At 41.2% G+C, this 144,179-nt stretch overlaps 3 protein-coding genes across 3 annotated transcripts; 1 reads left to right on the forward strand and 2 right to left on the reverse strand.

Moving 5' to 3' along the window:
* Positions 1-25,694: 25,694 nt before the first annotated feature.
* On the reverse strand, positions 25,695-26,839 carry LOC126203257 (NAD-dependent protein deacylase Sirt4). Its single transcript, XM_049937511.1, has 2 exons — positions 26,225-26,839; positions 25,695-26,104 (listed from the first exon to the last, which is right to left on the reverse strand). The coding sequence occupies exons 1-2, from the start codon at positions 26,837-26,839 to the stop codon at positions 25,769-25,771; spliced, it is 951 nt and encodes a 316-aa protein (XP_049793468.1). The 3' UTR covers positions 25,695-25,768.
* Positions 26,840-27,047: 208 nt separating this feature from the next.
* LOC126203260 (prefoldin subunit 1) lies at positions 27,048-27,671 on the reverse strand. The gene has a single exon (XM_049937514.1). It carries the CDS (start codon positions 27,426-27,428, stop codon positions 27,048-27,050), a length of 381 nt encoding a protein of 126 aa, XP_049793471.1. The 5' UTR covers positions 27,429-27,671.
* A 29-nt stretch (positions 27,672-27,700) lies between these two features.
* Positions 27,701-84,505, forward strand: LOC126203259 (vacuolar protein sorting-associated protein 37B). Its single transcript, XM_049937513.1, has 4 exons — positions 27,701-27,921; positions 61,294-61,465; positions 75,673-75,755; positions 80,418-84,505. Exons 1-4 carry the CDS (start codon positions 27,787-27,789, stop codon positions 80,727-80,729), a joined length of 702 nt encoding a protein of 233 aa, XP_049793470.1. The 5' UTR covers positions 27,701-27,786; the 3' UTR covers positions 80,730-84,505.
* Positions 84,506-144,179: the final 59,674 nt, after the last annotated feature.

Here is a 144,179-nt window from a genome sequence, read left to right on the forward strand (position 1 = left end):
AAAGAATCCTTATTAGATTATAAATTACATGTTTCTTCGTTGCAACAATATATTTTGTTAATTTGCATATAGTAATTGACTCAAAGAAAAATCATGCAAACTTTTTGAGGTGTACAGTGTGATTAGTTTTATCGAATGAAAGGCCTTGATGCAACTAATTAATTTTTGTATGAGTAAAATTTACATTTCTGTATGGTCTTAATTACAGTTCTAGTTATTAACACCAATTAAAACATGAGTATGATTAATTCTGACAAAAATCATCATGTCATGTTTTTATTATGGATTCAAACAATTTCTCGCTTCAAAACATAAAAATAGCTGTCTCTCTATGACTTGGAAATATCAGAAATGTAATCATTAATTACTCCATAATTACAATAGGGAAATCATTCCTACCGTGTGCCTGAAGATTGTATTGTGTGTAAATTACGACAGTACATTAGTTTTTAATCCAACATGTTTAGTTCATTCCATATACTGGTGACACACAATGTAAACAATGTCAAAACAAGTTTAAACTAACGTAAATTACTAGTATATCTACGCCGGCTGCGGTGGTCTCGCGGTTCTAGGCGCGCAGTCCGGAACCGCGCGACTGCTACGGTTGCAGGTTCGAATCCTGCCTCGGGCATGGACGTGTGTGATGTCCTTCGGTTAGTTAGGTTTAAGTAGCTCTGAGTTCTGGGGGACTGATGACCACAGCTGTTAAGTCCCATAGTGCTCGGAGCCATTTGAACTTCTTCTGTAGTGGTCAATCCAAGGATTGGTTTGCAACAGCTACAATGGCAGCTTGTCTCCATTCTGTGCGTCTTTCAGCTTTTCTCTTCATTTCTTTATAGGTGTTACAGCCCACATCTTTCACAATTTGATCCATGTACCTCAGTCGTGGTCTTCCTCTTGGTCTTTTTCCCTCGACATATCCCTCTATGATTGTGTTCAGGAACTAGTATATCTAAAAACAAAGATGATGTAACTTACCAAACGAAAGCGTTGGTATGTTGATAGACACACAATCAATCAACATACCAACACTTTTGTTTGGTAAGTTACATCATCTTTGTTTTTAGATATATTTTTCCCACGTGGAATGTTTCCCTCTATTATATTTATAAATTACTAGTATTATATATATGCCCTCTTCAGGCGAGTGGAGATGAGATTGGAATAGGGTATAGGGTCCCAAGGGGTTGTGGTATTACAAGCCATAATGTCGCCTCTGCTGGCACCCCTTCATCACTATCACAGCGAAGTCAAGGCTGTGTGGAGTATGACCAATCATAGTGAACCCTAGGCATTGGATTGTTGCAGATATTGCAGCACTGTGTGGTCTGTCAATGTTGAACTGAAGAAGAGGGTGCTCCATTCGTGGATGAACTCTTCGAATTCAAAACTGGATTACAGCACGCCGTTTCTCACACAATGGCATCGTTATGTTAGATGCTAAAATTCAGATCCCTCTAGTGGCAGAAGATTGCAGATATGTAGACACGAAGAAGAAAGATGTAAAATGTTAGTAGCATTTGTTTTATTTTGATAGCTTTAATATTTTTCACATAAAAAGTTCAGAGTCATTATATTTCAGTGTCCTCTTGAAGATGGAATCTGGCTATACAAGTAGCCAGACTTGTATCAAAAATCCACAAAAGCTTTTCTATTGGATGTCATTCACGTCAGTGCAACAGCATATTCATAGCCTAAATAGGTAGTAGAAAGGAAGAAGTTGATGCCGTATGTCAGCAATGAGTCAAAGAATGCAAGCAGTCCTATGTGCAGATCAACACGCACACACACATTTCTGAGTGCAAAGCATGCAGAACTGAGTTTTTTGGCTAACTTGTCCTCAGACAGTTGCTACCTCATTTTATTACCCATTTAGCTGCCGCCTAGGAACTTCACTCATTATGTCATGTTCAGCGTATGCCTGTTGATCTATACTTCTTGTGCCTGTTAGTCTGTTATTTTCAGAATTGCACAGTATGAGTTTTTATGGCATTAAGGATTATCTCTTGGCCGTGGATCAGTTGTAAACCTGTTCCATTATTCTCCTAGCTGTGCCTGCTATGGGTGTGTTTGGGCCTTTTATTAATATACTTGTCACCAGTAAACATTTGAGTTCTGAAAATCCTTCCAATGTCTGAACCAAATAAACTACTTCAGGCTGTCCCATACTTCATGGACAGCTGCAGTTGGACTGGGTCAGCTCCCAGACAGTCCTGCATGTGTGCCACTTGGCCACCCCCACCCCCTTGTGCACTCTGCTAGGGAAGTGCAATCACATGCTCTACTGCCTGACTACCCGCATGTCAGCTGTTAGTCGAACCCTGCCCATGGTGCTCGAGCTGGAAAGGATTGACTTACGTAGACAAGAAACAAGGTTGAGCAAGGCACTTAATCTTGCGCCACACCATATTTGCTTCCCATTGCAAATTTAATCTTATTCTTGTCATACCATTTGTAATGTGACCATCTGTTTTTTTTTTATTTTTAAGATATGAGTACATATTTAGTATTTGGCATGGTCACAGAAGATGTCAACTGTGTAATTTTTATCGTTTAGTTCTATTATACTCGTATGAGAGATCATATAAGGGACAATCAAATGAAAATTAGATAGATGCAAAAAAGTAAACAAACAGTTTGTTATTTAAAAAAATCACCATTACTGGAAATACATTTATACCATTGCGACACAAGATGGTCCACGTCTTCCAGGTGCCCATGTAACCATGATTGTACCCATGTGTACAGCTCATTGTCTGAAGCAAATCGATGGCCATGAATGTCTTTATTTGGGTCTCAAAACATATACAAATCATGCTGGGAGAGATCATGACTATTGGAGGATGTGTGAGGGCTTCCCAGCGAACTTTCTGCAGCATAGTCAAAACAACCTTCCAACAAAATGCCCACCTACATGTTGCCAATGTTGTTTCACGTACGCTGCAGAAGTTTCACTGGGAAGCTTTTACACATTCTCATATAGTCCCAATCTCTCCCAGTGCAGTTTCCATATTTTTTGGAGCCATGAATAGTGTCATTTGTGGCCACTGATTTGCTTCAGACAAAGAGGTTGACACCTAGTCACAATCATGGTTCTGTAGGCAAATGCAAATATTTTTCCATAGAGGCATTGACGACCTTGTCACACAGGGGGATAAATACAGTAATATTTGTGATTACTTTTGAAATAATATACAGTTTACTAACTTTTTCTCCATCTTCTGATTTTCAATTGACTACCTCATATGTATTGCCTTTTCAGTAGAGTAGACTTCGTGGAAACTGTAAAAACCACTGTTAAGAGGTTAATCTCAGATTGATGGTTCAGTATTGTTGCAAATGGCTCTCAAATATTTTTGAAAACAGTTGCTTATCTCCACTTCTGTATAGTGGTCTTACTGCCACGTACTTCAGTGCATTGGGAAATACACCTCGATTGGTTACAAAGATAACTCAAGGGTGGTGCTACCAATTCAGCACAGCAGTTTAGTACTTTGTCTGAAACACCACAATTCATGGCCACAGGAGTTACTTCTAGTGACCTAACAATTTTTGTGGCTTCTCCAACAGCTTATGTGGTAGAACTGATACCTGGTGATGGAGTATTCATTGCCTGTTTGTTCATTGTTTTTGCTTTCAGCTGACCATCTTTTTGTCACCGTGTTTTCTGCTGCTGTGAGTAGGAATGTTTTCAATTTGGTTGCTTATGATTTGAATTTCACATCTCTCTCACTGCTGATGCCATCACTGAGTTCGATATAATTTGCTTTGCTGATTTCAATTGTTTCATTCCTAATAATGCTCCTAACTGTCTTTGCCTTGTTCTTGGAATTTTTGTGTGCATAGTACATGATTTTTGCATTTTGATGACATGCTGGAGTATTCTACAATTCTGTTTGTAGCACATTTTAAAATCGTGATTAGAGTTAGTCCTTTTGCATTATATAAAGCTCCCTCTTTTTTTCCTAGTATATTTTCACCTATCCGACTTTTACCACCCTCTTTTTTTCTGCTTCCACTGGGAATTGCTTGACCTGTTGCAGAGGAAAACGGTATTCATAATCATGTGTGAATACTTTTAGTAGAGAGTTAAATTTGTCCTCTACTTTATGTCCTTAGTAAATTTCTTCGCATTTCTTGTCTGATACATTACCTCTGAATAGTATAATTATTTGTGAGCCAGTATTTACAATTCTGTGAAATTTTCCTTTTCCTTTCTAAGTTAAACCTGACCAATGGACATGCTTTATTGTTGCCATTTGACTATCATGGTCAGAAAAACAATTTATTTCATTAATGGCAATTTAATTTAGAAATAGATTATGAATTGATATTGCACTAAGTCCTATTGGTGTTGGGAATATTACTAAGGGAAGGGGTTAAGTCATAGCAAAGGTGAACATCAGTAACTTAAGGTTCCCTTAATCAGAACTCAGAGAGATGAAGTCTCCAGGTACAATCTCCTCATAGTTATTTCTGCTAAGTCTTGTAAGGGTGCCTCCACCCCTCTAACTGCTTCATGAAGTTTAAAACTTTCCACTTTGGGCAGGAGGCAGAGCTACAGACTGTCAAGGCCTGGGACTTTGCTGCACTTTTTGTGTATATAGCCACTACTCCTTTCCTCATATTATGTCTTCAGTAATGTTATACTAACTTTTATCCCTATGTTCAATTTTTGTGACTTCCAAACGATGTTCTGTTTTGCATAGAATATCCATAGATATATCTTCATATTTTCCAATGTCTGGTATTGATAATGCTGTGCTGACAGTAATTAGGTGTTTCATGTGCCACATTTTGAAGCACAGCTCAATGCACAATATCACGTTACATTTTTCACATGAAACTGATGTACTTGTGGTCTTCAGCTCAAAGAGTGGTTTTACACAGGTCTCCACTAGTCTGTCCTGTCTTCATCTCTGAATAATTGCTGCAACCTACATCATTCGAACCTGCGTACTATATTCAATCCTTGGTTCCCCTCTACAATTTTTATCCCCCGACACTTCCCTCCATTACAAAATTGATGCTTAATTCCTTAAGATGTGTGCTACCAACCAGTGTCTTTTTTTAGTCACGTTACTGCATAAATTACCTTTCCCCAGTTTCAGTCAGTATCTCTTCATTATTTATGTGATGAACCCATCTAACCTCAGCATTCTTCTGCGATACTGATATCTCTCCTACCTTGTTCTCCAGTTTCTTTCTCTCTCTCTCTCTCTCTCTCTCTCTCTCTCTCTCTCTCACACACACACACACACACACACACACACACACACACACGTGCGTATGTTCATTTTATGCTTTTAGGCTGTGTTTTTAAGTAACAGAGTTTACAAAACTAGTGGCAGATCTACGGAAGCCTTTTGTTGACTTATTTCTTCTTCATTTCTAATACAATTCCTAAAATATGTCTAAAAAAATAAAAGTAAAATTTAATCACTAAAAGTCTTCTCCCAGGTCATGTGGCTGAAAGTGAAGGTAACACAGAAAAGTTTAACTTCGCACTGTATGTAGCGCAGTTGTAATTCGTTTGTTTTCAATGGCCAGCATCTGTAGCTCACAATTCAGTCAGGCTCCAGCTGCAACACGTGACAAACCAGGAGACTAGCAAGTTAAATATTTAGCTGTCTCTGTGTGCTTTTATAGTTAATTCTTAAGTTAGTAATAGTAGAATGGGTAGGTGGTGTGCATGCCCTGTGGTGGACGCAGGATGATCTGGCTGCAAATCACAAACAGCTGAAGACACTTATGGACACCTTCAACTGTCTTCAGGCTGCTGCCTTGGGGTGTAGCAATGGCATAGAATTTGGTGCTTTGCCATGGGAAAAAAATCAGGTGTGATTTGTTTTTCCCACTGGTTCTGCTGCCGAGGCACCTCGCAGAGTACCTGATTTGGGGAATCTCCGGCTTCACTGCAGAGTGGACGATAGGTGGTAACATGTTTGTGTTGCACAAGGGGAGTCAGGGTGGAGCCTAGCTATCTGGCTGGCTTCACCCATTTACCCCTGGTGGACAGGTGGCTGCTCTTTCAGCAGGGTCTGAGCAGGCACAAGGGGGGGGGGGGGCATTTACCAGTTATCGGTAGCTCCATTAGGTGTGCATTATGGATCCCCATAGGAAAATAGCATCCCAGGCAGGAAAGAAATTGAATGTACACTTTGTATGTCTGACAAGGGGCCTCAGATATGTGGAGGAGGCACTGCCTACTGCTCTAAAGTATGCTGAGAGCAGTTGTCTGCAAGTTGTGGCTCACAATGGCACCAATGATGCCTGTCATTTGAGTTATGAGGCCATCCACAGTTTGGATGGACAACGGTTCACCCTTATCTCTCCCCATATATTTTTATCTTTCATTTTCATTTCAACCTCATGTTACACTTTCCACCTTCTAATACCATGTCACCCTCACAACACCCCCACAACGACCCCATTAAGTTTTATTTACATTCCCTCCGCAAACATGCCTTCACCCTAGCCAGATTACGCTCGCATATTTTATTTTCTCAGGCTTGTCTGACATTTGGCATAACCCCCAAAGGCCTCACACTTAAAGTTCCCATCTCTGGCTGCAACCCTTCTTTCCATCAGTCCCTATACCAGTTCCAAACTGAACAATCCATTGCCCTCACCCACCTAATCCTTCACCTACACATCAATTCAGCCAATGAACACACCCGTCAACTCCTATCCTTAATAAAAGTCCTCAATCTTTCCTCTCCCACATCCACACCGGCTATTCAGAGCATCCTCCTACAGGCCAACCGCAAATTAGAACAGCATGCCACCCTTCACCTCAAAAAACTATCCAATCTCCTGGTTTCCCACCTCCGGAAAGGCAACTCACTCACCCATCACAACCTTTCCAGCAAACCTCAACCACCTCTCATTGCACACAAACCCAGTCTCTCCCATCTACTCAGTCTCCCACTTCCAGCTCCACTCCATCCAAAACCTCAAAATTCCAATCAACACAATCTGGCACCACAACACCCTAATTCAGTAGTTAACCTTTCCTCCAAACCTCTCTCCCAATCCGAAACCTCTGTCCTATCCAAAGGCCTCACCTTCAGCCCCACTCCCAGATTCAATCAAACAGCCCTCGTCAAAGATTTACTGTCCTACACTCGTACTCTCTGCTGGAAGTATCACTTTGCCACGAAGAAAAATGATCCTAATCCTACCCCTAATGATCCAACTCCCCAAGACACTATCCAAATTGAACCCTGCCTGGAACAGTTCCGTCCTCCGTCACAGTGGGACCCACCTCCTCTTCCTCAAAATCACCCTCTCCAAACCTTCCAGGAATTTCTGACTTCCAGCCTTGCCTCTCAATCCTTCTTAAAAAACCTTAATCCTACTCCCAACATCACCACTGCTGAACCCCAGGCTATCCGTGACCTGAAGGCTGACCGGTCCATCGTCATTCTTCCGGCGGACAAGGGTTCCACGACCGTGGTACTCGATCGTCGGGAGTATGTGGCTGAGGGACTGTGTCAGCTTTCAGACAACACCACATACAAAGTTTGCCAAGGTAATCCCATTCCTGATGTCCAGGCGGAGCTTCAAGGAATCCTCAGAACCTTAGGCCCCCTACAAAACCTTTCACCTGACTCCATCAACCTCCTGACCCCACCGACACCCCGCACCCCTACCTTCTACCTAAAATTCACAAACCCAATCATCCCGGCCGCCCCATTGTAGCTGGTTACCAAGCCCCCACAGAACGTATCTCTGCCTACGTAGATCAACACCTTCAACCCATTACGTGCAGTCTCCCATCCTTCATCAAAGACACCAACCACTTTCTCGAACGCCTGGAATCCTTACCCAATCCGTTACCCCCAGAAACCATCCTTGTAACCATTGATGCCACTTCCTTATACACAAATATCCCGCACGTCCAGGGCCTCGCTGCGATGGAGCACTTCCTTTCACGCCGGTCACCTGCCACCCTACCTAAAACCTCTTTCCTCATTACCTTAGCCAGCTTCATCCTGACCCACAACTTCTTCACTTTTGAAGGCCAGACATACCAACAATTAAAGGGAACAGCCATGGGTACCAGGATGGCCCCTTCGTACGCCAACCTATTCATGGGTCGCTTAGAGGAAGCCTTCTTGGTTACCCAGGCCTGCCAACCCAAAGTTTGGTACATATTTATTGATGACATCTTCATGATCTGGACTCACAGTGAAGAAGAACTCCAGAATTTCCTCTCCAACCTCAACTCCTTTGGTTCCATCAGATTCACCTGGTCCTACTCAAAATCCCATGCCACTTTCCTTGATGTTGACCTCCACCTGTCCAATGGCCAGCTTCACACGTCCGTCCACATCAAACCCACCAACAAGCAACAGTACCTCCATTACGACAGCTGCCACCCATTCCACATCAAACGGTCCCTTCCCTACAGCCTAGGTCTTCGTGGACATCTCTGCCCAAACCCTTTGTCTTTAAATATGTCTGCTTGTGTCTGTATATGTGTGGATGGGTGTGTGCGAGTGTATACCTGTCTTTTCCCCCTAAGGTAAGTCTTTCCGCTCCCGGGATTGGAATGACTCCTTACCCTCTCCCTTAAAACCCACATCCTTTCGTCTTTCCCTCTCCTTCCCCTCTTTCCTGATGAGGCAACAGTTTGTTGCGAAAGCTTGAATTTTGTGTGTGTGTTTGTGTTTGTTTGTGTGTCTATCGACCTGCCAGCGCTTTCGTTCGGTATGTCACATCATCTTTGTTTTTACATATATTTTTCCCACGTGGAATGTTTCCCTCTATATAACCTGGCGGACAGGGTGAGCAGCAGTCTTCTTGTCGCAAGGCACTATTGAAGAAATTTAGAGAATCATCATGAAAGCTGATTGCAAATCAAATTACAGCCACCAACGTACATTTCACATAAGAACCACAAAGATAAGAGAAATTAGAGCTCGTAAGGAGGCATGGCAAACAGACAGTCCTTTTTCCATTGCTCTGTTTGCAAGTGGAACAAGGAAGGAATCTTTAGGACTGGTACAGTATACCCTCCGCCATGCACCATACTGTTTGTTGCAGAGTACTTATGTAGATGTAAATGGTCACTAGAAGACGCCCATCTCTTCAGTCTCAAAAGTTTTGTAGACTATATGTTAAACAGAAAAAAATCTGATAAAGTGGGCATCATCTCTGTGCTCATTAACAGCATTTCCCCAACTTTTTAGATATTTTAGCCCATCTTAACACATTTTAAATTTGAATGGTTTTTGCAATACACCAAGACATGCAGTCTCATTTGCCTCAATGGTTGAGGAAAAATGCCAAAATTACATGGAAAGCTGTCATTTGTGTCAAACCACTGCTGATTGATCCAGCATAAAATGCAGTTAACAAGAGTATAGAGGCTGTGCTGTTGTGTGTTTTGGAGAGGAAGGTAGGCAGTAATCAACCTAAGGTGGGAAGGAAATGGACTGTCAACAGATGGTTTTAATCATTTGCAATCCTCTGTTTGATACCATCTGATGCAAAGATTTTCTATTCTGTTGTCTCATAATACACTTTGAAATTTTCAGGTGAGCCATTTCTTTGCCATTTGAAACATGCTATTCACTACAGTAATCCACTAGCTTATTCTCTGCCCAGAATATGTAAAACTGGAGAATGTATTGCTAAGTAAATTGCTCAGAAGAGGTTGAGCACCCATTGAAAAAATGGAAAGCAGATGATATGTTTTGTAGTGATGAAATCAGTCTCTCAAATATCAACTGTAATACAATTTAAAAACAAAATGCAGCATGTACTGTAGATATGTAAAACACATGAAACAGAGGAAGGTCAGTTAACAACTAGTTATACTGTAAAGATTTTTACAGTGCATGCTACAAAAACTTGTCCACAAATCTTCCAACTGTACACCACTGCATTCACAACACAGTTCAATCCAACAACAGTTCTGCTGCAATAACAGAAAAATCTGTCATACCCCAATAGCCTCTGTTGCATTCCACAGATTTTCTTGTATTGTGCCTTGAGAAATAAGCTTTTTGTATGCCAATACAACCAGAATATGTTCAGTCTAGAGATCACATTAGCCAAATAGGTTCACAACCTGGGATAACGTCCAGTCAAATAATGACCCACTCCACTCTCATTGCTGGCACCCTACGTGAAGCATCAGTGTTCTGTCATATTATCCAAGGAACACTGTACAAGTAAAGTTCCATGTTCAAAACATAGCTCCACAGAGCAGATGAAGAAAATGTTGCCAAAAAACTCAAGACACAGGAAGGAAGTCTTCAAAGTTTATAAGTACACAGAATACCAGATCGAGCATACTCTAAAAGGCAAATTAATGCTGCCAGCAGAGGGAACCAGAACAAGTACCAATGAAGTAGCAACTTCACCTGCCTTCCATACACTGGCAGCATTTCTGGGGAAAATGGAGGAATACCTCAGATATATGTTTAAAAGTTTATATAATTCCCTTCAACAAAATTAAAAGGTATACTTTATTAACCTAGGGCTACGAATACAGGGTATGTATGTACTATATACCATGTTGAACAGACAATAAGATCTGTTAAACAAAGATGCAAGGTACACACGGGTTACATACAACTCAGGTAGCCAACTAAATCACCTATCACCAAACAGTGCCTCACCCATGAGCATAAAATGAAATTTTAAGATACTGTAGGGAAGCAGCCTACTCATGCCGTATAAAATTCACATCAGTCTTTCCATTGTGTGCCAGCCAGTCCGCTGTAACTAGCTATGACGTCATAAATGTTGCGCAATACTTTAAAAATCTAGTAAATAACCTGAAACGTTTCTAGCATGTCAGGAGTAGTACTAAATGAATATGTGTTGAATATCAGTTCAATAACTTTAACCATTTTCGAAATTTTGATGTTTTTCTGTCAAAATCATTGGCGCAACAGAAAAGAGCTAGAAACTTAAAAATTTATATTTAGATTCCTTTTGCATAATAATTTAGTAGAAACAGTATTCTGGATCTCACAAATTAAAATTTTAGTTGAAATTCATGATTTTCTGGTTTTTGTCTTAGAAATTAAGGAAGCAAGATGGATTAAGTAGGTGAATAAATAAGGCTAGGATGTTTAAATTTAAGTAGAAGGGAGATCCCGCTATAATCCTAAGGATGTGAGAAGTTTCAACTGAATAACTATAAAACTATAGCGATAGCGTATCTCCAAAGGGCAAGTTCAGAGCTCGTCTACTGCGTGTAGTGTAATTAAATTAATTCTCTCACCTAAAATATTTTGACTTAGCCACGTCAGACTTTTATTATGATTACTTACCTGTGTGCTGATTGTTCATTTAAATTGAGAGCTTCATCAGCCATCAGCAAAGGAAGCAATGATTTATTCGATAACTTAAAGTAGTGCATTACTAGCCCAACGGCTAGTCGGGAGAGCGGATTTGATCAGGCGTTCCCTTAGCCGTCTGCACCGCGGCTTTATATGTAAGAACGCTGCGCAAGAGAAGGCCAAAGGCCCCAGTTCTCTCCAGACGCCGATTAGCGCACCACCTGTGCCGGGAGTTGCGTCGCGTCGGTATCATTGCTATAAACAGCCTCGAGTGCCGTAGTAAGTTACTCAGGATACGCGTAACCATGAAATCGTTTTCGAGTGAAGTGTTAATTCTGGGATGACTTTAATGATCTATCTTTAGTTTGCGTGTGTCGTATTTTCACGTGCCGTCGTGGGACAGACATTCTACCATTATTAAGGGTGGCGTTTGATGAACATTATCATCAAATTATGGCGAGCATTCACTTAAACATTTAATTTGAACAGTTATAGTTGCATCAGCGCATTAGACTCTGAACTGCTCTGGTAGTTGGATTGTGTGGATCCTTTTTGGTCTGTGACTTTCAGAATATAGTGAACATTTGAGAGAAAATGGTTTTTGATTATGAATCCCAGACAATCTCCTAATTCCTCAGAGCTATAAGCTGTAGTTATAAATGTATTTCTCAGATGAAGTGGGCACTAAGAATTCTAATTACGTTTTGCTAATCACTTTCTGGTTGCCAATATTGTAGTTAGAGAGCCAGTGTTGAGAACGGCAAACAACACCATTAAATAAATAATAGGAACATTATATTAACAAATATTCCACTCGCCGCCCCACATATGGTGCGTCGGCCGGGAAATGCATCTTTTCTACATTACATTCTACATTATTACAATAATTCCACCTGCCGCCCCGCATTACCAGCATCATGGTGGAGGTGATAGATTTCTGGGACAGTGTATTAAAGGAGACAGTTGAGATTAAATTGATGGATAATTTAATCAAAAGATCCAGAGGCTTTAAGCTTGGGATGTAGCACACAGTTTAATTAAATCATGTCATAAAACATTTTGGTTGCCACAGATACATGCCAGTACATAGAGGTTTTGGAGGAAGGGTTTTGTCTTGTTGCAATTTCTTTACTTAAAATTTCATTGGATTTTAATTTAAGTTTACAGTTTTAAGGACCATGTGCAGTACATACCATTCACAATTTGGTTGGAATCCAAACAGCAAGTAACAAAATCTGTGCTCAACACCTTATGAAAATAACTGCTAAAAGTTGTCCAGATATTGTGTAAAGAGAAATCGAAATTCAATAGCAAACCTTAAAATTTTTAAAGCATCAATTTTGGCAAGGTATGGTGAAAGATCACAACGGATTTTATCTATTTATATTGGAAACAAACTACGATAAAAATACAAATAGCATCACATAATGGTACGTAATACCTGTTACGCTGTCGTAACAGGCGGAGAAGTGCAGCTACGACATGGCGTGTCCCAAGGTGGCGGATGGGGGGATGGTCCTCACTGGCTTGCCAGCGGACTAGAGCGAAATGAAATAGCTCTCGTGGACGAAACACAAACCCTCTGGATTAATACTCCAGCTGTATCTCTAGCAATCTTCAGAATGCTCCACCACTCCAACCTTACAAATTTTATGGATTATGAGCGGAAAAGAAAACAAATGACCCCAGGAGTAAAATCTCTCACCATCAGGTTGTAAGCAGGCATTTCAGATTCTGGGGAGCCAGTACTTCCTGCTCTTTTCTTTATCGAAAGAACCTAAAAAGCTCAAATTCAAGAAGAAATATAATATAGGAACACTGAACATTAACTCACTGTTCAAAACAGGAAAATGTCAAGAACTGACTCAAGCACTTGAACACCATAATATCCTAATTCTGGCACTACAATAAACTCACTATACTGATGCAAATTCTTTTGAAACGGGAATTACAGAGTTTATAAAGGAAAACCAGCAGAGTATATCTTTGGAAAATGCCCTCTATTAGGTACAGGCTTTATTGTTAGAAGAAATATAACAGAGTCCGTAACAAACTTCAGCTCTAAGTCCAACAGGCTCTCAACATCGGTGATCAAATGTAAAAACAAAATGTATACGCTAGTGAATGCTCGAGCTCCAACAAATATTGACAATAAAAAAAATCTGAACAAAGTACAGACTTTCTGGGAATAATTAGAAGACACGATTCAGAAGATTACAAAGGAAAATGTTGTCATTCTGCTCGGGGATTTTAATGCACAGCTCGGAGAGGAAATACAAAAGCATCATTGGAGAATACCCAGCGCATGAGAGGACAAACAACAATGGAATAAGACTTTTGGAACTCTGCCAAATCTTCAACCTCAAAATTATGACTACACACTTCAAGAAACATCCCAAGAAGATGAAGACTTGGAAAGCACCAATCAACTCCTTGGAAAGTTCCAAATTGACCACATAGCCATTTCTAGAAGAGAATTCAAAATATGAAGGTACAGAAAGAAGCCAAAAGATACGGATCACTATTTTGTTAAGTCTAAAATTAAATGCATTCCAAATTCTGGAAGAAATGATAATAAACCTATGAGAAAGCATTTTGAAACCAGGAATATTTTGGCAGATACTCAAAATTATTTTAAATAAAAATTGCAAGGTGAGACATGGGATGAAATGAAGTCTTAAATAATGAAAGCTACAGAAGAATCTCTTCCAACAAAAACTAAACACAAGAATATCTGGTGGAATGAAAAGTGCAGTGAAGCTTTGAGCTTTGGAAAACAGACAAAAGCTATGGCAAAAATTTAAATCGAATCTGACACAAAACAACCTAGAAAGGTTCAGAGAAGGTAGAAAAATAGCCTCCCACACAATCACAAACAAACAGAGACTGTATGAAAGACTATCCCTTAAACAAATACAGGTGTACTTCACTCAAAACAAATCCAGAGACTATTACCAATCTTTCAAAAGACACCGGAAAGGTTGCGAACCACCCACTTTAAATTTTCATGACAAATCAGGTACAAATGACCAAGAAAACTGCAACATTTGGGCATACTATTTCGAAGACCTTCTCAACTGTAAAGTGCCCCCAGAGAAACCGGAATTCACAACTCCAACAGAGATCCCTGCAGAATCACATCCACCAACTCTAAATAAAGTCTGACAAGTTATAAAATTCCTCAAGAACAACAAATCTTCTGGTGAAGGTGGAATCACAGCTGAACTTTTGAAAGTAGGTGAGGAAGAAGTATCACTACATCTCGGTACAATTATTAAGGAAATTTGGAGAACCGAGAAGATCCCAGAAGATTGGAGAATGGCACTTATACATCCACTTCACAAAAAGGATGACATATCAGATGTGAACAATTACAAGTGGATTTCCCTTCTATCCATTCCACACATGGTCCTTTGCAAGATATTACTAAATAGGACTGAACCAGTTCTCAATGCACAGATAGGAAAATACCAAGGTGGATTTAGAAAAGGAAATAGCTGTACAGAGTAAATTATTACCCTTAAAAACATTATTAGAACATGTGCTGGTCTGGTTAACCGCATGTTACAACATTTATTGATTTTAGAAAAGCATATGACTCCATAGACAGAGAAGGCTTCATTAGAACTCTGGAGAAATTTGGAATTGACAGAAAAACTAGAGAGATAGTAAAGCAAACACAAAGATACCAAGTCCAAAGTCAAATTTCGAGGCAAGATTCCTGACCTTTTTAAAATCCAAACGGGTTTGAGACATGGGGATGGACTCTCCTCAAGTCTATTCAACACCACTTTGGAAAAGATCATGACTGAGACATTGCAGGAATACACTCACCAAAAAGTGAAGGGAATTTCTTTTGCAGGATCAGTTAAAGGCCTTATGATACATGCACTAGCTTTTGCAGATGATATTGCTCTCCTATCCACAAATAAAGCAGATGCAATTAAACAAATAGCAATCTTAGCAAAGCATGCAGCTAAATTTGGCTTACAGATATAACAAGAAAAAACTAAATTCATGTCTAACAAATATAAGGAAATCAAAGAACTGCACACAATTATTGAATGTATCGAAATGATCAAAACTTTATATATTTGGGAGAAACAACAATGGATACTTGCACAGAAAAAGAAGCAGTCAAACTTCGAGTAGCTAAACTTAGGAGGGTACAAAAAAGCTGTACAACAAAAAATGCCTATCTCGAAATGCAAAGTTATTACACTACAATACAGTTGCGAGAACAGAAGTTCAACATGCAGCAGAAACACTCTCCCTCAAGAACAAAGGACTAATAGATGAGCTTGAGAAGAAGAAAAGAGTAATTCTAAGAAAGATTCTTGGTGGACACAAAAAATTGGTGAAAAATGGGTAAAGATGAGTAATGAGAAGATCTACCAATTTATTAAAGCAGTCACAGCGTAAATGAGAAAGAGAAGGCTGATGTTCTTTGGTCATCTGGTGAGAATGGATGGTGGCAGATTAACGAAGAAAATCTTCACTACAATTCAACAGAGAAAAACACCCAGGTCTTGGCTGCAAGGAATAAAGGAAGACCTCAGTAAACTTGGACTTACAGAAATGGACGCAATGAATAGGGACAAGTACAGAGAGGCAATAACTGAATTCGAGTTTTTTTTTTTTCAGGAGGCCCCAAAACCGAAGAACAACAGGAAATAATGATAATTTTTATATTATCTTTATGTTTTACAGCAAATGAATACGAGAAATTAGATGTGGATTATTCGATGATGAAATGGCCGAACACTATTTGCATTCTTTTGTTAATTCTTCTTTAATCAAAGACAGGACCGTCCCTCGACATTATTTACCACTCATTTTCTTTATCTTGCACATCTGTGTGTGTAAGAATTATTTCTGATTGATCGGTCATGCATTACCTGACAATGACATCACACGCTGTGCTCAGTGGCCAGATACAGTCACAACTTTTTTTAAATCTCATTGATGATGGCACATCTAAAAGTGGACGGATTTTAATTTTCACATTGTCACAACATACATAGCGCATCAGCAGAAGATATTTATGCTATCATCTTTAGAAAGTGCATTCTTATTGTGTTTTAATTTACATGTTATACAATAATAATAATAATATTTAATAATAATTTACATATTATTCGCAATATTTTGTAGAGTCTCTCATTGAGAAACCTTTCACTGAAATACCTAAATAAAGAAGAAAGACATGTTTCAGTGTGAATCTATGTCTGCATAGATATAGTGATTGTAGATGTTGAAAATTCCATTTCTATGACATGTTGGTTCAGCTACTGTTAATACCCTGCTGAAAAATTGTAAATTTATGTATGTCAGATCAGCAGCCAGTCACAGAGTGCTTCATGATATTGAAAGTAGAGTATCGGAGTCAATTCTTGCACCAAATGTGTGAAGACAGGATACATTAATTGTTTCTGAACTTTTCTCCAGAGAGAAAACTAATTGTGTACACAAGATCTCAAGGATTTTTTAAGGTGAGTCTTTTACAGAACACACTCACCTCCACTACAGTGGTCCTACCGTGTTGCAGCCTACCAGAATGCTTATCTATTAACATCTCTAAAATGAGTTACTGACAAACGTTCTTGGCATTGGATGCCAAGAGTCAGGAAATGTGAATCATATGTCAGGCATCAGCACCTCACCATTAACATGTTGACTGAACAAGGCTGCCACGGGACACACAGCACTGGTTTGTATCTGACGTTGTGTGCCTGCTGGTGGCCACATCCTCCATTCTGTCTTGTACCGTATATATGTCAATGCTGTGGGAGGGGGGGGGGGGGGGGGGGAGAAAACAGAGTTCAAAATGTGAACAAAATATTGAACCCAATTTCCTGTACACTGGCTTAAAATCAATCAAGAAATGTAAATTAACGCTCAGTAACATGGTGGAGCATGTGGCAGCCAGCAGGCCCATGGCATCAGGCTTGAACATCTACTGTATGTGCCAGCAGCTTTCTAGCAGTCAGTGTGTTAACCAACACCGTATCAGCTGATTCATCATTTGTATATGGTTGATTCATTACACTGTATTCCCAATTAGTGTTCTGGCCTATTTCCATCGTAGCAGTTGACTGACTGTTTACAGCCTGTCTCTCAAGTGTGTTGGATAATACACATGCCCAACTAGCAACAATGTTAGTGTACTCACAAACAAAGTTGGCTTGTGTGTTGCAATGAAATTTATTAGACTTCACTGCTCCACATGGTTACCACCAATTACAAATCATCCTGTATTACTGCTATAGTCGAGACGGCATAAGAAAATCCTTGACAGCTCACACCACAGTTGCCAGCTCTCAACTATGAAGCACTAATGGCTGCAGGCAAAAATACTCCTGGCCACAATATCCAGTAACACACTGTTGCCATTCACTGCATCCAACAGTTTCCCCTCCTTCTGTCCTGTTCCCCCTTCACCATTCATGGCTCTGAGCACTACGGGACTCAACTGCTGAGGTCATGAGTCCCCTAGAACTTAGAACTAGTTAAACCTAACTAACCTAAGGACATCACAAACATCCATGCCCGAGGCAGGATTCGAACCTGCGACCGTAGCGGTCTTGCGGTTCCAGACTGCAGCGCCTTTAACCGCACGGCCACTTCGGCCGGCCTTCACCATTCATGTCCACGTCACCTTCAGAGTGCACTGCTCCTCATCAGCTCTGACAACCATGTATCATATGCACAGCATATGTACCTACAACATCTCCCTCCCACATTTCTAGCTGGCGAACCGGCTGTCTCCTTCTGAACCACTAGCCTCTCGACATCAATCCCTCTCCTCACCTCCAGCCACTCCCCCTCTAACCATCCCACCTGTTACAACCACCACCAGAACACAGTACACTTGCCAAAATGCAGCACTAAAAATAGGGAGACAAGAGCTAGCAAGTTCTTTCTTCTGTGTGTGCCTTTTGATGATTCAACACCTCTGCTTTTGTTGAGCCATCTCCTTTACTCCATCAAGTATTTACATTATATCAGAACATCCCTACAATTTTTCATGAATGCTGTTTACCATGCATGTCTTTGGCCTAATCTCCAAAAATCACCATACTCACTCCTTCGGTACATAACAATGTTTACAGCAAAGGCAGTAGCCACCATGCAAGGTCTAGTTTCATCAGCTCTCTTGGAATGAGCAAAATGTTGACCATATCTGCCTCTTAAGGGTACTATTCATTGTCTTTCAACACCCCAGCAATGGGGTAGCAACGATGTTTATCTTATGAGTAAAATGCAGAAGGCAACTGAGCTTCAGCAAGGAACTTCAGTGAACTTGCTCTAGTCACCACCATAACAAGGTCCCCTAATAGCACAGATTATTGAAGCCATTATTCACAGTAGATATACAGAAATGCAAAAGGGGTAGTGCTGCCACTATTCTACTTTGACCAGTGACATCATAGCTGACACTATTTTACTAAACTGAAGGTTAAAGAGACAGACCATTATGTTACATGGCCTGAGGTCTACATTCAGGGTTGCCACAAGTTTCCCCAAGTGAAATTCCCTAATATTTCCAGACAAGTTTTAGCATTTTTCCCTAACAAATTTTGAGGCCTGAAGAGTAAGTTTAAGGTGAAAGCTGCGCTACAAGAAACAATAGTGCAAACGAGGAAATATAAAAAAAAAATCTAGCAAGCAGATGGTGTTTCCCCCTCCCAGGGGACACTGCCTTATGGTAGGCACCTTCAGTGCCAGGCGGGATGGTTTGCGTGCCTCGATGAAGTTGAAAGCTATGCCGGCAGTAGCATAGCTAATGACAGGGTCACCCAAGTTGGACTGGTCTCGACTGAGGAGCCAGACGTAGTGTGTCCCATAACATAGGGCAGGGGGAGCTCTTTAGGTGCAGGGAAGCCAACCTCCCTAGGGGAGTAAACCCTAAGGAAATCCAGGTTCTACAAGATGGGGGTTGGGCGTGGGGCCGATAACCCCACACTGTAAAAATGACATACCACAGAACCTCAACAAGAGCCTCGGATGATGGATGTTACACAAAAAACATGACCTCGGCAAAGACAAAGGACAAAAGATTTGGCAATAGTAGAATGGAAAGTATGAACAATGTTGAAACCTGGAAAAATGAAAGAAATAGCTGATGAGATCATGAAGTTCCAGTACAACATTGTAGTGCTACAACAAATAAGATGGCAGCGACAAGGAAAGATAGATATGCCCCAGTATTCTCTACTGTATAGTGGACCAGATAGAAGAACAGGACAAGACGGAACGGGATTCATAATAACAAAGGATGTCGGTAAAAGGTTTTGGAATTTGAACCCATAAATGAAAGACTTAGCAGGCAGAGTGAAAAGGGAATCCAGAAATATAACGATAACAACAACATACGCACCAACAGAGGAAGCAGAAGAACAAACAAAGGAAAAGTTTTATGAAGATCTAGAAAGGGCACGCAGTAAAGTACAAAAGTACGATACGTTCTTAGATATGGAACATTTTAGTGCACAGGTTGGACAAAGCAAATACGGAAGAGTATCTGGGAGATAAACATTACATGAAGAAAGTAACGAGAGTGGAGAGATGTTATGCCAGTTTGCTGCTAGAAATAAATAACAACATGACACGTCAGTTACCAATGTGAGAAGCTGCAGGGGCCCTACCTGCAATTCAGACCACTATGCTGTAAAAGCTGTAGGGACAGAAACTATCTGTAACCCCTAAACCTAGAATGGGGAAAAATACAAACTGGGACACAGAAGAACTGAATGACCCAGAAGTTGTGAAAGCTTACCAAGCAAAAGTTAGAGATGCACTGACTCCCAGCTGAGGAAACAATGGGAATCCAGGAGAGATGGACTACGACCCAGAAAGTGCTGAAAGAGGCAGCAGAGGACATAGTCGGGATGAGAAGAAATGCAAGAAAGGAGTGGTTTGATGATGAATTCAGGCTAGTAATAGAACGTAAAAATGCAGCACAACTGAAAGTGATACAGAGAGAAACAAGAAAAAATGAGGAGGTGTAAAAAGAATTAAGATCCAATGCCCAAAGAATGTGCAAGAAACAGAAAAACAAATGGCTGAAATCAAAGTTTAAAGAGAGAGAAGAATTAAAGGAACAGAATGAAACGAAGAAATCCTATCATGCGGTGGGAAAGATGAGAAAAAATTTTCAACCCAAACAAGATGCATGAAAAACAAACGGCGAAATAATAAGAGATGAACCAGAAATGTTGCAGAGGTGGGCAGAATACTCTGAAAACATGCTCAACAAAAACTCAGATCAGACCCCAAGAGGTACACAGGAACAAGAACACAGAGGGAAGAGGGAAATTGAAAGGGATGGGGTACAAAATCCAATAATGTTGGAAGTGGAAACAGTGATAAATAAACTAAAAAATAACTGAGCACCCGGTGAAGATGGGATTGTGTCAGAACTAATAAAATCAGGAGGCAAGACATAAAATATTTAAACTAATAAAGAACATGTGGGTAAATGAAAGAATGCTGGAGGAGTGGAGTACTGGAATAATATGCCCAATATATAAGAAAGGAGAAAAGCTCAATTGTGAAAACTATAGAGGCATAACCCTACCGAATGCAGTATATAAGATCTTCTCTGGAGTGCTGAACGAAAGAAGTGCACCGAAAAGATACTCTGAGAATACTGATGTGGATTCCAACCAAACAGAGGTACATCTGACCAGCTGTTTGTTGTTAGACAAATAATGAAAAAAATTTATGAATATGATATAGATCTCCACTTCATGTTCATTGACTTTAAACAAGGTTTCGATAGTATTAATAGACCGGAATTGGCCATCTGTGATAAACTGAGAAGGTTAATAGAGTTAACAATGAAGGATACATTTAAGTAAAAGTGAATAGCAGAATGACCAGGCAGTTTGACTTTGAGGATGGAGTGAAACAGGGTGGCAGCCTCTCTGCAGTCCTGTTTAACTTAGCACTGCGTAGTATCATACAAAAAGTGAATAAAAGAGGAACAATAATGATGAAGTCCAGCCAGATATATGCATATGCTTATGATATTGCCATCATGGCAAGGGATGTAACATCGCTTAAAGAAATATATGGACAAATGGAGGCAGAAGGAACAAGAATTGGACTTACTGTAAATGAAACCAAGACAAAATATATGGTTATCTCCAATTCTGTAGCTAGAAGAAACCCACAGGACCTGAAGGTCTCTGATAAATGCTTCAAAGCTGTTAGATGCTTCCATTATTTAGGTGTCCTGTTAACCAATGATAATAGTATAAGACAATGTATTGGAGAAAGGATACAAGCAGGAAACAAAGCCTATCCAGCTAACCTAAAGAACTCTAATTACAAGAAGAACTAAATTGAGAGTTTACTATTCCCTTGAGCGACCTGTTGCCACTTATGGATCAGAAACATAGACAATGACAGAAGCAGACAGTAACAGCCTTAGGGCATCTGAAAGGAAAATCTCATGAAAAATCTGTGAGCCTGTGAGAGAGGCAGAAGGTTGGACAGTGATATACAAACATGAAATACAAGAGGGAAAGATATAGTGAAATGTATCAAATCTCAAAGAATACATTGGTTAGGACATATGGAGAGGATCACGGAAGACAGGATGCCCAAATGAATAATGAATGCCAGATTGTATTCCACCAGAGGAAAGGCAGACCAAATGCTAGATGGATGGACAATGTGCTGGCTGACCTTGGCAAGATGGGGATCCATGGATGGAAGAAAAAAGCTGAGAACGGAGAGATATGGAGGAAGATTGTTGAGGAGGTAAAGGTCCACCAAGGGCTGTAGTGCTGAAGAAGAAGAAAAAGAAGATGGTGTTTCCTGATGTGAGCAAAAATCTTAAGTACTAACATCAACATCTTTTGTAATGAACTGTTTTTAGATGGAGAAAGCAAGCCAAATAGTATGTGTGTTTCATTAACACCATTGATATTTTATTTCAATAAAGCGTAACATTGGGTTACAAAAATATGCATTTCCCTGGAGTCACAAGATAGATTTAAAATACCTTCACAGATTTCAGAAATAACCTCAGAAAAAAGTAGGCCTCTTGAAATAAGTGTATAAGGTGGGGGAAGAAATGTGTAAAGCAACACTGTAGGTGACTACCAATAAAATGTTGGTTCTACTATGTTCGTTATTTTCGGTTACTACCCACTGTGTTGTATCTATTCATTTACGGGTATTTTACAATTTTTCTTTCGAGTAATATATGAGTACATAAATGTACAAATTGTCAGCAACTGACACAATTTTCCTATCATCATCCATCCTTTCAAATATATAAATGAATTTTGAAGTGTCAGAATGTACTAGAACAAATAAAATGTCTATAAAATGCCACACTGTACAACATACTTGCAGTGAGACAGTTGCAATTCCTGACATCTATCACCTCTCTCTCTGGCCTGCTGAGGAGCACCGCAGTCCTGGGTCCACAGATAAATCGACAGAGGTACTCAAGGTACCCTCCGCCATGCACCGTCGGGTGGCTTGCGGAGTATGGATGTAGATACCATGAAAATCCAGTGCATTATGCCACACACAAACAGATGCTGCCTGTGGGCAGGTCGGTGAGACTAGATCCGACAGGCAGTGCCTGGACAATAGTGGGAAACGATGGGCTTCAGATCGGCAGGCCTAATCCATTAGAGATACATGCGGAAATGGCCTGCGGTTTTGGCCCATTGCAGAAATCCATTCCTGTGGCCAGCTATTCATAAAAAATGAGACCACGGTGATCAGTGCATGCAACAGATAACTTGTTCAAATATTCTGAGAATCAACAATAATGAGGATAGGTAGCAACTCGCCGTAAAGATGATTGCTGAGCCGCAGACAGGCACATAGAAAAGACAATTACACTATCACAGTTAAATTTTCATCCATAGCTCTTGTCAGAAAACATATACATTCACACAATCACTCAGACACAACTCGTGCATACGACAGCTGTCTCTGGTCGCTGCATTTACAATATCTGAGAATCAGATCCAATGACAGATCCTTATGCCCCCCTGCCTCTTGTCAGCAGCTGCTAGGCTAGCACCAGGAAGTGGTGGCAGCAATGACTGCAAGCTGAGGGGAGTGATAGGAAAGAGAGAAGCATTAGTAATGAGGGAGTAGGGAAGTGGCGCACATACCCAGCTGCACACAGCCAACAACAATGCATGACACCTCAGTAAACAAATCGTTTCATCTACCAAGACAAAAACAAGATTTTTCCAGCATTTTTTCCCCAAATTTCCCTGAGTTGGTTGAATTGTTTGAAATTCCCTAATTTCCATAACCTGTGGCAACCCTGTACATTAAGTTGGAAGATCGTGGTTTGTAAAATATGCAGGTCCTTTCCACCTAAATTATTTACATTCTGCCAGAACTTTTCTTACCAATATGATGAAATGATTTTCTGCCAGCAAGACAGTCATGTTAAAGTCTGAAAGAATCAAGCTACAAATTATCCCAAGTATTCAAAAGCCTGGAAATGCTTTTCTGATAAAAGGTGAAGTATGTATGGCATAAAACCATTTATTGCAGATCTTGGAGGGAAACTGCACTGATTTTATTCCACCAGCATGAAGCACAGTACCTACAGTTTGTCATCTGTGACAAAATTCCTTTTAAGAAAACAAGTCCACTTGCAACATAAAAGAATAGTCTGTTGTTATCACCATATTAAAACCGAAATCACATTTTCGTACCAGGTGAGAGCATGAAGAATTCCTGTAATAATGAGTTATATACAGTAATGAACACCAAATAAAATGAGAATGAATGTTCAACATCTGTCATTATAAACGAAACTATAGTAATGTTGGACAACGATGATGAGGGGAAATAATCGGACGTGGCCTTGTCAAAGGAGGACTCTCAACACTTTCTCAAGGTGATTTAGAATCAACTTTAGGCATAATGGAAGGAAAGAGTTTGTACTATGATAATCTTCAATGAATCCACTGACATTACCACTATGACACTTCACTCAATACTGCCCACTTACATTCTACTGCAAAGATTCACTTCAGGTTAACATGCTGGGAGAAGGAAGAGAGAGAGAGATGAACTTTTCGAAATTAAGGGGAAAAAAAGGAAGGAAGATTAGGGTTTACTGTCACATTGAGAGGAAAGTCATTAGAGCTGAGTACATGCCCGCATTGGTGAAGTAAACCTGCTAATGCCACTCCAAAAAGAACCATTCTAGTAATTGTCTTTAGCAATTTACAGAGATCACAGAGAACAAATCTGATGCCTGTTCTTTTTGGAAACCACAAAGAAATTTGGTGCTCTACTTTTTAAGGAAGAACCAGTCAATTCGATCATTGAAGAGCTGTTCCACAGTCCATTTAAAAAGTCCTATCTTCATTTCAGCTTCAGCACGTTTGTTCTCTTGCACACAAACGAAAACCACATGGTGGTGTAAACAGATGTAAGTCACATAGCATTGCATTTTTTGTACTTTAGGCCTATATAATATGCATCAGCATACTCTGAGACTTGTCCATTAACTAATGTAGGTTTCCTGAATTTGCCTTGCAGTATTAGTTTTCCATCATGAGATGAGTGTTCAATACGGCGCAAATGTAAAGCTTAAACTCCCACCCAAATGATCACATTCTTTCTCTCTAACCTAGACTTCCGGCAATGTCACAGATCAGCCTTTCACAAAAACCAAAATTTCAGGTATGGCGCAGGGTTCCATTATCACACTCTAGCCCTAACAGGAATGTAAGACCCAAATTACTGAAATTTCTTACTTTTGTCATGGCTTGATTTGTTACATAACTGCAAGTACGTACTTTTATTTAATTAATAACCTTTATTATTTATCGTTTTCACAGTAAGACACATTATAATTAAAATTAAAGTCATGAGTGAATACCAAACATTAAAAATGAAATAAAATAAAATAAAATCTGCTCAAATGAAATTTACAGATCTCCTGTGAAACACTGTAAGCACAAGTGGGAGCTCTGTATAAAACAAAAGAGGAAGCAGGAAAGACAGAACAAATAGTGTAATAATTGTGTTAATCGATACAAAGGATGTCGCTGCATATGGTCCAAAAGAATAATATTTACATGTAAACAAAACTCATTTGCATAATGTATGGCAGAAGAGAATGAGCGACCGCACTGAATCTGGAACTTCACACACTTATTGTTCACTAGCACAGTCAAATAGATTGGAAATATCAAATTAACCCACACAATTGTGCATTCATTAGTTATAATTTTTTATGTTAAAAATGTGTTTTCAACAGTTCCACTATTTCAGAAGAAATAGCCCTGTCTTGTACCAAATATGTGTAGTGTTGTAAATAATATTTCTCATTAATCTTCTGTCACATCATGAAGCTATAAATAACAACATATCAAATCAAAATTTACAACACTAAACAGTCAAATGTGTATTTCAATATGTCTCTACAAAAACATTAGTTACCAGTGACAAAAATGCTACTTGCTGAAACAGTACAAAAGATCTAACAGTCTTGGTACAATGTCTCCACACTTGCCATTGAGTTTTGTATGTGCATAGCTGTCTCCCCTTGTCTTGCCAATATTTATAATTGCAATACGTCTCTCCAGCTCAGCAGCTTGCAGGACAATTCTAAACCCCGAGAAAACAGAAAGTGATGAGCCTAGTACTAGCAAGGAGTCAGAATCTTCCACAACACTTTTTACAGTTTCTACACGCATTCTTGGAACATTTTCACCGAAAAATATGATGTCTGGTTTAAGTATGCCTCCGCATGATGGGCATTCTGGGACTCGGAAATTTTCTGCTTCAGCCTGCAAGGTAACAATTAGAATAAAAGTTCCATCGTTAATAAAGATAAAAATTACTCTCGACAAGTTTTTGAAATTTTCTGTCATTAGCTTTGAAAGACACAAAGATGGTTATCATCTCACCTGAGTCAGTTCAACATCACCATCTGGTCGTATCACTTTCGTGGAAGCTTTCATATTTGGATTCATTTGTTGAAGAATTTCCTGGAATGTGTTTCTACTGACATTATAGTCACAGTTTAGGCAAATTACTCTATATGCCGTGCCATGGAGTTCAACAACATTATTACTTCCGGCTTTCGTATGAAGGCCATCTACGTTCTGAGTAACAACACAACCAATTTTCTGGTGTATTACCTCCAAATCACGTAGAGCGTAGTGCGTAGCATTGGGCGAAAATGACGAAAATCTGGGCCACCCAATGAAGTTGCGAGCCCAATACCTTTTACGAACTTCAGCACTTTTCAAGAACTCTTGAAACTGGACGGGTCTCGAAGATGAGCGAGCGTATAAGCCAACATTTTCCGAGCGATAATCAGGAATGCCGCTTTCCGTCGATACTCCTGCTCCAGTAAGCACAGCAATCTTCTGCGACGTCTCAATGAATGTAACAAGTTTGCTAAAATCTTCCACACTGACTGGATTGTGCTTTGGCACGAACGCAGAACTAAAGCTACGGGAAACAGAATTCTGACACTTCACCATTCTATCTGCAAATTTCGTTCTCAAAGGCCACATGTTTATAAACAATGTCGAGCGGGTCACACTAACTTGCACACAATAACAAACGGTTATAGTTACGTCACAGTTACTTCACGAATAGTTTCAATGCGTTACGGGAATCGATATTTCATGTCATAAAAAGAAATAATTACATAATAATCAGATATTCACTATTAACGCGGGCAGTGTCACTTTTCTTCAACATGTAAGTTCGAAAACACAATCAGTTGGTGTCTCCAGCTTCTTTACGTTGCTGAATCATTTCTCGGAGGTTATTCTCGCTGTCTTTCAAATTCCTTTCCAAATACATTTTATTGTTTTCCAGCTGTTTAATTTTCTGGGAGTAGCTTTCATGTTTCTTGTCCAACGACGTTTTAATTTCATTTACATCAGTCAAGACGAACATTCTACCCACTCCTTGATACATTTTTGTATCGGGTGGCATGCTGCTAAGTTCCTTTCCTGTGAGCTGCGTGTGTCTCATACCTTGCTTCAGAACTTCTATCCTGGCATCTGCAACTTTCAGCTGCTGCGTTGTTTCCAGCATTTTTTGTTGCAATTCCTTAAATGCTTTCTTTAATTCTAAATCCACCGTCTTCGACATTTTATAAGTAGGTACCTTACCGCACAATACACCTGCCCCTACAAGCCCAGTCTTAACTGTCTAAGCAAAGATGACGCCCACAGAAATACTGGAGGCGTAAAATTGTGAAACAAATGTAAACACCTTTCTCATTTGCTTTACTGAAATTTTAGATTGATAATTATACTGTAACTTAGAGCTTTTAAAACAAGTCGTAAACAAATACGAGGCAACCGAATTTCTTAATCAGCTGAAACAACTGAGCCTCGCTCCCTGGCAGAGAATCGTATTTTCCGTCACCTTTGCTTTGTGTGATTTACTGTGTATAGTAATTGTCATATGTTCTCACAGAAAGGGACCGATTGTAATTTCTTGTAAAATGTATGGCAATTATCATCAGGAACCAGACTATCCAGCTGCGCTATCGCATTTATCTCACTTGGATGCAGAAGAACTGAAAGAACTGCTAAACGATGATGAGAAATTTGAAGATATGATGAAAGATATTAAACAGGTTAGTTAATAACGCTTACCTGCTGCAAAGTGCAACGATACAAGAAGGAAGGGAATATATCTTTAGCTAATTCATGAGGAAACATATTTCTGTTTTGTGTACTCATGGAGCTTCTTTGATGTCGTATGTACTACCTATACACTAGGCTCACAATGATGGCCTTAGTTCCTTTCATTACGTAGACTGGAAATATGCAAAAAAGAAATAATAAAAAGTCACGATGACATCTTTAGCAGAGAAAAACATCAGAAAATCCCCAATGTTTTCTGCAGTACTCAAAGTTCGCTCTTAAGGAGATGTGGTCATTGGTTTTTGGTTGAGAGTGACACCTTGAAAGTTAATGGCCTTCGCAAGAAATTGAAAATATTCTGTTTATGCGCTGTTTACTGTATTATTCTGGAACGATATCTAATCAAAAATCCATTTCTCTAACTATATATCAGACTCATATTTGTAAGACGAACATAGGTCGCAATAAAATACTAAATTTCCTTAAAAATAGTTGTAAACAAGGAAGAGAGGTCCCCATCCTCATTTATCTGCATAAACTCTAGATCTTTTCTTCTGAAAAGCAGCTATCGGTCTCCTTTATCATTCTTAAACGATTGCGGTTGTGATGAATATACGAGTGTCCTTCCAACAAGGTGTTAAACCGTAATTTTGTTTAAAGATTATAGTTTCTTTTGTGTATATCTATATCGAGGATTTCCTCAAAGGTGTAGAACATGTCAGTTGGTGAGGGAGACCTCAGCTATCTATGAGTACATTAAAACCTTTTACTTGATAGCCATTACGTGTTTTGGGCAACTATGTTCATCTTCAGATGACTACAGTTGTGTATATGGTATGGTCCATGTCTTCAGCAAATGTCTGTTCTTGAACTGCTATTCTTCCTTCCTGGGAGGAAGGATAATAGATCCTTCATGATTGTTCCTAAACAATACAACCAAACAGTGATGTAGATTTTTGTAAGTTTGTTGAGAAGTTCAAGGACATAAAAAGTGAAAAGAGATTTCCTTCCGAACTATCACTGAACTGTTATAGGTATTTTACCTTGATTGCATGTAGGAGGAAAGAGAAAAATAAGCCTCACCAACTAGGCCTATGTGGCTTTCACATTAGTGAAACCTGAATGGATGTAGAATTCTTTTGAAAGATCTCTACTTTGGCACAGAAAGAGCCTTTTTGTATGCATCTTGGAGATCCACTTCAAACTGTCAGACATTCCACTGCCAAAACGCTGTTGCTGTATGTTTATAGTTACAAAATGTAGCCCATGTCTCTGCACATATCACTGCAAGCCGTTGGCATCTCTGTTCACGAGTCCCAAAGACCAGTATTTCTCTGCCACTCTATAAACATATTCGCCAATTGCCACTTAGTTTGCTGATCAAACAGCTTCCCCCATCCATTTATCCTTTAAGAGGACCGTATTTGTGATTTCACATGATCCTGCGACAGGAGTAGAGTGAAAGAAAAGCTCATTCTAACAGTAGAGAGCAGTTTCTCAAACAGAAGGTGAGTACCGCATTTCAGCACTGGTAGCTCCCTGTTATCTATCTTTTGCATTATGTCACAGATTCTACTGAATGTGGAAGCCAGCACTATCCCTGCTTAGTTACTCTTCTATCCGGCTCTAGCTACCAGGAGGACTTGTTTCACATATCAAGCCCATTATATGGGTGATAATCGGAATACACAGTGTAGTGACCTAGCTATATTCTAGTACAAAGGTTGTGGTAGTTGACAATGTAACTACTCTTATCAATAATGGTGCTGCCATCTCTTAAAGTCTTATGGTGGATGCAGAAGCTGTTAAACAATCAGTGATGGGTAGGCATCATAGTGGGATTGCAGGTGCAGGCCAGTGACACAAAACATCACAGCAATTTAGTTCGAAATGTCAAAGGCATGTTGATCTAATAAAATAAGCAAAGAAGGTTGTGATAAATTCCTAAATCCATTAGTCATTTTTCAAAGATCACTACAGTATGGGGGTCAATCAGGAAAATATTTGTTAAATGTAGCCAAACATCAGTCACATCTACACTCCTGGAAATGGAAAAAAGAACACATTGACACCGGTGTGTCAGACCCACCATACTTGCTCCGGACACTGCGAGAGGGCTGTACAAGCAATGATCACACGCACGGCACAGCGGACACACCAGGAACCGCGGTGTTGGCCGTCGAATGGCGCTAGCTGCGCAGCATTTGTGCACCGCCGCCGTCAGTGTCAGCCAGTTTGCCGCGGCATACGGAGCTCCATCGCAGTCTTTAACACTGGTAGCATGCCGCGACAGCGTGGATGTGAACCGTATGTGCGGTTGACGGACTTTGAGCGAGGGCGTATAGTGGGCATGTGGGAGGCCGGGTGGATGTACCGCCGAATTGCTCAACACGTGGGGCGTGAGGTCTCCACAGTACATCGATGTTGTCGCCAGTGGTCGGCGGAAGGTGCACGTGCCCGTCGACCTGGGACCGGACCGCAGCGATGCACGGATGCACGCCAAGACCGTAGGATCCTATGCAGTGCCGTAGGGGACCGCACCGCCACTTCCCAACAAATTAGGGACACTGTTGCTCCTGGGGTATCGGCGAGGACCATTCGCAACCATCTCCATGAAGCTGGGCTACGGTCCCACACACCGTTAGGCCGTCTTCTGCTCACGCCCCAACATCGTGGAGCCCGCCTCCAGTGGTGTCGCGACAGGCGTGAATGGAGGGACGAATGGAGACGTGTCGTCTTCAGCGATGAGAGTCGCTTCTGCCTTGGTGCCAATGATGGTCGTATGCGTGTTTGGCGCCGTGCAGGTGAGCGCCACAATCAGGACTGCATACGACCGAGGCACACAGGGCCAATACCCGGCATCATGGTGTGGGGAGCGATCTCCTACACAGGCCGTACACCACTGGTGATCGTCGAGGGGACACTGAATAGTGCACGGTACATCCAAACCATCATCGAACCCATCGTTCTACCATTCCTAGACCAGCAAGGGAACTTGCTGTTCCAACAGGACAATGCACGTCCGCATGTATCCCGTGCCACCCAACGTGCTCTAGAAGGTGTAAGTCAACTACCCTGGCCAGCAAGATCTCCGGATCTGTCCCCCATTGAGCATGTTTGGGACAGGATGAAGCGTCGTCTCACGCGGTCTGCACGTCCAGCGCGAACGCTGGTCCAACTGAGGCACCAGGTGGAAATGGCATGGCAAGCCGTTCCACAGGACTACATCCAGCATCTCTACGATCGTCTCCATGGGAGAATAGCAGCCTGCATTGCTGCGAAAGGTGGATATACACTGTACTAGTGCCGACATTGTGCATGCTCTGTTGCCTGTGTCTATGTGCCTGTGGTTCTGTCAGTGTGATCATGTGATGTATCTGACCCCAGGAATGTGTCAATAAAGTTTCCCCTTCCTGGGACAATGAATTCACGGTGTTCTTATTTCAATTTCCAGGAGTGTATATGAAATAATAAAGACATTTTAATTTATCCATCAGATATGTGAAAAAAGGGGTGCTTACACATTATTTGCATACCTTCAAATAATTACAACAAGGAAGTTCCTTTACTAGGCAAGAACTGATGGAATGGGGCATCTTAATCTCTGCCCTACTACTAGGCAAGAATATCACCGCCTTGGGGGGGGGGGGGGGGGGGGCACACTGGGAGTGGTCTGTGAAATATAGAAAAAAATTGAACTGTGCAAATTCTGTAGGTAGTACATTTTATAGTTATTCGGAAATAGAGAGGCTTGCTCAGGATAGAGTAGCATGGAGAGCTACATCAAACAGTTCTTCGGACTGAAGACGACAACAAAGTAATCATCATTGTCAACACCACTTCATTAGTGAACGGGAAATATGCAGAATAAATTATTTCCTTCACTTTTAAATTGCCTGTAGCAGTAACCATGCATACTGAAAATGTAGAGGAACTAAGGAACATCGTTGATTCTAGGCAATGGGTTTGCCCATTAAGTTGTGATCTAGTTGTAATCCCAAAAAGTAACACTTTTTACATCTTCTGTTTTGTTGTTTAAGAAATCTGTTTTTATAGTGTGAGGTGTTCTATGAAAAGTGCTGAGCTAGATGTACATCTACATCTAGTCTTATCAAAAGTCAATGATAACTGATTTGCCTTAAACCAGCTGTTGATGTTTTTGTGCATTTAATCAGCTACATTTCCAGTAAGGGAACTTGCACCATCATTCATTTTTGTCTCCTGCCTAAATTACAAAACTTACATCTTCTGAAACTGTAAATATAAGGTCAAAAAATGTCAGAAACAGAGGGCCCAAAATCAAACCTTGTGGTAGAAAGTCTGATTACTTCAAATTCTGGCTGCTTGTTGATATGTGATTGACATTGAATAGAAATAACCAAATGTGCTATACCAGCAGTCAGCTTTGACCCATAACATATTCAATACAATTAACAAAATTAAAACAAATCCAAAATTTAATCATAAAAGTGTGAAAAAGGACATGAAACTAATGGGTGCTCTTGGACTCTGCATTTATTTTCCGAATATGGGTTTGATGACCCCGGGGTTCCTGAGCTATGGCTGGTAAGCGCCGTCAGTCTCATGTCGTCATAAGCTGTGGGCATGCTTCACCTGCTACTGTATGGTGCAGCAGTGGAATGTTGTATGTCAAAGGGAATGGGGATCTTGGCTTGACTGCCCGGGTTACGAGGATGCTAAAAACCTTTATTAAAAAAACGTCAATCTCAAGGTATGCTGTGCATTGATAAGATGCATGGCTGCTGAGGTGAAACAGTCATTAGTGGGCAACCTCCGGGGAATGTGTCACGCCTCAGTTGTATAAGGGTTACCTAGGCACGCGAGGCTCTGTCTATGGGGACTTTTATTTCTCTAGCTGCTCGTGGGACCGAGATGGATCCTTGTAGTTTTCTCTTCCCACTCCCTTTGGAATGGGTGGGCCACTGGTAGGTACCAACACCCAATCAAGTAAGAGGGCTTGTGTAGTCAGTTCTTCAGACTCAGGGAAATGTAAGAATCCTAGCGGCTTTAGTAACACAATGTATGCTGCTGGTCAGATGATGCTTTTTTGGTTTAAAGGAAAGAGAAAAGTTTTGAAAAGGTGTCACCTTTTTACATTCAAAAGGGATTAGAGGGTATTCAGGTACTTCAAAATCTGTTAAGTGGTTACAAAACGGGACAACTGTTGGTGGAAACCTTAAGTTCCTAACAAGTGACAAACCTGCAGAAGGCCAAACCCCTTGGGGAATATGCCACTGAGACTGAGCTCCACGCCACATTAAAGTACAGTAAAGGCGTTGTGACATGCAGTGTCCTGGTGGACATACCCAAAGAAGACGTGAAAGCTGAATGGGCCCAAAAAGACAGTGTTGATGTACAGAATATTATGAAAAGGACGGAAGGTGATGTGATTACATCCAACTCATTCATCTTCACTTTTAATAGCACAAAACTCCCAGAACATGTTAAGGTGGGTTTTCTTTGCTTAACCATGTGGCCCTATGTCCCTAACCTAATGCGCAGTTTTAAGGGAAGCTGGAACGCCCTATCCCGACAGTGTCAAATTTAGTGACTTGGTTTCCCTGTATTACAGAAACCACTGTAGCCATTGACATGAAACTTTTACAGGACATTAAACTGTATGTTCTGAGTCTACTGAACTACAATAATTGCATTTCAGCCACTGCTTTTGGAAATACAGTTTTTTAATTACACGGTTAAAATTGTGTGTACTTTTTTGTATGTTATCCTAAATAATTTTAATTATACTGAACTTTATATTCTTCTTTTAGTTCAGTAGACTCAAGATATGTATGTTATTACTGCCTGAGTATTTGAATACTCTACTTGAAGTGGTTTCTGAGATTTATGGAAAAATGCAACAGAAAATGTAAATTTTCAGGAATGGCTTCCAAAGTTTCAAAAGACTGTAACTCACTTAATATATGCTTAATTTTTTATTGTTAGTCACTCAGAAGCACCCTGCATGATACTGTATATTATCCTCTTGATCTTTCTCCAAGTTTTTTCTCCTTTTCTTCTTTCTGGACTCCTTAGTGACCAACTGTGCTGCATACTGTGCTTTATCACTGCGAACCTTGTCCACCTGTTCAAGTTGTCTGATGCAGTTTTCTCCAGGATTAATTCCCATATGCTGTAGCACTTTCATCCTACCAGTGCTGCCATAATTAAAAGCAATAACGGCATCACTTTAGTCTTCATTCAAACAAAAACATTTTTTGCCAGGCAAGTCCATATAAGATTATTGAGTGACTCATTGGGATTTTGAGTCTGACCGTGCAGACACTGTAGTAATTCAGGATTTGCCAGAACTCTGTAAATAGGTTCTATGATATCCATGACTGCTGCTGGGATGGAATGTTTATGGCTGTATGCATTATTTGAGTACTGGGTGTTGTGGTAATTGCACCATGAATCAGGTCCAGGAGGGCAAAGGTGCTGTACTGGTTTTTCATCAGTTGACAGTCTGTGGAAGAAGGTAGCCCATACTGCCTGCTTCATTTTCAACAAATCCTCAGTATTATTTCTTATGGCCATCCCGTAATACTGCTGTAGTTCATCAATCATTTTGTCTGTCAACCTGTCTCTTATGGCTTTACCATCAGAAAGTTTCTTGTCTCTCAAACTTTGTTTAAACTTCCTCGACCTGGTGCCCATCCTCTTCTGGACTTGACCAACACATTCCAGTTTTGAGATAATCTTCTCACCATAAGACTGAGCGGCTACAGCACTGTTATATGCTAGCATGAGTCTCCATCACGTAAGTATTTAGATCAACTAAAAATTTCAGCAGCTGCAGAGACCTCCATACCACCACTTGTTCCTTCATAATTTCTGTCACAGATATGCCCTTCTTCATTCCCTGATTTATACTTATAACAATGTTTGGTTAAAATCTGGAAATCTATTACCTTTCCAGTATCCACATTGGTCATCGTAGCAACAGAATTCTGAGAACTGTAGCCGTGCTTATGCCAAATGCCATCAGAGGCTACTGGTACATCAGTCATACCATTATTTATTTCAACAGCTTTGTTTGCAGCATCCTTGATTGACTCACATGCAACAGATTCCACAGCAGCTCCAATAAATCCTGCATACTTTTCGATTTTACAAGGTGGGCGTGGCATATTCATCATGCCACACATTGCTTCTGCTGCAGTGAGTCCTTTGCCAGTAGCTCTCAATCCATAAAACCATGTAACATTTACTCCAAAATAATTATCTTCACACTTATCAGAATTCCAAACTGAATGAGTATATTTACAATGGGTACAATTAATGATAATTTTCCTGGCTAGTCCAGTTGATACCTCACTGCCTTCATGTAAACTCCACATATTCTGCAACACACACATTCACCTAACACCCTTGTTAGGATGTGTAAATCAATCAGAATATAACCTAACCTACCATTTACATCACTTTTGTTTTGAGAAAACTGTGTATCACAATATTTTATTTTAATCTTCGAAGCACTAATGGGTGTTTCTCTAGATACTGACGAGTTTGCCTGTATTTCATTGTGTGTAACTTAACACGCTCCATGTTGAACACAATTTATTCGAAAATTTATTACCATGAAACCCACGTTTCGTAGAAACGCTTTGTTTTGGCATCGTACTTTACTTTTTGAGAGATTTAGCAATATATTTGTCACTTTTCCTTGGAAAAATGTTAGCACTTCGACATACAATGCATGTTTATACTATGAAACGATACGATACTGTTTTTGACAGTTCCACCAATACACAGCCTGCTATATAAAAAATTACCCATTTTATTAGATCTTGAAGTAACACACGTAAAAATTTCAACATTTTCAACTGGTGTAGATTATATTTAAAAAAATAAAATACTTCCCATGTGAATTTATAAGTCATATATATAATCATTTTATTCAGAAAATTGTAAATTTTATAATGAGATTAAAATCCGAAAATGTGAAAAAAAAATTTACCTTATAACTCTACCCCCCTCCCCTCCCCCGCCACCCACCCCCATGAACAATGGACCTGCCGTTGGTGGGGAGGCTTGCGTGCCTCAGCGATACAGATAGCCGTACCGTAGGTGCAACCACAATGGAGGGGTATCTGTTGAGAGGCCAGACAAACATGTGGTTCCTGAAGAGGGGCAGCAGCCTTTTCAGTAGTTGCAGGGGCAGCAGTCTGGATGATTGACTGATCTGGCCTTGTAACACTAACCAAAAAGGCCTTGCTGTGCTGGTACTGCAAACGGCTGAAAGCAAGGGGAAACTACAGCCGTAATTTTTCCCGAGGGCATGCAGCTTTACTGTATGGTTAAATGATGATGGTGTCCTGTTGGGTAAAATATTCCAGAGGTAAAATAGTCCCCCAGACAGAGATTTAGGAACAAGGTTTTAAATTGTAAGACATTTCCCGGGGCAGATGGGGACTTTGACCACAATCTATTGGTTATGAACTGTAGGTTAAAACTGAAGAAACTGCAAAAAGGTGGGAATTTAAGGAGATGGGACCTGGATAAACTGAAAGAACCAGAGGTCGTACAGAGTTTCAGGGAGAGCATAAGGGAACAATGGACAAGAATGGGGGAAAGAAATACAGTAGAAGAAGAATGGGTAGCTTTGAGGGATGAAGTGGTGAAGGCAGCAGAGAATCAAGTGGGTAAAAAGACGAGGGCTAGTAGAAATCCTTGGGTAACCGAAGAAATATTGAATTTAATTGATGAAAGGAGAAAATATAAAATTGCAGTAAATGAAGCAGGCAAAAAGGAATACAAACGTCTCAAAAATGAGATCGACAGGAACTGCAAAATGGCTAAGCAGGAATGGCTAGAGGACAAATGTAAGGATGTAGAGGCTTATCTCACTAGGGTTAAGATAGATACTGCCTACGGGAAAATTAAAGAGACTTTTGGAGAAAAGAGAGCCACTTGTATGAATATCAAGAGCGCAGATGGCAACCCAGTTCTAAGCAAAGAAGGGAAAGCAGAAAGGTGGAAGGAGTATATAGAGGGTCTATACAAGGGCGATGTTCTTGAGGACAGTATTATGGAAATGGAAGAGGATGTAGATGAAGATGAAATGGGAGATATGATACTGCGTGAAGAGTTTGACAGAGCACTGAAAGACCTGAGTCTCAACAAAGCTCCGGGAGTAGACAACATTCCATTAGAACTACTGACAGCCTTGGGAGAGCCAGTGCTGACAAAACTCTACCATATGGTGAGCAAGATGTATGAGACAGGTGAAATACCCTCAGACTTCAAGAAGAATATAATAATTCCAATCCCAATGAAAGCATGTGTTGACAGATGTAAAAATTACCGAACTAACAGTTTAATAAGTCACGGGTGCAAAATACTAACACGAATTCTTTACAGACGAATGGAAAAACTAGTAGAAGCCGACCTAGGGGAAGATCAGTTTGGATTCCGTAGAAATGTTGGAACACGTGAGGCAATACTGACCCTACGACTTATCTTAGAAGCTAGATTAAGGAAAGGCAAACCCACATTCCTAGCATTTGTAGACTTAGAGAAAGCTTTTACAATGTTGACTGGAATACTCTCTTTCAAATTCTGAAGGTGGCAGGGGTAAAATACAGGGAGTGAAAAGCTATTTACAATTTGTACAGAAACCAGATGGCAGTTATAAGAGTCGAGGGACATGAAAGGGAAGCAGTGGTTGGGAAGGGAGTGAGACAGGGTTGTAGTCTCTCCCCGATGCTATTCAATCTGTATATTGAGCAAGCAGTAAAGGAAACAAAAGAAAAATTCGGAGTAGGTATTAAAATCCATGGAGAAGAAATAAAAACTTTGAGGTTCGCCGATGACATTGTAATTCTGCCAGAGACAGCAAAGGACTTGGAAGAGCAGTTGAACGGAATGGATAGTGTCTTGAAAGGAGGATATAAGATGAACATCAACAAAAGCAAAACAAGGATAATGGAATGTAGTCGAATTAAGTCGGGTGATGCTGAGGGAATTAGATTAGGAAATGAGACACTTAAAGTAGTAAAGGAGTTTTGCTATTTAGGGAGTAAAATAACTAATGATGGTCGAAGTAGAGAGGATATAAAATGTAGACTGGCAATGGCAAGGAAAGCGTTTCTCAAGAAGAGAAATTTGTTAACATAAAGTATAGATTTAAGTGTCAGGAAGTCATTTCTGAAAGTATTTGTATGGAGTGTAGCCATGTATGGAAGTGAAACATGGACGATAACTAGTTTGGACAAGAAGAGAATAGAAGCTTTCGAAATGTGGTGCTACAGAAGAATGCTGAAGATAAGGTGGGTAGATCACGTAACTAATGAGGAGGTATTGAATAGGATTGGGGAGAATAGGAGTTTGTGGCACAACTTGACTAGAAGAAGGGATCGGTTGGTAGGACATGTTCTGAGGCATCAAGGGATCACCAGTTTAGTATTGGAGGGCAGTGTGGAGGGTAAAAATCATAGAGGGAGACCAAGAGATGAATACACCAAGCAGATTCAGAAGGATGTAGGTTGCATTAGGTACTGGGAGATGAAGAAGCTTGCACAGGATAGAGTAGCATGGAGAGCTGCATCAAACCAGTCTCAGGACTGAAGACAACAACAACAACAACAACAACAACAACAACAACAACAACAACTCCCCTTAAATACTAGCACTTTAGGCCTACCACTCTTATATGGAAGGGAGAAGCCACTTGTGGCAAATGTGGTAAGGCTGCCCAAGAAGTAGTTAGATGTTCATCTCCTGCAAAGTGTGTGAACCACTCTGGGGCTCGCTCTGTCCGGAGTAGGGACTGCTGTGTCTTCCTTGAAGAACGAAAGATACGAGAGATCAAAACCACAAGATGGATCCCATACAGCGATGCCAAAAAGATTTATAAGAACTTGTAGCCCCCAATGCTTGATACGTCCTTTGCTTCAGTTGTTAAACAGTGAGTGCAGAAAATTGATGCTGCTACAAACATGGAGGTTGCTTCTGTTAGCACTAGTACCTGCATTTATCAGTGTACTTGTGCTGCTGCTGTTACTTCACAGTCTATGCTTCCTCCGAAAACATCAGACACGGCCGTTGTTGCTGACATTGCGGAGCTCCCCGCTCCTTCAAATGTTCAGTTTGGTCCAACGTCCAGTGCTGCCACTACCACTACCACTACCACTAGCACTACCACTGCCACGGTTGTGGCTCAGAAGCCAACCCAGGGCAGAAAATCAAAACGTCCAAAGACTGAACCTCCACCCATTATGGGCTCCCCTCCCTGACGGAAAGATGGGGTGAAAGTGCAATACCCATGATAAATTGCTTCCATTTTTCAGTGGAACATTAATGAGAGTTCACGACATATGTGGAGGAACTAAAACTGCTAGCACAGGAACATCCCGTTTGCCTGTGTTTACAAGACATGCATTTTAAAGCCATTGACACCCCTGTGCTAGGTGTCTATATCCTTCACGAAAAGGATGACATGACTGGGGAAAGGGCCAAGGGAGGGGTCACTGTGATTGTCAATAACATGCACCACAACTCTGCTCTTTTCGTAGCTACTGACCTGTAAGCAGTTGCTGTTTGAAATTCATCTTTGTCAGAGGATCACTGTTTGTTCATTATATCTCCCTGCACAAGATGTAATACACTCTGGGGCTCTCACAGATCGTATGGAACAACTCCCATGACCATTTCTCCTCCTGGGAGACTTCAGTGCCCATCATGTCTTGCAGGACTCCACACTTGCTTGCCCTTGGGGTCAGATTTTGGAGAGCCTCATGACGTCTCACGAGCAATCCAACATGCGCTGACTTGTCCATCCCAGAGTCCTAGGTCATCTTAGTTGGAGAGTTGTACCTTGTTGGACAGAGGTGTGCCGTTTCTGCAGTATGGGACAGGCGTGCTGCTCTTCAGTGGTTTAAATGACACCCAATAGCAGACAACCTCATAATCTTTAAGAGTCGCCAGAACCAAGGCTCGATGCTTAATTAAGGAGAGCAGGAAAAGGTGCTGGACTCTGTCAACTGTTCCACTCCTCCTATGAAGGTATGGGAAGTCATCCGGAGCATTTCCGGTAAACAAAGTCATTTAACAATAGCAGTAGTGCTGAAATGGGTATCTCCAAGCAATGCCCTGAGACGTCATTCAGATGCTGCCAGAACATTTTGCAAAAACTGCAGATTCGAGCAATTTTGCCACTACCATGCGACTGTAGAGAGAAGCAAGTTGGACTTCAGATCCAACAGCTCTTAATTCTAAAACTCCCTTCCTGCATGAGGGAGCTGGAATCGAATGTTTTAATTTGATATGGCAGACAGGTCACTCCCCCAACTCACGGAGAGAGGCAATTTTGATACCTGTTCTCAAACCAAGAAAGGACTGGTCAGGCCCCACCAGTAGTTACCGGAGTATCGCCTTATTGAGCTGTGTAGGAAAGACCCTGGTGCGAATCTTTAGCTGTCATTTGATCTGGTTGTTAGAGACCAGGCAGCTCCTTAGCCACCCTCAGAGTCGGTTCCAAAGTTTACGGTCCACTGCTGACCACCTGACCCTGCTAGAGATGGCTATTTGACAGTCTTACCTACATAAACATCACTGTATTGGCATATTCTTTGATATCAGTGTGGCGTATGACATTACTTCCGGGGACACAGTATTCTCGTGCAACTGCATCAGGGTCTCTCAGGGTAGTGTTTTAAGTATTACCCTCTTTGCCCTAAACAGTATCACATCTACGATAAGGAGTCCTGTACAAAGCTCTTTATTTGTGGATAATTTTGTTATTTTCTGTTCCTCCTCCAGTGCTCCAATTTACAGTGCAGCAGTTGGAGGAGTGGGCTGCAAAGATGGGTTTTCAGTTTTCTGCAGAGAGAGAGAGAGAGAGAGAGAGAGAGAGAGAGAGAGAGAGAGAGAGTGTGTGTGTGTGTGTGTGTGTGTGTGTGTGTGTGTGTGTGTGTATGTGTGTGTTCGTTTGTTCATTTTGATCATTCTTGTCACATTTTTAATTTACTTGTCGTGTATATGAGGGACATCATTCTACATGTTACAAGACCCTGTGATGTTCCTGGGCCTGTTGTGGTTATCACATCTGAGAGACCTGAAAACTAGAACTTGGAAGACATTGGATATCATCAATTGCCTTAGCCATAGGTCTTGGGCAGCAGACAGATCACATCTGCTACAGTTTTATAGTGTTTTTGTGCATTCATGCCTAGGTTATGGCTGCATGGTGTATAGGTCAGTGAGACTGTGTTACCTTAAGATTATTGACACTATCCACTGTGGGGGATTAGGCTAGGCAGATGCTTGCAGGACCAGCTCCATAACTGGGGAAACTGTCACACACCATCTGGCGGTAGTTCCTCGTCATGCGTCAGGCTGTAAGTGCCTTGCAGTTCTGAATTCCCCTACATGCCATACTGTTGCTCATCCAACTCCGGGATGCATTTTCTCCAATCATACACGGGCAACACTGCCTTTTGGGATGCGCATGCAGTGTGTGCTGGAGTCATTTGGTGTGGAACACATACAGCCACAAATCCAGGGTTTTAATTGTCTGCCACCATGGTTACTGCAGAGCCCAGGATGATTTTAGATTTAGCGTAGTACAGGAGAGGTTGCACTCGTGCATTTGTTTTTAATACTTTATTTTCTGTTCTTTTAACAGAGCACCACAATTCTACAACCATCTTTACAGAGAAGTCAAAACAGGGGGACTCCATTTGTTGCTTTGTCGTTTTCCCTGATCGTGTCCTCGAGATTCACCTGCCTTGAGATTTTACTTTATTCAACACTGAGCTGTGTGCGATCTCGTGGGCACTAGAACAGATGAGATGGCCTCCAAGTTCTAAATTCCTTGTCTGTTCCGACTCTCTGAGTGTCCTTAACTCTGTGCAGTGTTTGTTCGCAGCAGATAAAGTAGTCCAGAATATCGAGGACGTCGTCCTTCAACTACGATGGCTACAAAAGGAGGTGTTTTTCTGCTGGGTACCAGGGCACATAGGTATTGCAAGGAATGAAAGGGAGGATATAGCAGCGAAGGAGGCATGTAGTGATCCTCAGTTGTTTCACTGTGCTATCCCACTTTATGCTATCACCTCGCTGTTGAGGTACAGAGTTACGTGTTGATGGGAAGTCGAGTGGCTGCAAGTGACTGATAATAAGTTGTCTGTAGTAAAGCCCACTATAGTCCAGGAGCCAGATACAAATTTGGTCAATTATTTCTTCTCGAGCAAAACTTCGTAAAATGCATTAGGGATTTATACTATGAATACTTGTGACCGTCAGCTGCGACTCCGTGGGTGGGGCGGGCATTGGCAGCCCCCCATGCGTGGAGAAACTAAGTTTTTTAGTCACTTCCTCCCGTTTGAAAATTTGTCAGATTATAGTTTACCTAATATTTTGAAGGAAAAATAAAGTCAGCTGACCATAATGTGGTGGATTATACTTCAACTAGCTGCTTGAACTTAAAAAAAATTATATTTTCAATGATTTCCTCTCAACTATGAATGAAAATTAATGTCAGCTTGCTGTATGTCAGTGGAAAGTTTGTCAGCTGGTACCTTGAAAGGTGTAACGCAGCAGCATCTATTACTTACTGAATCTTACCAGCTGACGACTTTTCCCTTGACTTACAGCTAGCTGATTTTTTTTTTTTCATTATTTACTAAAGCATGTTAACAATCCTCTTATAAATTTTCATCCGGGAGGAAATCACATTTCTTAAGTTATTCAGTAGTATGCTTGATTTCAGTGTTTTGATAACAAATATGAAGTTTAATAATGGAGGAAATGTTGGTATAAGTAAATTAATTAATTAATAATTTATTGCAGCATATTTTTAATTAATTAACTTTTATTTCAATGAATTGGTTAGGAATAATAATGACAATTAATCATATTCACTCTCGCTTTGGCTCGAGTTGCTTTCATCTTGCTCTGATTCATTGCCAGAGCTGCTGTCAGAGTTACATGTGATCATGTCTTCTTCATCATACTCTAGCGTTGTTTGTTTCTTAACCGATTAAGGCCATACATCTGACAAGCAAACTCTTGAATTTTGCCAAATAAATCTTCCCTGTTTATCGATGGCCCTGACATTTGTACAAAACACTCGGTAAAAGCTTCATATTTTGACATTATCGAAAATGGACGTTTCTTGCCTTTTCAAAAAAAATGCAGGGTTGTAATCACATCATGTAAATGCATGGAATACTGTCAGTGCTGCACTCAAATTCAGTCCCAAAGTTGAGTGACATTGATGAACCTCATATGTTTTCCAACACCGACTTCCGTAAAACATTGACATGTTGTGAAACATGAGCCACATTAGCTAACATTATAACCAGCACATCAGTCTCAGAACAACGAATCATTAGGTTAGTATTAAAATCAATTTGCCAAGCGTGAAAATTCATTTTTGTGTCTGCTTCTTCATGAGCTGGACACGAAAATGCGTTCTCTACAGTTCTTACAACTTTTCTATCAGTGACCATGTATCTATAACAAGCATCCATATTAAAAAAAAAATAGTTTTGTTGCTCATGTATGGTGCCATATGATCTTGTTCCCAATTTTCAATAAAGAACTGAATAAGAGCTTCCTTGAAATGAATATTTTTCAGCTCAGCTTAAAAGTCTTGTTTTCGTACTTGATCAGGACCATCGATATGAAAGTTAGCTTGCTCCATACCTCGAAGTTTGTGTTCGGTATCTTTGATTGATGAAAATATGTACTGATCAAAAGCAATGATGATAATCTTAGCTGTGTTTGCACAAATCATCTGTAAAACTTTTTTTGAAATATTCCCAAAGCTTAAAGATACGTCTTTCATTTGATGTAACATGAAATATCCATCGTATATTATGATATCTGTACTTTGAGGTGGCTTGGATTGTTTTTGCTTCTCTAATAAAGCCATCAATGCCGACTTGGGTGTTTTGCAGATAGCGCCGTCAAGGTGGCAGAGAGATGACGGCACTGGTGTTAACGTGTATGAAAGAACTTTATCCAAATCGAGCTGTTTCTTCAATGAGATTTGAAGCAGTTGCCCAAATAAGTCACGCTGCATTCGAAGTTCCATTTTCCCTCAGCCAAACTTTTTTTTTTTTCTCCTCGTCATGTTAACAAAAGTATGGCTCTTGACTTTTAGAATAGCCTGCTCAAAATTGTTTGGATCTGTAACGCAACAAAGTATGAAATCTTCACATCTTTTACTGCCTTCTTCTTCAATATTTAGTAAAAAATTTTCATGTTCGGGTGCTGCTTCACCAGTAGAAATATTGTATAAAAATCATTTATCTAAGTTCTCATCAAATTGGTTGATATAACGATTAATACCGTTTCTGAATCTGTACAGATGCTCAGTACTTTTTTTTTTTCCAGCTATTTTTAAGATCTGCTGTCACATCTTGCACAGTGCTTAGTCCAGTTTCTTGCATTGTATAAGTAATAATTGTTGAACGAACGGTATGACTGTGACACCATTGTTGCCTAGGTGAGATTGAATTGGTAATGTGAGATATTCCAGTCGGCTTATTGGCAGCATCAGCGTTAATTGTTTGCTCAAGAGAGAGATCAGTAGATTGTTTCAAAAAAGGTTTTTTGGTCCGCTTTATACCGAATGATCCCTTCTCAAAATTCTCACATAAGCTTGGATGAGTCTTGTCAACTTTCATTAAATTATCAAGTTACTTTACTAAATAATGCGCATGATTTGTTTGTTTGAAAATAAAGTACAAATTATTTTCAATAAAGCCATTTTAAACATTTCGTAGTTACTGGTACGGATGCTCGTAGTAAGCACTAAGTAGTAATCGATCAATCTTACATATATCGTGTAATAATGCGCCGTCTTACCATGTTTGCCTTCCAATGTTTCTACTGTAAATTGCTCATATTTATTAAATATTTCCGTTAATTCAGCGTGTTGCAGTGGAGGTTCAAGCTCTTGTTTTTAGAAACCGTAACAAATTGATTTGCAACTCATCGGGTAAATTTATTTTTTCTTGATGAATAAAGCATTCAAAATGTAACATTTTTCAATGCTAACGTAATCATAGGATGTAAATGCTTACATCTGTTAAAATGTTTGCCAGTAATGAATCCGTTGACTGATCCGTTGGCGAGTAATTCTTCATTTACCATGATGTTTGACAAACCGCAATTACCTACGAATTTACCTACTGCCTTGAAGTACGCCATCATAATATGAAATACTGCAAGGTGAGTGAATAAATTGTCAAAAGTGTTGACTTCTGTTTTTGATCTTTAGCACAATTTTTGCAATAACAAGATCGTAAGTTACTTCGTGTACCTTTGCCCGCACTTAAGAGCCACCTTTTGACTTCGAATCATAATCTCATAAATCATATCTTTGTTCATTGGTGATGCATTGATCGTTGTTAAATAACAAATAATGTGCTTGGGAGATCGATCTTCGTGCAATAAACTATTATAACCAACCCACATTGGTGTGTCTGATAATTGCATATAGTGCGAAAGCATCCATGCAAAATCAATGTGTTGTACTGATTGAAGATTTATGGTGTTTAATTGTAATGATACATAAGATGGCAGCATACTTTCTATAGGTCTCGGTTTTTTGTTGAATTAATGTTGTTCCGGAGTAACAATATCAAAACTCCGTCTGTGTGTGTGAGATCGGGATGCCGACACATTATCCACATTGATATCTGTGTCTACTTCACTGATGTTACTACCTTCAATATCGTGATCTTGCTGTACATTATTGTCCTCAACTACTGCTTCACCAATGACATCATTTTCCATCTGAAGATCTTGCTGTACATTATCGTCCTCAACTACTGCTTCATTGCCAAGACTACTCACAATTTGAAAATCTTGCTGTACATTTTCATTATTAACTGCTTCTTCACTGACGATATGGTTTTCAGTTTGAAAAATTATACCTACAGTATCGTGGAGTATATCTTTGCCAGTGGTAGTTTCTACAAAATGATCATACTTGTCAAATGCAACTCCAGTATACACATGAGATGTTCGTAAAATACCTTCTGGACAAATTCCGGAAAGCTCATAAGAAGTGAATTTTGCCTCAGTCTCAAGGCCTTCCAATGTACTGTAGCTACAGCAATGACCGTACCGATTAACAATATTAATAATTTTTTTGTTGGTGGTTTAACTCTTCAAAGTCATGCCAAAACAAATATGTTTTGATAATTTAATTCGACCATTAAAAACAGCATAAATTACATCTTCAGAAAATGATTTGGCTAGCCTTTTTGTTCTTTTGTTTTCTCTCCATCGACAATTTTCACCAGATATCAATTTTCTATAAAAATTAATTAATATTTCTGGAATTTCGCATTCACCGTCTATTAAGTTTTTTGTTTTAATCTGATTCGGTAACTTCTGACATTTAACTCGATGTATTTCTTCATGTAGAATACGTGCAGCAGCATCTAAAATATTTTGTTTTTCCACTTCATTTTGGATCATAATCCCTTTGAAAGGTTCTTCAAGAATTTGGCCGTTAAAGGAGGTTATGCTAATTTTTTTCGGAAATTTCTTTAACAGTCTTTCTTTTAAATGATATGGTTTGAAACTGTAATTTGAAACATCTTGATGATTATTTTTCAAGTGTTCAATAAACATATTATTTAAAAATTTTAAGAAGAAAGACTGATCTTGTAGGATAATATTTTCCTCGACATATTTTTCAACAACTTCATAGGCTTCTGCTCGGATATTTCGTGTAAAATGCCATTCCGGGATACTCTGCAAATCACATTTAAGTGCCTGGCAGAGGGTTCATTGAACCACCTTCACAATTCTCTATTATTCCAATCTCATATAGCTCTTGGAAAGAATGAACACCTATATATTTCCGTACGAGCTCTGATTTCCCTTATTTTATCGTGGTGATCATTCTGCCCTATGTAGGTCGGTGTCAACAAAATATTTTCACATTCGGAGGAGAAAGTTGGTGATTGGAATTTCGTGAGAGGATTCCTTCGCAATGAAAAACACCTTTCTTTTAATGATTTCCATCCCAAATCCTGTATCATTTCTGCGACACTCTCTCCAATATTTCACGATAATACAAAACATGCTGCCTTTCTTTGAACTTTTTCGATGTATTCCGTCAGTCCTATCTGGTAACGATCCCACGCCGCGCAGCAGTATTCTAAAAGAGGACAGACAAGTGTAGTGTAGGCAGACTCCTTAGTAGGTCTGTTACAATTTCTAAGTGTCCAGCCAATAAAACACAGCCTTTGGTTAGCCTTTCCCACCACATTTTCTATGTGTTCTTTCAAATTTAAGTTGATCGTAATTGTAATACCTAGGTATTTAGTTGAATTTACGGCTTTTAGATTAGACTGATTTATTGTGTAACCGAAGTTTAACGAGTTCCTTTTAGCACTCATGTGGATGACCTCACACTTTTCATTATTTAGGACCAACTGCCACTTTTCACACCATTCAGATATTTTTTCTAAATCGTTTTGCAGTTTGTTTTGATGACTTTATTAGTCCATAAATGACAGCGTCATCTGCAAACAACCAAAGACGGCTGGTCAGATTGTCTCCCAAATCATTTATATAGATAAGGAACAGCAAAGGGCCTATAACACTACCTTGAGGAACGCCAGAAATCACTTCTGCTTCATCGGCAGACAGAGTATTACCGGTGTTTGTGAGTCCACTTGATCCGTCTCTTACATGAAGGGCATCTTCGTTCTGCCTAAAAAAATATTTATTCTTAAGTGTAACTTAGATTATTATTACTTTTCGTTATACAGCGCACATATACACATACTACTTTACTAAAAAGTGTGTATAGTGTATACATGCTTAGTGTAGAAGGAGTCTATAGTGTAATTTCCTAATTCAAAACTATAGTAATAGCGATATTGTACATGAGGCAAATAATATATTACTAAATTATACTTTTTCTTACATTAAATTTATATTCGAAATAATTTAAAGAAATTATCTCCAATCCATATATGCACGGTAATGTTGAAGAAAGTTTGTCTTCTGATGTCGTTTTTCATTTACTATATTTTGGTAAGACAGAGATTTAGGAACCAGGTTTTAAATTGTAAGACATTTCCAGGGGCAGATGTGGATTCTGACCACAATCTATTGGTTATGAACTGCAGATTGAAACTGAAGAAACTGCAAAAAGGTGGGAATTTAAGGAGATGGGACCTGGATAAACTGAAATAACCAGAGGTTGTACAGAGTTTCAGGGAGAGCATAAGGGAACAATTGACAGGAATGGGGGAAAGAAATACAGTAGAAGAAGAATGGGTAGCTCTGAGGGATGAAGTAGTGAAGGCAGCAGAGGATCAAGTAGGTAAAAAGACGAGGGCTAATAGAAATCCTTGGGTAACAGAAGAAATATTGAATTTAATTGATGAAAGGAGAAAATATAAAATTGCAGTAAATGAAGCAGGCAAAAGGGAATACAAACGTCTCAAAAATGAGATCGACAGGAACTGCAAAATGGCTAAGCAGGGATGGCTAGAGGACAAATGTAAGGATGTAGAGGCTTGTCTCACTAGGGGTAAGATAGATACTGCCTACAGGAAAATTAAAGAGACCTTTGGAGAGAAGAGAACCACTTGTATGAATATCAAGAGCTCAGATGGCAACCCAGTTCTAAGCAAAGAAGGGAAGGCAGAAAGGTGGAAGGAGTATATAGAGGGTTTATACAAGGGCGATGTACTTGAGGACAATATTATGGAAATGGAAGAGGATGTAGTTGAAGATGAAATGGGAGATAAGATACTGCGTGAAGAGTTTGACAGAGCACTGAAAGACCTGAGTCGAAACAAGGCCCCGGGAGTAGACAACATTCCATTAGAACTACTGATGGCCTTGGGAGAGCCAGTCATGACAAAACTCTACCATCTGGTGAGCAAGATGTATGAGACAGGCGAAATACCCACAGACTTCAAGAAGAATATAATAATTCCAATCCCAAAGAAAGCAGGTGTTGACAGATGTGAAAATTACCGAACTATCAGTTTAATAAGTCACAGCTGCAAAATACTAATGCGAATTCTTTACAGACGAATGGAAAAACTGGTAGAAGCGGACCTCGGGGAAGATCAGTTTGGATTCCGTAGAAATGTTGGAACACGTGAGGCAATACTAACCTTACGACTTATCTTAGAAGAAAGATTAAGAAAAGGCAAACCTACGTTTCTAGTATTTGTAGACTTAGAGAAAGCTTTTGACAACGTTAACTGGAATACTCTCTTCCAAATTCTGAAGGTGGCAGGGGTAAAATACAGGGAGCGAAAGGCTATTTACAATTTGTACAGAAACCAGATGGCAGTTATAAGAGTCGAGGGGCATGAAAGGGAAGCAGTGGTTGGGAAAGGAGTGAGACAGGGTTGTAGCCTCTCCCCGATGTTATTCAATCTGTATATTGAGCAAGCAGTAAAGGAAACAAAAGAAAAATTCGGAGTAGGTATTAAAATTCATGGAGAAGTAAAAACTTTGAGGTTCGCCGATGACGTTGTAATTCTGTCAGAGACAGCAAAGGACTTGGAAGAGCAGTTGAACGGAATGGACAGTGTCTTGAAATGGGGATATAAGATGAACATCAACAAAAGCAAAACGAGGATAATGGAATGTAGTCAAATTAAATCGGGTGATGCTGAGGAGATTAAACTAGGAAATGAGACACTTAAAGTAGTAAAGGAGTTTTGCTATGTAGGGAGTAAAATAACTGATGATGGTCGAAGTAGAGAGGATATAAAATGTAGACTGGCAATGGCAAGGAAAGCGTTTCTCAAGAAGAGAAATTTGTTAACATAAAGTATAGATTTAAGTGTCAGGAAGTCATTTCTGAAAGTATTTGTATGGAGTGTAGCCATGTATGGAAGTGAAACATGGACGATAACTAGTTTGGACAAGAAGAGAATAGAAGCTTTCGAAATGTGGTGCTACAGAAGAATGCTGAAGATAAGGTGGGTAGATCACGTAACTAATGAGGAGGTATTGAATAGGATTGGGGAGAAGAGAAGTTTGTGGCACAACTTGACTAGAAGAAGGGATCGGTTGGCAGGACATGTTTTGAGGCATCAAGGGATCACAAATTTAGCATTGGAGGGCAGCGTGGAGGGTAAAAATCGTAGAGGGAGACCAAGAGATGAATACACTAAGCAGATTCAGAAGGATGTTGGTTGCAGTAGGTACTGGGAGATGAAGAAGCTTGCACAGGATAGAGTAGCATGGAGAGCTGCATCAAACCAGTCTCAGGACTGAAGACCACAACAACAACATATTTTGGTGGCAAAGCTGTATACCATCGATAACATTCACTGTGATACAACTGAAAATTGTTTGGCTGTGTAGGAAGCACAGTATCGGGCCCAGCTAGATCATTAGCTTTTCGTATTGTATCTGCACTTATTTAAATTGCCTTCACTAAATAATTTCAACTGAGCAGTGGTTTTTTTGCAAAAGATGCAATAAGGTATTACGTTAGACATTTTTATTTTATACCGAACTGTTACTATACTAACACGCTGTTTGACTAAACTAGTTTTAATTTCTTTTCAAGTCACATTGTATTCCCCACCTATTTTGTTTCTACCAACAATCTCCTATGCGCACTATATGCAACAAAGGGCCTTTGTACGCAGTCATGGGTAAACCTTAACCCCTCCAAGTGTACTTTTAGCATTCTATGCTCTGCTATACCATAGCATCTGGAGAAGGTAATTTTAATTCACAATCAAGGTGCAGTATCGAAAGGGCTTATATATAGCTTCAATCTGTAATGTGATTTCGTCCTGGATGAAAATTTATAAGAGGATTGTTAACATGCTTTAGTAAATAATGAAAAAAATCAGCTAGCTGTAAGTCAAGGGAAAAGTCGTCAGCTGATAAGATTCAGTAGGTAATAGATGCTGCTGTGTTACACATTTCAAGGTACCAGCTGACAAACTTTCCACTGAGATACAGAAAGCTGACATTAATTTTCATTCAAAGTAGCTTATAAACAATCACCAGGTAAATTTTTAATTGAGAGGAAATCATTGAATAACAAAGATGATGTAACTTACCAAACGAAAGCGTTAGTATGTTGATAGACACACAAACAAACACAAACACACACACAAAATTCAAGCTTTCGCAACCCACGGTTGCTTCATCAGGAAAGCGGGAAGGAGAAGGAAAGACGAGAGGATGTGGGTGTTAAAGCAGAGGGTAAGGAGTCATTCCAATCCCGGGAGCGGAAAGACTTACCTTGGGGGGACAAAAGGACAGGTACACACACACACACACACACACACACACACACACACACACACACATATTCATCCGCACATATACAGACACAAGCAGACATTTGTAAAGGCAAAGAGTTTGGGCAGAGATGTCAGTCGAGGCGGAAGTACAGAGGCAAAGATGTTGTTGAATGACAGGTGAGGTATGATCGGCGGCAACTTGAAATTAGCGGAGGTTGAGGCCTGGTAGGTCACGGGAAGAGAGGATATATTGAAGAGCAAGTTCCCATCTCCGGAGTTCTGATGGGTTGGTGTCAGTGGGAAGTATCCAGATAACCCGGATGGTGTAACACTGTGCCAAGATGTGCTGGCCGTGCACCAAGGCATGTTTAGCCACAGGGTGAACCTCATTACCAACAAACACTGTCTGCCTGTGTCCATTCATGCGAATGGACAGTTTGTTGCTGGTCATTCCCACATAGAAAGCTTCACAGTGTAGGCAGGTCAGTTGGTAAATCACGTGGGTGCTTTCACACGTGGCTCTGCCTTTGATTGTGTACCCTCTCCAGGTTACAGGACTGGAGTAGGTGGTGGTGGGAGGGTGCATGGGACAGGCTTTACACCGGGGGCGGTTACAAGGGTAGGAGCCAGAGGGTAGGGAAGGTGGTTTGGGGATTTCATAGGAATGAACCAAGAGGTTACGAAGGTTAGGTGGACGATGGAAAGACACTCTAGGTGGAGTGGGGAGGATTTCATGAAGGATGGATCTCATTTCAGGGCAGGATTTGAGGAAGTCATATCCCTGCTGGAGAGCCACATTCAGAGTCTGGTCCAGTCCCGGAAAGTATCCTGTCACAAGTGGGGCACTTTCGGGGTTCTTCTGTGGGAGGTTCTGGGTTTGAGGGGATGAGGAAGTGGCTCTGGTATTTTGCTTCTGTACCAGGTCAGGAGGGTAGATGCGGGATGCGAAAGCTGTTTTCAGGTTGTTGGTGTAATGGTTCAGGGATTCCGGACTGGAGCAGATTCGTTTGCCACGAAGACCTAGGCTGTAGGGAAGGGACCGTTTGATGTGGAATGGGTGGCAGATGTCATAATGGAGGTACTGTTGCTTGGTGGTGGGATTGATGTGGACGGATATGTGAAGCTGGCCATTCAACAGATGGAAGTCAACGTCAAGGAAAGTGGCATGGGATTTTGAGTAGGACCAGGTGAATCTGATGGAACCAAAGGAGTTGAGGTTGGAGAGGAAATTCTGGAGTTCTTCTTCACTGTGAGTCCAGATCATGAAGATGTCATCAATAAATCTGTACCAAACTTTGGGTTGGCAGGCTTGGGTAACCAAGAAGGCTTCCTCTAAGCGACACATAAATAGGTTGGCATACAAGGGGGGCCATCCTGGTACCCATGGCTGATTCCTTTAATTGTTGGTATGTCTGGTCTTCGTAAGTGAAGAAGTTGCGCCTCAGGATGAAGCTGGCTAAGGTAATGAGGAAAGAGGTTTTAGGTAGGGTGGCAGGTGATCGGCGTGAAAGGAAGTGCTCCATCGCAGCGAGGCCCTGGACGTGCGGAATATTTGTGTATAAGGAAGTGGCATCAGTGGTTACAAGGATGGTTTCCAGGGGTAACAGATTGGGTAAGGATTCCAGGCGTTCGAGAAAGTGGTTGGTGTCTTTGATGAAGGATGGGAGTCTGCATGTAATGGGTTGAAGGTGTTGATCTACGTAGGCAGAGATACGTTCTGTGGGGGCTTGGTAACCAGCTACAAAGGGGCGGCCGGGATGATTGGGTTTGTGAATTTTAGGAAGTAGGTAGAAGGTAGGGGTGCGGGGTGTTGGTGGGGTCAGGAGGTTGATGGAGTCAGGTGAAAGGTTTTGTAGGGGGCCTAAGGTTCTGAGGATTCCTTGAAGCTCCGCCTGGACATCAGGAATGGGATTACCTTGCCAAACTTTGTATGTAGTGTTGTCTGAAAGCTGAAGCAGTCCCTCAGCCACATACTCCCGACGATCAAGTACCGTGGTCATGGAACCCTTGTCCGCCGGAAGAATGACAATGGATCGGTCAGCCTTCAGATCACGCGTAGCCTGGGCTTCAGCAGTGGTGATGTTGGGAGTAGGATTAAGGTTTTTCAAGAAGGATTGAGAGGCAAGGCTGGAAGTGAGAAATTCCTGGAAGGTTTGGAGAGGGTGATTTTGAGGAAGAGGAGGTGGGTCCGCTGTGATGGAGGACGGAATTGTTCCAGGAAGTTTCAATTTGGATAGTGTCTTGGGGAGTTGGATCATTAGGAGTGGGATCAGGATTATTTTTCTTCGTGGCGAAGCAATATTTCCAGCAGAGAGTACGAGTGTAGGACAGTAAATCTTTGATGAGGGCTGTTTGGTTGAATCTGGGAGTAAGGCTGAAGGTGAGGCCTTTGGATAGGACAGAGGTTTCGGATTGGGAGAGAGGTTTGGAGGAAAGGTTAACTACTGAATTAGGGTGTTGTGGTTTGAGATTGTGTTGATTATAATTTTGAGGTTTTGGGGGGAGTGGAGCTGGAAGTGGGAGATTGAGTAGATGGGAGAGACTGGGTCTGTGTGCAATGAGAGGAGGTTGAGGTTTGCTGGAAAGGTTGTGGAGGGTGAGTGAGTTGCCTTTCCGGATGTGGGAAACAAGGAGATTGGATAGTTTTTTGAGGTGGAGGGTGGCATGCTGTTCTAATTTGCAGTTGGCCTGTAGGAGGATGCTCTGAACAGCCGGTGTGGATGTGGGAGAGGAAAGATTGAGGACTTTTATTAAGGATAGGAGTTGATGGGTGTGTCCATTGGCTGAGTTGATGTGTAGGTGAAGGATTAGGTGGGTGAGGGCTATGGATTGTTCAGTTTGGAACTTGTATAGGGACTGATGGAAAGAAGGGTTACAGCCGGAGATGGGAACTTTAAGTGTGAGGCCTTTGGGGGTAATGCCAAATGTCAGACAAGCCTGATTAAATAAAATATGGGTGCGTAATCTGGATAGGGCGAAGGCATGTTTGCGGAGAGTATATATATATATATATATATATATATATATATAGGGAAGCATTCCACATGGGAAAAATAGATCTAAAAACAAAGATTCTGTAACTTACCAAACGAAAGCGTTGGTACGTTGATAGAAACAATAACAAACACACACACACACACACACACACACACACACAAATTTCAAGCTTTCGCAACCCACGGTTGCTTCATCAGGAAAGAGGGAAGGAGAAGGAAAGACAAAAGGTTGTGGGTTTTAAGGGAGAGGGTAAGGAGTCATTCCAATCTCGGGAGCGGATAGACTTACGTTGGGGGTAAAAAGGGACAGTTATACACTCGCCGCTCCCCCCCCCCCCCCCCCCCACACACACACACATCCATCCGCACATAACGGACACAAGCAGACATATCATGTCACTGCCCGCCCCACCTACGAAGTCACAGCTGACTGTCAGGAATTTTAATAATATAAATCCCTAATGCTTTTCACGAATTTTCAATTGTGAGGGACTTTGTCATGAAAATCTGTCACTGGTTCCTGGACTATACGTAGCTGTGGAGCACTTCCTTCCACCCACGAAGACAGGATGTGGTCCTCCTTGCTTGTCTTCGCATAGGCCACAGCCCTATGATGTGTGGCTTTTTGCTCCATTGGGAGGAACTCCTCCCCCCCCCAATGTGTGTGCGCTTGCGGTGTATAGATCACTGAGTACCACATTTTATTAGACTGTTTTATTTTCAGATTAGAGGGCAGCGCTAGATTTGCTGGCAGATCTGCTTGCAATTTTAAGTGTTTTTCAAACAAATGTGGTTAGGCATGTAAGGTTTTGTGATTTGTCCAGCTTGTTTCCGAAAATTTTGGGGAGATGTTCTTAATATCTTAACATGGTGACAGTGTCACCCATTTTTGCTGTAAGTGGTCAGCTAGTTACATTTCCCATGCATCTTATCTTTTAGCTCTTTTGTGGTGGTAGATCTGTTTTAATCCCAGTTGTTGTACCTTCCACCCATTTTTAGTTTTTTTTAGGTGTGTGAAATAGATTGATTGTACAGCTCCACATGAGTGAGGTGGGAGTAAGTGAATGAGTGTCAGTTTATAGGTTTCCTCCTTACTGTATACACAAATTTAGAAATTTTATCCAAATTAGTTTATTTAAATGAGTGTAAGGACACTGATAACCTCATTGTTGTGTGTTCGAAAGCTCCTTACACCCACACACCCATGCACACACACAAAATTAATAGGACACTCACGGGAATAAGAGGGTTTTGGACAGGGGGGAACAAAACAAAAGGCATTCCTACTCTTATTACAAAAATCAGTAGTGGCAACTTTACATAAAGGACAATTAAAATTGACAAAATTCACTACTGTCCCCTTCGATTGACCTATGCAAGTAAACAGAATTGTACATTACCAATGAATGACTAAATTAGCAAAAAAAAAATGTTACTGAAAAAGTCACCAACCAAAAATACCAAACATTGCTGCAAATTCTGGTATCAAACACTTCAGTTGGCCGATATAGCTAGAACAGAGTCCGCAACGCCAAGAAACAAAAACTCACTGCAAAAACTTTACTTGACCCAAGTTTTTGAATAAAAGTGATTGCTGCCAGTGAAGAACCAAACTATCACATTCAGACATACACTATAGAGTTATTCACCACTGCAGCCAGTTTTCTCCCATTCACATTTATTCGTTTCGCCACTTCACAATGCAAGTGCAACATTTCAACCTAATCTATACTTTGTCCTGTGCTACATATCTGTTGATCACTTCAACCAGTTTTGTTTGATCTACATTTACCAACTCTCAAACAAACTAATCTTCTGACCTATTGTAGACTTCAGAATACACTTCAGTTCCATCTGTCACCCCTTCCAGTTTTCTACCATTCAAATATGTTGGCTTCGCCAATTCACAACCTAACTGTAATATTCCAATTTAACCTAGATTTCTTGCCATGCTGCAGATTAGTCCATCACAACATCCACTGTTCTTCCGCACTAGTTTGCATGTTTAACAAAAGAGGTACTATTTGTGGCAGTTTGTGAAACTAGTTCATAGATAAACTGCACGAGATACTGCTACATTCCCCAGTTAACATTACCAAGTATCTTATCAGAGACAAATATTTACATATAGCCAAAAAGACACCATCATTACCAAAGAATACGCAAAAGAAAACAAAAAGCCCAATCTCCCAAAAGTGTGTGTGTGTGTGTGTGTGTGTGTGTGTGTGTGTGTGTGTGTGTGTGTGTGTGTGTGTAATGGCATGACAGCATTATGATTTAGTCTCTCTGGGAAAGGGCCACAGTGAAGAGATCCATTGTGTAAGTAAGTCAATATATTACTAAGTTCAGCTGAATGAAATTTCATTATTTTCCTACTGATTTCATCATAACCTTGTGAACATTTATTTTTAAGAGAGTTTATAACACTGAAAACTTCTTTTGTAGATTTAGGATAAGTTAAATTTTATTGAACATGTTTTTGAAGGCTTTTCTAAGGAACTTAGGAAATATTCAATCCTAAATTGTTGACTACTGACTGAAAAAATTTATTAAAGGTTTCTGCAATTTTGGGCATATCTTTGATCTGTTCAGTATCTACCTTTAAAGAAATTTCTTCTTTTGTTGATTAATTTTTCATCTCACATTTTTAACTGTATTGCTAATACACTCCTGGAAATTGAAATAAGAACACCGTGAATTCATTGTCCCAGGAAGGGGAAACTTTATTGACACATTCCTGGGGTCAGATACATCACATGATCACACTGACAGAACCACAGGCACATAGACACAGGCAACAGAGCATGCACAATGTCGGCACTAGTACAGTGTATATCCACCTTTCGCAGCAATGCAGGCTGCTATTCTCCCATGGAGACGATCGTAGAGATGCTGGATGTAGTCCTGTGGAACGGCTTGCCATGCCATTTCCACCTGGCGCCTCAGTTGGACCAGCGTTCGTGCTGGACATGCAGACCGCGTGAGACGACGCTTCATCCAGTCCCAAACATGCTCAATGGGGGACAGATCCGGAGATCTTGCTGGCCAGGGTAGTTGACTTACACCTTCTAGAGCACGTTGGGTGGCACGGGATACATGCGGACGTGCATTGTCCTGTTGGAACAGCAAGTTCCCTTGCCGGTCTAGAAATGGTAGAATGATGGGTTCGATGACGGTTTGGATGTACCGTGCACTATTCAGTGTCCCCTCGACGATCACCAGTGGTGTACGGCCAGTGTAGGAGATCGCTCCCCACACCATGATGCCGGGTGTTGGCCCTGTGTGCCTCGGTCGTATGCAGTCCTGATTGTGGCGCTCACCTGCACGGCACCAAACACGCATACGACCATCATTGGCACCAAGGCAGAAGCGACTCTCATCGCTGAAGACGACACGTCTCCATTCGTCCCTCCATTCACGCCTGTCGCGACACCACTGGAGGCGGGCTGCACGATGTTGGGGCGTGAGCGGAAGACGGCCTAACGGTGTGCGGGACCATAGCCCAGCTTCATGGAGACGGTTGCGAATGGTCCTCGCCGATACCCCAGGAGCAACAGTGTCCCTAATTTGTTGGGAAGTGGCGGTGCGGTCCCCTACGGCACTGCGTAGGATCCTACGGTCTTGGCGTGTATCCGTGCGTCGCTGCGGTCCGGTCCCAGGTCGACGGGCACGTGCACCTTCCGCCGACCACTGGCGACAACATCGATGTACTGTGGAGACCTCACGCCCCACGTGTTGAGCAATTCGGCGGTACGTCCACCCGGCCTCCCGCATGCCCACTATATGCCCTCGCTCAAAGTCCGTCAACTGCACATACGGTTCACGTCCACGCTGTCGCGGCATGCTACCAGTGTTAAAGACTGCGATGGAGCTCCGTATGCCACGGCAAACTGGCTGACACTGACGGCGGCGGTGCACAAATGCTGCGCAGCTAGCGCCATTCGACGGCCAACACCGCGGTTCCTGGTGTGTCCGCTGTGCCGTGCGTGTGATCATTGCTTGTACAGCCCTCTCGCAGTGTCCGGAGCAAGTATGGTGGGTCTGACACACCGGTGTCAATGTGTTCTTTTTTCCATTTCCAGGAGTGTAGTTTTTATCCTGTTGCTGGGGGAAGTTTATTTTTCCTTCAAAGTTTATATCTTTTGATGATCTGATGACTTTGCTTAGAATTTTAAGATACATTTTATAATGTGACTTAATGTTATCATTATCTAGTCTCTTGATGCCAAGCAAATTCTTCTCTTTGCTTTTGCACAATATTCTGGTCCCATTTGCAATCTTGGGCTTCGTGCATTTAATCTGATTCCGCCTGTTAATTTATTAGAAAAAATAGTTTTCGAAGTGACATGTGGCTATATTCCAGAATGCATCTTATTTTTCATTAATGCCAGGGGTGTTATGCAAATCTTTTCAGTTTGTATTTCTCAAATTCTTCAATTCCTTTCTCATTTATTGCCCTTGTAATTTCGCAATTATTTTTATTTATTTCCTGCGCTCTGATACTGAATGTCAGCAGTTGATTGTGGTGGTCTGAGAAGCCATTAACAGTGGGAGTTTCACTATGACTTCGTAGTCTCGATGCAACTAGAGTATTGTCAGTAGCAGTGTTTCTGGTTTCCATCACTCTTGTAGCAAAGTTTCTGAGGGGGTTGAAGATTATACGAAGTGGAAAAGTGCTTAAGTATAGTTCTAGAATAAGTGTGCTGTATAAAATTTAAATCTCCACTTAATATTACTGCATATTGCTTGGAAGTCAAGAAGTGAGTGAGCATCAAATTGTTCCATAAATAATTCAAAATAACATGATTCAGTCCTATAGAGTGTGACTATAATTAACCTTCCATGAAATCTTTTGCACCACGAGGTTCAAAACGCTGATCACTGCAGAATATGTGAGTATCAATGTTTTTATGTTTGTATTCCTTTTTAATGTGTGTCACACCTCCCCCTTTCTCCATATCTGACCTGCATATATATAGTCATTCCTACATCTGTAGCCAAACAGTGTTCACAAACAAATATTATATCTACATGATGTGCAGGCTGCAGTTCATCTAAACAAAGCAGAAGTATATTTCTTTCATTTTAATCCTCAAATATTTCAATACAGAATGTTTATTTACAACTTCTTTTGCCTCCAAACAATGGAAAATCCAGGATGGATTGTAACAATATCATGAAAAGTGGTGTGTGACAGTGTGACAGTGTGGTTTCAGTTTCCTGAGACTGCAGTTGTGTGTGAGAGTTGCAGTGTGTGTGTGTGGGGGGGGGGGGGGGATGCGCACGCATTTTGTCTATTGTTGACAACAGCCTTAATGGCCGAAAGCTTTATTTGTGACAGTCTGTTTGTTGTGCATATCTGCGACTCAGCATCTCTGCTATATGGTGTGTAGCAACTTTCCTTTTCATAATATTCTTTTACATTCATGTATTTTAGGCTCAAAATTTTAGTTATATTTACTTCTTTTAATACTGATAGCTTGAAATTTGAGTATGCTGTCCTCACACCAGTAACTACAGATATGTGGCCATAAGTGTCTGTGTCACCTCTTAAAGATTCTGCTACCAACCCAGACAGTTTCCTTTTTCCATACCTGTTGGTATGTAGGCTGTGCCTAGCAAAAGCCCACCTGTCAATAACACCAACAGAAACCAAATCTACATTCGTTCCAGCACCTGACAGAAGCATTTGATCTAACTCCATGTTGACTCAACTTACAGAGCTGCTCAACTGAGGATGATGTAATGCTTCAAAAAGGAACCAACGAAACAATTGTATGGATTTATCCTACATTATCTGTACCAGGTCACTCCTGATGCTGTAACTATGGTCCCTGTCAGTACTTTTTGCTGCTCCAACCACTATTACAATATGATCTTCCTTTCCAAAATCTTTGCATGAGGAACCTGTATACTTTCCCACATGGTTAAAACTTGCAGTTTGCTTAAAAAAATTGTGACCTGCTGCTTGTTGTGTTGTTCGTCCTATAACAACTAGCCCACACCTCGTCCATGATAATACCGAACTGCAGGACTGTATTCCTCTTTCCTACTTCCTCTAAAACCACCGGTTTCCTGTAAAAATCCTTTTGAAACACCAAATACTATGGTTACCTTGGTTATGAAAGCACCCACCATGCAAGTAACAAATGTTTGACCACTACTGCCACTCGTAACATATTGAGGATAATGCACAGGTGCCATTTGTGGTCAAATACAGTAGCATAACATGCAGGCTTGGCTAGCATCTGTTTTTATTCGAGCACATATTTCTCATGTTGTTTCCATATTTTTATCCATCCCCCCCACATATATTTATAGTAAGTATAAACTGCTGGTCCTCTGCACCAAATGACAATCTGTTGTACGTCTTCCTGAATTTTATTCTAAATTTTTGTTGAAACTTTCCTACATACAGACCGTGAACAGCCTCAAGAAGCTTTTGGCAATATTCACCGGGTCATTTGTATCTCTTTTTATGTGAAGTTCATTTATTCAAGGTCGTGATTGAACTTTAAAACCAAATGCTGGCTGCATTACATTAATTTTTCTTCTTCATTTTATTTTTTTGTTTTCCTATGTGAAATTTTATGCATGTGCACCTCTGGTTTGATGTAGATTTTAATACCTAGCAGGTCTATTTTAAAATTCTGTCCTCATCTGAGATGGTTTTACCTAATTATGCAAAGAAATTATACTGTCATGTTGTCACAACACTGATGAACCATCTGTTCTTTTCTACAGGAAAAAGTTGATTATCTTTGAATCTGTGTTGACATTTTTAACTTTTTGTTTTTTCCCCATTTTAATTGTTTATTTGGGGGCAGGGAGGGGAGGGGAGCAGGTAGGTGTTTGACTTTTATTGCTTTTGCCTATGTGGGTTGATATAAAATATAAAAATACTCTATAGTATTCTATTCAATTTTGAAAAGGTACAACAGTAATTGGACATGGCTGGGTCCATCGTAGATAAATACAGACAGATAGTCATTCCTTCTTCATCACTGGTGACATCAGTTCCCCCTGTGCTGTTTGACAAAACATTCTGTTTTGCTTTAATATAGGTACTATTGTTGTGACTCTGCAATTTCTGGTGGATTTTGAAGCTCATTTTGATCACTGCTTTCAGTTTAAGGATATGGAAACTGAAAAAGAAATGTTAATAGCAAGCAACAAGTCCTTAGCTGAGTTCAACCTGTCTAAGGAGCCTCAGTTACAAGAAGGAAAACGCCGCTTAATGGAACTAAGTGAGAAAGGCGAGGCAATATCCCAGAGAGTGGAATCAAAATTGAGTGAAATTCGTAAGTATCATAACTACTATCCAATTTGCTTACAAATACGATTGTCGTTTCTCATTGTAGCATGAGTATACTGATAATTTTTTCATAATTAGTGTGACTGAAACATTTATTAGAAGATAGGAGTCTTGCCAACTGAGATTAGAGGAACTGTCATACTCACTGATTGGTTTTTATTAATATTTTCAATTTGCAATAGTTTAATGGTACAGATAACATGAGATACTACAGATTTTCCTAGATTTTAGTAAAAAATTCCACAGAAATGAATGAGTCATTTCTTCAGTACAGCTTCAAAAGATATTTTCCTTCATAATCACCAGAATTGGTCTTTCAGTCTATCTTTGGCAACCATATTGTAAATGAAGCTTTAAATACTAACAAAAAGAAAAATGTTTCATTTTTGAGAGATACCATTTCTGAAATAGCTTTGTGTTTCTGCATTAGAACTCTAAAAGAACTGTACTTCCTCAAGTTTGCACAGGTATGATCATTTGAAATTCAAGAAAGATGCCTCTGGGATCCCTAACTTCCTGCATACATAAACGAAGAGAGAACTTTAAAAAACACGCTACTTATAAAGACAGCATATACTATGAACAAGTTGATAAATAACTCTTGACAGATGGGATAAGGGGAAGGGGGGGGGGGGGGGGAATGAAAGATTCTGGGATGGGCCTAGGATGACAGTAGGGAATGGAAGTTATGCTGGACTCCTGGAATGGGATTTCTGTGTCAGAGCTTCTAGGTGGAGGAGACAGAAGGTTGGCAGAAGTCTTCCATCAGTTAGTCACTGTGATTCATCACTACAGTGGTGGGGACTTTGTCTGCAGGGATGGTGATTAAATCAGGATATGTTTCAAGGCTGCAAATGGCTATCCTTTCTTATATTCAGAATTTTGTATTCTTCATCAGAGTTCTGGGGAAGGATGGTGTGGCCAAGTTGGAGGTGGTTTGGTTGGACGTGAGGGGTCATGGTTGCTTGGTGTGAACAGTGGAGAGGCAGGGTTCCATGTTGGGAACTTGACTTTGGTTAGAGGGGTTGGTACCAAAGAAGTGTTTCCACTGGAGAGATCGAGAGGAGGAGAATAGATCTTTGACCAGTCTACTATGGTTAAACTTGGATGTGGGGCTGAAGTCGAGACACTTTTGTAGGACTGAAACTTCAATAGGATTGAGGTTTTTGGTGGAAACGTTAAAGCATTTGGAATCCCTATTTTGTGGAATCTCCTTCCTCACTGCACTGACCTTTGCACATCCACCTTCTACATTTATTTATTTATTTAGCATATGGCGCTACACACATGGTTTACACTAATTACATTATGAAATTAAATGATAAAATACACTATAAAATACATAAGTGAAGAATACATATTCAGATAAAATATAATATACAAACACAATAAAAATTAACATCACAGCAGATATTTTGCGTTACACAAGTCTTCAAATTCTGACGTCCAAATTGGCGATCCATTCGAGGCAGGGCTGTGTGGCGTTGAAGTCAGCCCGACTATCCTGGTAGGCTCTTAATTCACAGTCCTGGGCGATGTGCTGTGTTGTTTGATTAGGTGCCCCACAGTCACAGCTATGGCTGGGAAGCTTCCCTCACTTGTGTAGATTGTGTGCACGTAGTCCATGTCCTGATCGGATTCTGTTGAGGCTTTTCCATAGCTGTCGTGGAAGTTCAAAGCACTTAGGTTTCTCTGCTGGACAGATAAGTTCACGGTTGTCAGGGAAGGCACTATCACTCCAGCTCTCGTGCCATTTAGTATCCATGCTGAAGTTGGCAGCTGGCAGTTGTTGGGCCAGTCATAAAGGGCGATTTCTGGAGTGGAGTCGTGTTCTTTCCAAAGTTGGGACATCTTCATGGATAGGAAGTAGGGGGTTATTCATCATTTTTGTTTATTCCTTCATCAGAGCTTCCTGTCTTCGGAGGGAGGGTGGAGCTATGTGACTAAGTGTTGGAAGCCAATATAGTGGGATAGTCTTTATGCATCCAATTATGGTTCTCATAGCAGCGTTGAGCTGAGTGTCCACCTTGTTTACATGCTTGCTGGTTAACCACACTAGTGCACAGTACTCGGCTGCAGAGTACACTAAGGCGAGTGCAGAGGTTCGTAGTGTGTCTGCTGCTGCTCCCCAGTTAGTGCTGCAGAGCCTCTGAATGAGGCTGTTCCGTGAGCTTATTTTATTGGATACATTTTCCAGGTGTCTTTTGAAGGATAATGTCCTATCTAGAGTGACCCTCAGGTACTTTGGATATGGCTGATATCGCAGTTGACTGTTATTCATATGAACCTTCAGCTCATATCCTGCCATTCTATTGTTCAAATAAAAACAGCTGACTTCACTCTTGGTGGGATTTGGTATTAGCCTCCGTTTGGTGAAATACTCGTGCATTTTGTTTAGGTCAGCTGTGAGGATGTTTTCAGTGTGTTCAAACTGCTTGCTTTGGGTAGCTAGGGCCATATCATAAACATAGCAGAACTTCCTTGAGGTGGTTTAAGGCAGGTCAGAGATGTAAAGATTAAAGAGCATTGGTGCTAAAACTGATCCTTGAGGCAGTCCATTGTTCAGTTTCCTCTGTTTGCTTTTGTCATTACCCCGTATCACCTGGAAGTATCTATCCGAAAGCATGTTGTTGACAAGTCTCAATGTCATACGGCAGGGGATTACTTTTATCAATTTGTATAGAAGTCCTTGCTTCCATACAGTGTCATAGGCAGCTATTAGGTCTATGAAAGCTACTGCAGTCTTTTTTTGTTTTTGAAAACCTGCTTCAATATACGTCGTTAGACTTAGAACCTGGTCTGTGCAGCTCCTATTGGATCTGAAACCTGCCTGCTCTGGTGGGATGACTTCTAAGATTCGTGGGCCCAGCATGTTGAGGAGTAGCTGTTCAAGAAGTTTGTAGCAGCAGCTGAGAAGAGCGATAGGGCGGTAACTTTCAGCTTTATCTGATGGTTTGTTTGGTTTCAGCACAGCAATTATTTTAGTAATTTTAAAAGCTTTTGGCAGGCAGCCCGATGTTAGTATGCATGAGTAAAACTTGGTCAGCCATTTCTTCGTTTCCTTCCCTCATTGAGTCAGGAATTCAGGGTGCATTCCATCATAACCAGGCGCCTTACCCGTTTTAACATAACTGAGAGCAGCTTGTAGTTCTTCAATTGTGAATCTCCGAGAGTGCTCAGTTTCTTGAGGTGTTGTTCACTTTATGTTTCTGTATTCCCTTTTTACTTTTTGTGTGTGGTGTTTGTCTCGTGGTGCTCTAGATAGTGATACAATTCGACTTGCTGTCTGGTCTGGTAGCACTGTACGAGCTACTTTGATTGGTGGTTTACTTCCCCCCTAACTTCTTTAGTAAGCTCCAAGCTTCTACATGCTTCCCAAAATCTGCAAACCCAACAATTCTGGGGGCTGCGTTGTAGCTACTTATTGTGCACCCATCAAAGAAACCTCTCTTCTCAACCAATACCTCCAACCAGTTCCCTGTGGTCTAGCCTCTCATATCAAAAATACAAACCATTTCCTTCACTGACACTTGACCATCCCTGCCCAGTTACTCGCTGGTCCCTACTGGTTGGTGTTGATGCTACCTCACTGTACACCTATATCTTGCTTCTATCGAACATTGCCTCTCCCAGTGTCCTCCCAACTTCAAACCCATTACCTCATTCCTTACGCACCTCCCAACTGTGTTCTCACAAACAAATGCTTCTCTTTTTAGGGTAAACTACATAAACAGATCAGTGGCACAACATGGTCACCTGCATGGCATCCTTCTATGGTAGCCTGTTTATGGACCTTAGAAGAAACCTTCCAAGCCTCGCCGAACCCCAAACCCCTAGACATCTTATCCTCTTTCCTTCACAGCCTCAACACCTTCTCGCCCATCCACTTCACCTGATCCTCCTCATCATAATATGCCACTTTCCTAGTCATTGACCTCCACTTTCTAATAGCTCCATCCATACCTCTGTCCATACTGAGCCCACTAACCACCAACAGTACTTGCATTTTGACAATCGTCACCCATTCCACACCAAAAAACAACATTTTTACAGCCTGGCCACACTCGTACAGCATATCTGTAGTGTCAACAATTAACTTGCTCTGTGCTCAAAAAAGGCTTACATGGACAGCATCTACCCCCTACACCTAGTTCACAAACAGATTTCCCATGCCATGTCTTCACATACTCCTAATCCTTCCACCATCCCCAGGAATCAGCTGCAAAGGAATTCCCCCTTTGCCACCCAATATAAACCCAGGCTTTAGCAACTGAACCATATTTTTTGCCACTGCTTTATCACCATGCCCAGAAATGAGAGACATCCTACCCTTGATCCTTTCCATCCCTCCTCAAATGGTATTCTGTCACCTATCCGACCTAAACAACATACTGGTCCAGCCCTATTCCATGTCCACTCCCAATCCCTTTCCACAGTATTTGTGTGTGTGTGTGTGTGTGTGTGTGTGTGTGTGTGTGTGTGTGTGTGTGTGTAAGACCCAGGTGCAAGGCCTGCCTTATTCACCCACCCTCGATTTTCTGCACAGCATTTTATATGGGCATCCAACCAGCTGTCCACCAAATTGAATGGTTACCATTAAACTGTAGCCACTACATGCTGATGAGCACAGTATATTAGAGTTAAGTGACTGAAAGTCCATCCTTTTGCTATTTTTATTCCCCCTGTCTTTCCATTGAGTGGTCTTCTTGGTGCTAACCACGATGGGATTAGGTTTATGATTTTGAGCACTTTTTATTCCCATCTGGCACTTTATAGAACTTTTTGTCTTTCACTACATGGTCCCCTTTGTTGGCTTTGACCCAGTATACCTCTTCCAAATTGTACAGATGTGCAAATCATGCATGGGATATGAGCCAACACCTTTTGTGTCTTTCTTGCCTTTCTATCTTCACACCCGTCCTTTTGGGAAAAGTAATACACTCAAAACTCAACACACCGAGTACCTGCGAGCTGTTGGTGCCTGCGCTTGAAACTCCCAATGCACCCGAGGAGCATGTGCCCAAGTGCCAATTATGGTTGGGTCACAGGGACTGCAGGTAACAGTTACCTGGCCCAGTTGCTGTGAGTGGGTGGCACACGTATGGAAAGCCCCATTTGGAGTGGGTGGCACCAAAACTGATGACACATGAATGAAGTGGCTCAAACTTTCTCCTCCCCCCCACCCCCACCCCCACCCCCACTCCCACTCCCACTCCAGGGGGCTCACGGTTCTTTCGTGAGTTCGTGCGTGGCGCACACGGGACACCGAGCTATTCCAGCTCATTCTTCATTCCCTAGCAGCATTTCCTTCTCCCTGCCCCCTCCCCTCCCCCTCCCTATCCCTGCTCCTTCCCCGTTGCCACCTTCTTCCCCTATCTCTGTGTTCTGATTTATGTTGACCTGGCTGTTCCTCTGGTTTCCTGTATTGGTTGCAATTTTGTTCCTTTGCCTGTTTTTTCACCCTTCTGGCATTTCGGTCCCCACTTGCGGTTTGACCTCCACTTCAAAATTTCCTGTTTTTAGTGTGGGCCATATGGGGAAGAAAACCCTCCCCAGCATCTACAGTGTGGATTCCTCTCTCCCCTCCCCTCCCTTCCCCTCTCCCTTCCCCACTGCAGCCCCCTCCCACCCTGCTACGTCACCAGCACATGTAGCCAGTCCGTGTGGTAGGGCTGTTATGTACCCATATGGCTGAGCTGCCTGACAACACGGGGATCACACTACTGATACCTGAGCTGTTCCCTCCCCGTGTATGCCAAGGAGTGGTTGCTTGTCTTCTTGGAGCATTGGAACTCCTGGCGATGGTCACCGTGCCAGACGGCCCTTGCTGTGGCTGGGTGGAGCCCGTGGGGAGAGCCCCTGGTCGGAGTGGGTGGTATCAGGACAGACACTTGGCGCTTGAAGCATATGAAGCTGCAAAAATATGGCCGTTCTCACACGGCCGTCTCTTCGAATGGTGAAGATCCTTAAATGCTGCCTTGTACGACCTGACAGCCTTCCCTTCCCTGGCTACCCCAGGGTAGGAGGGCCAGGCTCGCCGTCTTGGGCTGAAACCCTTTCCCCGTTACGTTGTCTGTGCTAGGACAGATGGGGATATTTTCACTGCCACACAGCCAATGTTTTTTGTGGAAAATATCGAGGACAAGTTTGGTGAAGTGGAGTCTATTAGTAAGATGCAGTCGGGCTCCCTGTTGATCAAAGCTTCTTCTGCCACCCAATCCACAGCTCTTCATGCTTGTGATTGTTTTGGCAACATCCCAGTGTCTATCATTCCTCACCAGTCTCTGAATATGGTCCAGGGTGTCGTGTATCATAAGGACTCATCCTTCAAACTGATGAGTAACTCCAGGCTAATCCGGAGCGGTGTGGCGTTGATTTTGTTCGACATGTGCAGAAGAGTCGCAAAGACAACCACAGCGATACTGGTGTCTTCATTCTGGCTTTTGAGGGAGATACCCTCCCAGAGAAGGTCAAGGTTATGTGCTACAGATGTGACATGAAGCCGTACATCCCTCCACCTATGTGGTTCTTTCGGTTCTTGCGTTTTGGGCATATGTCTTTCCACTGTGTGGTGACTGTGGCCACTCAGTCCATGAGGGAACCCCTTGTGTGCTGCTGCCTGTGTGTGTCAACTGTTCTGACCCCCACTCGCCCTCTCTCGCCGGATTGTCTGGCTTACAAGAGGGAAAAGAAGATACAAGAATACAAGTCCCTGGATTGCCAAAAGTATAAGAGACTCCACCCGGTGTCACTATCTTCAACTTTTGCCTCTGTTATTTCCTTTCCTCCTGCTTCTCCTCCTCCCTCGTCTTTACCCCAGCCCCGCCCCACTCTCCCCTCCACCTCCCCACCTCCCCTGCAGTTCCCACAACCTCCCGTCAGGGAATCGCTCCTCCTCCCTGGCCGAAGAACTGGCCCCCTTCTTCGGCATCTGCCGGTGATCGGGCTCACTCTCAGGAACCTTCTGCCAAGCGTCTCTCAGTCCAGAAGACTCTCACCACCACTCGGCCAGAGGCGCACCAGCTGTGCACCCCAAGTTCGCCACTCTCTTTCAGTCCCCGACCTGGCAGACACCTGTACTCCCCCTGTGTCCTGCCCTCCTCCACCTCAGAAAGAGAAGAAGAAGAAGAAGAAGAAGAAGAAGAAGAAGAAGAAGAAACATAAATCCCACAACAAGGCGCCCCTGGTGCCCCCGGAGGTGCCAACTCCCCTCTCACAACCTGAGTCTGACATCTTATATATGGATGTCACCCCATCCTTGTCGGTGACAACTACTGACAAAGTGGCCTGACCTGCTCCTCGGCTCCTTCGTGCCTACCTTCGACTCACGCCACCTGATCATCCAGTGAAACTGCAACAGATACTATCGTTACCTACCGGAAATGCAACTTCTTGTCTCCTCTTATTCTGCATTCTGTCTTGGTCTCCAAGGAACGCATTTCCGTGATGACCACTCTCCAACTTTCCATGGTTATCGGGTGTTCTGTCAGAACTGTTCTGGCTCTTGGATAGCATCTGGTGGGGTCTGCACTTTGGTTTGCTCCGATGTCTGTAGTGACCGGATCCCCCTACATACCACATTGGAAGTGATAGCGGTTCAAGTGCAAACGACTCCGGCAATCACCCTTTGCAGTGTCTACCTCCCTCCAGGTCGGCCACTTGCTTATGTTGCAGCATCTACCTTAATCCAACAACTCCCGCCCCTGTTTCTTCTCCTTGGGAATTTCAATGCCTACCATCCACTGGGGGGGAGTGTAACTTCAACAGGTCGGGGTATCCTAATTGACCAACTTATCACAGACTTCGATTTGTGTCTCCTCAATGACGGTTCCCCTACCCACTTCAGTCCCACTCACGGCACCTTCTCTGCTATCGATCTCACGATCTCCTCCCCTGCCCTTGTGGCTTCCCTACATTGTTCATCCCATGATGACCATTGTGAAAGTGACCACTTTCCAGTGACACTATTGTTCCCCTGCTGCCTCCAGGCAGACAGGCCCCCACGTTGGGAATTCCGCCGGGCCAATTGGCCTTGATACATGTCTGCTTTGACACCTCTCTGTTGCTCTTCTTCATGCAGTTGGCAATGCTGTCCCCCTATCCACAGGGCTCCCTCATCATCGGTCGGTACCGTGGTGGACCAAGGACATAGCAGTTGCTGTCCAGGACCGCCAACGGGTGGTGCAGCGATATGAGCAAAACCCCTCCCAGACCAACCTTCTCACTTTTAAAAATCTAGAGAAGCAGATACTTACCCCGTTTTCCTTTCACGATTCCAGCTGCGGATATGCAGATTTACGTCAAATCTCTCTTTGCCCAACAGTGGAAATGCCATCTGGAGCACTACTGCTCATAGTAATAAACTCTGCACAATCAAGGTGTCTACTGCAGTTTGGGGCACGTCTTTCCGCCCCTCTTGGAAAGAGTTCACTATTCTATGCCGTTTACGCATTGGCCATACCCGGCTCACCCATTGTTTCCTCCTATGTAACGACCCACCCCCACAATGTGGTTGTGGCGCCAGACTGACGATATCTCACATATTCGTGGCATGTCCCCTTCTTTCGACCCTTTGTGCTAAGTATAATCTTACTGCTTCCTTAAATTTAATATTAGCAGACGATCCACGGATGGTTGACCTGACCCTCAGTTTCCTCCGTGAAAGTGGTTTTTATCTCCAGATATAAGGTTCTCCTTTAGTCTTGTAGTAGGGACGGGTTGGTTGTGGTTGGGATTCCTTTTGCAGTCTTCACAGTCTGTGACCCCATGACTGCCCCCTTTTTTCCAGTTGTTAGGTTTGGTCTCACCTTTTATGTTTTTACTGTGTGTGTTTAATGTTAATTCTTTAATAATTTGACTCCTCTGACTGAATCCATCTACTTTCAGCAGCCCCTCTTTCTTATGTGACCCACTTTGGAATTGCGGGACTGATGACCTTGCTGTTTGGTCTCATACTATCTCAATCAATCAATCAATCAAACTTTCTGCCTCAGCAGTCTCTTCTGAAGAAATCCAGAGAGATAAGAACCCATAATGTTTCCTCCCTTGGCTGCACTGTGGCAGGAACATAAGCCCCTCAGTAAGCCTCTCACTGTACTTAGTTTGCTGTAAGACTGACAGAGATTCCTTTTTGGCCACAAAGGCTTTACCGTATTTCTCCAAACTATCATGGATGTAAACCATACCCTCAGAAATGAGACTTGGAGAGGGGAGGGGGGGGGGGGGGGAGAAGAAGAAAATAGAAACCCTCATTTCAAGCTGCACTCAAAAATCAAATCAAATATGATTCGTGATATGATGGATAAAGTATAAAGTGAACCCACCTCTCAGGGATTTGCGAGTAGTAGTACTTATTTGTAGTAATTCATGTGGAATTAAATTCAACCTATTGAACACAAAATTACTGTTATATCACAAATACTGACAGCAGTGGGAATTCATAGTGTCTGTCAAAATATTCCAAGCAGAACTAGAGATCTGGGGCTACTGAGAGTTTTATACTGTACTGCAACACATGTTTGAGTTGCAATTGTCTTTCCATATCAAATGAATGTCATCCAACGTATTTTTTTCTTTCAATAAAATATGGTGTCCTCATTAAAGAGAATTAAGTTTTCCATTGATTTAAAGGATATAAATTGGGTGAAAACAATCCACATACTCAAAATGCTGATTTGTATCACCTTTGATAGAAGTTAGACAGGATGCTCAATTAGATTACTTTCTTAACATTCTAAACAATTATAAATTGCCTACAGAGGATCACTTTCAGCACAAATGATCCACACGAAGCGTGACTTGTGTGTATTACCATCATTGTGGAAAATCTTTCTCCTGCAGCATATCCTATGTCTGTAAATCTTGTTCACCAAACAGGTTGGGACATGGACACCTAGAATACACGTGGCCATAATTAGGAACCAGACAGAGGTGCACTGTAAGCAGTGACATCACAGGCGAGTCTGGCTGCACTGCGTACCTGAAAACAGTCAGGATTTATTGTTATATCAACATCCCAAATATTGGCAGCATTGAGAAGTGGCATAATGTTTATGCATCTGCACGCCCATTCCTTTTACGCCGTCTCAACAGTATCCATCTTCATGGCATCCGTTTGGCCACGGGAGTGACTTTTACACCAGCCTGGTTGAGAGTCTGTATGCTGAAGCTGCTGAACTACCACTGTCCTACCGCCGTGACTTTCTCATCAGCACGTACGAATGCCGTTTGTCATGCGTGGCCACCCCTCCTATGTCTCTTCTGTTGATGATTCCTTAGATCGTCAGTATGGGGCTCATCCCTCTTCTCCATTACCTCTTGGAGTCCGTTTTCGCCACTTGCTTTGGCGGCTTAACTTCACGCTGCCTGCAACTTTCCCAACGGGTGTGAACCCTTCAACACCTTAGCTTTGCGAAGCGGCCCATGTTAACCTTAACCTTCATTCGCTTCCTAAGGACACTACTCCACCCTCGGTCAATCGCCTTCAGTTTAACAACCTTCGCATGGAACTTAGCAATAGTACCTTTGTATACACTGATGGCTCTTGGACTGACCGTGGGGGTCGGGTGTGCCTTCGTCATTGGCACCCGTGTCCTTCGATATCAGCTTCCGGCACACTCCTCAGTATTTACAGCCAAGCTTTTTCGCCTTGTATCAGGCCATGGAGTACGTCCAGCAGTATTTACAGCCGAGCTTTACGCCTTGTATCAGTCCCCGAAGTACATCCAGCTACACAGCCTTCCCAATTGTGTCCTCTGCCCAGAGTCAATCAGTGCCGTCCAAAGTCTGTGTGCACTGTACACTGCTCATCCCGTAAGTGCAGCCGGTCCAGGAAAACTGTCACATGCTCACTCTTTGTGGAGCCAGTGTCGTGTTTCTGTGGGTCCCTGGACATGTCGGTCTGCCAGGAAACAAGGCTGCTGACACTGCTGCCAAGGCTGCAGTCCTCATACCTCAGCCCGCGAGTACCTCTATTCCCTCTAATGATCTCTGCGTTGCCGTCTGCAAAGAGGTGGTGTCCCTTTGGCATCACCACTGGTCCTCCCTTCACAGGAATAAGCTTCGGCTTATTAAACCTCTCCCAGCACCTTGGACGATGTCCTCTCAGCCCTCCCGCTGGGAGATCATTTTAACTCGGCTGCATATTGGGCACTGCCTTTTGAGCCATCGTCATTTGCTCAGTGGGGCTCCCCCACCACACTGTACGCATTGAGCCCAAATTTTAACTGCTGGAATGCCCTTTTTTTACCAATTTATGTTCCAGCCTGGGTTTGCCATCTGATTTATCAACCATTTTAGTGAATAACATGAAGGCTGTCGACTGCGTTTTCCTTTTTATCCACCGAAGCAATATAGAGAAGGCCATTTACTTTTTAGTTTTGGGCCGCACTTTTTTCCCCCCACGTGCCCTTTTTAGCTGTCTCCTATTCTGTCCATTGGGACTGACACACAGTCGTTTCCCTCGTCTCTGTGTTTGTGTTCTATAGTTTTGACTTGGCCACTTATGACCCCAGGTGTTTTTTGCACCCTAAAACAAAACAAAACAATACTGCCATCAATACATGACACAACTGCCCAGCAAGTGTTGAAAACACACAACAGTAATAGTTTTCTGCTGGGAGAACAGGACAACAATAAAGTCCTAAAAGGGAGGTAGACACATTCTGTTTTGTTGGAACATCCTAACCTCACATAAACTGTAATTGTGAGGATTAGGGAGAAACAGTCTGCTTATTTACTTGACAGTGGCAAGCAGAATGACTGCTGGCAAAATGACTTCGCTGTTTGTCATCTTGTGACTCATAACACAACCTACAGTCCTGTCATTTCAGCATTTTTCGTAACATCTACATCTATATCTACAGGGTACCTCCCACTGTACCAGTTATTAGTGTTTCTTCCTGTTCCATTCACACATGGAGTGCAGGAAGAACGATTGATTGAGTGCATCTGTGCGTGCAGTAATTGCTCTAATCTTATTCTCACGATCCCTATGTGAGTGATGGGTAGATTCTGGTGGAGACAGCAGCATGAGAAAAGTCTGTGGCAGTCACCCATGCATTAACTCAGAAGGGCTCTTCCCAGCTATTGGAGTGGCTCGATAGGTGCCCAGAAACAGCTTGAGGGCCTCGTTTGTGCAAGCAGAGTGCACCATGGCTTACATCATCTTCTTGAAAGCCTGCACCATCTGTCCCGCCTCCCCATTGAACTGCAGGTTGAACAGGGTGGCGAGCAAGTGTGTGATCCCTTGGACCTCACAAAAATGGGCAAACTGGGCGGAGGTAAACTGGGGTCTGTTGTCAGAGATGATGGCTGATGGGAAACCCTCAATAACACAGATGTGAGACAAGGCTTGAATGACATTTGCTGACATGGTATAGAGGAGTGGGAGGAGTGGTGGATGTAAGTAGACTTGGAGAAGTCGACCACAGTGAACCGCATCTGCTGCAATAAAGAGCCGGCAAAATCAATGTGGAGATGCTCCCAGGGGCCCACATGAGGCCAGGGCAATGAAACCTTGGCGGAGCTGGCTGCTGGTGGGCGCACGTGGTACAAGACTGAATCATCGACTCATCTCTATCAATCGACTCATGTCTATCAATAACCTGCCAATAGGTATGCTTCCACCACGGAGGGAGAGTCAGGGCCAGAGGGTGAAGTACGTCTTCAGAGGACATTTGGTGTCCATGGGCAATCTCTGATGCCAGCCATGCCAAATCCACTGTACAATGGAACTGAGTGTGGAATCCACTCGTGTGAGCTGCAACTGATGACCCACTGAGTGGTAATTCCTGAAGGGCAAACAACTCAGAGTCTTGCTGAAAAAGTCTGATTTCCTGAGCATCAGACTCAGGATTTGGGCCAGTCAGCAAACAAGACAGAGCATAGGCATTTGTGTGATTGGAAGTTTTGCAGACGGAAACAATGTCCAATGCTGAAGCCTTTGTGCCATTTTGTACAGGAGTCCAGATCAAGGACCAGATATTGTGAGAATTGTCCTGTGGTCTGTAATCAATTGAAATTTCACTCTGTACAGATACGCACGGAATGCCTTCACTCTGTAGGCAAAGCTAAACACTCTTTCTCTATCTTAGAGTGGTTGCGCTGAGCATGGCTAAATGGAAATGAAAGCAGTTGGGTGTTCAGAGCCATTGCAGTCCTGGTGGGATAGCACTGCTCCGATTCCATGCTGTGAGGCATCATTGGCAAGGAGAAGGGGCCCAGCAAGTACAGGACGAGGTGCACTGGCAATTGCAAAGCCTGCTATATTTTATGAAATGCTGCCTCACACACAGGTGGCCACACAAAGTGAGCCCCCTTGTTATGCAGGGCATTGAGAGAGCAGTGAGCTTGGCAGCCTGGGGAATAAATCGACTGTAATAGCTAATCTCCCCAGAAAGGACTATATTTCTTTCAGAGTTTGGGTGTGGGGTGTGTTGTTGATAGCCTGCACCTGGACTGTGGTCAGAAGGATACCTTGTTTGCAGAGGAGGAAACCAAGTTACTCCTCTTAGGGCTGGAAAACCTTACACTTACTGATGTTACATTTCAGGCTCTAAGCCGATTAGTGAGAAAATGAGGACTGCAAATTCTGGAGGTGCTCAGTTACAGATGCCCTTGTCATGATGATATCTAAATAATTGCCACATGAGGGAACACCCTGAATCAGCTGTTCCAGGGATTGCTGAAAAACAACTGGGGCACTAATAATTCCAAATGAAAGCTGATTATACCAGTACAAGCCAAAGAGTGTGTTAAAACGCCAGCAGGTTGCAGAAATCTTAAAGTAACGGCAGCTGCAAATGTGCCTCTGGCAGCTCAGTCTTCGTGTAACAGGCTTCATTCTGTAGCCTGGAGAACAGGCCCACTGGTCATGGAATTTGACCTTCCCATTGTGATTTGATACTAATTTTAAATTATCTTCCTTTCCTGGTCCAAGGAAAAAAAAAAGAAATAAACTAAATGTTTCATGATGAGTCAAACACTGCTGCCACAATATCTTATTGAATTTCTAAGAGATCATGTATGAAAATGGAATCTTCGTCATTTATTATCCCCCTACCTCTTTTTCTCCTCCCTTTCCTGATCAAAATTTATTCAATGCAATGAAGATGTGATGTTTTGTGATTTCTCTGAATAAGGATTAACCTATAGAAGTCCATTTCGATGTTTATATTCTTTCTCATTTCATAGGTCAGCGCTCTGGAAGCTCAGCATTGGAGACCACTCTGGCATTGTTGCAGACAGCTGCTGCAGAAACAGAAGAGGAATCAGAAGTAAGTGTTGCATACTGCCACTGTTGTCCTGAAATGGGTGTGTGCAGTATGATGATTTGCTATTCATGAAAGGGAAGGCCATTGAGTTGTTGTTGTTGTTGTTGTTGTTGTTGTTGTTGTTGTTGTTGTTTTCAGTCCTGAGACTGGTTTGATGCAGCTCTCCATGCTACTCTATCCTGTGCAAGCCTCTTCATCTCCCAGTACCTACTGCAACCTACATCCTTCTGAATCTGCTTAGTGTATTGATCTCTTGGTCTCCCTCTATGATTTTTACCCTCCACGCTGCCCTCCAATGCTAAATTTGTGATCCCTTGATGCCTCAAAACATGTCCTAGCAACCGATCCCTTCTTCTAGTCAAGTTGTGTCACAAACTTCTCTTCTCCCCAATCCTATTCAGTACCTCCTCATTAGTTATGTGATCTACCCATCTAATCTTCAGCATTCTTCTGTAGCACCACATTTGGAAAGCTTCTATTCTCTTCTTGTCCAAACTATTTACCGTCCATGTTTCACTTCCATACATGGCTACACTCCATACAAATACTTTCAGAAATGACTTCCTGACACTTAAATCTATACTCGATGTTAACAAATTTCTCTTCTTCAGAAACGCTTTCCTTGCCATTGCCAGTCTACATTTTATATCCTCTCTACTTCGACCATCATCAGTTATTTTGCTCCCCAAATAGCAAAACTCCTTTACTACTTTAAGTGTCTCATTTCGTAATCTAATTCCCGCAGGATCACCAGACTTAATTCAACTACATTCCATTATCCTCGTTTTGCTTTTGTTGATGTTCATCTTATATCCTCCTTTCAAGACACTGTCCATTCCGTTCAACTGCTCTTCCAAGTCCTTTGCTGTCTCTGACAGAATTACAATGTCATCGGCGAACCTCAAAGTTTTTACTTCTTCTCCATGAATTTTAATACCTACTCCGAATTTTTCTTTTGTTTCCTTTACTGCTTGCTCAATATACAGATTGAATAACATCGGGGAGAGGCTACAACCCTGTCTCACTCCCTTCCCAACCACTGCTTCCCTTTCATACGCCTCGACTCTTACAACTGCCATCTGGTTTCTGTACAAATTGTAAATAGCCTTTCGCTCCTTGTATTTTACCCCTGCCACCTTCAGAATTTGAAAGAGGGTATTCCAGTTAACGTTGTCAAAAGCTTTCTCTAAGTCTACAAATGCTAGAAACATAGGTTTGCCTTTTCTTAATCTTTCTTCTAAGATAAGTCGTAAGGTTAGTATTGCCTCACGTGTTCCAACATTTCTACGGAATCCAAACTGATCTTCCTCGAGGTCCGCTTCTACCAGTTTTTCCATTCGTCTGTAAAGAATTCGCGTTAGTATTTTGCAGCTGTGACTTATTAAACTGATAGTTCGGTAATTTTCACATCTGTCAACACCTGCTTTCTTTGGGATTGGAATTATTATATTCTTCTTGAAGTGTGTGGGTATTTCGCCTGTCTCATACATCTTGCTCACCAGATGGTAGAGTTTTGTCATGACTGGCTCTCCCATGGCCATCAGTAGTTCTAATGGAATGTTGTCTACTCCCGGGGCCTTGTTTCGACTCAGGTCTTTCAGTGCTCTGTCAAACTCTTCACGCAGTATCTTATCCCCCATTTCATCTTCATCTACATCCTCTTCCATTTCCATAATATTGTCCTCAAGTGCATCGCCCTTGTATAAACCCTCTATATACTCCTTCCACCTTTCTGCCTTCCCTTCTTTGCTTAGAACTGGGTTGCCATCTGAGCTCTTGATATGCATAGAAGTGGTTCTCTTCTCTCCAAAGGTCTCTTTAATTTTCCTGTAGGCAGTATCTATCTTACCCCTAGTGAGACAAGCCTCTACATCCTTATGTTTGTCCTCTAGCCATCCCTGCTTAGCCATTTTGCACTTCCTGTCGATCTCATTTTTGAGACGTATGTATTCCTTTTTGCCTGCTTCATTTACTGCATTTTTATATTTTCTCCTTTCATCAATTAAATTCAATATTTCTTCTGTTACCCAAGGATTTCTATTAGCCCTCATCTTTTTACCTACTTGATCCTCTGCTGCCTTCACTACTTCATCCCTCAGAGCTACCCATTCTTCTTCTACTGTATTTCTTTCCCCCATTCCTGTCAATTGTTCCCTTATGCTCTCCCTGAAACTCTCTACAACCTCTGGTTCTTTCAGTTTATCCACGTCCCATCTCCTTAAATTCCCACCTTTTTGCAGTTTCTTCAGTTTCAATCTGCAGTTCATAACCAATAGATTGTGGCCATTGAGTGATAATGAAAAAAGTCAGAGGGTATTTCACCTGTTTCATACATTTTGTATCCCATGTGTAATAGTTTTGTCAAGCCTGTCTGTCCTGAAGATATCAACAGTTCTTACAAAGTGTCATCTGCTCCAGTTGTTTCAACTTAGATGTCTCAGTGCTCTGTCAAATTGTTCTCACTGTATCATATCTCCCATCTGTTCTTATTCTTCATTCTCTTCCCTTTCTATAGCATTGCCCCCAAGTTCACTTCTCTTGTATAGACCCTCTATATACTCCTTCCACCTTTCTGCTTTCCCTTCTTTGTGTAGGACTGGTTTTCCGTCCAAGCCCTTGATATTCATACAGGTGCTTCTCTTTTCTCCAAAGGTCTCTCTGAGTTTCCTTCAGGCAGTATGTATCGCCCTCAAGTGAACTACACTTCTTTATCCTTGCGTTTGTCCGCTAGCCATTTGTGATTAACCGTTTTTCCCTTGCTGTCGATCCCATATTTTTTAGGCTTTTGTATTCCCTTTTGCCTGCTTCATTTGCTGCATTTTTATATTTTCTCCCTTCATTAGTTAAATTCAGTATGATCTGTGATATCTAAGGACTATTATTAGGCCTTGTCTTTTTTCGTATTTGATCCTCTGCTGCCTTCACTATTTCACCTCTCAAAGCGACAGACTCAGCTCCTACTGTATTCCTTTCCCCTGTTGTAGTCAGTCATTGCTTAATACTCCCTCTGAAAAATTCAACAACCTGTGGTTCTTTCAACATATTCCGGTCTCAGCTCCTTAATTTCCTACCTTTTTGCAATTTCTTCAGATTAATCCACAGTCCATAACCAATAAGTTGTGGTCATAGTCCACACCTGCACCTGGAAATGTCATACAGTTTAAAATATGGTTCTGAAATCGTTGTCTTACCATTATATAGTCAGTCTGAAATCTTCTGGTGTCTCTTCCATATACAGAACCTTCTTGCTCCCTCCCCCCCCCCCCCTCCTCCCCCAATAGAAATCATCCTCCATCACAATTAAATATTCATCTTCTGTAACTGTCTGAAAATTTTTAATCTCATCATACATTTAAGCAATTCTTCATCATCTGCAGAGCTGGTTGGCATTTAAACTTGTACTACTGTGGGGGGTGTTGGCTCCATGTTTACCTTGGCTACTATAATGCATTTACTATGCTGTTCATGGTGGCTTATCCGCATTCCTATGTTCCTTTGTCAATTATTAGATCTGCTCCTGCAGTTACCCATATTTCATTCTGTATTTATAACCCTATACTCACCTGCCCAGAAGTCCTATTTTGCTGTCACTGAACTTTACTAATTTCCACTATAACTAACTTCATCCTATCCGTTTTCCTTTTCAAATTTTCTGACCTGCCTGCCTTGTTAAGGGATCTAACATTCCACACTCAGACCTATAGAATGCTAGTTTCGTTGCTCCTAATGACAGCATCCTCCTAAGTAGTCCCAGCCCAGAGATCCGAATGGGGGACTATTTTACCTCGGGAACATTTTAGCCAAGAGGGTGCCATCATCGTTGAACCATACAGTAGAGCTACAGGCCCTTTGGAAAAATTATGGATTTAGTTTCCCCTAGCTATTTGCAGCACCAGCCCAAAAAAGCCATGTTGGCTGATGTTACAAGGCCAGATTGGTCAATCATCCAGACAGTTGCCTGTGCAACTGTTGAAAAGACTGCTGCCCCTCTTCAGGAACCACACATTTTTCTGTGCTCTCTCAGCAGATAACCATCACTGTGGTTGCACCTATGGTACAGCTATTTGTGCTGTTGAGGCATAAAAGTAACCCCACCACTGCAAGGTCTGTGGGTCCATGTACTAATAATATAACATGTTTTTGCTACAGAATAACATTGAAGATCAGATGATTAGATTGGCTGACAAATTTAATACTGTATCAAATCAGGGAGACACACATCTTGATGTAAAAATGGGTATGTTAACAGGACACATCCTGAGACATCAAGTCACAATTAATGGAGGAAGTTTCAGAGATGAGGAGGGGGGGGGGGGGTGTAACTTGCAAAGAGAGGCCAAGGCTTGAATACAGTAATACGATGAAAGCAGATGTAGGTTGTGGTAGTTATGCAGAGATGGAAAGGCTTGCACAGGATAGACTATTGTGATAGCTGCATCAAACCAGTCTCAGACTGACGATGACGGTAACAAAAACAACAACCACCACCATCACCACATCATATGTTTTGGAGAATGGGTAGTACATCAGACAACAGTAACCATTTTATTCACTTCAAGCAAAGTTATTTTTTTATCTGCTGTTGCTGTGTAACCACAAAAACCATTTATAATGGATCAAATCAAACAAAAATAATATATTTATCACATGATCTTCTTTTTCCAGAAAATAGCGGAAAAGTTCCTAGAGGGTGATCTTGAAGTTGATGATTTCTTGGAAACGTTTGATAGTCGACGTAAGTTGATGCATTTGAGACGAGTGAAGGCAGACAAAATGGCAGAATTGATGTCTACAAGACGGCGACATGCCCCTCCTCCACCTTCTAGTCAGCTGGCTGGTATTGGAAGGACTCCACCACATATGGGACCATCTTCTTATTACCCATTGCCACCTACTGCTGCCAGTTCAGTTCCATATCCATTGGGCCCTGTAAATATGCCATTACCTACTCCTTTTGGAGCAGGTAGCTTTGCATGAGCCAATCAGCATATGCTCCTGCAATGCAAATGTAAATTAAGTTTATTTTATATAATGTTGAATGCAAGAGAGTGCTATAACACGTGTGACTTTTGTACAGAATTCTTTAATGTTGTCCTACAAACTTTGACATCTGAAGTCGTCCAGGAGTTTTCAACATTTGTTTGAGGGCCATAGTGTATGAATACCTTAAGTGACAGATGATTTATTACTACAGCAGTAAAGTACAAATATTTTCAGTTGCTTTTAAGGTGGATGAAAATTGTGGCCATTATTATTTGTTGGTGCTATCATGATTAGACATACTTCAACTGTGAGTATTCCGATTACTGGAAATATCCATTATATTTCAATCATAATTTGTGTACTATTTACATATTTCATAAAAACTTCTGTAAACGTTGCAAAAATGGATGTAATTGGGTTCATAATCCTTCATGTGCTGATTGAATTAATGTGAGAAGCATCCATACACTATAATAAGTCACTTGACATAAAAAAAAAGTCAGTAACAGAATTGCAGAAGCACCTTGCGGTAATGAACTGCTTTCAGGAATAGATGTCAAATTGCATTCAGACAATGTTGGAAGGGGAATACTATTGTATATCATTATTTTGTTTTAGATGCCATTTGTAAATTATTATTGAACACTTTGAAATCCAAACTTTACCTCTATGATTTGTTATTTAGTTTGAAGCACATCAGTAGATAAAGGGTCAAATTCATGGAACACCCATTTTAATATTCTCAATGCTGTCTCTCCTGTCTCTCCGTAAGTAGGCATTTTTCTCGAACCTAGTCCACGATTTGCAGCTAGTGAAGCTTTGTAAACTATTAAATTATTTATAAGACAAATATCTACTTTTAAGTGTATTGCATGTGAAAATTTTCCATCAAACACCATTTATTAGCATCTAACCAGAATTTGGCTGTCTCCTCCCTTATTTTCGGTTGTATACACCAATACATCTGGATAAGAATAAAAATAAAAATATTACACGAATTATTGAACCCGAGGCTCCAAGAATGTCAGTCTTAACACCTAATGCACTCAGCTGTCTAACCACCATGAAAAATTATTCCAGTTTAATGGATGGTAAGTACGTCTTTTCTGCTAGCACCATTCAGTTTGTTCTGTAATCCACATCCTTTACATCCTCATCAGTGTTCAGATCAGTACATTTCATCATTCCTTTGATTTGACTTTTCTGCTTTTCATTCACATTCTCTATAGCTTCTTACAATCCTTATAAGAAAATCTTTTAAATGTTCACAATTTATGTAAAATTGGGGGCTTATTGCAGTATTGACACGATTTGCTGTGGCACATTACATCATAAGCAGTAGAGCGACAGAGTTAAGAGGGATCGAAGCACGTCATTGACTGTGAACATGTGAGTAATGGCAGAGAGTTACTTACTAGCATAAACATCTGAAGGTATCTAAATCATAAATGACACTTCACTCGTGTCGAATTAACGATTCCTATTGGCTGACAGTCCGTGTCACGAGTTTTTCACCACAGAAATTTTCAGTGCAATATTTTCATGGAGTTAATTGTTCAGTTGCAGCTGCAGTGGTGATACTGTCTTTGTACTTACACATATTTACACATGTTGATTTCCTTCCTCTTAATACATTGCTGGAAAATCTTGGGCGGAATGCCAATAATGGAAGGAGTAAAAGTAACATCACAGTTAAGGCACTGATCATTAAACAAGCACGTAAAAATTCATACAAACATATTTATCTTTCTCAGACTGGTCTTCTTTTGTTGCTGTTTTATTTATTCTTTCATAATTCCCTCCCTCCCTCCGTGTGTGCACGCACACGCGTAGGCGCTCGTGAGCTGAACAACTGCCCAGTGAGGGCACTAGTGTTTGCTGACATTGAAATCACCTGGAGGGAGTACTGCTGGAGGGAGTACTTCTGGAGGGAGTACTGCTGGAGGGAGTACTGCTGGAGGGAGTACTGCTGGCACACTTAGTTTCAAAACATTATTGATTTGGATAAATGTAAGCATATACATCATATGACTGTAGGTTTTTTGGGAACAAATATATTAGTTACCAGCCAGCTTCTTCAGAACTACTTTGTGCACTCATAAGTTATGTAGTAAGTCTTAAAGTTGTAGTTTAATCAGCTGTATCAGTGGATTTTGTTGTGGTGTTATTATATCTTCCTTAAAGTCCCTTGGATAGGTCAGTGTCAGTGTAGAGGTCACCCTCTTCATCACTACTTTAGAAGTCCAATCTGTAACACAACTTTTTAAGGTTCTCAGTACACTAAAGCATCACAGTGCTGGTGTTGTTTGCAAATATTTTTAACACGTGCATACTCTTTTCACTCAACCATATACAGCTTTATTTCGCAACTTGAGGTCAGTACCTTCAAATATGTCAATATTTTTTATATTTATTACTGATTAGGTTTGTTTAATTATATTCAATATCAGTTTGATTGGATTTAGTTCATGATGTACATAATATTGTCTCAATTATCCTCAACAACTGTTCCTTGATTTTCCCTTCTGTAACTTGCACAAAAATTTTTAAAAAGTTATCTTTCTTCACAACTTTTTCTGTGTTTCAGTGTCCTCACTGTAAAAGTGCAAAAGGCAGACATAACTAGTTTCATGCTTGGTATTGTATTTTATTTTCATCATTGAAAATGACAAATCCAAAAAGTGTTGAAAGCTGTCCAATTTCTGTGAAATAGCTACAGTTGCTGATACGGTTTCCGCACAGAAAAAAATACGTAAGATTGTTGGCATTCCAAATTAGACTTTACAAGACCAGAGGCAGCAGATTGTAAGGAATCAGATAAAGAAGTGATTTCTGTTCACCTTGTACGCCACTAGTATACTTCTGCCCTTCAAAATAAACTGTTCTGCAATTTTGCGTTCACTCTTTGCAAAGCTTGCAATTGTCCACCCATGGAATTTCCAAAATCTGTGTCATATATTGCACAACTGAACATATTTCCTCTCCTTATTTTTTTTTTTCTTCTTCTTATTCTTCTTCTTCTTCTTCTTCTTCTTCTTATTTTTAAGCAATGTGATAGCAAGCAAGACTACAAAAACACTTCATGCTAGAAAATCAAACTAAGTTGCACCATAAATGACGAATATGATGCTAATTATAATATTCCCATTTATGTCTGATTGACTTGGGTAATTCAAGTCAACACTTAATTTGTAAAAAACATTTCTGTATGTGCCATATACATGACCCATTCTTTCCCTAGCTCTGACATAATAATGCGCCTAATGTTTTATAATTTTATCTTTGTGCAATATGTTGTAATTGGAAAAGACAATATTTGGTATTAACAAATTGTAATAAAGCACTGTTGTTTGCTGTTGAATATTATATTAATTGTGATCAAATATTTGCTGAAAGTGTCATGGGAGAATCTTAATGTTATTTGCATACCATCACCCTTACCAGTATGTGAGTATTGGTAGTAATCTTGTGAGAATATGAGGATTTTGAGCATCTTACATTATATTTTATATTTCAGCTGTTTAGTGTGATAAACTGAATAACAGTGAAAGTATTGCGTTGTAAGTACACTTTGACCCTGCTATGCGTGCTAATTTTTTATATTTCTAGTAATGTTGTTTTTTCCCATTATTTTTCGTAAGATGATATGTGCTGGATTATAATTTTTCAGGTACTCTGAAATATGCATGTCGAACTGATGTAATAAACTGCAAATATTCTATATCACTATTCTGTAAATATTGTCAATAAAATTATATTTTTTTCTTAAAGACACTTACATTTTAATATGCATTGTAGATGTTGGTTACATCTACCTAATTAAAGTTAACATCCTGTTTATTACCTGTATGCTGACATACTATACGTAAACATCCGTTATCATATTTATACATATGAGATTAACTTACATATTGGAGCGCATTTAGATCATACTGTAAATTGTTCTCTCTCTCTCTCTCTCTCTCTCTCTCTCTCTCTCTCTCTCTCTCTCTCTTTCCCTGCCCCCCCCCCCCTCACCCCTCCCTCTCTAAGGTCAGGGAAGGTATATTCGTGATACATTTACATTTATACTTTTTCAGTCTCTAACATGTAAACATGTCATCCAATTTTATGTAAATATCAAACAGAATCAGTTAACAAAAAATGTAACCATTTTTATGTTACAAGTACAATTGGAATTTTAAATGATAATCGAGTATCATAGAAATTTGTATGTATCGTGATTGATTGATAGTAAGCTTCCAGGTATTTTGCTAAGCTGTTTATATTTTATGCATAATATTTTGACCATTGACCAAGCCATGTTCTTTAGATGCTGTGAGTTTTGCTGTTATGTGTACTCACTGCCTGGACTCCAACCATAATGTGAACTATCATTGGTCTCAAGGCAATATTTGAAGAAGAGTGCTATTCCCAATACCCAAGCAGTGCCCTTTGATATTCCTTCATTTTTCAGAGCTGACACTGATACTATGTGGAACGCAAATTCTCTCACAATTTTCCAACTCTGATGGACATGATGGCCAGCAAGATTTTAATAAATTTAATTCCAGACCCCAAAAGTTGTTTAAACTGAAACTGCCACCCCTATGTTTTAGGTTTTCTAACATCTTAATTTTAACATATTCCTTACGTAAGCTGTCCCAGGAACCTGGCATTTGCACCGTGATCCTGCTCTTATTGTATTTCACTTCATGGTTATATTTGAGGCACTGCTCAGTGACAGCTGATTCGCTTGGTTGTATTAGTCAGGTATGTTGCTGATGTTCCTTGTGTCTCTCCTTGACTGTTCTCATAGACTGCCCCCAAGTGAGACCTGCCACATTCTGATGGAACATGATGCACACCCTGCTTTCGGAGACCTATATCATATTTAATATTACAAAGAATATTTTTTATCATAACTGAAGGGAATGAAATATACTGGATGCCATGTTTCTGTAGGAGTCTAGTGTTTTTTCCAGACATTGGGCCAGCAGAAAGTAGACATGCAATTTCTGTCTCAGTTTCAACATCTTTCTCCGATATTTTTGATTTTGAGAGTGTGTCCTGTTCAGTTTGATAATCTGAGTACACACTCCTTTGGAACACTGTTCATAGGATTGGAATTCGTCATTGAGTCTCTCCATGCCTGAAAGTGTTCGAGCTGTGTGGAGCAGAATATTTATCACCGAATTTCTTTGTGATGTATGGGGGTGGCTTGAGGTGTGGAGATAATGGATCAGTTTATGTAGGTTTTCTATATACTCGGCGATCCAGAGATCTGTCCGTTCTTCTCTTAACTAACATGTTGAGGAAAAGTAGTTGGCCCTCTTTTTCAAATTCCATTGTGAATTTTATATTATGATGGATAGACTTTAAATATTCCAGGAGCTCTGAAAGATAGTCTGCTCCATGTTGCCACACTTCAAAGGTGTCATCCATATACCAATAGAAACACAGTTTTAACTGGGCAGATCCTAGTGCCTTTGCTTGAAAGGGTTCTACATTTACTTCCACCATGACTGGTGGTTACAGACTACCCATCGTTACATGCTCGGTTTGTTCATACCATTTTCTTTCGAACTGGCAATAAGTGGATGTCAGAATGTGCCAAAATGTTCTGTTGAAGCAATCCTCAAATTTTTCAGTGATTAGTTTCAAGCAATCAGAAAGTGGAACTGTTGTAAAGAAGGAGACTACATACAAACTAAGTGTATGATCTGTATCCTGGTGTTGCAGTTGGCTGAGGTGGTTTGCAAAATCAATTCAGTTGCAGATGTAGAGTTCACACTTCCCCACTGCAGATGTGGTGTTCGCACTCCCCCACATTTTTGGGGAGAATGCATTTCAGGTGTTTTGCCAGCTGGTATGTAGATGTGTCAATATTACTAACTATGAGTCACAGAAAAATTCTTTCCCTGTAAATAAAATGTAAACGTCGTGTGACTAGGGCCTCCCTTCGGGTAGCCCGTTCGCCGGGTGCAAGTCTTTCGATTTGGCGCCACTTTGGCGACTTGTGATGATGATTAGGACAACAAAACACCCAGTCCCTGAGTCGAAAAAATCTCCGACCCAGCCGGGAATCGAACTTGGGCCCTTAGGATTGACATTCTGTCGCACTGACCACTCAGCTACTGGGAGCGGACATTCTTGCCATGTATACTTTAGGAATGCCATATAATCATGGTGCACTGGTGCTTATATTTTAAGACCCATAATAATGTGATGTGGCAAGTCTGATTCATTGAGAAGAGTCATCATCTTCTTCTCGATTTTTATTGTAGAATTGGCATCTCTATGTCTGTATGGAGGGTCATTCAAAAAATCAAAAATCTTTTTATTGTAGTCTGCACATGACATTAGAATTGTAGTGTTGCTCTTGTCAGCTGGAAGAACTACAAATTTCTGAATGCTATCATTCTCCCCAAGTTTAAACATTTTGAAGAGAGAACAGATAGCAGTGAGAAATGTGCAGGAGGACAAGAAAACTGTAGTTCTAACTGATAGGAGCAACGCGAAGGCTTAATGTCACTTGTCAACTACTGTAGGAAGAGTTCCAATCTTTTAGACTGATGCTGCATACAGACAGATAGATTTGGATCTTATGAATAAAATCGAGAGGAAGATGATAATTCTGCTCAGTCAGTCAGGCCTATCACATAACATCATTAAGATTCTTAGAACATTAGCAGCAGTGCTACAGTGACTATATGGCCTTCCTAAGATATACAAGGAAAGAATTCCTCTAAGACCCATAGTTAGTGTTATTGGTGCACATACAAATGAGCTGGCAAAATACCTGAAACACATTCTCAGTAAGTATGTGGGGAATTGGAGCACCGCATCCTCAACTCCACTGACTTTGTACTGTGCGTCAGTCAACAGCAGTTCTAGTGTATGGATACTGTGGTTAGTTTCGTCTTGATCCATCGTAGTATAAAATTCACAAAGGAGCTTGAAAGAGAGGGCAAATCACCTTTCCTCAATGTGTTAGTTACAAGAAGAACATCTCTGGGCCATAGTGTATATAGAAAACCTGCACACAATGACCTCTATCTCCAAGTGTCAAGTCACCACCAATACCCGAACCTGACCTCCGATCGGAGTTACGCTGCAAAGTTCTCTGGATTTGGGATGCTGAATGGTGCAGCTTAGTTACACCCAATAAACTCTGCGCCATCAAGGAGAGTACAGCGGAGTGGAAGTCACCTCTGCGAGCTTCTCGCACGGACTCTGTGGTCCTGTGCCGCCTTCGCATCGGCCACACTTGGTTGACGCACGGCTATCTTCTCCGGCGTGAGGCCCATCATGTTGTCGCTGCGGATCCCATTTGACAGTGGTCCGCCTCTTAGTGGACTGTCCACATTTAGCCGCCCTGAGAGGGGTTTTTAATCTCCCTGACTCCCTTCCTTCGATTTTAGGAGACGGTGCCTCCATAGCTAATTTGGTTTTAAATTTTCTACGTGATGCCAGTTTTTATTCTTCGGTTTAAGTTTTAGTTCCTGTCCTTTGTCTCCCCATGCTTTGTACCGTAGTACTTTTAGGTTAGTGATTTTAATGTTTTGCAGAGTGGCTGGCTCACCCTTTTGTATCTTTGTGATCAGCCAGCCCAAGACATCTGCTCTACTGTTCTAAGCTCTTCTGTCTGTTTCTTGTATGTCTGTGCTTATATTGTCTTCTGTTGTCTCTAGTGTGTTCCGCTTTGTGTCCCACCATCTAGAACTCCTGTGGTGTGTACTGTTTGTTTTCCATTTTATCCCTTGGTTCAATGGAACAAGGGACTGATGACCACTTAGTTTGGTCCCTTCAAAAATAAATCAACCAACCAATAACCACCATCCATCACAGATAAATTCAGTGCTGAAGACTCTGGTCCATACAGCTTGAACACTTTCAGATAAGGAGACCCTCACTGAAGAATTACATAACACCTACAACTAGTGTCCTGAAGCAGTAGGTACTCAGATTATGAAGCTGAACGGGTGGTGTGATCGTAATCAAGAACATATGAGAAAGAGGTCGACATCAAGACTGAGGAATATATTACGTAGAGGAGACCACAAGAAAGGTTGAAGAGATACGCAAGGAACATTATTGACACAGTCAACTAAAACAACCAAGCAAATCAGCTGTCACCGAGCACTGTCGCAAATATAATTGTGGAATGAAATATGATGAGACCAGTATCATGGTGCAAATGTCGAGTTCCTGAGATAGCATAGTGAAGTAGTCAGTCAAAATAAAGATGTAAGAAAACCTAATAAACAGGGACAGCAGTTTCAGTTTAAATAACGCTTGGGTCCAGCTTCAGTTTATTAAGATCTTCCAGCCCGTCACATCCACCAGAGTTGGAAAACCTTGCAAGAATTTCCATTTCATGAAAATCAGCTCTGAAAAACAAGAAAGCATCAAAAGGAGTAACAGGCATCAGGAATAGAACTCTGCTATAAATAGTGGCATGAGCCCAACTACAGGTCACAGTCTGGTTGGGGTCCATATACAGCAAGTATACATAACAATGGAACTCTCAGCACCTGAAGAAGATAATTGGGTCAGTCATTGAAGTACTGTGCATTAAATGGAAACACCGCCATTGCAAAACACATGGAAGCACACTATTAATAGGTACGGGTAGGTAATTTTATGACTGGTGTAAAGTAATTTCGTGTTAGTTGGAAGATGATTTGTAGAATGCTGAAATGTGCAGTTACATGTAGTTAACATTATTTTTGATAGCATGTAATTCATCACATATAGTTAATGTAAAATAAATTCCGGTTTAAAACATGTTGGCAGTTCTTTGAGAATTAATCTGAATCAGAATTAGCATTTATCACTGCACAGGTATTACAATTGAAAATTTGTTACCCAGTGTCTGAAGACTGACACAAGAGATTGTGTGGTAATAGATAAAAGACACACTGCATCCATTTTGCACCATTCGTCTTTCTCACTTCATCAGTATAGACGGCTCCACAAATACTACAAGACGAGTCATCATCCCCTCCACAGATTGCTTCTTTCAGCTTCAACTCTTCCTTAGACACAGACAGTGCTGATGTTTCCTTTTTTTTTTCCTTGGATAGGAGTGAGATACTTTATCCCTTCTCTTTTTCTGCAGCTGAACCCTTAAGGATGTGGTGAAGGACTTAAGTTTCCTGTGGTTAGTAATCTGTAATTTTTTCTGTAAGCAGTGATAGCTTACCTTGAGATAGCTTCCTCAGTGAATGAAAAAATCCCTGTTTTTAAAAAGCATTAGAAATATTCTTCTGGCTATTACCCTGAGATAGCTTGCTCATTGAATGAAAATATTCCTGCTTTTAAAAAGCATTAGAAATATTCTTCTGGCTAAAAACCATGACAAGTTGCATTTATAATTTATGGAAGTTAAACAATGGGAAATCCAGGATGGAATGTAACAGTTTTAAGAAAAGGAAAGTTGCTACTCACCATATAGCAGCGGAGGTGCTGAGTTGCAGAGAGGCGCAACAAAATTACTGCCATGAATAAGCTTTCAACCAACAAGGCCTTTGTGAAAAATAGACGACACACACACACACACACACACACACACACACACACACACACACACACACACACACACACAGACTGCAGCCTCTGGCAGCTGAAGGCACACTGCGAGCAGCGGCAGTAGTAGTGCATGATGTGAGTGGCAACTGGGTGGGGGTAAGGAGGAGGCTGGGGTGGGGAGGGAGAGAAATAGTAGGGTAGGGTGGGGGATAGTGAAGTGTTGCTGGGAGCACACAGTGATAAGGTGGAGAGAGGGTAGGGCAGCTAGGTGCAGTCGGGAGGTTAGACGGAGGGCAGGGGAGAGTTGGAGAGGGGGGGGGGAGGGGGTAGTGCAAAAGGAGAGAAGTAAAAAGACTGGGTGCGATGGTGTAATGAAGGCTGTGTAGCACTGGAATGGGGACAGGGAAGGGGCTGGATGGATGAGGACAATGACTAATAAAGGTTAAGGCCGAAAGGGCTACAGGAACGTAAGGTATATTGCAGGGAGAGTTCCCCCCTGTCCACTATTCTTTCCACCCCTCCCACAGTGGTATTACGCCCTCCACCGAACCTACACAATGTACTCGTCCATCCCTACACAACCCCTCCTCCCGACCCCTTATCTCGTGGCTCATATCCCTGTAACAGACCTGATGCAAGTCCTGTCCCATACATCCTCCAACCACCACCTACTCCACTTTAGTCACAAACATCTCCTGTCCCATCAGGTGAAGGGCTACCTATGAAACCAGTCATGAGATCTACAAGCTGTCCGCGCGAATGGTCACCGACAAACTGTGGCCGAGAAAAAAGTGGACTATCCTGTTCCTGAGCACTCTGCGAAATGCGACATCCTTCATTTCAATGACTGCTTCACGGCCTGTGCTATGTGGATCCTTACCATCAACACCAGTTTTTGTGTATTGAACAGGTGGGAACTCTCCCTGCAATATATCCTATGTTCCCGTAACCCTCGTGGCCTCATTCTTAATTAATAATTGTCCTCACCCATCCAGCCCCTTCCCTGTTCCCATTTCAGCACTACACAGCCCTCTTTCGACCACCACATCCAGTCTTTTTACTTCTCTCCTTTTCCACTACTCCCCCTTTGCATCTCTCCCCTGCCCTCTGTCTAACCTCCCGACTGCACCTAGCTGCCCTACCCTCTTTCCACCGTGTCCCTGCATACTCCATAGCAGCACTTCACTACCCCCCCCCCCCCCTACCCTACTATCCCTCCTCCTCCCCACTCCAACTTCCTCCTTACCCCACAACTAGGTGCCTCTCCCATCATGCGCTGCTGCTGCTGCTGCTCACAGTGTGGCTTCAGCTGCCAGAGACTGCAGTCGCGTGTGTGTGTGTGTGTGTGTGTGTGTGTGTGTGTGTGTGTGTGTGTGTGTGAGTTCGACAAAGGCCTTGTAGGCCGAAAGCTTATTTATAACAGTCTTTTTGTTGTGCCAATCTGCGACTCAGTATCTCCTCTATTTGGGGAGTAGCAACTTTCCTTTTCATAATATTGTTACTTTGATGGAAGTTTGTCATCTTGGGTATGCTGTTGCATCGTCTGTGCAATGTGACTTGGTGGCTTTGTAAATATATACACACAGAGGCTGCAGAAGATCTGTAGTATGCACAGGAAAAGTCATGGAGAAGATTCTGTTCTCCTCTGCCGTCTTTATTATGTTTGCATTATATGTGATGAATGAGAGCCCATAATCAAGGCAAAAGGCCTTCTAGGTGGAATGGAATTAGTGAAAAACTGGAACCATTGCAGGAATATCTCATTGGCGATCCACCTCTTTGGAGAAAGTTTTACAACAATATTCGATACACAATCCATTCTTAGCCGTTCATTCCATCAGACTCCTTAAAAAAAAAATCAGTGATGGTGGTGTCCAATATCCCATTATTGTGCACACACAAATGCACATCCAAGAAGAGTTTGAGTTTCTACTTGTTCTTCATAAGTTCTTTTATAAACATATTTTTTCCCATTGCTGTCACTACTTTCACAGGTTTAACAACATACTGCAGGTAATTCCAGATTGTGTAAGGATTGTCCTTGATATTCACTTTCATTAGAAACTCCTCTAATTCCTTGTAGTGGTCTTCAGTAATCTTATTGCCCGCTGAAGCTCTGTAAGTAAAGAGATTCCCAGTAATCCTAAGAGTGAAGTTGCATCTTCTCTTGAAACTAGCCAACAGCTACTTACGAACAATGTCATCGTCGGGATTTATAAATTTCTGGCTATCAACCCTTCTCCCTATCTGATGGGCAACATTCCTTACCACAGTAACTGTCAACTCAAATCCTGTTTCTTGGATCTTTATAATGCAGTTAAAGAGCAGAATTTCCATTTCTGATGCCAGTGCAAATGGTCTCCCTAATTTAGGCAAATTTACTGATTCTTACTCAGTCGAATGTCGGGAAAGAGCATTAATGTGTTTTAAGGTAGGTAACTTCATGATAAGCCACAATGAAAAAAATATTTACATAACCTATAGCTAGTTATATAGCCAGTCAATTTTAATTAGTGCCGTACGCTGGGACAACTTTGCCATTCTATTTTCCTCTGCTTGGTTTGTTACCTAAAGATGCAAAAAAAAGTTTTTGAAACCACCCTAAAACATAAGTCTTGGTCTCTAGTTTCATAATCCGTGGATAGGTGACAGCTTACTTATGTGTTTACACAGTACAAAAAAATAAAAAATCATGTTTGGCAAAGTTACCTGGCAAACCGGCCAACTAAGTCCACTGTGTTAAAATCAGTGGAAATCACTAAAAAAATAACTGAAAAAATCTTTAAACCCTTGAAAACAAATTACACATAAGAATTAAACTCATCAATGCAAAGATAGTTACAAAGAAAGTGACACAGAAAGACACACAAAATTCAAATCTTCAAAGTTAAAAGAAAAGTTTAACATTTTCATCTGAAAAGAAAAATTTGTCTTTGTTTGTATTGTAAGGATTATTAATTATGTACACAATGTCTTTTACATTCAGGGATGCTTTGTCTGGCACATCTGGTAAGTAAAAACTTTTACCCCTTTACACTTCGAACTTCCAGACTCCGTAGAACTGAATAAGGTTACAAACAAAATGCTTGAGACTTTTTTTGTCAGGAATTTACTTAAAAAAAAAACAACACATTCCAAGGTTTAGTTTTGGAAGACCCTGGGCCATTGTGGCATTAATTTCAGTATGTTCACAAATGGCGAATTACGATCTTCTTGAAACTTCCTGGCAGATTAAAACTGTGTGCCGGACCAAGACTCGAACTCGGGACCTTTGCCTTTTGCGGGCAAGTGCTCTACCAACTGAGCTACCCAAGCACTACTCACACCCCATCCTCACAGCTGTAAGGATGGGGCGTGAGTAGTGCTTGGGTAGCTCAGTTGGTAGAGCACTTGCCCACGAAAGGCAAAGGTCCCGAGTTCGAGTCTTGGTCCGGCACACAGTTTTAATCTGCCAGGAAGTTTCATATCAGCGCACACTCCGCTGCAGAGTGAAAATATCATTCTGGATACGATCTTCTTCACAGCAGAAAGTGAAATCAACAGGATCAGCTAATTCCTGACTACTTCGTTCTTCCGTATGTTCTGCATCTTGTTAAAGTTCAGAGTCAGAGGCGCCGTATAAAGAAAAAGCACAGTCAGATTCGTTGCTGCTGTGATGGCTATTCCTCTAAGTGTTTTTCCTTCTGTCAGTCCCCTCAGTTTGTTTCATTACAGAGGTACTTGAAAGAGACTGGTGGGGACAAAAAGTGTGATTCATCAACAGCTTTTGGTGCCTCATAAATTCTTCTTCTTCTCCTTCTCTTCAGTGGACTGTGACTATTATTTCCATGATATAGCTCCTCCCTCTGTCAGAAGGCAACAAGCAGCTATCCGAGAATGGAAGAAAATTAATGACCCCTCTCTCTCTCTCTGAAGATATACCTATCCCAAAAATATTGGACCAACTACCAACTACCCGCCTAAAATCCAGGAAACCTATCTGCGAAGACAAAGTCCTCAAATTCCCAGAAAGGTACGACATAGCAAGGGAATGGAGGCAATACTGGTCGCTGAATAATCACCATCGTCTCATCACTGATTTTGATCCTTTGATACTGGTGGAAGGAATGCAAATGCCCAGAAGAACTTGGTGCAGACTTAATCGTCTGAGGACTAACCATGGCAGGTGTAAGGCCATTCTCCACAAATGGAAACTCACTGATGACCCACAATGCGACTGTGGCGCAGGAGAACGAACAGTCCCTCACCTAATCTTCGAATAATGCCGTACGAGAAGGTTTGAAGGAGAGTGGAGGGATATCATGAATGCTACTCCACATGCTGTTCAGTGGGTGACCTGCTTACTGTATGGGCTTGTAATAGCTGCAGTGGCTGTCTCCCTAATCTTTCACGTATTGTTGTTTGCAGTCAGTCATTTAATAATATATTTGTAAAACTTCCTGGCAGATAAAACTGTGTGCTGGACCGAGACTCGAACTCAGGACCTTTGCCTTTCACGGGCAAGTGCTCTACCACTGAGCTACCCAAGCACGACTCGCGCTCCGTCCTCACAGCTTTAATTCCGCCAGTACCTCGTCTCCTACCTTCCAAACTTCACAGAAGCTCTCCTGTCTACCTTGCAGAACTGGCACTCCTGGAAGAAAGGATATTGCAGAGACATGGCTTAGCCACAGCCACAGCCTGTTTCTAGAAACATCCCCCAGGCTGTGGCTAAGCCATGTCTCCGCTATATCCTTTCTTCCAGGAGTGCTATTTCTGCAAGGTTTGTAGGAGAGCTTCTGTGAAGTTTGGAAGGTAGGAGACGAGGTACTGGCGGAATTAAAGCTGTGAGGATGGAGTGTGAGTTGTGCTTGGGTAGCTCAGTGGTAGAGCACTTGCCCGCGAAAGGCAAAGGTCCCGAATTCGAGTCTCGGTCCGGCAAACAGTTTTAATCTGTCAGGAAGTGTCATATCAGTGCACACTCTGCTGTAGAGTAAAAATTTCATTCTAATATATTTGTAATTTGTTTATTACGTTAATTAATAGTATGTGTGCAATTTTACTCTGTAGATGCCACACACTAAATAAATGAACAAATAAAATTTCCACGACAGGCTTGAAGGTAATTCATGAGTGAATAACTAATTCTTGTAGGTGTGCCATTACCATCAGCTTTCTCTGCATGTAAGTAACAAAACTAAGTGCAGTACACAACCAAGTAGCAACATTCATGACCAACAAAATGACATAATTTTTTTTGTTTGTACCTTGGTTGGTTATCGTGAATTTTCAGCGGTAGTGCGCACACTGCTACAACTAATGATGACCCAAGTGCCAGCTTTCTTCTCTCAGTTGAGTGCTTGCAGCTAGGTCAACATTATCTTGTTCGCCAAGCAATGATATCCCAAGAGACTACAAGCCGAAGTGGTGTGTTGCCCTTCCAACAGGTGTTAGTTGTAGTGAGTTAAAGAAAATCATGAAATTACCTCTATCACAAAAGAACCTGCCTTTACAGTATATGTTTTAGCACTTTATGTGCTACTGTATGTGTTTTTTTTTTAAATATTCTACATCAAAAAATTTTGTTAAACGATAATGTAATGTGTTGTTTATGTACACCACAGGCAAACAATGCAGTCTCATCTGCAAAACAGAGGTGCTTCCTATATGTTCCATTCACACATTCCTTTTTCATTTCTTCTTTAGGACTGCTGAGAATAATTTTGGTTGTACGGAATCTCCATGCCCATCTCATCTTTCAGTTTTCCAGTTCGTTGATGAAATCTAATTGTAGCTATAACACTGACAAATGTACGTACAAAGCAACTAAAGTAGTATTTACAGCTTCTGAGGGTGCATCCAGCATTAGGAGACAGAAGCCTAATCCCTGTATAACTAAAATCAAGCATATGGACATGTGTATTCTTCAGTATTCTAACATAGGTTGAAAATCGCTGCCTTATTTCTCAACGACTGTTGCAACAGAATCAAAACCTTATTCAAAATCAATGGGGCCTGAAGAAAGTAGTAATTTATACTCATTACTCAAATCTATAATTTAGTTAATGAGTTGCAAATGGTCCTCCATGTTATATTTAAAGACTATTCGTTTCTTTGCCTAAATCTATTGTTTCTGACACTGAAGTGACAAAGAAATTGGTATAAGCATGTGTATTCAAATACAGATATATGTAAACAGGTAGAATGTGATGCTGCAGTCGGCAGTGCCTATATGAGACAACAAGTGTGTCGTGCAGTTTTTAGATTGGTCAACTGCTACAATGGCAAGTTCTCAAGATTTGAGTGAATTTGAACATGGTGTTATAGTCGGTGCATGAGTGATGGGACAAAGCATCTCTGAGGTAGCAATGAAGTGGGGATTTTCCCACAAGACCATTCATAGAGTGTACCGTGAATATCAGGAATCTGGTAAAACATCAAATCTCCAATGTTGCTGCAGCCAGAAAAAGATCCTGCAAGAACAGGACCAACGAGGACTGAAGAGAATCATTCAAAGTGACAGAAGTGTAATCCTTCCGAAAAGACTTCAGATTTCAATGCTGGGCCATCAACAAATGTCAGCATCCGAACCATTCAATAGAAACACCATCAATATGGGCTTTTGGAGCCAAAGGCTCACTCGTGTACCCTTGATGACTGCACAACACAAAGCTTTACGACTTACCAGGGCCCGTCAACACTCACTTTGGACTGTTGATGAATGGAAACTAGTTGCATGTTCGAATGCATCTCATTTCAAATTGTATTGAACAGATGGACATATATGGGTATGGAGACAACCTCATCAATCTATGGATCCTGCATGCCAGCAAGAGACTGTTCAGGCTGGTGGAGGCTCTGTAATGTTGTGGGGTGTGTGCAGTTGGAGTGATATGGGACACCTGATATGTTTAGATACGACTCTTACAGGTGACACGTATGTAATCATTCTGTGTGATCGCCTGCATCCATTCATATCCATTGTGCATTCTGATGGACTTAGGCAGTTCCAGCAGTACAATGTGACATCCCACACCTCCAGAATTGCTACAGAGTGGCTTCAGGAACGCTCTTATGAGTTTAAACACTTCTGCTGGCCACCAAACTCCCCAGACATGAGAATTATTGAGCATATCTGGGATACCTTGCAATGTGTTATTCGAAGAGATCTCCACCCCCTCATACTGTTAAGGATTTGTGGACAGCCCTGCAGGATTCATGGTGTCGTGCGTGCTTGCGGGGGCCCTACATAATATTAGGCAAGTGTACCAGTTTCTTTGGCTTTTCAGTTTATATGCATATGTTGATCATTTTAGTGATGTAACATGAGATTCTTTGGGATATCAAATTCCACTACTATTCTCTTAGGCCAGCGAAAGATGTTTGTGAGAGTTGAAAAAGTATTTTTCGGTAGTTAGTGAATGGAAAACATCCCACTGTCTACACTTATGTGTCGAAATATGACCAGATATGATGACAGAAGTGTGGGCACGGGTCATTGACAAAGCACAATGGCAACAGAGTGTCTCTGCCTGCTGTGAAGGAGTAGCTTATGCTTTGGTGTCGTGGCTTGGTGTTGATCTTGGAGGCAGAGAGAAAGAGTTGTGGCCTATAATGTTAGCAGCTTAAGAGACAGTTGATATGTTCTGTTCTCAAATGTCTTTTCAATACATTCTCCTTATGTGATGTTAAGAAAGTCTCTTGGTGTATGTTGTTCTGATGTATGTGACTTACTGCATAAGGAGATGAGATCAACATGGCCACGACTAATGGGATAGTACAGTTGGTCCACACCATCAAGAAAGCTAGAAGACAGTGACTGTACACCTTAATAAGGCAAAGGTGACTGCTTGGAGCTGCAGGGTGACAGACCAATCATGAAGTGAAAAAATTATGTCACTTCAGTGAATACCTTTGTATGAGCATGTTATATGGATGAGACTGATGGTCAGTAGTTTGTATTGCACATTTCCTATCTTCAATGACAATATGATTTCACATAAGTTCAAAAAGATGTTCCTAAATCTGTTTCATAATTTAAAAGTATATCTTTATTAATTACTAATAAAATAGTGAAAGTAATGGCAGACAAAGACTTCCATTATAAGGTCTCACCCTTGTTCTGCCAACAGCTTTGTCGAAGAGGACGGAGGAGTGCACGGAGGTTTAAGGCGGCCTCTTGCCTTTGTAGTGGAAAACTGTCCTACAAGATGGAAGAGGTTCCTGTTGTACAATTAAACACAGAACACAGTATTTTAAACTCAAAAATATTTTTTGGAAACTTCCATTTGTTACAAAGACAAAGGTCACACTCTCCAAAAAGAATGATTGATGTCCAGACCTCCTCTTACACTGTTCATTTTCGATTTTTTTTCTTTTTTTTTTTTTTTTTTTTCTCGAGAGACACAAAGAAAAACTGTTTACAGAATCATCGACTGTGGACATAAACAAAACTCCTATAACTCCCCCACCTCTCTGCCCTGTATATTAATCTGTTACTTGTACTTTTCAGGGTATTTCACAACTCGACCAGATCGAGTAACTTTCTTTGGTGAGAGTCTTGGAAGTGTGGGTAACTCTTTGACAGGTGAATTGCTCAATAGATTATCCTGTAGGCCATTGGTGTTTAAGTTCACAATAATGTAGGCAGGTTTCAGTCTGTTGGGTGAGATGTTAATTGCCACATCCTTAATTTTTAGAGTGAAATATCTCTTTTTTTTTTTTTCTCTCCCCACCCCAGTATTTTACTAGAATCTTTGTAGAGAGGCTCTAGTGTGGCTTTAAGTTTGTCATTCCTCACAATTACATAAGTCTTATTATGCAGATCTTTACTGACAAATGTTGCCTCCTTTCTTGTGGGCCGTTTTGACAGGTATAGTTTATCCATATGTTGGCATAACTGAAAAAGTGAATGCTGTTTCGTCTACTTCCTGTTTATTTTCTGACCTTACAATGAAATCACCAGGCAATGTTAGAGTTGTGCCATATAGCTTCTCAGCAGCTGTTGACCTACTTTCTTCCCTCACAGAGCAGCGCAGACCTAGGAGAATTGTAGGAATGATGTCACCCTATTTATTTTTATCATACGTTCTGATGGGTGTCTCATTATTTTATGGAATCTCTCTATTTTTCCATTTGATTGTGGATGATACAGCATAGTCTGTGTTAATTTAGGACCACAGATCTGAGCTAATGCACTTAATGTCTCTGATTGGAACCGTGCTCCTTGGTCCTTCACTATTTTGTGAAGTGCTCAAAATCTAGTCATCCAGGAGTTATAAAATGCTCTTGCTACTGTTCCTGCTCGAATATCATGTGGTGGAATGACTTCTGTTTAGTTACTGAACTGATTGATGCATGGGAGGTATTGGTCCTATCAGATTAATGTGTACTTCCTTAAATCGTCCATCTACGCCTGGAAACTGGCCAATCACATATTTAATATGTCTATGCATTTTGTCCTTTTGCCATGGCTATGCATGATTTCACCCATTTTTGGATATCTTGTTTGATGTTTGACCAAAGAAATCTACACATAAGTAATGTCACAGAAGACAAAGGTGTGACATACTGTAGTAATGTTGAAAAACTGAATATCTAATTGCTGAATAATATAAATATGGGTGTTAATTGTTGATTCATTGCACCATAATAATATTCCACCAGGGGTTTTATGCTGTGTAAACTTCATTGAGGTATGAGGAGTAGAACAAAGTTTCTATAGATCATCACTCACATGAGCATCTGCTATCGTCTCGTAATCATCTGGTACTACCTTTTCCAGTATGGATCAGTTGTCAGCCACAGTATTCACTTGCCCAGAAATTTGTCTGATAGCTGTCATAAATTGTTTTATGAGTTGTAGGTGATGTAATTGCATAGTGATTGCCCCATTGTTTTGCTGTTTAAAAGCATGTGTTGAAGGAGCTAGGTGAGTATACAGTGTGAATGAACATCCTTCAAGGGGATATTTAAAATAACTTATTGCCATGTATATTCTGAAAAGTTCCAAATCTTAAGTTGAGTATTTTTTTTTTTTTTTTTTTTTTTTGGGATGGTGAGAACTTTTTGAAGTAGAAACCAGTTTGTTTCCTTATTCCTCGTCCTTTTCGTTGCAGCACTGTTCATGAAGCAAAATCAGAAACATCTACAAATAATGCAACTTCATTGTTTACATTCAGGAATGTTAAAAGCGCTGCATTTAAAAAGTGTATTTTGTACTTTTTGAAATTCCTTATTGCATCTTCTGTCAACTGTATGCTTCTTCTGTCGTATTTCTTGGTGTTCTTCAAGGAACCATTTAGGATAGCTTGGTGTTCTGCAGTATGTTCCCAATGGTTTTGGTAAAAATTCAGTGTGTCAAAGAAATGACATAATTCTGACACAGCGAAATTAGTTATCACTTGTACTCATATTGGGTCTTGTCTGGTACTTTCTCGAGTTATCACATGACCTAAAAAGCTGAGCTCCATTTACAAGTTTTCTAACATTAATCCTTAAACCAAATTTGTTCAGTCATTCAAACAGGATAGTTAAATATTGAGCGTGTTTTTCTGGAGTTATATAAGTCACCAGTATGTCATCAAGATATGCAAAACAGTAATATAATTCTCTCAAAACTACATTAACGAGTCACTGAAAGGTACTGGATGCATTTCTGAGGACAAATGGCATGAAATTGAATTCATAAAGTCCAAAGGATGTGATCGTGGCACTCTTTTCTTTATCAGTTTCAGCTAGTGGGATTTGATAATATGCCTTCAGGAGGTCAGCTTTAGATAATAATTTCTTGCTCACAAGAATGGAATTTACATCATTTTTATGAGAAACTGTTGATGATAAGGAAGGATCTGGCCATTAAGATGTCCATAGCCTCCACAAACACTTCACTGTCCATCCGGCTTTTAGTAGGCCGCTGGGATTTAGAGGGGCAAATGGTGATATGATTAACTAGGAACTGGGTTTTTGTTTAGCCAAGTTTATCTTGTGTGGATCTAACATGTGGACTTTTGAATAGACTGGAAAGCTACTACTGACTGCAATATGTGTAACTTCGTCCTTGATTTCTCCCGGTGAAAGGTAGGTTTTGTCACTTCAGGAACTATTTTAAGTAGCTCAAAGTATTTACTGTTAGCATGGAGTGAGGTGACTGAATCACACAAATCAACTGTACAGCAGAGTGCAGCCACACATAACTGAGTATTACTGTCAACTATTAATTTTCTTTTCATGTCTATTAATAAACCAAACTGATGAGAGTCTGCACTGATTATACCTTTTGTTGTGTTGGCTACATTGAAAGACCATTCAAATCAAGGATGAGTAACTTTGATCTGTAAATTTTAATCTCAGATCCATTTGCAGCATAAAGTTTGTAGTCTGCCTGTTTAACCTTATCCTTGGGACATGCTGGTATAACAAAAACATCAGCACTGCTGTCAGTCAGGAAATGTAACCCTGACTAATTTTATCTGAAATATTTGTTCCTCTATAAACTTTACTTTTCTGAAGCAACTGACTGGGTTTCCTATCATCAATTTCTAATTTGCTAACTAGTTTTTTTTTTTAATTTGATGCTCCTCAATTTCCTTAAGTCATTTACATTCTTTCTTTAGATAACAAATATTTGTTGCTTTGTTATTGTTCACAAGATCCCATATATTTTCAACAATCTGGGGCTGTAACTGTGCTAACAGGTAATTGAATCTTTTTACTTTAGTTTCTGTTCCCACAATTGTGAATTGTGTTTTAGCCTGACCAATGTATATATCAGCCTTTTCGGTCCAGAGTGGACGAAATTTCACACTAACTTTGCCCACTTCTATTTTAGTATCACTGCTTGAGATATTACTGTTCACTTTTATCTTCCATCATATTTTTAGATCACATCAGTGTCAGCACTTGTTGATCCTGTTGTGCAACTAAATACAAACAGTTTTTTAAATTCAAAAATATTATTTGTTGATGATGATGTAGTCCCATACTCCTTGACAGAGCGTAGCAGAACGATGTGGGAGACCTGCACTGTACTAGGCAAGGTCCTAGTGGAGGTGGTTTGCCATTGCCTTCCTCCGACCGTTGAAAATCCCTGACCCCACTGGGAATTGAACCCGGGATCCCGTGCTCGGGAAGCGAGAACGCTACCACGAGCCAATTGATATCTAGACCACCTTTTACATGGAGCATTTCAAATGATGTTTGTTTTCAAGGAAAAATAGTCAACACAAAGAAGAACTATATACAGAATTGTAGATTATGAACATAAACAGAACTCTACTGAAGAACCAGCCATGATCGATGACATGAAGATGCTGAATCATTGCATTAACAACACAAAATGTGTACCCACAAGACTTGGGGTTTGTAATTGAAAAACTGTTATGATTATCTCTCCAATGGCAAAAAGATTCTGGATTAGCCCCAATCCCAATCTCCAGTAGGGCACTGCCTTAGAAGAAAGTGAGCATGAGAAAAAGATTGAACAATCAGCAAAGGGATAACAGTCTAAGAATCAGAGGATGGTATGTCAAAAGTCTGGTTATGACAGAGAAATTAGAAAATGAATAGGGAAATGGAAAAGCTCAATGTAGTTCAGTGAAGTGATCTAGAAAATTGAGTGTAGGGTCACGTCAACAGCAGCAGAAAATGGTTAAACGGCAGTAGGACTCATCGTGAGTTGGCAGGTAGGGCAGAGTGTGCGATACCATGAATAGTTAGTGTATTGAGTAACAGGAACGAGAGGGGAGAAATACTAATTGAGTTCTGTAATAAATTTCAACTAGTGATAGTGAATACACTGTTCAAAAATCACAAGCAGAGCAGATATTCTTGGAAGAGGACTGGGAACATGGAAAGATTACAACTGCATTACACCATGGTGAGACAAAGATTCCAAAATCAGACAGTCGACTGTTAGGCATACTCACGGAGAGACAAGGATTCAAATTACATTTTAGTAATGTAAGAAAAACAGTTACAACATTCATGAAGAATTATTTATTTATCTTCTAGTTACAAACTTTATTGCTGAACTGTTAAAAAAAAACTTTTTCAGCAAACTCAGGTTTTTTTTTCATGTACATTATTATACCAATATTCAGCTTCTCTGGTGTGTCACCAGTCTTTGTCAGCAAGGAAATCCTTAAACCCCTCATCCAAATCCCACATTCAGTCATCCTGGCAATAATCAGATTTGGATGATGAGTAGTGACATGACCAAGACTGCATACATTCAGGACTTTTTTTTGTAGTGCTGGGTTATATCATTAGTTTTAACTTTATCATTAGTTTTAACTTTTGTAACCCAATAGTGACCTAAATTCTTGGTCTTCAGCTTTATTGTTGGTCCAGTGGTGTTTGTTTATTGCCACCAGTTCACTAACTTTGTACTTGGATGCTTTCTTCTGACATCAGTTGAAGCTATCAACATTTCTTGTTGTACCTTGCTGACATGTAACTTATCATCTTCTTTCAGTTTACTGCATCTTTCTTCAGATGAATTAATATTTTTTTCTTCTAATAATTTTGTGATATGAAGATCAGACTGTGTTTATATCTTACCTCCTATCTAAAGTTCAAATACGGCTGATGTATATTGAATCCATGGCACGTTGTGCTGACAGTACTACCCTGTGCTGTTATTGGTTCTAGGGTGCCCTCTTGTTATTAAAATGCGTTCAATTCCTTCTGCAGTGCAGTACTCATTGAATTTTTGAGAAGTAAAGCAAGTCCGTCTATCAGTAATTACTTGGACTGGATTCCAAAAATTAGTTTTATGTAATTCCATCTTATTAACAGCTTCTGTTGATTTTATAGTCTTTACAGGGTATAGCAAGGTGAACTTGGTAAATGTGTCAATAACACTTAAATGTGGTTGTGTCCTTCGCACGTTGATTGAAGTGGTCCAGTATGATCCACATGGTAAATATATAATGGCTCACTTTCTTTGAATAATGAATGAAAGAAACCTTTTACTTCCTTCACAGTTCACTTAACAGCATAATGACCTATCTCATGTACAAGCTTGATGATTTCACATTGCATAGTGAGTGAAACCACCAAAATCTCTCTCCCATCATTGAAGTTGAAAAGAATGCCATCCTTCATTAAAAAGTTCATCATTCTTTTGAGCTTTCTTAATTCTAGATATTAAACCATATGCCCAACAAAAGGGTGGATTCACACAATGACTTAAGCAGTTTACATGTTTCATCCTAGAACTGGATCATTTTTGGATGGTGTGGGAATACTCTTCCTAGTCTAAAGCCCACCTTGCTATTCTTGGACAAGTCCTTCTTACCCATAGTCTTTTGTAATGCAGTGCAGTCCTTTACAATTTTAAAACATGTTCCTAGTAAATACACCCAGAATTTCCTTAAGGCATTAACAACAGCTAAAACTTTAAGCTCAAACTATTGTATTTTTCATCTTGACATTCCCCCCCCCCCCCCCCCTCCTCCACGCACCCCCCCCCCAAATATGTGAAACTGGATGTAACTTGTCATCATCTAGAAATTTTAGTAATAACAAGCTCCAAAACCCTCTTTGCTTGCATCCCTGTGTAGTTCACTTTTTTTTCCGTTGTAGATTTTTAAAACTTTGGTCTGATGAAAGAATATCTGTGAGCATCTTGAATGCTTCCCTCTGCTCGTCTTCAAAATTATATTGTCTATTACTACTCTTAGAGGTGCGGCAATTGCAGAATAATTTGAGATAAACTTCCTAAAGTATCCTGTTACACCTAGGGAAGTTCATATTGCTGCAATAGGTATTGATTCAGGGAAGTATTGAACAGCTATTGTCTTCTCAGAAAAAGTTGAGGTTTGCCCACACTGTGTAACATAACCAAGAAATGCAATAGATCACTTCAGGTACTGACATTTTACAAAATTAATTTCTAAGCACATTGTGCTGCATTTTTTAATACTAATCCAAGACATTGAAGTGTCTCAACATCATTTTTTGTTGGTATTATATCATCCATGTAAATAAATATGATGTTTTGTCGAGCCACTGCCCAGAAAACAATGTTTATAAAATGACAGAACACTGCAGATGGATTTCATAAGCCCATTGAAACTTTTGTGTCACTGATGTATATTTTGGGCTTTCCTCTACAACATCACATCGTGAGTAGTGGATTGCGGTGTGACACTTGTTCGAAGTATTTTCACTGGGGGGAATGCAGTGGGGAAGCCAGTGGGCATTCTGGTGAGATCCTCTCCTGGAACTGCAGGTTATGTAGCAAGAGTAAACTGATAGAGGAGCAGGAGCGTAAGATCTGTGCCCTTCAGGTGCAGTTGAAAAACGCACAGGAGGAGCTAGATAGGATGAGGAGGGAGAAGGGGGTTGGGGAATGGGAGCTGGCTGTTGGCAAGAGATCTGCTAGGAGAAGAAGATTTTCAGATAGTTTTACTATTGGTGTTTTCAATAGATATGACCAACTGTCAGAGTCTAGTGGAGAGGAATCTCTAGTAGCTGTAGATGTAGGAAGTATGCAGCAGACCTCAGTAGTTACTGTGCCTAGAACAGTTGCAAAGTCGAAGAGGAAGAAGAAGGTTCTGCTGTTAGGTAGTTCACATGGCAGAGGTGTAGGCCAGCAGTTGCAGGAAGTGCTGGGAAGTGAGTACCAGGTCACCAGCATTGTGAAGCCTAATGCAGGGTTGGCTCAGGTGACTGTTAACATAGGGGGGTTATGTAGGGATTTTACTAAAGAGGATCAGGTAGTGATTGTGGGTGGGGCTGGTAATAGTATTGGTAGGGATGGGGAGTATAACATAGATGGTGACCTGGAAAAGATAGCCACTCAGACTGGCAACACGAATGTGCATTTCGTGGAACTGTTTCAGCGTCACGATCGGCCTCATCTTAATACAGCCGTCAGGCGTAATAACATGAGACTTGGGGGTGCGCTGATGACAGAAAGCATGGGTCACATTTCAGTGGTGTCGGTGGAGTCTATCAGCAGGACGGGTTTCACTAGACACGGCCTGCATCTCAACAGGTATGGGAAGGGGAGGTTGGCAAAGCTTATAGGTGACAGCATAGGTGGGGTTGGTGGGATCACTCATGGGAAAATTCCTGCAGTAGTGTGTGTTAGAGCTGCACCTTTTTTAGATTGAAGTCAGCTGATAGGTATTCCTGCTTAAGGGAAGTCTCTCTAACAAGGGAATCACTTTTGACAAAGCTTAGGTATCCGAGTAATGAGGGAATTAGTATATTTCATCAAAATATACAAGGTATTAGGGATAAAGTTAGTGAACTGCTTATAGATGTTGACTCTGAAATTATTGGTATATCTGAACACTTCTTAAATAAGGAGATAATTCAGAGGCTTCCTTTACCAGGATACAGGTTGGCTGGCTGCTTTTCGAGGAGCTCTTTGCGGTGTGGGGGAGTAGCCATGTATGTGAAAAACGGCATCGCATTTGAGTCAATTGATGTTTCAAAGTACTGCACTGAAAAGGTGTTTGAATGTTGTGCAGGTGTGGTTAAATTTGACGAAGTTAAACTTGTAACTGTTGTTATTTATAGATCCCCAGACTCCGATTTCACAGCATTTTTGCTAAAGCTAGAGGAGGTTCTTGGTTCACTTTATAGGAAATACAAAAAGTTAGTTATATGTGGTGACTTCAATATTAATTGTATAAGTGATTGTGCAAGGAAGAGGATGCTGGTAGACCTCTTTAATTCATATAATCTTATGCAAACCGTATTCTTTCCAACGAGAGTGCAAGGGAACAGTAGAACAACCATAGACAACATTTTTGTTCATTCCTCATTACTAGAAGGGCATTCTGTTAGAAAAAAGGTGAATGGCCTTTCAGATCATGATGCGCAAATTTTAACTTTAAAAGATTTTTATGCTGCAACTCGTGTTAAATATAGTCATCAGCTGTTCAGGAAAGCTGATCCGGTTGCTGTAGAGACCTTTGTAAACCTTATAAAGGAACAAGAGTGGCAAGATGTTTATAGCGCTGAGACAGTAAACGATAAATATAATGCTTTTCTAAAGACCTTTCTCATGCTCTTTGAAAGTTGCTTTCCGTTACAACGTTTAAAACAGGGTACTAGCACAAACAGGCAGCCTGGGTGGCTGACTAGAGGGATAAGAATATCTTGTAGAACAAAGTGGCAATTATATCAAAACGTTAGAAACAGTCAAAATCTAAATGCAGCAGCCCATTACAAACAGTATTGTAAGGTGCTTAAAAATGTTATTAGGAAGGCAAAAAGTATGTGGTATGCAGATAGAATAGCTAAGTCTCAGGATAAAATTAAAACCATATGGTCAGTCGTAAAGGAAGTTGCTGGTCTGCAGAGACAGGTCGAGGATATAGAATCAGTGCGTAGTGGGAATGTCCGTGTTACTGATAAGTCGCATATATGTACAGTATTTAATAATCACTTTCTGAATATAGCAGGTGAACTAAATAGAAACCTAATTCCAACAGGGAATCATATAGCGCTCTTAGAAAAAAGTGTTCCGAGACTGTTACCTGAAATGCTCCTCCATGATACTGACAAGAGGGAGATTGAGTTAATAATTAAATCACTAAAGACCAAGAACTCTCATGGATATGACGGGGTATCTAGCAGAATACTGAAGTATTGTTCTATGTATGTTAGCCCAGTACTTAGCCATATCTGTAACTTTTCCTTTAGGAGTGGTCGGTTTCCTGATCGATTAAAATACTCGGTAGTGAAGCCACTTTATAAAAAGGGAGACATTGATAATGTTGACAATTTTAGACCTATTTCTATGCCATCGGTGTTTGCTAAAGTTATCGAGAAGGTTGTATATACAAGGTTACTGGAGCATTTAAATTCACATAATTTGCTGTCAAATGTTCAGTTTGGTTTTAGAAATGGTTTAACAACTGAAAATGCTATATTCTCTTTCCTCTGTGAGGTTTTCGACGGATTAAATAAAAGGTTGCGAACGCTAGGTGTTTTCTTTGATTTAACGAAGGCTTTTGACTGTGTTGACCACAAAATATTACTGCAGAAGTTGGACCATTATGGAGTAAGGGGAGTAGCTTACAATTGGTTCGCCTCTTACTTTAAGAACAGAAAGCAGAGGGTAATTATCCGCAATATTGAGAGTGGTAGTGATGTTCAGTCCCAATGGGGCACTGTTAAGTGGGGCGTTCCCCAAGGGTCGGTGCTGGGGCCACTGCTGTTTCTTATTTATATAAATGATATGCCTTCTAGTATTACAGGTGATTCAAAAATATTTCTGTTTGCTGATGACACCAGCTTGATAGTGAAGGATCTTGTGCGTAATATTGAAACAGTAACAAATAATTTAGTTCATGAAATAAGTTCGTGGCTTGTGGAAAATAATTTGATGCTAAATCACAGTAAGACTCAGTTTTTACAGTTTCTAACTCACAATTCAACAAGAACTGACATTTTAATCAGACAGAATGGGCATGTTATAAGCGAGACGGAACAGTTCAAGTTCCTAGGCGTACGGATAGATAGTAAGCTGTTGTGGAAAGCCCATGTTCAGGATCTTGTTCAGAAACTAAATGCTGCTTTATTTACCATTAGAACAGTATCTGAAATAAGTGACACTTCAACACGAAAAGTAGTCTACTTCGCATATTTTCATACGCTTATGTCGTATGGTATTATTTTTTGGGGTAATTCTTCTGATTCAAAAAGGGTATTTTTGGCTCAAAAACGGGCTGTTCGAGCTATATGTGGTGTAAGTTCGAGAACCTCTTGTCGACCCCTATTCAAAAATCTGGGAATTCTGACATTGCCCTCACAGTATATATTTTCTTTAATGTCGTTTGTTGTTAGCAATATTAGCCTATTCCCAAGAGTTAGCAGCTTTCACTCAGTTAATACTAGGCAGAAATCAAATCTGCATGTAGAATGCAGTTCCTTGACTCTTGTGCAGAAAGGAGTGCAGTATTCTGCTGCTTCCATTTTCAATAAGCTACCACAAGAACTCAAAAATCTTAGCAGTAGCCCAAACTCTTTTAAGTCTAAACTGAAGAGTTTCCTCATGGCTCACTCCTTCTATTCTGTCGAGGAGCTCCTGGAAGAGCTAAAAAATTAAGCAAATTCCAGTGTTACATTGTTGATTGTCTTCATTTAAACTTATGACTTGTCACCTGAATATGTTTTTTTTTCTATATTTCATTTTATCTGTTTCTAATATCGTGTTATAATTTCATGTATTGACTCGTTCCATGACCATGGAGATTTCTCCTTAATTTGGTCCCACGGAACAATAAATAAATAAATAAATAAATAAAAATCAATGTGGAAAAAACCATTCTTGAGATCTAGTGCGGAGAACACACAGGTGTCTTGTAATTTATCTAGAAGATTTAGGTCAGGTAGTGGGTAAAGATCTTTCATTGTGATCTTGTTTAATTGCCTGTAGACTATACAGGCACAATAATCTCCATTTTTCTTTTTTGCAACTACAGCTTCACTAGCTTATTCAAATGAACTTGGTTCTATTGTTCCAATGTTACTAAAAGGAAAGTTGCTACTCACCATATAGCAGAGGTGTTGAGTCACAGATAGGCACAATAAAAAAGACTGTCACAAATAAGCTTTTGGCCAGTGTGGCCTTTGTCAAAAATAGACACTCCCCCCCACACACACACTAAACTGCAGTCTCTGGCAACTGAAGCCACACTGTGTGCAGCAGCACTAGTGCATGGCGGGAGTGGCGACTGGGTGGGGGTAAAGAGGAAGCTGAGGTGGGGAGGGAGAGGGATAGTAGGGTGGGTGTGGGGTACAATGAAGTGCTGCCGGGGAGCACGCAGGGACAAGGTGGAGAGAGGGTACGGCAGCTATGTGCAGTTGGGAGGGTAGACGTTGGGAAGGGGAGAGATGAGTGATTGGCGGGGGGGGGGGGGGGGAGGGGCGGGGGTGTCAAGAGTTTCATTCTCTCCTAGTGACAGTCTTTGGGTCGACTATGTAACAGTTGTTGTTCTTTCACAATAATCTTCATTCTGACATCAGTGGCCTTTGTCTTTCTTGGAGTGTAATTAGCCACTAGATTGTTTCATCACTAACAGAGCTGTTTTGTCTGCTGTATGGATACACATAAGATGAGTTTCCCCTTGTGGTTTCCTAAGAGTGATTCTGTCCTTGTTTATCAAAACTTCAGTTTGATCTAGTAAAACGGTTTCAGCTACCATCCCTAAATTCATAGTGTCTCTAGAAACTATATAAATATCTGTTTCAATTTCCATACCACCAATCTCTGCAATGCCTGTAAAATCTGCATGTAGAGAGAAGTAGTTTTTCCCAAATTCTGTCAAAACTCCATCTGTTTTTTGCAAGCATACATAATCTCAAAAACATCCTGGAATTAAGTTGCCTGCCACAGTCAATTAGCACCTTCGCCTCTTGATTAATTATTTGTCCCTTTTTAAATTTTATAGTTGTTAATACTCTTCTTAACAGTGCTTGCATTCATCGTTGCCTTAGATTAGTCTTCCCTATCATGCATACAGGTGAGATATGGCCAAACTCATTGCAGTTGAAGCACCTCTTGACCTCGCCCTTGTGGTTACAGTCACTTGACCTCAACCTTGACTTTTTGTTTGGATCCCAAGTTGCACTTGTAGTATTTCTGTTAGTTTACCATTTTTCTTAGTGGAGTTTAATTTTGTGTTGCTCTAACTTTTGTTATTTCTTTTCTGCAAAGACTGCACACCTCTTTTGTAATGCATCACACTTTATACCTGAATCATTTTCTATCCCATAATCCACATACCAAAATAGTGAGTCGTTATCAGTATCAGTACTGCTGGCAATTTCCTTCATTGCAAGAAATATTCTTGACAAGACTCTTCCCATTTCTTGTTTCATTGAGACAGCAGGTGGTGGATTTTTGCACCACTTGTTTTCATGTCGAATTATTCCTGCAAAGTTTTCTTCAGTGCAGCCCACGACGTTAAGACACTTCTCACTCTCAAAAACAAGCTTATCCTAAACTTCAGGTGATTCTTTTTCTTCTTTTTTTTTTTTTTAAAAAAAAGAAAAAAAAGAAGCATGTTCAGTTTACTCCAACTCATTAAAAATGCAGGTGCCTCCAAGTTCATGGTCATCTTTTTAAATGGATATCTGTCACCACCACTAAATGACTTAAGAGCACCCTCGAGATTATGAAATGACAGAGAAAATTTACATTGATCACATGAATGTAGTGAGAATCGCATTTCACTTTTATCGCCTATTTCTAAATTGGAATCTCTTTCCATCTGCTTTTTGAGTAAATCTGATCGTTTCCCATTTGGATTACATCCTCTTCTTCATCATCATCATCATCATCACTACCATCCTCCTCACACTCTATGTTGTCATTAATTTTCACCGTAAGTTTGTCTGTGATGGATAAGTAATAACAAATCCTGGTAGTTCTTTCATTTGTCATTCCAGTGTATACAATATATGTATTGCAGATTGCTCCTTACTCTGCTTCTGAAAATGTTGCTTTGATGAAAGGCTTTTTAGCTTCAAGTTCACCAGCTAGTGAGTGAAAAGTAAAACCAAAAAGTTCACTTAAGTGTTTCTGATTTCTTCTGTCATCGGGAACTGTTCTGAAAATTAACTTATGTAGAGATTTAATATTTTTAACCAGCACAGAGGTTACATTTTTATTTACTTTTTTGATTTCACCTAATGTTGCCATTCCTAGAAACTTCCGTCGTTTTTTTAGGTGGTTGTTTCTCCTTTCATCACATTTAAAATTTCTCGATGCATTACTCTACTACTACTACTACTAATAATAATAATAATAATAATAATAATTGTATTTAAAATGTGAATCCTCATAGTAGATCTAAAATCACAACAATCACAAGTCACTATGTTGTTGCAGGCAAAACTGTGCTCAGAAAAGTTCATCATAAAAGTCACAGATTAGGCAGCAAAACTATGTCATCACTCATTCAGTTGATTTGGTACAAGCCCCCCAAATTTGTAGACAAAATGGTTCCATCTTTCACAAAGAACTATTAATTAATCTCCTAATTACAAACTTCAGCACTGAATTGTCAAAAGATACAAAAAGTTAATCAAGAAACTTGTGTTTTTTTCTGTGAACTTCGTTTATCCATGAATACACATAACTACTGTCAAATATTCAGCTTCTCCAGCATGTCACCAGCCTCATCAGCAGGAAAACATTTAAACCGCCCATCTAAATTTCACAATAATGATAAAGAGTAGGCTGAAACTTAAGAGAATCATCTGGAAGAATTAATGTGGAAAGAATTACTTGAGGAATGATGTGCATTCTGGGTTCTGTAAGGCTAAAGGTACTGTGATAGTAAATACTGTAATAGATGGTTCAGTTGAAGAAGAATGGGCTCTTTTAAAGAGGTCAACTACAGGAGATGGACAGATGTACAGAGGTACAAGGAAGGTAACTGCAAAGAAATCTGGGGTAATAGAAGAAACTTCCATTGATCAACAGAAGAAAGTACAAAAATATTTAGGGGAATTCAGCAATGTAAGTCCCTTAGGAATGACAAAAATAAGAAGTGTAGGGAAGCTAAAGCAATATGGTTGCAGGAAAAATGTGAAGAAATCAAAAAAGAAATGTAGTCAAAAGGATGCATTCAGAATATATGAAAGTCAAAACAACCTTATGCGCATCTGTCAACATTAAAAGTGCAAGAGGAATTCCACTGAAAAATGCAGAGGAAAGAGTGCATTCAAGGGCTCTTTGAAGGGGACAACTTGTCTGATGACTGGACTTGATTGAAAAAGAAATGGGAATCTAAATGGAAGACATACCAGATCCAGTTTTAGAATTGGAGTTTAAAAGAGCTTGTGACGAAGCAAGCTGGGATAATTTTACTTCCCCTCTTCTTTTGTCATCTGCCTCCTCAAAATTCATTTTTTTTTCATTTTTGAACAATTATCATTAACATTTGTGAGTATAATTTGCGTTTTCATAAAAGAGAAAGGTTGGCCCTCAGTTTTAAAGAATATAATGCCAGATCTAGTTTTGTGCTTAGTTTTGTGTATGTCATAAATTTCCTAATTTATTTTGACTGTTCCTAGTTAATATCTTTTGTTAGAGGATGAAATCAATAATTGTTCCATAACTTAAATTCTGTTGTTGACTGTTGTTGTTGTGGTCTTCAGTCCTGAGACTGGTTTGATGCAGCTCTCCATGCTACTCTATCCTGTGCAAGCTTCTTCATCTCCCAGTACCTACTGCAACCTACATCCTTCTGAATCTGCTTAGTGTATTGATCTCTTGGTCTCCCTCTACGATTTTTACCCTCCATGCTGCCCTCCAATGCCAAATTTGTGATCCCTTGATGCCTCAAAACATGTCCTACCAACCGATCCCTTCTTCTAGTCAAGTTGTGCCACAAACTTCTCTTCTCCCCAATCCTATTCAATACCTCCTCATTAGTTACGTGATCTACCCACCTTATCTTCAGCATTCTTCTGTAGCACCACATTTCGAAAGCTTCTATTCTCTTCTTGTCCAAACTAGTTATCGTCCATGTCTCACTTCCATACATGGCTACACTCCATACAAATACTTTCAGAAACGACTTCCTGACACCTAAATCTATACTCGATGTTAACAAATTTCTCTTCTTCAGAAACGATTTCCTTGCCATTGCCAGTCTACATTTTATGTCCTCTCTACTTCGACCATCATCGGTTATTTTACTCCCTAAATAGCAAAACTCCTTTACTACTTTAAGTATCTCATTTCCTAATCTAATTCCCTCAGCATCACCCGACTTAATTTGACTACAATCCATTATCCTCGTTTTGCTTTTGTTGATGTTCATCTTATATCCTCCTTTCAAGACACTGTCCATTCCGTTCAACTGCTCTTCCAAGTCCTTTGCTGTCTCTGACAGAATTACAATGTCATCGGCGAACCTCAAATTTTTTACTTCTTCTCCATGAATTTTAATACCTACTCCGAATTTTTCTTTTGTTTCCTTTACTGCTTGCTCAATATACAGATTGAATAACATCGGGGAGAGGCTACAACCCTGTCTCACTCCTTTCCCAACCACTGCTTCCCTTTCATGCCCCTCGACTCTTATAACTGCCATCTGGTTTCTGTACAAATTGTAAATAGCCTTTCGCTCCCTGTATTTTACCCCTGCCACCTTCAGAATTTGAAAGAGAGTATTCCAGTCAACATTGTCAAAAGCTTTCTCTAAGTCTACAAATGCCAGAAACGTAGGTTTGCCTTTTCTTAATCTTTCTTCCAAGATAAGTCGTAAGGTCAGTATTGCCTCACGTGTTCCAACATTTCTACGGAATCCAAACTGATCTTCTCCGAGGTCGGCTTCTACCAGTTTTTCCATTCGTCTGTAAAGAATTCGCGTTAGTATTTTGCAGCTGTGACTTATTAAACTGATAGTTCGGTAATTTTCACATCTGTCAACACCTGCTTTCTTTGGGATTGGAATTATTATATTCTTCTTGAAGTCTGAGGGTATTTCGCCTGTCTCATACATCTTGCTCACCAGATGGTAGAGTTTTGTCATGACTGGCTCTCCCGAGGCCATCAGTAGTTCCAGTGGAATGTTGTCTACTCCCGGGGCCTTGTTTCGACTCAGGTCTTTCAGTGCTCTGTCAAACTCTTCACGCAGTATCTTATCTCCCATTTCGTCTTCATCTACATCCTCTTCCATTTCCATAATATTGTCCTCAAGTACATCTCCCTTGTATAAACCCTCTATATACTCCTTCCACCTTTCTGCCTTCCCTTCTTTGCTTAGAACTGGGTTTCCATCTGAGCTCTTGATATTCATACATGTGGTTCTCTTCTCTCCAAAGGTCTCTTTAATTTTCCTGTAGGCAGTATCTATCTTACCCCTAGTGAGACAAGCCTCTACATCCTTACATTTGTCCTCTAGCCATCCCTGCTTAGCCATTTTGCACTTCCTGTCGATTTCATTTTTGAGACGTTTGTATTCCTTTTTGCCTGCTTCATTTACTGCATTTTTATGACTAGCAAAAAAAATATAAATTCTGTACTAATGATAAACATTTGGAAGATGAAACAATAGCATTCTTTAAGTATTTATTTGGCTCTAATCGAAAGCATGTTAACAGAGCCAGCCCTTAATTAATTCCAAAGTAATTACATTCTGTCAAAAGTATCATTTGTATAACTATATATGTTCATTTCATCATTCAAACAAATAATTTGACTTAACTGTCGTGGTAGAAGAAATTGTTAAAAAGAACCCATTTTTTTTATGTATTCAGTTAATTTAATGAGTGAGGTTTTAATTGTAATTTCTGTAAATTGAACATCAAACAGTGTATAGTTTCAGTGCCTATTATTGTGACAATATATAGCGGGCAGATTTTTGGTACCGAGTCAGTCAGTCCATGGCTGATTTTCAGACGAGAAACCCGTGCTGGTTAGGTCAACAACAGTGTATCAACTTAACTGTGAAATAAGTGTAAGACAAATAGGCCGTGTGTTAAAACAATGACAGTGTCTGCTCATTACATGCTGTATTATTTTGCATGAACTGTGTGGTTAGGTTTTTACTGCTCATAGATATTAACTAGTAAACTATTGTAGTAGTACATTGATGTTTGCTTGCAACCTGTTAATGACGCTTACCAAATTTGCCAATAGGTAACTGGCCATATAACTGTGTATATCAGCGGGGTTGTGAACAGTAAAAGTAAAGAACTGTGAAACACAACTGTGCAACTGTTGCCTGCATCATTTGAAGTAGTCAGTGTTTAATTTCCATACCCCTACTTTTCAGCCAGTATAACAATGCAGTACATAGACACCGAGAACCATCAACGAAGAAATAAAGCCGGCGAATGTCACATATGGTGCCCTTACGGGTGAGGACTATTTTATGTGGGCACAATAAACTATGACTCATGAACTTTGACAGTGAATTCAAGATCAGTTTACAGTACAGGATTTTTAACAAAGGAAGTGCAACAGTCAATCAGTGGATGGGTTTCATGGCCATGTATGACAGCAGCCAATCAGCGAGCAGGTTCTGTGGAAGCAGCCATTGAGTACAGGAGCAGCCAATCAGCACACAGGTGGACACATCCAAACAAGATGCCTTGCTGGGAGAATTACAACTTGCAGCTGCCATGCAGATGACGGATCGAGATGACAACTGCAGCAGCAGCAGGAGATGAGTGAATAAGAATAAGGTAATTTCATAGCAAAAGCTGTTTTATATTAAGTGAAACATAATCAGTGGCCTTAAAGAACAAGACTGGACAGCAGGGAAGTGATGTGAAAATTGATAACAAAGCTGTGGAGATTAAGTTCTTAAACGAAACAGAGAGACTTAATTGGGACTGGTTCTGTAGATGATAATGGCTATAAATCAGACATGAATTTAACTTTGAATGATGGGGACGAAGTCCTATTGTAGATGAAATGATGCAAACGTCATCGACATTGTGTGGTGATGTGAGTGAAATGGACGAAACCAGTACTGAAGTGGATTAAATCATTAAGGGGGAGGAACCTAGTGGCGAAAATCAGCAAGTGCAAAAGGTTATGGCAGATGAAAAAGTGGAAGCAATATTAAAGCAAAATATGGGTAGTTTGAATAGTATGTGTATGAAAGAAGACATTAGGGGGTGGCAAAGAAAATTGATATGGTTAGCTTAAAGGATGAACTGAGGAAAGAAATTAATGCTATTCAATCTGTATATTGAGCAAGCAGTAAAGGAAACAAAAGTTCAGAGTAGGTATTAAAATCCATGGAGAACAAATAAAAACTTTGAGATTCGCTGATGACATTGTAATTCTGCCAGAGACAGCAAAGGACTTGGAAGAGCAATTGAACGGAATGGACAGTGTCTTGAAAGGAGGGTATGAGATGAACATCAACAAAAGCAAAATGAGGATAATGGAATGTAGTCGAATTAAGTCGGGTGATGCCGAGGGAATTAGATTAGGAAATGAGACACTTAAAGTAGTAAACGAGTTTTGCTATTTGGGGATCAAAATAACTGATGATGGTCAGTGTAGAGAGGGTATAAAATGTAGACTGGCAATGGTAAGGAAAGCGTTTCTGAAGAAGAGAAATTTGTTAACATCGAGTAGTGATTTAAGTGTCAGGAAGTCATTTCTGAAAGTATTTGTATGGAGTGTAGCCATGTATGGAAGTGAAACGTGGACGATAAATAGTTTACACAAGAAGAGAATAGAAGCTTTCGAAATGTGGTGCTACAGAAGAATGCTGAAGATTAGATGGGTAGATCACATAACTAATGAGGAGGTATTGAATAGAATTGGGGAGAAGAGGAGTTTGTGGTACAACTTGACTAGAAGAAGGGATCAGTTGGTAGGAAATGTTCTGGGGCATCAAGTGATCACCAATTTAGTACTGGAGGGTAGGGTAGAGGGTAAAAATTGTAGAGGGAGACCAAGAGATGAATACACTAAGCAGATTCAGAAGGATGTAGGCCGCAGTAGGTACTGGGAGATGAAGCAGCTTGCACAGGATAGAGTAGCATGGTGAGCTTCATCAAACCAGTCTCAGGACTGAAGACCACAACAACAACAACAACAACAACATATCTAATGTTTCAGAATTAAGTAAGGAAGTTAGGGCACTAGTTAAAGATTGTTATGAAAAGGTAAAGAAAGTAGAACATAACACTAATGGGAAATTAATATTAATGATTAGTAAATGTGTAAAAGAGAGAAAGAAGCTTTGTGATGTCTATAGTAGGAGGGTGGAGGCTTCTGCAAAAGTGTAAAAATTTTGTGCTGAAAACAGAGTTAAACATGAGAACCAAATCGATCAGATTTTGAAACTGACAGTATTGCTACTCACCATATAAGAGAGAGATGCTGAATCGCGTTAGGCACAACAAAAAGATTCACACAATTATAGCTAGTCTGAGCACGGGGCTCACAATCCGAACTACATGCCACTGTTAAGCACTAATGAAGGACTGGGTCCCTTACTTCGACTGCACATAATTCATTAAGGTCAATCAAACACATTTATTTCAAATAACATAAATGAAGCTACATTTGAATCTGTCTGACATTAAACAGGAATAAAAAAAAAAAACAATTTCAATATCAGCTGATTTAGCGCATGAAGTGCGAGTTAAGCCAATAACCAGATAAACTAAATAATTCTCCGTAATTCAAAAGAAAGAGAATAACAAAATTGTATCAAAACACCCCACTGAAAAATATCCAAAAGACCTTACAATACAACTCAAAAGAATACACTGAAGTGGGGAGCAGTTATTCACCAGACATAACACTTCAAAATGAGTTCAATAACACAGCTGCGTTCCACAGAAAACTGCAAGACATTAAATACACTTCATTTGACGAATAACAAATATTTATTAACATTACGCCACTCTTGTTTGAACTGCAGTGTCCCAAAGAAACAGGCGTTTATTCTGAATGAACAATTTTTTTTATATGTTTAAATTACAGCATTAAGGAATTCCAAAAGATGTTCAATGGAAACCCCTCCCCCCTTTCAGCTGAGGCACAAATCTTTCCCCTTTCTAGGCAGAGGCTGAGCCAGAAACACAGAATGCCACAAAAAACAGTTTTGCTGTGAAATCTTACAGGACACCCAGAAGCAGTAATAGACAAGGGGTCGGCACCCACAAATAACACAGGCTAAGAGTCAGGCTGGGAGCACATCCTACTTGTTCACACTATGCTCACCACAAACTGTAGACATTATGGCCGAACATCCGCATACGGTGGCTGCCAAAAGGATGCAGCAACCAACAGGCCCACGCCGTGCTTCTCACACAGGCCCTCAATTTGTACAAACCTCTAGGCCAACATCAACTCCCGACTCCCCTCTCACTTCAAGGCTTGGCACAGTTTATATGAAATGCCTTCCAGGCAACCAGTAACAGCTGCAGGAGTTTCATGATTAGCAAACAGTCCCAGCATAACAGACATCACACAAGTGCTTACGCCCGAGCCACAACTCCGTCACTCTCACTGGCCACCCCAAACCGTCTGCCTCTCCATGTCCCACACGTCCCAGCCGAAAACTCAAAGATGCTCATGCCCGGGGACCCGCCAAAGATAACAAGCTGATCGCTGATGACTGACCAGCGATCTGGCTCAATAACGTTTGGCCATTAAGGCCTTTGTCAGCAATAGACACACATTCACACAAGAACGCGTGTGCGTGCGCGCGCACACACACACACACACACACACACACACACACACGTCTGCAGTCTCAGATAACTGAAACCACACTGCGAGCAGCACCACCGGTTCATGATGGGAGTGGCGAATGGGTAGGGGTAAGGAGGAGGCTGGGGTGGGGAGGGGGAGGGACAATATGGTGGCAGTGGCGTACAGTGAAATGTTGCAGTTTAGATGGAAGGCAGGAGGGAAGGTGGGGAGGCATGGGGGGGAAGTAGCGGAAAGGAGAGAAATAAAAAGAAATTAAATGAATGGGTATGACGGTGAAATGAGGGCTGTGTAGTGCTGGAATGGGAACAGGGACGGGGCTGGATGGGTGATGACAGTGACTAACAAAGGTTGAGACCAGGAGGGTTACGAGAATGTAGGATGTATTGCAGGGAAAGTTCCCACCTGCACAATTCAGAAAAGCTGTGAAGCAGTCATTGAGATGAGGGATATCATGTTTTGCAGCATGTTCAACAACAGGGTGGTCCACTTGTTTTTTGGCCGCAGTTTGTCGGTGGCCATTCGTGTGGACAGTCAGCTTGTCGGTTGTCCTGCCTACATAGAATGCAGCACAGTGGTTGCAGCTTAGCTTGTAAATCACATTACTGGTTTCACCAGTAGCGCTGCCTTTGATGGGGTAGGTGATGTTAGTGACCAGACTGGAGTAGGTGGTGGTAGGAGGATGTATGGGACAGATCTGGTATCTATGTCTGTTACAGGGGTATGAGCCATGAGGTAAGGGATTGGGAACAGGGGTTGTGTAAGGATGGACGAGTATATTGTGAAGGTTCGGTGGATGGTGGAATACCACTATAGGAAGGGTGGGGATGATAGTGGGCAGGAATGCTCCTCTGTGTGTTTATGGACTTTGGGAGATGGCTGGAGACTGGAAAGATAAGGCACGGAAGATTTATTTTTGTACAAGGTTGGGAGGATAATTACGGTCAGTGAAGGCTTCAGTAGACCCACGGTGTATTTTGAGAGGGGCTGCTTGTCACCGTAGATATGACAACCACGGGTGGCTAGCCTGTACGGAAGGGACTTCTTGGTATGGAATGGGTGGCAGCTGTCGAAGTGGAGGTATTGCTGGTGTGTAGTAGGTTTGATATGGACAGAGGTACTGACGTAGCCATCTCTGAGGTGGAGGTCAACATCTAGGAAGGTGGCTTGCTGGGTTGAGTAGGACCAGGTGAAGTAAATGGGGGAGAAGTTGTTGAGGTTCTGGAGGAATGTGCATAGGGTGTCCTTACCTCCAATCCAGATAGCAAAGATGTCATCAATGAATCTGAATCAGGTGAGGAGTTTAAGACTCTGGGTTCTTAGGAAGGTTCCCTCTAGACGGCCCATGAATAGGTTGGCATAAGATGGTGCCATGCTGGTGCCCATAGCCGTACCCCAGATTTGTTTGTAGGTAATCCCTTCAAAGCAGAAGTAATTGTGGGTGAGGGTATAGTTGGTCATTGTGACTAGGAAGCAGGTTGTTGGTTTGGAATCCATTGAGCCTCTGTAAAGGTAGTGTTCAATAGCAATAAGGCCATGGCCATTAGGAATGTTAGTGTACAGGAGGTGGCATCAACAGTGATGTGCAGGGCACCGTGTGGTAAAGGGACAGGAACTGTGGAGTGTTTGTGGAGGAAGTGATTGGTATCTTTTATATAGGAGGGTAGGTCCCGGGTGATAGGTTGAAGGTGTTGGTCTACGAGAGCAGAGATTCTCTCAGTTGGAGCACAGTAACCGACCACAATGGGTTGTACTGGGTGCTTGGGTTTATGGACTTTGGGAAGCATGTAGAAGGTGAGGGTGCAGGGAATGGTAGGGATAAGTATAGAGATGGACCCTGGGGAGAGGTTCTGGGATGGGCCTAAGGATTTGAGTAGTGACTGGAGATCCTACTGGACTATTGGAAGGGGGTCACTGTGGCAAGGTTTGTAGGTGGAAGTATCTGACAGATGATGGAGTCCTTACGCCAGGTAATCCTTGTGGTTCAAGACAACGGTGGTGGATCCTTTATCTACGGGTTGGATTATAAGGTCAGGATCAGTTATTAGTGGTATTCTGCCATCCACCGAACCTTCACAATATACTCGTCCATCCTTACACAACCCCTGCTCCAAATCCCTTACCTCACAGATAACAAGTGGATCACACTGTTGCTGAACAAGCTGCCAAACATGATATCCTTCATCTCAATGACTGCTTCACAGCCTGTGTCATAAGGATCCTTCCCACCAACACCAGCTTTTCTGAATTGTGCAGGTGAGAACTTTCCCTGCAATACATCCTATGTTCCTGTAACCCTCCTGGTGTCAACCTTCATTAGTCACTGTCCTCACCCATCCCTGTTACCATTCCAGCACTACAAAGCCGTCATTTCACCGCCACATCCCTTCTTTTAATTTCTTTATATTTCTTTCCTTTCCGCTACTTACCCCCTCCCCCCTCTGCACCTTCCCTCCTGCCTTCCATCTAAACTGCAACATTTCACTGTACGCCACTGCCACCATATTGTCCCTCCCCCTCCCCACCCCAGCCTCCTCCTTACCCTCACCCAGTCACCACTCCCATCATGCACTGGTGGTGGTGCTCACAGTGTGGTTTCAGTTATCTGAGACTGCAGATGTGTGTGCAAGTTGCATTTGTATGAGTGTGTGTGTGCTTGTGTGTATGTGTGTCTATTGCTGACAAAAGCTATAATTGTGTGAAACTTTTCGTTGTGCCTATCGTGATTCAGCATCTCCGCCATATTTTGAGTAGCAACTTTCCTTCTCTAATATTGTTACATTCCATCCTGGATTTTACATTGTTTGATTTTGAAACTGAGGTAGAAACCATGTGTGCAGTAGTGGTAGAGGAAAACTGGTAAAAGTAAATAAAAATGTAGATTCAAAATTGGCTGAAATAGAGAAAAAGGTGGAAGGAGTACAAAATCTAAAGCACAGAGTATGTGGTGTCCCAAAAAGTCATTCGTTTGTTAGTTGTAAGAAATTTAATAACTTTGAACCATACGGAGAATTATATCCACTGGATTTCATTAGGGAATTTAATTATTTACCTGAAACATGGGATGACAAAGAGAAAATGTCACTTGTGAGAGGTTTTTTGAAAGTGGTTGCTTACGGATGGGTAGCTCATGTAGCAGATAGCTGTACTTCATGGCAAGGCTTTGAGAAAGCATTTTTAGATGAATAATGGTCCAAAGAGAAGCTGCAGAGAATTTTGAGTGAATTTTGGGGAGGAGAGAGATTTGACACTAGGAGGGGCACTATGAAACGTTTCTGTCAGCTTTGGATAAACAAACTTAAATATTTGGACAAAGAGCTAGGTAGTGAATAAATGTTGTTGTTGTGGTCTTCAGTCCTGAGACTGGTTTGATGCAGCTCTCCATGCTACTCTATCCTGTGCAAGCTTCTTCATCTCCCAGTACCTACTGCAACCTACATCCTTCTGAATCTGCTTAGTGTATTGATCTCTTGGTCTCCCTCTACGATTTTTACCCTCCACGCTGCCCTCCAATGCTAAATTTGTGATCCCTTGATGCCTCAAAACATGTCCTACCAACCGATCCCTTCTTCTAGTCAAGTTGTGCCACAAACTTCTCTTCTCTCCAATCCTATTCAATACCTCCTCATTAGTTACGTGATCTACCCACCTTATCTTCAGCATTCTTCTGTAGCACCACATTTCGTAATCTTCTATTCTCTTCTTGTCCAAACTAGTTATCGTCCATGTCTCACTTCCATACATGGCTACACTCCATACAAATACTTTCAGAAACGACTTCCTGACACCTAAATCTATACTCGATGTTAACAAATTTCTCTTCTTGAGAAACGCTTTCCTTGCCATTGCCAGTCTACATTTTATATCCTCTCTACTTCGACCATCATCGGTTATTTTACTCCCTAAATAGCAAAACTCCTTTACTACTTTAAGTGTCTCATTTCCTAATCTAATTCCCTCAGCATCACCCGACTTAATTTGACTACATTCCGTTATCCTCGTTTTGCTTTTGTTGATGTTCATCTTATATCCTCCTTTCAAGACACTGTCCATTCCATTCAACTGCTCTTCCAAGTCCTTTGCTGTCTCTGACAGAATTACAATGTCATCGGCGAACCTCAAAGTTTTTACTTCTTCTCCATGAATTTTAATACCTACTCCGAATTTTTCTTTTGTTTCCTTTACTGCTTGCTCAATATACAGATTGAATAACATCGGGGAGAGGCTACAACCCTGTCTCACTCCTTTCCCAACCACTGCTTCCCTTTCATGCCCCTCGACTCTTATAACTGCCATCTGGTTTCTGTACAAATTGTAAATAGCCTTTCGCTCCCTGTATTTTACCCCTGCCACCTTCAGAATTTGAAAGAGAGTATTCCAGTCAACATTGTCAAAAGCTTTCTCTAAGTCTACAAATGCTAGAAACGTAGGTTTGCCTTTTCTTAATCTTTCTTCCAAGATAAGTCGTAAGGTCAGTATTGCCTCACGTGTTCCAACATTCCTACGGAATCCAAACTGATCTTCCCCGAGGTCAGCTTCTACCAGTTTTTCCATTCGTCTGTAAAGAATTCGTGTTAGTATTTTGCAGCTGTGACTTATTAAACTGATAGTTCGGTAATTTTCACATCTGTCAACACCTGCTTTCTTTGGGATTGGAATTATTATATTCTTCTTGAAGTCTGAGGGTATTTCGCCTGTCTCATACATCGTGCTCACCAGATGGTAGAGTTTTGTCATGACTGGCTCTCCCGAGGCCATCAGTAGTTCTAGTGGAATGTTGTCTACTCCCGGGGCCTTGTTTCGACTCAGGTCTTTCAGTGCTCTGTCAAACTCTTCACGCAGTATCTTATCTCCCATTTCATCTTCATCTACATCCTCTTCCATTTCCATAATACTGTCCTCAAGTACATCGCCCTTGTATAAACCCTCTATATACTCCTTCCACCTTTCTGCCTTCCCTTCTTTGCTTAGAACTGGGTTTCCATCTGAGCTCTTGATATTCATACAAGTGGTTCTCTTCTCTCCAAAGGTCTCTTTAATTTTCCTGTAGGCAGTATCTATCTTACCCCTAGTGAGACAAGCCTCTACATCCTTACATTTGTCCTCTAGCCATCCCTGCTTAGCTATTTTGCACTTCCTGTCGATCTCATTTTTGAGACGTTTGTATTCCTTTTTGCCTGCTTCATTTACTGCATTTTTATATTTTCTCCTTTCATCAATTAAATTCAATATTTCTTCTGTTACCCAAGGATTTCTATTAGCCCTCGTCTTTTTACCTACTTGATCGTCTGCTGCCTTCACTACTTCATCCCTCTACACTCCTGGAAATGGAAAAAAGAACACATTGACACCGGTGTGTCAGACCCACCATACTTGCTCCGGACACTGCGAGAGGGCTGTACAAGCAATGATCACACGCACGGCACAGCGGACACACCAGGAACCGCGGTGTTGGCCGTCGAATGGCGCTAGCTGCACAGCATTTGTGCACCGCCGCCGTCAGTGTCAGCCAGTTTGCCGTGGCATACGGAGCTCCATCGCAGTCTTTAACACTGGTAGCATGCCGCGACAGCGTGGACGTGAACCGTATGTGCAGTTGACGGACTTTGAGCGAGGGCGTATAGTGGGCATGCGGGAGGCCGGGTGGACATACCGCCGAATTGCTCAACACGTGGGGCGTGAGGTCTCCACAGTACATCGATGTTGTCGCCAGTGGTCGGCGGAAGGTGCACGTGCCCGTCGACCTGGGACCGGACCGCAGCGACGCACGGATGCACGCCAAGACCGTAGGATCCTACGCAGTGCCGTAGGGGACCGCACCGCCACTTCCCAGCAAATTAGGGACACTGTTGCTCCTGGGGCATCGGCGAGGACCATTTGCAACCGTCTCCATGAAGCTGGGCTACGGTCCCGCACACCGTTAGGCCGTCTTCCGCTCACGCCCCAACATCGTGCAGCCCGCCTCCAGTGGTGTCGCGACAGGCGTGAATGGAGGGACGAATGGAGATGTGTCATCTTCAGCGATGAGAGTCGCTTCTGCCTTGGTGCCAATGATGGTCGTATGCGTGTTTGGCGTGGTGCAGGTGAGCGCCACAATCAGGACTGCATACGACCGAGGCACACAGGGCCAACACCCGGCATCATGGTGTGGGGAGCGATCTACACTGGCCGTATACCACTGGTGATCGTCGAGGGGACACTGAATAGTGCACGGTACATCCAAACCGTCATCGAACCCATCGTTCTACCATTCCTAGACCGGCAAGGGAACTTGCTGTTCCAACAGGACAATGCACGTCCGCATGTATCCCGTGCCACCCAACGTGCTCTAGAAGGTGTAAGTCAACTACCCTGGCCAGCAAGATCTCCGGATCTGTCCCCCATTGAGCATGTTTGGGACTGGATGAAGCGTCGTCTCACGCGGTCTGCACGTCCAGCACGAACGCTGGTCCAACTGAGGCGCCAGGTGGAAATGGCATGGCAAGCCGTTCCACAGGACTACATCCAGCATCTCTACGATCGTCTCCATGGGAGAATAGCAGCCTGCATTGCTGCGAAAGGTGGATATACACTGTACTAGTGCCGACATTGTGCATGCTCTGTTGCCTGTGTCTATGTGCCTGTGGTTCTGTGAGTGTGATCATGTGATGTATCTGACCCCAGGAATGTGTCAATAAAGTTTCCCCTTCCTGGGACAATGAATTCACGGTGTTCTTATTTCAATTTCCAGGAGTGTAATTGTGGGTTTAGAAACTAAGCTGCCTTAGAAAGCTAGAGAACTGCTTGTTCCTGCCCCTAGGGGTAATGTTAGTGATTTCTGGAATTATGTTGATAAAGTGGAGAGGGTGAAGCCCTCAGTAGATCGTAGGAAGAATTTTGCTGACAATAATCAATCAGGGAGAGAATTTCAAGTCAGTAGGATGAACAGAACTAATTATAGTAGAAATTCAAGGAATGATTGGGTGGAGGATAGCCAGAATGGGCATGGAAATGGAAGGAGAAATTCAAGTAACAGAAATGGAGGAGATGATATTAATTCTGGACCAAACCATTTAAACTAGATAATACTCCAGTTTTGGCTCACACTAGAGCAGGGAGTGATGAAGAGCCACTTGTATATAAAAGTGCTGTAATCACAGGTAAGGGTAATGTAAATGGTAGTAGAAAGATGAGTGAAATTTCTAATTCTAGTAAGAGGTTGAAAGATGATGCAGGTAGTAAAGTTTATTCCATAAAAGGAGAGGAGGAACCTACTATAATGTGCATTGAACCAAAAGTAAGACCTACAAGCAAGTATGGGGTTCAACATTTTGTGTCGGATTCATTATGTGGCGACAATGCTTACCCAGTAGTCTGTCTCATTTTTTGTGTTTCCTGAGACAGTCAAACTCTTCTCCAATCTTATCTGTAGGTTATAAGTGAATCAGAAACATTCTATCTTCCACTTTCATGTGATTTTTGTACAGCAGGATGGTTTAGTATAGGAATATTTTAGAAAAAGTTTGTCCATATATATACATGCGGACGGATATGTGTGTGAGTGTATACCTGTCCTTTTTTCCCCCTAAGGTAAGTCCTTCCGCTCCCAGGATTGGAATGACTCCTTACCCTCTCCATTATAACCCACATCGTCTTGTCTTTCCCTCTCCTTCCCTCTTTCCTGATGAAGCAACCGTGGGTTGCGAAAGCTTGAATTTTGTGTGTGTGTTTGTGTGTCTACCAATATACCAGCACTTTCGTTTGGTATGTTACACCATGTGTATATATATATATATATATATATATATATATATATATATATATATATATATATATAAAAACAAAGATGATGTGACTTACCAAATGAAAGTGCTGGCAGGTCGACAGACACACAAACGAACACAAACATACACACAAAATTCAAGCTTTCGCAACAAACTGTTGCCTCATCAGGAAAGAGGGAAGGAGAGGGAAAGACGAAAGGATGTGGGTTTTAAGGGAGAGGGTAAGGAGTCATTCCAATCCCGGGAGCGGAAAGACTTACCTTAGGGGGAAAAAGGACAGGTATACACTCGCATATATATATATATATATATATAAAACAAAGATGATGTGACTTACCGAACGAAAGCACTGGCAGGTCGATAGACATACAAACAAACACAAACACACACTTGTGTTTGTGTTTGTGTTTGTTTGTGTGTCTATCGACCTGCCAGCACTTTCGTTCAGTAAGTCACATCATCTCTGTTTTTAGATATATTTTTCCCACGTGGAATGTTTCCCTCTATATATATATATATATATATATATATATATATATTCCATGACTTACCAAACTACCAAACGGGAAAGTGCTGGTAGACAGACACAATAAAAAACACAGAAACACACACACAGCATTTCAAGCTTTCGCAACCAACGGTTGCTTCATCAGGAAAGAGGGAAGGAGAGGGAAAGACAAAAGGATGTGGGTTTTAAGGGAGTACCTCCATTATCACAGCTGCCACCCATTCCATATCAAACGGTCCCTTCCCTACAGCCTAGGTCTTCGTGGCAAACGAATCTGCTCCAGTCCGGAATCCCTGAACCATTACACCAACAACCTGAAAACAGCTTCTGCATCCCACAAATACCCTCCCAACCTGGTACAGAAGCAAATTACCAGAGCCACTTCCTCATCCCCTCAAACCCAGAACCTCCCACAGAAGAACCCGAAAAGTGCCCCACTTGTGACAGGATACTTTCCGGGACTGGATCAGACTCTGAATGTGGCTCTCCAGCACGGATACGACTTCCTCAAATCCTGCCCCGAAATGAGATCCATCCTTTATGAAATTCTCCCCACTCCACCAAGAGTGTCTTTCCGCCGTCCACCTAACCTTCGTAACCTCTTAGTTCATCCCTATGAAATCCCCAAACCACCTTCCTCACCCTCTGGCTCCTACCCTTGTAACCACCCCCAGTGTAAAACCTGTCCCATGCACCCTCCCACCACCACCTACTCCAGTCCTGTAACCTGGAGAGTGTACACAATCAAAGGCAGAGCCATGTGTGAAAGCACCCACGTGATTTACCAACTGACTTGCCTACACTGTGAAGCTATCTATGTGGAAACGACTAGCAATAAACTGTACATTCGCATGAATGGACACAGGCAGACAGTGTTTGTTGGTAATGAGGATCACCCTGTGGCTAAACGTGCCTTGGTGCATGGCCAGCACATCTTGGCACAGTGTTACACCGTCCGGGTTATCTGGATACTTCACACTAACACCAACGTGTCAGAACTCCAGAGATGGGAACTTGCCCTTCAGTATATCCTCTCTTCCTGTTACCCACCAGGCCTCAACCTCCACTAATTTCAAGTTGCCGCCGCTCCTACCTCACCTGTCATTCAACAACATCTTTGCCTCTGTACTTCCGCCTCGACTGACATCTCTGCCCAAACTCTTTGCCTTTACATATGTCTGCTTGTGTCTCTGTATATGTGCGGATGGATATGTGTGTATGTGCGAGTGTATACCTGTCCTTTTTCCCCCCTAAGGTAAGTCTTTCCACTCCCGGGATTGGAATGACTCCTTACCCTCTCCCTTCAAACCCACATCCTTTCATCTTTCCGTTGGTTGCGGAAGCTTGAATTTTGTGTGTATGTTTGTGTGTCTATTGACCTGTCAGCGCTTTCGTTTGGTAAGTCACATCATCCTAAACAAAGATGATGTAACTTACCAAACGAAAGTGCTGGCAGGTCGATAGACTCAAAAACAAACACAAACATACACACAAAATTCAAGCTTTCGCAACAAACTGTTGCCTCATCAGGAAAGAGGGAAGGAGAGGGAAAGACGAAAGGGTTGGCAGGCTTGGGTGACCAAGAAGGCTTCCTCTAAGCGACACGTAAATAGGTTGGCATACGAGGGGGCCATCCTGGTACCCATGGCTGTTCCCTTTAATTGTTGGTATGTCTGGCTCTCAAAAGTGAAGAAGTTGTGAGTCAGGATGAAGCTGGCTAAGGTGATGAGGAAAGAGGTTTTAGGTAGGGTGGCAGGTGATCGGCGTGAAAAGAAGTGCTCCATTGGAGCGAGGCCCTGGACATGCGGGATATTTGTGTATAGGGAAGTGGCATCAATGGTTACAAGGATGGTTTCCGGGGTAACAGACTGGGTAAGGATTCCAGGCACCCGAGAAAGTGGTTGGTGTTTTTGATGAAGGATGGGAGACTGCATGTAATGGGTTGAAGGTGTTGATCTACGTAGGCAGAGATACGTTCTGTGGGGGCTTGGTAACCAGCTACAATGGGGCGGCCGGGATGTTTGGGTTTGGGAATTTTAGGAAGTAGGTAGAAGGTAGGAGTGCAAGGTGTCTGTGGGGTCAGGAGGTTGATGGAGTCAAGTGAAAGGTTTTGTAGGGGGCCTAAGGTTCTGAGGATTCCTTGAAGCTCCGCCTGGACATCAGGAATGGGATTACCTTGCCAAAATTTGTATGTAGTGTTGTCTGAAAGCTGACGCAGTCCCTCAGACACATTCTCCCGACAATCAAGTACCACGTTCGTGGAACCCTTGTCAGCCGGAAGAATGATGATGGATCGGTCAGCTTTCAGATCACGGATAGCCTGGGCTTCGGCTGTGGTGATGTTGGGAGTAGGATTAAGGTTTTTCAAGAAAGATTGAAAGGCAAGGCTGGAAGTGAGGAATTCCTGGAAGGTTTGGAGAGGGTGATTTTGAGGAAGAGGAGGTGGGTCCCGCTGTGATGGAGGACGGAACTGTTCCAGGCAGGGTTCAATTTGGATAGTGTCTTGGGGAGTTGAATCATTAGGAGTGGGATCAGGATTATTTTTCTTCGTGGCAAAGTGATATTTCCAGCAGAGACTACAAGTGTAGGACAGTAAATCTTTGACAAGGGCAGTTTGGTTGAATCTGGGAGTGGGGCTGAAGGTGAGGCCTTTGGATAGGACAGAGGTTTCGGATTGGGAGAGAGGTTTGGAGGAAAGGTTTGTAACCTCCCCCTCACTTATCGACCTTAATGACAGTGAAAAATTAAACCGCGTGTACCTAATGGGAAATTTGGGAAAGCAATCGTCACCGAAGTTAATCTGTCGGTAAAGAGGGAGAAAAGGGTTACATCTAAATGAAAGGAAAAATGCAAATGAAACTGGTGGAAATTAATTTTGAAAAGGGGTAAAGTTAATAAAGAAAGTAAATGTGCGGCCGTTATGTCAACAATTAACTAGCGGTAATTAGATATTTGAGATTTGGGGGAAATCACGGTCGCCTGTCCTAAGGACAATTACTATAGTAACTGAAAAAGAAAGGTTATTACACATATAATTAGCACTAGAAGCGTGGCAACTGAAGGTTGACACGTGTAGTGTGAAAACTGAAAGTTTGTCAGAAGTAATAAATTTCGCTACACTCTGACTTAATTTAGCAAAAGAATTAATAAAACCGGAAAATCGAAAGTTAATTTAGTGACTGAAGTTAATAGTGAGCTTTCTTTCTGAAGCACATCGAAATTCAGTAAAATACGGTTAGTCTTGGGCTACCTCAACAATCATTTCAAAAGCTACTTGACTCTACGCAATTTAGAAACAAGAGATTTAACTTTGAACTTGAATTAAATGATTCTGAATAATTAACAATAATAAAATTTAGTACGTACCAAGCTGAGCTGCAGTCACAGGTAAGCTAAAATATGCTAACAAAACTCGCACTCTTAATTTGTGCTTGTGTAATCTAACTATTGTAGCCAGCTATGCTTTAACTGCACTTGGAAACTAAAGTAATGAAATGCAATGATAGTACTTTAATGCTGGCGTCTGAATTTCAACGACACTCGGTTTCATTTCAGGAAAGGAAGGGACCCTGCTTGGTAATGCAATTGGGACAATGAGCAACAAAGGTTCATGCTGAGTTGCTGTAATTTTGCGAGGCAAATGGAACAATTTGAAAAGCTGAGGTCTGCCATACAGTTCTGAAACTTTACGTGCTTTTAGTCTTCCTTGTTAGTTGATTGAAGGTTTGAAGCCGTCGATCGAGGAGGTGGCGACAGTCACTCATTGTCGGCCGTCGCTGTTGCAGAAGCTGGATGTTGGCGCGCCTTCTTCTCAACACGGTCACCAGACGAAACGGGCTCTTGATGTGCGCCAGCTAAGGCTTCCCGTCCGCGACACCATGTCAGAAACTATCATTGCAAGTTGAGCGCAATTACATGCTGCTAAACCCCGAAAGCGCGGCAACTCGCGGGAGCGTCACACCACACACCTGCTCCACTCGCTACTCCCGCCAGACTCCAACTGCTCTGCCCGCGCTCCACGCGGCAGAGTTAACCCTACCAAAGATCCTGCACACTTTGATTCTTCACACGACCTATCGATGTAATCGTTCGATAGCAGTTTTCCCTAGGCAAGACCCAGCGTAAAAATACAAATAATATTTACGAAACAAACCAATTATATATATAGTAAACCAATTACAATATATAAAGGCACAGAAATGTCATATATTCAGGTAACAAATTAAGGAAAAAACTTACAGTACAATAGATGGAAATAGGAGGATATGCATTTCCGGCGTTACAGGTTATCTACTGAATTGGGGTGTTGTGGTTTCACATTGTGTTGGCTAGAATTTTGAGGTGTTGGGGGGAGTGGAGCTGGAAGTGGGAGATTGAGTAGATGGGAGAGACTGGGTCTGTGTGCAATGAGAGGAGGTTGAGGTTTGTTGGAAAGGTTGTGGAGGGTGAGTGAGTTGCCTTTCCGGAGGTGGGAAACCAGGAGATTGGATAGTTTTTTGAGGTGGAGGGTGGCATGCTGTTCTAATTTGCGGTTGGCCTGTAGGAGGATGCTATGAACAGCCAGTATGGATGTGGGAGAGGAAAGACTGAGGACTTTGATTAGGGATAGGAGTTGACGGGTCTGTTCATTGACTGAGTCGATGTATAGGTGAAGGATTAGGCAGGTGAGGGTATGGATTGTGCAGTTTGGAACTGGTATGGGGACTGATGGAAAGAAGGGTTGCAGCCAGAGATGGGAAGTGTGAGCCTTTGGGGGTAATGCCAAATGTCAGACAAGGCTGAGTAAATAAAATATGGGAGCATAATCTGGCTAGGGTGAAGGCATGTTTGCAGAGGGAATGTAAATAAAATTTAATGGGGTCGTTGTAGGGATGGTGTGAGGTTGACATGGTATTAGAAGGTAGAAAGGGTAACATGAGACTAAAGTGAAAATTAAAAAAAAAAAATAAAAGTATATAGGGAGAGATAAAGGTGTGAAAAAAGTCGAAAAAGTGTTGGTTTGAGATGAGCTATGTTGGGAACTTGCCCTTCAATATATCCTCTCTTCCCACTATCCACCAGGCCTCAATCTCAGCTAATTTCAAGTTGCTGCCACTCATACCTCACCTGTCATTCAACAACATCTTTGCCTCTGCACTTCCGCCTCGACTGACATCTCTGCCCAAACTCTTTGTCTTTAAATATGTCTGCTTGTGTCTGTATATGTGTGGATGTATATGTGTGTGTGTGCGAGTGTATACCTGTCCTTTTTTCCCCCAAAGGTAAGTCTTTCCACTCCCGGGATTGGAATGACTCCTTACCCTCTCCCTTAAAACCCACATCCTTTCATCTTTCCCTCTCCTTCCGTCTTTCCTGACGAAGCAACCGGGGGTTGCGAAAGCTCGAAATTTTGTGTGTGTGTTTGTGTGTTTTTTATTGTGCCTATCTACCAGCGCTTTCCCGTTTGGTAAGTCATGGAATCTTTGTATGAAAAGTGTCAGCATTATGTGGGGGAGAAGCTGCAGATTATCTGAAACTATAATTAACATCTAAAGTAATCAGCTCATTGGTGCAGCAGCAGAGGTAATATACAGTAAAAACCATCTAGGGTACTAAGTTATTAATATTAATTTATGTATAATAGAAGTGTTTCTGTTCAGTGTAGTCAGTATATCAAGATAACTATCTACCTGTAGAAGTGTGTCATAGTACAGTTTTTTCTAACATTAAGGAATTACAACTTTAAACATAGTTACCTGGAGTAATGTGTGTGGAAAGAACAAGCAAGGTTTATATGTACATCACCCCTCAGGCTAGAATCTCAAGCATTTTGATGGAATACAGTAAAATAATAGTTTTTCTAAGCAATAATTGTGTCTGATCAGTAATGAGGGTTAAGTTTGCCTTAGCATAAGGATCTTTACTGTGAAGTGCTTTTCAGTAGACTCAATTTTGCATTGGATAATCAGGGCAGGTGTTTATTTATTAGATAATGAAGCAATAATGAAACAATAAAATAATTAATAAAGTTAGGGAGCCTGTCTCTGCAGTAGGGATATTTTTTGGGAATGCACTCCACTGACTAACAAGGTAAGAAATGTAAGTAAAATAATGGAGTTGACAGACATGATTAATGAAAAAGATTACTGTGCACAAACAAATGTGGTGTAACTGTATTGAGGATCGAAATTTTGATCGAGGCAACACTTGGTATTGTGTATATTGTGCAATTCATGACACTGCAGCTGGGAATGAGAGCGTAACAGAAAGAGCAATATTTTTGTGAGGTGCAAGATAATTATAACCACCAAGGATGGAAAGCTGTATACGCTGGCACTAGAATCTTCTGTTTCTAATGAAATTCATGTGCAAAACTTATATGTTTTGTGCTGTTGAAAGCATGAAGCATATGTACAAAGATGAAAAAATGTTATCACTGTTTTATAGAAACAGTGCTCTGCAGATCACGCAAATTTAAGGAACAAATCATGATAAAAGACAACATCTGCTGCAAGGTAAGATTTACTTAAAATTTATTAAACAGAACAGCATCTTCACCATCACAGCAGTTTAAAACTACATTCAATACAGATAGTGTTGACGCCATAGAGTGCCAAGAGTACTTCACTTGCAGTACATGTCTTGCACACAGTTGATCCCATGTAGTTCAGTGGCTCCCTGTACAAGCTGCTTTAGCAGACCCTTCACAGGTAGCAGTACAGGTTTAAGTACACTGAAGCATCACGAACAGGGGCAGGAAGAAGGATGTGGTGGACCTGCAGATGAAGTGTTTTCTTGACACTAAATTTTAGCTTGATTTTATTGATTTTGGGGAAGCACTATTATACATGGCTGTAAATATCAAAGTTAAAAGAACATGGTGCATTGGCATTTACCAACAACTGCCAGGGATTAGAAGAACTGTGCTTCGATGGTTAGCATTAGTCACCAATATGAGGCTGTAAAGTGAACTTACAGGCTAGTATCACCAACATGCAACATCCACTTCTCTGCTATCGCCATCCAACCATTAAAATAAAATAAAAACGGTATGATGGTGTGCTGAAAAATAATGCCTCTGAATTTTTTTTTTCTGTTCTCAATATCAGTTGAGGTATTACATGACACATGTATTACTCAGTTGACTTTCCCACATCACTGATGAAAGCTGAAACCCTCTGCCACTATAGGTCTCAGAACTGTAGTGTTTAACATGTCAGTGTGTAATGTAACTATGTCAGTGTGTGAGGAACAGCATATTGCTATCGAATTTTTCACCACAGAAAACATGCCTCCTGTTGGAATACACTGGATGATGAAAGCTGTGTACTGTAATGTGTGACATTGGGTTGCTTGTGCTAGTAATGGAGGAAAATTCACTGTTAACCTCAACATGTGTGACAGAGCTTGGAGTAGATGACCAAGCATGGCAACTGAAGAGACTCCTCAGAATTGGGTTGATGATCTCTTCAGAGAAAATCATTGGATAACACAGACACAGACACAGCTCTCAGGTAAGTGAGGCCTATCACAAGAGTGTGTACAGGACATACTCCTGACATGAAACAGGGGATTGGACATCTGTGAACAATTTCTTTGCATTTTGGGTGTGAGGGTGATGGGTTCTTTAACAACATTGTGACAGGTGATGAAAGCTAGGTTCACCCTTTTGATCCCAAAAACAAAAAAGCATAAATGAAGTTCCACCACAAAGATCACCGATGCCAAAAAAGTTCAAGAAAATACCATCAGCAGCAAAGTCACACACAGTGTTCTGGGTGTGGTGTATTTGGAATTCATGCCTAAGAGCACCACCATAAAGCATGAATTTGAAGAGTTCATCTACATGTGGAGCACCCTCATCTTGAGGATGACAACGCTAGACCACCATGAGTGCTGCAAGAATTCGGCTCCTTGCATTCACTGTCATTGATCGTCCTCCATACAGTGTCGACTGGGCCACATCTGATTTTTATCTGGTTCCAAAACTTAAAGAATATCTTCAAGATCTTCAATTTGATAGTGATAAAGAGGTGCAAGCATAGGTGAGATTGTGGCTCTGTCAACGAAGTCAAACATTCTATAGTAACGGTATCAGAAAACTGGTCTCTTATTGGGAGAAATGTGTCCTCCACCAGGGTGACTATGGCAAGAAATAAGTATACAGGCATGGACAATAAAGATGTAGAATGTTAATAATGTTTGTTTATTTAAAAAGCTTTTAGAGATTTCTTACAGAAAATTTGGAAGTACTAGTTTTCAGTACGTCCTCATAATGCAGAGGGTAAAGGAGGAAGGAGATTCATATCCCATCAACAAGTCCACTACTGATGGAGCAGAAACTTGTATGGGGGGAATCTGATTTTGACCGTTTCATTTCAACCATCCTGACAACTGATTTAGGAAATCCACAGAAAATATATATTTGGATAACCCAGAGGAGATTTAAAACCTATGCCTCACTGATGTGAGCCCATTGTCTATTGGGACATGCCATCACAGCAACACAGATAAACAAGAAATGTGAATGAATAAACTATGTGGTAGTCAAACTGGAACGTTGTGATCCAAAATAGGTAAGAATTGGTAGGTGCAAGAATCAGATTGAAAGTGCCATGATAAACAGATGTCAACTTAAACTCCTGCTGTGATTCATAATTATCAAGATGCATAATATGAGGGATAGTCATGAAATTTTAATTATCACTGCAAAAAAAATCAATCTATGGCCAAGAAAGTAGGTGATGGTGTCAGTCCCACTCTACATATTTACTCTTCAATGTGACACATTTTTCTCCTTAATAGATGACTGACTGTAATTTGGCTTTTCATGAAACATTTCAACTAGAAAATCATCTCATTGCAGTCTTGACATGCCTGTCATACAGTGGTTTCTTCATCTGAGGAAAGGGGAAGGAGTCACTGGATGCCATATCAGGAAAATATAGTGGGTGAGGCAAAATTTTATAGGTGAAAGAATCAGTATTTTTACTGTCACTTATGCAGTACGAGCTGGGGTGTTTTTGTGGAGCAAAAAATCCACTTAGACTGCTTGGTGAAATGAAATGTCGTGTGACGAGGGCCTCCCGTCGGGTAGACCGTTCGCCTGGTGCAAGTCTTTTCGATTTGACGCCACTTCGGCGATTTGCGCGTCGATGGGGATGAAATGATGATGATTTGGACAACACAACACCCAGTCCCTGAGCGGAGAAAATCTCCGATCCAGCCGGGAATCGAACCCGGGCGCTTTGGATTGACAGTCTGTCGCGCTGACCACTCAGCTACCGGGGGCGGACTAGACTGCTTGGTGTGATGCTATGTCTTTATAGCCTCTCAGAATGTCATCAGAAGATTTCAGTATATTTGCCTGTGGTGATTCGCCCATTATCATCATAATATGTTAGCAGCACACTATACCAGTCCCAGAAAACGCTCAGAATCACCTTGCCTGATGATGGATAGGTCTTCATCCTTACTGGTTGTGGTGAATTTACATATCCCACTGCTTGCCATGCTCCTTTGTTTTATGGTCACAGTCCTACCCCCAACACTCATACACAGTGATTAGCAGGTTAAAGAAGTCATTTGGATTGGCCTGAGGCAGCTGCAACAATCATGTTGCTGCCTCAGTTGGTATTTTCGAATGGTGTGAACAGTCATAGAATCCAGCGAGCAGTGATGCAGTTCATTTTCAAAATGTCATGCAGGATGTTGAAAATTAATCCATGATTTATTTCACATTTTCCCTCTAACACATCGGTTTTGATACACCCATCTCTGAGCACCAGGGCCTCTACTTCTTTTGTGAATCCTGGTTCTTCACAGAGAAATGATCTGACACTTCATTGTTTGTCATTCAGCCTTATTTTATCATGAAGGAAGTATATGTACCACCTAACCACTGTATTACATGATGTTGTATTCCCTTGTAAACAAGAAATTAATTGTGCAACTTTATTTTGATGAGGTGATAATGAGTGTTCCACATACCAATAGTCTAACTGGAGAAATAGACCTCGTATGTAGACCCATATGCGAAGTGATCTGAAATGTGGAGGGACTGAGTGTGTATATGGGAGTGAATGTACATATGGGTAGGTGTGTGCATGTTGCAGTATGTAATACTTTAAAAAAAGAAATGTAGATAAGTGTATGTAACATAAATTGCAGACGACAGCCACGAAAACCAAATAGTTATTGTTTTAAATTATAAATAGTATTATTGAAGGTGCAGCCAGCAGGCTAGTGCTTCTTTTCTAGACAGGATATGTAAGTGTACTGACCTGTGCTTTCTGGGCCTTGTTGGCTTATTTTCTTGATGTCAGTCCTCCCATAATTATGTTAAAGTGTCAGGATTGGCGAGGAAGGGAAAGCAGTGGGCACCCATTGAGGTGAAGAAGTTAAACATTTTATAAGGGCATGATGATTTAATGCAGTAAAAAAGGCAGGCCTAGACAAGCGGCCAAAACTGAATGGACTGCTGCTCAAGAGAGCAGGAGAGGAGAGCATCCTCCAGTCAGGTTGGAAGCTGCCAGCGGAAGAGAGCAGACGGCGTATCCACTCCCGGCAGCTGGCCGCGGCTCCACCCCACGTGACCACCTCTAACCCTCCCTACTGGACATCCAAATTGTAGACGTGCAGTTCGGTAGCGTTATCTCATCAGCAACATGTGAGTTTAGCTGCTGATGGTTCAACACGTGAGTTTCAAAGTGGATCTCTCTGGTTTTATGCAACGTGACTTACATGATGAAACTAGCTGCCAGGTAGAAGGCATTGGCAAACATCAAGTGAAAAATAAAAAATCAAATTTTTATAATATAAAATCCTTTCAATAACGGTCCCCACTGTACAGTTATTTGATTTAGCAACTTAATTGTTAAATGACGACCACAATAATGTAGGAGTTAGCTTGAAAGCTTCTCACAGTTGTTCATATCAGAAACATTAAGATTATCAGTTTTTACTAACGAATTTATTAATTCACAAATCACAGGAAAGTTCTTACAGAGGTAACATATTTACTGAACAGTTTCATCATCAAACTTAGTACTATAGACATTGCATGTGCTAGGTGTTCACACAAATTTTTATGAGATTTTGATTTATAGTAGGAAACAGAGCAAAATTACATCACATGAAATTAAAATTAGCCAGGGAACAACTCTGTTTAATTGTGGGATGGCTAATAGGAAAATCAACAAAATTAGGAGAACTATTTTGCAAATATTATGTGTACTCCTGTAGGGATTCCCAAATTCCACAAAAATTTACTAAAACATGAAAATTTCTAAATTAAATAATTGACAAATTAAGAAGTTTTTGTAATGAAAGTGGGTATTTTTTACATCAGAAAAATCTGGTCTACAAAACTATAGTCCTGAATCTTGCAAATAAACTGCCTGACAAAAAAAGTAGATGGCTAAGAAGGGGAAGAGGAAATGAAACTTCACGAGCTGAGAGGGTGTGTGATGTTATTTCAGTGACTATGAAATTAAGTCAGTTATACATATAACTTGGTAGTATGAGCCCAGTATTCAGTGTCTGCTCTGGCCTGGATTCATGCACTGATTATGTTGGGAAGGGTGTCATATAGCAATTGTATAATCTCCTGAGGCAACCTGGCCCTCATCTGTTGTAACTGTCCTTGATAATTTGTATACTGGCGCTGGAATTGAGTTCACATATGATCTGGTCTCACACATCTTCTATTGGCAATGGGTTTGGGGAACTTGCTGGCCTTGGGACTAGGTAAAGATAATGTAGGTAGTTCATAGAGACATGTGCCATGTGTGGACAGGCATTGTCCTGTTGAAAAATTACTCCACAGTATCATTGCAAGAAAGGTAGGACATGAGAATACAAGATTTCCATTATGTACCGTTGTGCTATCAGAGTTACCTCAGTCACTACCAACGATGATCCAGCGCCATACCAAATGTATCCCCACACCATGGCACCAGGAGTAAAACGGTGGACAAATGAGAACTCTACACAGGTCACTGCCATATTCACCAATGATGGTCATCTGAACTAGTGTAGAACTCACCTTTCAAATTCTGTCAGGTGGTGATAACAGTGTGTTACATCAGTACACAGTACCTCTAAGTCCTTCACAGTGATCACTCAACATCTGATGGTATTCATGCCCCTTATATATCCTACCATGCCTGGTACCAACTCTAAACACAAACATCATTAATGCACTGCGTATGTTGTTCTATCTGTCATAGAAAATTGCAGCTCTAATTAATTACATACCCACCAACGGTTTGTACATGTTCAGAGTTATATTGATGTCCAATGATGTCTTCTTCGGGCTTCATTCTTTTGTCAGGTGGTGTAATCACCATATCCATACAATTATACCAACTAAAGAAAAAAATAATAATAATATCAGAAACAGAACAAGAACAGGTAGGATCGTGTTACCAAACATTAAGAAGCCCATCCCTGATAATGCAACAGTGGTGGATTAGTTCTGTTAGCAGCATAAGTTGATTGGTCTCAGTTAGCCATCTCAGTGAAACAATCTATGGTGGTCAAGAGTCGGTATTTGAGCAAGCTTTCATGCCTCAGATGACTTCAATAGTGAAGTGTTGTATCACAGAAAGAACTTCTTTACTGTGGCACATAGGGACTGATGACCTTAGCAGTTAAGTCCCATAAGATTTCACACACATTTTGAACATATTGTGTCACAAAAATTTTGTAAATGACACTTTGAGTGTAATAATGGTATGAAACTGTAAAGTGATTTTCAGTTTACTGCATCTCAGATCTTAGAAACTTTGTGTGTTTATTATATGTCACCTGCATGGGATGGCAAGTGTGATTTTACCAGGACTATCAACTTCATGCCGAGAAAACTTATACTGAACTCATCTGCAGATAGATTTCAGTTCTGCAGTGCCAGATGAAAAACACTTGCAACTGCCCTGTAAAGAGTTCTAGCAAGCCTAGATTTACTTTAGAGGAGGCTGAGCAGATACAACACACACAGAATATTAGAACAATTTATTAAAGTTTGAACAATCTGGAATACTTAACTTGGAAACAATCCCTGTCCACAGGTATGATAAATGTATTTGTTATTGTCTCTGCACTGTATAACTTACCACTTGATACAATACAGAATGATAGTCATCTCTCAATGCACAGTTGACTATAAACTTCAATACAGTTCTGACTTCTACTACAAACCACATTACTGGATCTGACTAAGACGATGATGCAATCATAAGCAACGATTGTGAGTGGGGTGAGCAGCTCTGTGCTCTCTAACATAAGTAATCTTACGGCAGTAGCAGCTTATGGAACCTCTTGTGGTTATGTCTACACCAATGTCTATCATTCATTGCTGCATCAGACAGCAACTGTCCTTACTTGTGGCTCTGTCACGAGCTACCAACTTTGACAAAAGGCCTCATTCTTTGGACGACACTGCTTTTGTCCCCCACAAAGCTCTGCACCTTCATTGTGTAGTGCTGTGTCATGGGATGATGGTGGTGAGGGAGGCCTAAATGGGGACATAGATGAGGGGATGGGGAGTGTAATGATGACCGACGGCAGCTCCCTGTCCGCACCCTAGTATCCACATTTCAAGTGACTAGGAACACCAGTTGAAAAACTGGCCACAGGGTGCATGCCTACATCTAGTGATGCAGACACTGGGGTCAGGTTGGCTGCAAATGGAACTCCAGGAGCATTGTGATGGTTGTCTGGGAACAGCGCCTCCACTGAGATTGGCTTAGGCTGCAGGACTGGCATGGACGTCAGCAATCGCGTGATGTCTGTCTCTGTCGGCACCACTCTGGACAACACCTAGTGCGATGGGTGGAGAGATGGAGTATGACTGCTGCTCTAGACACCATTGGCATGCTGAGCCTCTGGGCAAACCTTGTGCCATAGAATCAGTGACATAAGAGTGAGACAGCTGGTTCTGGTGACACCGATGCAGACCAGGGGAGCTGGAACGATGTAAGAGGAACAACACAAGACTTGTGTGATGACACCATGCTCTAAACAATGTTTCTTGCCAAAAACTTTACAGATAATGTTGATCTGTGTGTGAAACTTGGTCTGACCCAGTGGAATGACCAGTTTCTGAGGTGGCTGCAGAAGATGCAACAGGGTACAGTGATGCTGACTGGGTAATAATTCTACTGGCGACTTTCCATCATGGGGCAAGAAACAGTAGGAGGGAAGAAAAATTTTTAAGACTTGCTCTCATGCATTGGAGGAAAGGTGTTTCTCCATGTGACTTTTGAATCTTCAAATGAACTGTTCAGCTTTGCTGTTATACTAAGGGTGAAAAGGTGCAGTACGCACAGGGTGTATGCTGTTGTCAGCACAGAAGTGTTGAAAATTGGCTGACATGAATTGCTGTCTGTTTTCTGAGAGAAGGATGTCAGGAAGAAGAAAAAATAGAAGACAAAGCCAATACAGTACTGGTGCATGTCATGTAGACGACAAAAGGAATTTTACTGCATGCATCTACCAGCAACAACACTTGTATGATCCTGAATGGACCCACAAGATCAATATGGATGTGTTGGCATGGTCTGAATAGACAGGGCCACTGAAAAAAAAAACATTGTGGCAGTGCGGACTGATACTCTGCACAAACATTACAGTAAGAGGTCATTTGCTGACTCTGGGTGTCCTTGCCATGCCAAATTCAATGAAGTTGACACAACAAAGGCAGGTCTTTCCACTGGAGGGAGTGAGGGACCACAAGCCATGCATCGTCATTCTCTGGATGCAACAGCAGAATACCTGTCCATGCACATTGTGTGTAACAATGTGAATAGTAAGATGCAGGACTGGATGGGGAATGTCTTTCAAACTACATGACCATCCCATGATGGAAAAGGCAGCTCACTGGTTCCATGAAAATAGGCTGTCATTAAATAAAAATAATACTGAACACATCCTCTTTTCCCTTAGAGATATTAATGATGGACCTAATGAACTCAGACATTCAGTAAAATTGCTAGGCATTTATCTTGATACCAAATTGTGCTGGAATACCCACACAGAAAAGCTGTGCAGTAAGTTGGCAAGAGTTCTATATCTCCTTAGGAAACTGAAGGATTGTGTCAGTAAGGAGTGCATACTTATGGCATTGTTGTTGTTGTTGTGGTCTTCAGTCCTGAGATTGGTTTGATGCAGCTCTCCATGCTACTCTATCCTGTGCAAGCTTCTTCATCTCCCAGTACTTACTGCACCCTACATCCTTCTGAATCTGCTTAGTGTATTCATCTCTTTGTCTCCCTCTATGATTTTTACCTTCCACGCTGCCCTACAATGCTAAATTTGTGATTCCTTGATGCCTCAAAACATGTCCTACCAACTGATCCCTTCTTCTAGTCAAGTTGTGCCACAAACTTCTCTTTTCCCCAATCCTATTCAATACCTCCTCATTAGTTACGTGATCTACCCACTTTATCTTCAGCATTCTTCTGTAGCACCACATTTCGAAAGCTTCTATTCTCTTCTTGTCCAAACAAGTTATCGTCCATGTTTCACTTCCATACATGGCTACACTCCATACAAATACTTTCAGAAACGACTTCCTGACACTTATACTCGATGTTAACAAATTTCTCTTCTTCAGAAACGATTTCCTTGCCATTGCCAGTCTACATTTTATATCCTCTCTACTTCGACCATCATCAGTTATTTTACTCCTAAATAGCAAAACTCCTTTATTACTTTAAGTGTCTCATTTCCTAATCTAATTCCCTCAGCATCACCCGATTTAATTTGACTACATTCCATTATCCTCGTTTTGCTTTGGTTGATGTTCATCTTATACCCTCCTTTCAAGACACTGTCCATTCCGTTCAGCTGCTCTTACAAGTCCTTTGCTGTCTCTGACAGAATTACAATGTCATCGGCGAACCTCAAAGTTTTTACTTCTTCTCCATGAATTTTAATACCTACTGCGAATTTTTCTTTTGTTTCCTTTACTGCTTGCTCAATATACAGATTTAATAACATCGGGGAGAGGCTACAACCCTGTCTCACTCCTTTCCCAACCACTGCCCCTCGACTCTTATAACTGCCATCTGGTTTCTGTACAAATTGTAAATAGCCTTTTGCTCCCTGTATTTTACCCCTGCCACCTTCAGAATTTGAAAGAGAGTATTCCAGTTAACATTGTCAAAAGCTTTCTCTAAGTCTACAAATGCTAGAAATGTAGGTTTGCCTTTTCTTAATCTTTCTTCTAAGATAAGTCGTAAAGTTAGTATTGCCTCACATGTTCCAACATTTCTACGGAATCCAAACTGATCTTCCCCGAGGTCCGCTTCTACCAGTTTTTCCATTCGTCTGTAAAGAATTCGAGTTAGTATTTTGCAGCTGTGACTTATTAAACTGATAGTTCAGTAATTTTCACATCTGTCAACACCTGCTTTCTTTGGGATTGGAATTATTATATTCTTCTTGAAGTCTGAGGGTATTTCGCCTGTCTGATACATCTTGCTCACCAGATGGTAGAGTTTTGTCATGACTGGCTCTCCCAAGGC

The sequence above is a fragment of the Schistocerca nitens genome, chromosome 9 (assembly GCF_023898315.1).
Source record: "Schistocerca nitens isolate TAMUIC-IGC-003100 chromosome 9, iqSchNite1.1, whole genome shotgun sequence".
In the NCBI taxonomy this organism is placed as follows: Eukaryota; Metazoa; Arthropoda; class Insecta; order Orthoptera; family Acrididae; genus Schistocerca; species Schistocerca nitens.

Excerpts from the sequence above, each read along its gene's own strand:
- LOC126203257 (XM_049937511.1), bottom strand. The coding sequence starts at position 26,839 with ATGTGGCCTTTGAGAACGAAATTTGCAGATAGAATGGTGAAGTGTCAG. Across the intron at positions 26,105-26,224 it reads GTGATGTTGAACTGACTCAG|GCTGAAGCAGAAAATTTCCG; the intron begins GTGAGATGATAA and ends GTTACCTTGCAG.
- LOC126203260 (XM_049937514.1), bottom strand. The coding sequence starts at position 27,428 with ATGTCGAAGACGGTGGATTTAGAATTAAAGAAAGCATTTAAGGAATTG.
- LOC126203259 (XM_049937513.1), top strand. The coding sequence starts at position 27,787 with ATGTATGGCAATTATCATCAGGAACCAGACTATCCAGCTGCGCTATCG. Across the intron at positions 61,466-75,672 it reads ATCAAAATTGAGTGAAATTC|GTCAGCGCTCTGGAAGCTCA; the intron begins GTAAGTATCATA and ends CTCATTTCATAG. Across the intron at positions 75,756-80,417 it reads AAACAGAAGAGGAATCAGAA|AAAATAGCGGAAAAGTTCCT; the intron begins GTAAGTGTTGCA and ends TTCTTTTTCCAG.